The sequence below is a fragment of the Coregonus clupeaformis genome, chromosome 6, assembly GCF_020615455.1.
Source record: "Coregonus clupeaformis isolate EN_2021a chromosome 6, ASM2061545v1, whole genome shotgun sequence".
Classification (NCBI taxonomy): Eukaryota; Metazoa; Chordata; class Actinopteri; order Salmoniformes; family Salmonidae; genus Coregonus; species Coregonus clupeaformis.
The window spans coordinates 11083679-11200680 of record NC_059197.1 but is presented as its reverse complement, the minus strand read 5'-3'; the positions used below and the strand labels follow the sequence as shown (position 1 = coordinate 11200680).

The 117002-nt window shown below is 43.5% G+C and overlaps 3 protein-coding genes across 8 annotated transcripts; all 3 read right to left on the bottom strand.

Moving 5' to 3' along the window:
- Positions 1 to 40749: 40749 nt before the first annotated feature.
- LOC121568221 (eukaryotic translation initiation factor 2A-like) lies at positions 40750 to 47525 on the bottom strand. The gene is made up of 14 exons (XM_041878775.2): positions 47465 to 47525; positions 47037 to 47106; positions 46858 to 46929; positions 46519 to 46637; positions 45987 to 46086; positions 44247 to 44329; positions 43929 to 44002; positions 43673 to 43817; positions 43452 to 43568; positions 42533 to 43107; positions 41960 to 42073; positions 41648 to 41764; positions 41256 to 41321; positions 40750 to 41110 (listed from the first exon to the last, which is right to left on the bottom strand). The coding sequence occupies exons 1-14, from the start codon at positions 47490 to 47492 to the stop codon at positions 41021 to 41023; spliced, it is 1770 nt and encodes a 589-aa protein (XP_041734709.1). The 5' UTR covers positions 47493 to 47525; the 3' UTR covers positions 40750 to 41020.
- A 6253-nt stretch (positions 47526 to 53778) lies between these two features.
- Positions 53779 to 71162, bottom strand: LOC121568433 (matrix metalloproteinase-23-like). Its single transcript, XM_041878973.1, has 10 exons — positions 71083 to 71162; positions 68883 to 68985; positions 64408 to 64544; positions 59171 to 59310; positions 58873 to 59000; positions 57246 to 57285; positions 55579 to 55716; positions 55122 to 55232; positions 54367 to 54493; positions 53779 to 53971 (listed from the first exon to the last, which is right to left on the bottom strand). Exons 1-10 carry the CDS (start codon positions 71160 to 71162, stop codon positions 53779 to 53781), a joined length of 1197 nt encoding a protein of 398 aa, XP_041734907.1.
- Positions 71163 to 72809: 1647 nt separating this feature from the next.
- LOC121567308 (AP-2 complex subunit mu-B) lies at positions 72810 to 116661 on the bottom strand. Of its 6 annotated transcripts, XM_041877246.2 has the most exons (15): positions 116527 to 116661; positions 110844 to 110880; positions 109482 to 109594; positions 97944 to 98121; positions 97762 to 97849; positions 92054 to 92136; positions 91432 to 91437; positions 90986 to 91121; positions 81684 to 81831; positions 78360 to 78374; positions 77727 to 77858; positions 77471 to 77606; positions 77020 to 77117; positions 74101 to 74212; positions 72810 to 73912 (listed from the first exon to the last, which is right to left on the bottom strand). In XM_041877246.2, the coding sequence occupies exons 3-15, from the start codon at positions 109553 to 109555 to the stop codon at positions 73778 to 73780; spliced, it is 1341 nt and encodes a 446-aa protein (XP_041733180.1). In that variant the 5' UTR covers positions 109556 to 109594; positions 110844 to 110880; positions 116527 to 116661; the 3' UTR covers positions 72810 to 73777. The 6 variants fall into 6 exon arrangements, with proteins under 6 accessions (XP_041733180.1, XP_041733179.1, XP_041733178.1 ...); XM_041877245.1 differs by lacking the exon at positions 110844 to 110880 and having other exon boundaries at positions 116423 to 116661; XM_041877244.2 differs by lacking the exon at positions 110844 to 110880 and having other exon boundaries at positions 116527 to 116660.
- Between the last annotated feature and the right edge of the window lie 341 nt (positions 116662 to 117002).

Below are 117002 nucleotides of genomic sequence, written 5' to 3'. Positions count from 1 at the left end.
AAGTGGAAATATAACACTGTACAGGTCCTGGTCAGCTTTCAAAGATTTCACACTATCTGATGGTTTTCAAAACCAATCTGTTTAATTGTATAATTTAGCACAATTGCATTTAATTGTTTTATTGGGTTACAAAATAATCCATATGCTGTAAGGGATGAGGCACATCTTTTCCTTGTTGCATTCACAAGTGCTTTGATAGCAATGACTCCTCATCATACAGGGGTACTCCCATAGATCATGTTTAATAATGTTTAACAATAATATTTCATTAAGTTCTGCAGGTGCAGAACTCCAGTGACTTGTTAGTTAATTCAGTTAGAGGTGGGTAGTGACAGAGAAGTCTACCATTTCTGTTTCCTTTTTTAGCCCCACAAGACTTTCTGTATTTACTTTCTAATTGGACAAGCTGATAAGGTGTCTTACCTGAGGGGAGAGGGGAGTGGTGGAGGGTGAAGCCAAGCAAACTGCCCTTAGCATCAGATCTAGGATTAGATTACCAACCCCCCCATCTAACCAATCGATTCCAGGATAAAAAATTGCTGATCCTGTATCAGTGGTTAGTGGCAATTTCTACCTTAACTCCAGAGGACAAAGTGAGCAGGATACTTGTTGCAGTTGGCCTGTGAATAAGCTTGTCAGAATTATTGATTATTGACCAATATAAACTCAAATCTATTTCTTAGCTTTTTCATTTTGTCAAACTGCCTTGTCATTGTGTGTCTATGGTCAATTCACTTTCAAACATATTATGTAGCAAGCTTTTTTATTGGGCCTAGGCTACATGCAGAATTAAGCTAGAAAATGCAGCCATCCATTTGTGCTCAGTCACAGTTGTTATTTAAAGACAACAACAAAAAACATCTCTGCTAGTTTGAGTTACATCTGTTTAGCATAACAACAATGAGAATCTCACATCAACTGAAACATTTAGCAAGTACTGACCAGGGGCGTTTCTAGGGTTGAAGACATTTAGACCAAAGCCAGTAGGGGGGTCCGTGGGAATTCTCCCCCGGACAAAAAAAAGAAGGAATTTCAACAGCTAAATGCAGGAATTTGGTGCACTTTGAGATGAACATTGAGAGGTTAGAACATTGAGAGATTAGATATTTTTCAGGTAACTTGCAGCTTCCCACCTGCCACAGCAGACACAGCCAGTACTCAATTACAGTTACTACTATGGGTCTCTCTACTCTAAAATAATCTACTCTCAACTCTGGAACAGTGTATTGCCAAAAACCACTCAACAACTTCAAACGGACTCTGACCTGTACAATGAGCCAAACTGATTAAAGAATCCCACAGTACCCAAACACTCTCTCACACACACACACAGTGCAGTAATTAGAATCCATAGAGCAGCTTTAAGTGATAATCTACTGTGTGCTAACCCCTCCTCTGCCTCTCGCCATCACTTTCTCTGTGTCATCTGTTGCTGTCTCTCTTGCCTGCCCTCTTCTGTTGCTGTCTCTTGTCTACCCTCGTCTCTCATCCTGTCCTGGTTGTAAAAAGTGTAAAAGTACCAACACATTTTTTTTTTTTTTTCACAGGCTTTTTCGCATCACCAGCTAATTCTTTGTAAACCATGTGTTACTTTTTCACTGTCTGTATTTCACCTCTTATAATTTGTGCAAATAAATACAACAAAATAGACTCTAAAGAGCAGCTTGAAATGACAGTCTACTGTGTGCTGAACCCAACTCTGTTCTCTCTCCATCTTCCCTCTTCTGTCACTTTCTCTGTGTCTTGTCTGTTGCTGTCTCAGATTCTTGCTTGTTACTGTCTCCTTTGTCTATCCTCTTCTGTTGTGGCCTGTTCTTCTGGTGTCTCTCTCCATCATATCCTATTCTTCTGTTGCTGTCTCTGTGTTGTAGTATCGGTGATCTATATCTGTCTATATTAGTTACTATGCTGTTACTAAGCAGTAATGTATGACGGCAGTCATTAGTTGCCTACCATAGACAAACAATGACAAGCTAGTTTGCATACCAAACTTGCTAACTGCCTGGTACTCAGCACTCTATTGTCCCTCTAATCACTTTGACACAAATGTAATCAAGAATCTAATCAAACACTTCACATGAGCTCATGTTGTGCAACATTTCAATAGGCTATGCAATTGCAAGAGAAAACAAAGTGATGGCCTCTATTAAAAAGAGGAGGATCCCATCAGCTTTCTATAGGCTAGGCCTACTATATTTATTTCTCAACTTTCCTAATATTAAGCACATTGCTTATCTTTACAACAGGAGTATAGCCTACCTGGCTGGCATGAAAATGAACCACGGGAAAAGCGTCCTCCATTCGCTATTTAAGTGCATAGATTACATTTATTTTTTCCCCTTTTCGAGACAGGTGCATGATAACGGTCCATTCTAAATCAAAACAAATTTCACACATACAATATATATTATTGAGTATATGTAAAGACAAGATTAAATCAAGAATAGTCAATATTACAATATTAGCCTATCACTTGTGAATAATCTATTATCACTTGTGAATGATGCCCAGCGTTAAGGGAATAAACAATGCATTTTTTCTCCAACTTTTTCTAATCATAGTCGCACACCTCATGTAGCCTAGCCCATACAGTGCCTTGCAAAAGTATTCATCCCCCTTGGTGTTTTTCCTATTTTGTTGCATTACAACCTGTAATTTAAATGGATTTTTGGGGTGGATTTCATGTAATGGACATACACAAAATAGTCCAAATTGGTGAAGTGAAATGAAAAAAATAACTTATTTCAAAAAATTCTACAAAATAAATAATGGAAAAGTGGTGCGTGCATATGTTACCTTCAGAAGTCACATAATTAGTTAAATAAAGTCCACCTGTGCGCAATCTAAGTGTCACATGATCTGTCACATGATCTCAGTATATATACACCTGTTCTAAAAGGCCCCAGAGTCTGCAACACCAAGGGGCACCACCAAGAAAGCGGCACCATGAAGACCAAGGAGCTCTCCAAACAGGTCAGTGACAAAGTTTGGAGAAGTACAAATCAGGGTTGGGTTATAAAAAAATATCTAAAACTTTGAACATCCCACGGAGCACCATTAAATCCATTATAAAAAAATTGAAAGAATATGGCACAACAACAAACCTGCCAAGAGAGGGCCACCCACCAAAACTCACGGACTAGGCAAGGAGGGCATTAATCAGAGAGGCAACAAAGACACCAAAGATAACCCTGAAGGAGCTGCAAAGCTCCACAGCGGAGATTGGAGTATCTGTCCATAGGTCCACTTTAAGCCGTACACTCCACAGAGCTGGGCTTTACGGAAGAGTGGCCAGAAAAAAGCCATTGCTTAATGAAAAAAATAAGCAAACACGTTTGGTGTTCGCCAAAAGGCATGTGGGAGACTCCCCAAACATATGGAAGAATGTACTCTGGTCAGATGAGACTAAAATTGAGCTTTTTGGTCATCAAGGAAAACGCTATGTCTGGTGAAAACCCAACACCTCTCATCACCCCGAGAACACCATCCCCACAGTGAAGCATGGTGGTGGCAGCATCATGCTGTGGGGATGTTTTTCATCGGCAGGGACTGGGAAACTGGTCAGAATTGAAGGAATGATGGATGGAGCTAAATACAGGGAAATTCTTGCGGGAAACCTGTTTCAGTCTTCCAGAGATTTGGGAAGGGTGGGGGTGAATAGTTATGCACGCTCAAGTTTTATGTTTTTTTGTCTTATTAAATGACAAAAATGTACAAAATATTTTGCATCTTGAAAGTGGTAGGCATGTTGTGTAAATCAAATGATACAACCTGGAACTAAAATGGATTTTTAGGGGGTTTGTAAGGCAACAAAATAGGAAAAATGCCATGGGGGGGTGAATAATTTCGCAAGCCACTGTACCTTTAAAAGTCTGTTATAGGGTGCTGTGGATTGAAACCTCTTTTAGAGACTGTGGGGCTTTCTCAAAGCAGAGGAATTGTGATGGTCTCTGCCACGTCTCTCTACAGATGCCTCTGGAGAGGATTAAACCTGAGGAGGACAGCGAGGATGGTACAGGCAGGCCACCGTCCACCAACCTATTGACCCTGGCTGTCTCTCCTAGCCTAGGAGGGCTCTCCGTCATACCCAAGTTAGCTGGGGTGAGCCCGGTCACTTGACACCTGCTGCCTCCCACTGCTGTGTTTGTGTGTCTCACTGTGTGAGTGTGTGTGCATGCGTAGACATGCCTAGCCAGAGACAAAAGAGCAGCAATATAGATTCCTTATTTATTCATGGGCCTCTTAAGCAGTGGATTGAGTTAGCAAGTTTGTTAATCTGAAAATAAGTAAACAAAGTGTTTTATTTTTTTATTATCTGCAAACTGTGTTTTTGAGTAGTTGTTTTCCTTACAGTCTCTGTTGGCATCTGTCAAAACTAGGGCTGTCATGAAATTTGTCTGCCGGTGATGGTCAAGCAAAAATGTTTGTATCAGCCGGTGATGCAAAATTTTTTGCAAAATGCATAGCGCATAGAATTAAAAAGGTATTGTTGAATATTATTCATCCTAATCAGACAGGTTTTTTACATCGACGATACATTGGAGATAATATAAGACAATTACTGGAAACAATAGAACACTATGAAAAATCTGGGAAACCAGGCCTAGTATTCATAGCTGACTTTGAAAAGGCTTTTGATCAAGTACGACTGGAGTTTGTATATAAATGCCTGGAATATTTCAATTTTGGAGAATCTCTTTTAAAATGGGTTAAAGTTATGTATAGTAACCCTAGCTGTAAAATAGTAAATAATGTCTACTTCTCAGAAAGTTTTAAACTGTCAAGAGGAGTAAAACAAGGTTGTCCACTATCGGCATATCTATTTATTATTGCCATCGAAATGTTAGCTGTTAAAATCAGATCCAACAATAATATCAAGGGGTTAGAAATCCAGGGTTTAAAAACATATGTGTCATTATACGCTGATGATTCATGTTTTCTTTTAAATCCACAATTTGGATCCCTCCACAGCCTCATTGTCACGGATGCCGCCGAGGCTGCTCCTCCTCCTTGCTCGGGCAGGCTTCGGCGTTCGTCGTCCCCGGAGTACTAGCTACTACCGCTCAATGTTTTCGATGTTTGTTTTGTAATGTCTAGTTGGTACACCTGTTTCATATTCTGTATTGATTATGTTACATATAAGTTCCCTTGTTTTATGTTTGCCTTTGTGTGTTATTGTCCGCATGTCCTGTATGTATGGTTGGCATTGATCATCCTGTTTATTACGCACTCCGCGTATTATCCTCCTCTTGTGTTTTGGAGGCTTTTGTTTTGTGCGTATTTTTGGAAAGTAAAGCAGTCGTTACTGATCTTCTGTGTCCTGCGCCTGACTTCACCGCTGCATACACTTCAGCATTTTGACAGAATAACACACCACCCATGGAGTCAGCAGGAGCAGCGGCGGTGACCGAGTCACTGGAGGATCGGGTCAGCAGCCAGGACGCCATGATCCATAGACTCGGCTCCGCCATGCAAGACGTGATGGACACCCTGCGCCGATGGGAAAGAGGAGGCTTGTCCACACCTCCTCCTACATTACCACCACCATCGGCCAGCCCCATCGTACCATCTCCGGAGTCCAGTGGGATTCGGCTCTTGCTCCCGAGGGCATATGATGGCACCGCAGCCGGGTGTCAGGGGTTCCTACTTCAAGTGGAACTCTACTTGGCAACCATACACCCGGCGCCCTCGGGATACGAGAGCGTTTCCGCCCTCATCTCCTGTCTATCCGGCAAGGCGTTGGAGTGGGCCAATGCCGAATGGAGGGGAATAGACGCCGCCACCATCAGCTACGCGGAGTTCTCCCGCCGCTTCAGGGCTGTTTTCGATCATCCCCTAGAGGGTAAAGCGGCGGGGGAGCGTCTGTTCCACCTCCGACAGGGGAAGAGGAGCGCACAAGAGTTCGCCCTGGACTTCCGGACTCTAGCGGCGGATGCGGGGTGGAATGAGAGGGCCCTCATCGACCACTATCGGGGCAGCCTGCGAGAGGACGTTCGACGAGAATTGGCCTGCAGGGACACCAATCTAAACTTCGATCAGTTGGTGGACATGTCGATCCGTCTAGATACCCTGCTGGCTACCCGCGGACGTCCGGAGTTGGGGCCGTCCATTGCATCCCCCAGCACCTCCGAGCCGAGCCCTATGGAGCTCGGGGGTGCTGGCGCTAGAGAGAGGAGGAGAGAGATCCGGAGGGAGGCTGTCCTCTGCACCAACTGTGGCCGTAGAGGACACACTGCGGTTCGGTGCTGGGGAGGGCCTCCAGGGGATCGAGGCAACAGGTCACGCACTGGGGAGTCATTCCAGGTGAGTAGGCGCCCAACTCACCCAGAGCTCTCTGTTGTTCACCTGTGTATACCAGTAGTATTTCCCCAGGTTGCATCTCATTCCCAGCATAAGGCGCTAGTCGATTCAGACGCAGCTGGGAATTTTATTGATCGTAATTTTTGTGTTAAGTTAGGGATTCCCCTCCTACCAGTAGATGTGCCCTTTCCTATTCATGCCCTAGATAGCCGTCCGTTGGGATCTGGGTTGATTAGGGAGGTCACAGCGCCACTAAATATGAAGACGCAGGGGGGTCATGAGGAGATCATTCAGTTGTATCTGATCGACTCTCCTGCGTATCCCGTGGTGCTGGGACTTCCTTGGTTAATCACCCATGACCCCACCATTTCGTGGCAACAGAGGGCTCTCAAGGAGTGGTCTGACCAGTGTGTCGGGCGGTGTCTAGGTGTTTCCGTAGGGGCGACCATGGTGGAAAGTCCGAACCAAGTGCCCGCACTGCACATTCCTCCTGAGTATGATGATTTGGCACTCGTGTTCAGCAAGACGAGGGCGACGCGATTGCCACCTCATAGACAGGGGGATTGTGCGATAGACCTCCAGGCAGGTGCTGCACTTCCGCGTAGTCATGTGTATCCTCTGTCTCAAGAGGAGACGGGTCTCTGAGACATAGCCGAGTCTCTGAGACAGGGATACATACGGCCCTCCACTTCTCCTACGTCCTCGAGTTTCTTTTTTGTGAAGAAGAAGGATGGAGGGTTGCGCCCATGTATTGATTACCGTAGTCTCAATCAGATCACTGTTAAATACAGTTATCCTCTCCCTCTGATTGCGAGTATGACGGAATCATTACACAGAGCGCGTTTCTTCACAAAACTGGATCTCAGGAGCGCCTACAACTTGGTGCGCATTAGGGAGGGAGATGAATGGAAGACAGCATTTAGTACCACCTCGGGTCACTATGAGTATCTCGTCATGCCATACGGGTTAATGAATGCTCCTTCAGTCTTCCAATCCTTTGTGGACGAGATCTTCCGGGATTTGCATGGGCAGGGTGTAGTGGTGTATATTGATGACATTCTAGTGTACTCTTCTACACGAGCCGAGCATGTAGCCCTGGTGCGTCGAGTGTTGGGTAGGCTGTTGGAGCATGACTTGTATGTCAAGGCAGAGAAATGTCTGTTTTTCCAGGAGTCCATCTCCTTCCTGGGCCATCGGTTGTCCGCGTCAGTGGTGGAGATGGAGATTGACCGCGTTTCAGCCGTGCGTAATTGGCAGACTCCAACCACGGTTAAGGAGGTGCAGCGGTTTTTGGGTTTTGCCAATTACTACCGGAGATTTATCCGGGGTTTTGGACAGGTAGCAGCTCCCATCACCTCCCTGCTGAAGGGGGGCCCGGTGCGTTTGCAGTGGTCGGCTGAGGCGGACAGGGCGTTTGCCTCCTAAACTCCGGCCCTGCGCTTTTTACTCTAAGAAGCTCAGCCCGGCGGAACGTAATTATGACGTGGGAGACAGGGAGCTGCTAGCCGTGGTTCAAGCCCTAAAGGTGTGGAGGCATTGGCTTGAGGGGGCTCAACACCCTTTTCTCATTCTGACTGTCCATCGTAACCTGGAGTACATCCGGGCAGCTAGGAGACTGAACCCTCGTCAGGCTAGGTGGGCCATGTTTCTGTCCCGGTTTGTTTTTAAGCTCACTTACATCCCAGGGTCCCAGAACGTTAAGGCAGACGCCCTGTCCCGGCGATATGACACAGAGGAGAGGTCCATTGAGCCCATTCCCATACTGCCGGAGTCTTGTCTGGTGGCACCGGTGGTGTGGGAGGTCGATGCGGAAATCGAGCGGGCGTCACGTACCGACCCTACTCATCCAGAGTGTCCAGTGGGGTGGACGTACGTTCCGCTCGAGATTCGTGATCGTCTCATTTATTGGGCTCATACGTCACCCTCCTCTGGACATCCTGGTATTGGCCGGACAGTGCACTGCCTTATTGAAAAGTACTGGTGGCCAACATTGGCTAAGGACGTGAGGGTTTATGTCTCCTCCTGCTCGGTGTGCGCTCAGTGTAAGGCGCCTAGACACCTGCCCAGGGAGAAGTTACAACCCCTACCCGTTCCACAACGGCCGTGGTCTCACCTATCGGTAGACTTTGTCACGGACCTTCCCCCCTCCCAGGGGAATACCACTATTCTGGTCGTTGTGGATCGGTTTTCTAAGGCCTGTCATCTCATCCCAAAGCCGGGTCTCCCTACTGCCCTACAAACTGCTGAGGCCCTGTTTACTCACGTCTTCCGGCACTACGGGGTACCCGAGAATATAGTGTCTGATCGGGGTCCCCAGTTCACCTCTAGAGCAGTGGCGGCTCCTGAAAAAATTCTCAGGGGGGGCAATTTTTCTGATGATTTAGGTGACCTACACACATTTAAAAAAAGATATGTCCAGCAACAACATGAAGACAGGGGCAGCATATAAGTCAATGCCAGAAGCATTTATTGACTGATCTCAAAAGTGTTGGCTTACAAAAGCAAAATAAGTTATCACAGTAAAAATAATCAAGGGTGTTCTTTCACATTCCTCAACACTGCATAAACAATATGCATTTCCATAAACAAATGAAATATCAGCTGAAAATACAGCATCTTGGTATTTGTTCAGATTGCAGGATCAACAAGAGCTTTTACCACATTTTTTGCCTCATGGTTGAATTGGAAATATGTGCACCTGAGCATAATTCACAACAAGCAAGCAGGAGCTTTTGATAGAGGCTACTGAAAACATTGATGCAAGTTATTGGTAATAAGAAATTTTTATAGACTTCCATATTCTGCCCTCTTGTATAGATTTGTGAAAATGAACAGTGATAGACATTTTGCCTGAAAACAGAATTTGAAAATAATTTCTAGAAAAGGTAAACACAGCTATCTGTATGGCTTTGTAAAAATGAACAACCATATTCTGGCCAATTGTATAGATTTGTAAATATGAACAACCATATTCTGGCCAATTGTATAGATTTGTAAAAATGAACATGAACAGATTATTTTTTTTTTTTTACTTTTTTTTAAATGAAAAATAACTATTTTAAACAACATCAACTGTGAACTGATTTGGGCGTGTGTGTGTTAAAGAGACAGACAGGGAGGGACAAAGAGAGAGAGAGGCTACATTACTTGTACTGAAACTGTTCTCTTCTCTCTTTCAATGCAGCAAAGCGGTCAATGACTTTCTCATTGAAATCAGGCATGCTGAGGACTAGTTCCCTCTCCATGGAAAGCATGGCCAGTGCATTCAGACGTTCCTGGCCCATTGAATTTCGCAGGAATGTCTTAACTCGTGTCAAGTTGAGAAACATCTCTCAGCTTCAGCTGTTGTCATGGGAGTAGTTATGAGGATGTTCAACAGAGTCACAGTCTCAGAGAACGTCTCCTGGAGGTTGTAGCTCATGAGAACCTGGTACGGTGCCAGTGCACCACAGTTTGACTTTCACGTCGTCGGCAAAAAGACCGTTCAGTCTCTCCAAAAGCACACTGGCGATTGAGACTGAGGTTGATTCCGAGATGGGAAGGAACTCAAAAAGCGCTCCTGCACTATGTGGTTGCTATCTATGTACCTCAGCACAAGCACCAGCTGTGTCTGTGTAGAAACGTCCGTGGTCTCGTCAGCTTGGATAGCTACGAAGTTCGCCGACTTCACCTCCTCCACAATATGTTCCCTCATGACCGCTAGCATACACTCCAGAAGCTCGTTTTGAATGGTCTTTGATGTGAACTTCTTTCAAAGAGACAATCGAGTTGCACTGAACGCTAGCCATGTTGATAGTAGTACGTGAATTGATTGACGCTGCTACCCGCTCTTTTCTTAGTTACGTTCATGGTTATGTTACGTATGACGAAAGCGCAAGCCCTCAGAAACCCATAGAGATTGTATTGAAAGCTCTGATATTTGAAAAAAAAAGATTTTACATGACAGGCTATGAGAGACCCCTGGGCGATTTTCAACCTGACTGAAATCGCCCCAAAAGGGGCGGGGCCATTTGAAGCACGACTTTAGCCTGATTGGACATTTAGTGGCAGATCAGACGTCTAGATTAGAACACTGATAACTACTGTTGCCGTGATATAATTGATTAGAAAAAAAATCCCTTCCTTTTCCCGTTTGGCAGTGCGTCGCCCATATCGCCCTAATGAACACACCGCCCCTGCTCTAGAGTCTGGAGGGCGTTTATGGAACGCTTGGGGGTCTCGGTTAGCCTTACCTCGGGTTTCCACCCTGAGAGTAATGGGCAGGTGGAGAGAGTGAACCAGGATGTGGGTAGGTTTCTGAGATCTTATTGCCAGGACCGGCAGGAGGAGTGGTCGGGGTATATCCCCTGGGCAGAGATTGCCCAGAACTCCCTTCGCCATTCCTCTACGAATCTGACCCCTTTCCAGTGTGTGTTGGGGTATCAGCCGGTTCTGGCACCATGTCATCAGAGCCAGATCGAGGCTCCTGCGGTGGATGAGTGGTTTCGGCGCTCGGAGGAGACATGGAACGCTGCGCATGTACATCTGCAGCGGGCTATCCGTAGGCAGAAGGCAAGCTCCGATCTCCACCGCAGTGAGGGTCCAGTGTACGCACCTGGAGATCGAGTCTGGCTCTCGACTCGAAACCTGCCCCTTCGCCTGCCCTGCCGGAAGCTGGGTCGGCGGTTTGTGGGGCCATTTAAAGTCCTGAGGAGATTGAACGAGGTATGTTACAGGTTACAACTGCCTAAGGATTATCACATTAACCCCTCGTTCCATGTGTCTCTCCTCAGGCCGGTGGTAGCTGGTCCACTCCAGGACAATGAGATACGGGAGACTCCTCCGCCCCACTGGACATCGAGGGGCTCCGGCGTACTCAGTCCGGTCCATCGTGGATTCAAGACGTCGGATGGGGGGTCTGCAGTATCTCGTGGAGTGGGAGGGGTACGGTCCGGAGGAACGGTGCTGGGTGCCTAGGAGGGACATTTTAGATCCCTCCCTCCTGACGGAGTTCCGCCGGAGTCATCCTACGCGCCTTGCTCCGCGTCCTCCTGGCCGTCCCCGAGGCCGGGGTCGGCGCACGGCTGGAGCCGCGCGTCAATGGGGGGGGGGGGGTACTGTCACGGATGCCGCCGAGGCTGCTCCTCCTCCTTGCTCGGGCAGGCTTCGTCGTTCGTCGTCCCCGGAGTGCTAGCTACTACCGCTCGATGTTTTCGATGTTTGTTTTGTAATGTCTAGTTGGTACACCTGTTTCGTATTCTGTATTGATTATGTTACATATAAGTTCCCTTGTTTTATGTTTGCCTTTGTGTGTTATTGTCTGTGTGTCCTGTATGTATGGTTGGCATTGATCATCCTGTTTATTACGCACTCCGCGTATTATCCTCCTCTTGTGTTTTGGAGGCTTTTGTTTTGTGCGTATTTTTGGAAAGTAAAGCAGTCGTTACTGATCTTCTGTGTCCTGCGCCTGACTTCACCGCTGCATACACTTCAGCATTTTGACACTCATAGAGGATCTAGATACTTTTTCTAACCTCTCTGGATTACAACCAAATTATGATAAGTGTACTATATTACGTATTGGATCACAAGAAAATACAACTTTTACATTACCGTGTAGTTTACCAATAAAATGGTCTGACGTGATGTGGACATACTCGGAATACATATCCCAAAAGAAAGAAATGATCTCACTCCAATAAATGTTTATATAAAGTTACCAAAAATAGATAAGATCTTGCTACTATTGGAGAAAAATCTGGCCTTAATGGCCATGTACTATTATATAATCTCCACCCGGCACAGCCAGAAGGGGACTGGCCACCCCTCAGAGCCTGGTTCCTCTCTAGGTTTCTTCCTAGATTTCTGCCTTTCTATGGAGTTTTTCCTAGCCACCGTGCTTCTACATTTGCATTGCTTGCTGTTTGGGGTTTTAGGCTGGGTTTCTGTATAGCACTTTGTGACAGCTGCTGATGTAAAAAGAAATTGATTGATTGAAAGGAAAATACCTGTCTATTTGTGGGAAAATAACCCTGATTAACTCTTTAGTCATGTCCCAGTTTACCTATTTGCTTATGGTCTTGCCTACACCTAGCAACCTGTTTTTTAAATTATTTGAGCAAAAAATATTCGATTTTATTTGGAATGGCAAGCCAGACAAAATTAAAAGGGCCTATTTATATAATGAATATGAATTCGGAGGGCAGAAATTATTAAATATTAAAGCATTATACCGCTCACTAAAGGCGTCAGTCATACAAAAGATATACTTAAATCCGAACTGATTCTCTAGCAAATTAGTAAAAATGTTTCACCCCATGTTCAAGAATGGCCTTTTTCCCTTTATTCAGATTACAACCTCTCACTTTTGGTTATTTGAAAATGAAATAATCTCCAAAATATCGCTATTTTTAAAACAAGCCATAGATAGTTGGTTGCAATTTCAGTTTATTCCACCAGAAAATACAGAACAAATAATACAACAAATAGTGGTTTAACTCAAATATACTAATTGATCAAAAACATTAAAAAGGTATAACCTTTGTAAATTATATCATAAATAGAACTGTTGGAGTTATGTCACACATGCAGCTAACAGAAATATATGGAAATGTCTGCTCTACCCAAAATTACAACCAACTAATTGCAGCATTACTGAAAAAACTGAAAAAACCAAATTATGATAAGTGTACTATATTACGTATTGGATCACAAGAAAATACAACTTTTACATTACCGTGTAGTTTACCAATAAAATGGTCTGACGTGATGTGGACATACTCGGAATACATATCCCAAAAGAAAGAAATGATCTCACTCCAATAAATGTTTATATAAAGTTACCAAAAATAGATAAGATCTTGCTACTATTGGAGAAAAATCTGGCCTTAATGGCCATGTACTATTATATAATCTCCACCCGGCACAGCCAGAAGGGGACTGGCCACCCCTCAGAGCCTGGTTCCTCTCTAGGTTTCTTCCTAGATTTCTGCCTTTCTATGGAGTTTTTCCTAGCCACCGTGCTTCTACATTTGCATTGCTTGCTGTTTGGGGTTTTAGGCTGGGTTTCTGTATAGCGCTTTGTGACAGCTGCTGATGTAAAAAGAAATTGATTGATTGAAAGGAAAATACCTGTCTACAGTGGGGCAAAAAAGTATTTAGTCAGCCACCAATTGTGCAAGTTCTCCCACTTAAAAAGATGAGAGAGGCCTGTAATTTTCATCATAGGTACACGTCAACTATGACAGACAAATTGAGAAAAAAAAATCCAGAAAATCCCATTGTAGGATTTTTAATGAATTTATTTGCAAATTATGGTGGAAAATAAGTATTTGGTCACCTACAAACAAGCAAGATTTCTGGCTCTCACAGACCTGTAACTTCTTCTTTAAGAGGCTCCTCTGTCCTCCACTCGTTACCTGTATTAATGGCACCTGTTTGAACTTGTTATCAGTATAAAAGACACCTGTCCACAACCTCAAACAGTCACACTCCAAACTTCACAATGGCCAAGACCAAAGAGCTGTCAAAGGACACCAAAAACAAAATTGTAGACCTGCACCAGGCTGGGAAGACTGAATCTGCAACAGGTAAGCAGCTTGGTTTGATGAAATCAACTGTGGGAGCAATTATTAGGAAATGGAAGACATACAAGACCACTGATAATCTCCCTCGATCTGGGGCTCCATGCAAGATCTCACCCCGTGGGGTCAAAATGATCACAAGAACGGTGAGCAAAAATCCCAGAACCACACGGGGGGACCTAGTGAATGACCTGCTGAGAGCTGGGACCAAAGTAACAAAGCCAACCATCAGTAACACACTACGCCGCCAGGGACTCAAATCCTGCAGTGCGAGACGTGTCCCCCTGCTTAAGCCAGTACATGTCCAGGCCCGTCTGAAGTGCATTTGGATGATCCAGAAGAGGATTGGGAGAATGTCATATGGTCAGATGAAACCAAAATATAACTTTTTGGTAAAAACTCAACTCGTCATGTTTGGAGGACAAAGAATGCTGAGTTGCAGCCAAAGAACACCATACCTACTGTGAAGCATGGGGTTGGAAACATCATGCTTTGGGGCTGTTTTTCTGCAAAGGGACCAGGACGACTGATCCGTGTAAAGGAAAGAATGAATGGGGCCATGTATCGTGAGATTTTGAGTGAAACCCTCCTTCCATCAGCAAGGGCATTGAAGATGAAACGTGGCTGGGTCTTTCAGCATGACAATGATCCCAAACACACCGCCCGGGCAACGAAGGAGTGGCTTCGTAAGAAGCATTTCAAGGTCCTGGAGTGGCCTAGCCAGTCTCCAGATCTCAACCCCATAGAAAATCTTTGGAGGGAGTTGAAAGTCTGTGTTGCCCAGCGACAGCCCCAAAACATCACTGCTCTAGAGGAGATCTGCATGGAGGAATGGGCCAAAATACCAGCAACAGTGTGTGAAAACCTTGTGAAGACTTACAGAAAACGTTTGACCTGTGTCATTGCCAACAAAGGGTATATAACAAAGTATTGAGAAACTTTTGTTATTGACCAAATACTTATTTTCCACCATCATATGCCAATAAATTCATTAAAAATCCTACAATGTGATTTTCTGGAATTTTTTTTCTAATTTTGTCTGTCATAGTTGACGTGTACCTATGATGAAAATTACAGGCCTCTCTCATCTTTTTAAGTGGGAGAACTTGCACAATTGGTGGCTGACTAAATACTTTTTTTCCCCACTGTATTTGTGGGAAAATAACCCTGATTAACTCTTTAGTCATGTCCCAGTTTACCTATTTGCTTATGGTCTTGCCTACACCTAGCAACCTGTTTTTTAAATTATTTGAGCAAAAAATATTCGATTTTATTTGGAATGGCAAGCCAGACAAAATTAAAAGGGCCTATTTATATAATGAATATGAATTCGGAGGGCAGAAATTATTAAATATTAAAGCACTACTGGGTGATTTGAAAAGTCATAGTCAATCGATCAATAATATAATAATACTTTTAGCAAAAATGTTGATCTTTCATTTACAATCTGTAGAAACTATGAGAATAGAAAGGTTCAGAACTTTTGTGAAACATCACAGCACAGTTGAAAAATGTATGACAAATAGAAATCCAATATGGATGGTGTTAAGAGATAGATGGGAGGGGTTGAATGGAGCTGAAGGGTGGGACTAATAACAAGATAACTAATGTAAAATATACTGTGTCCGTAAAATGTATATAGGTTCAGAACTTTTGTGAAACAGCACAGTTAAAAAAAAATTATATGGCAAATAGAAATCAAACTGGATGGACATCAGAAATAGATGGGAGAGGTTGAGGGTGGAGGAAGGACAGGACTAAAAACAAACAAAATATAACTATTGTAAAATAGATTGTGTCCGTAAAATGTATATAGTATGTATAAGCTGGAAGTAGACACCTAAGTGTTGTTGTCCATTAGTTCAAATCAAATCAAATTGTATTTGTCACATACACGTGTTTAGCAGATGTTATTGCGGGTGTAGCAAAAATGCTTGTGCTTCTAGCTCCGACAGTGCAGTAATATCTAACAACTAATATCTAACAATTTCACAACATATACCCTATACACACACACAAATCTAGTAAGGAATGAAATTTAATAATATATACATACAGTGAGGGAAAAAAGTATTTGATCCCCTGCTGATTTTGTACGTTTGCCCACTGACAAATAATTGATCAGTCTATAATTTTAATGGTAGGTTTATTTCAACAGTGAGAGACAGAATAACAACAACAAAATCCAGAAAAACGCATGTTAAAAATGTTATAAATTGATTTGCATTTTAATGAGGGAAATAAGTATTTGACCCCTCTGCAAAACATGACTTAGTACTTGGTGGCAAAACCCTTGTTGGCAATCACAAAGGTCAGACGTTTCTTGTAGTTGGCCACCAGGTTTGCACACATCTCAGGAGGGATTTTGTCCCACTCCTCTTTGCAGATCTTCTCAAAGTCATTAAGGTTTCGAGGCTGACGTTTGGCAACTCGAACCTTCAGCTCCCTCCACAGATTTTCTATGGGATTAAGGTCTGGAGACTGGCTAAGCCACTCCAGGACCTTAATGTGCTTCTTCTTGAGCCACTCCTTTGTTGCCTTGGCCGTGTGTTTTGGGTCATTGTCATGCTGGAATACCCATCCACGACCCATTTTCAATGCCCTGGCTGAGGGAAGGTACATGGCCCCGTCCATTGTCTCTTTGATGCGGTGAAGTTGTCCTGTCCCCTTAGCAGAAAAACACCCCCAAAGCATAATGTTTCCACCTCCATGTTTGACGGTGGGGATGGTGTTCTTGGGGTCATAGGCAGCATTCCTCCTCCTCCAAACACGGCGAGTTGAGTTGATGCCAAAGAGCTCGATTTTGGTCTCATTTGACCACAACACTTTCACCCAGTTCTCCTCTGAATCATTCAGATGTTCATTGGCAAACTTCAGACGGGCATGTATATGTTCTTTCTTGAGCAGGGGGACCATGCGGGCGCTGCAGGATTTCAGTACTTCACGGCGTAGTGTGTTACCAATTGTTTTCTTGGTGACTATGGTCCCAGCTGCCTTGAGATCATTGACAAGATCCTCCCGTGTAGTTCTGGGCTGATTCCTCACCGTTCTCATGATCATTGCAACTCCACGAGGTGAAATCTTGCATGGAGCCCCAGGCCGAGGGAGATTGACAGTTATTTTGTGTTTCTTTCATTTGCAAATAATCGCACCAACTGTTGTCACCTTCTCACCAAGCTGCTTGGCGATGGTCTGTAGCCCATTCCAGCCTTGTGTAGGTCTACAATCTTGTCCCTGACATCCTTGGAGAGCTCTTTGGTCTTGGCCATGGTGGAGAGTTTGGAATCTGGTTGATTGATTGCTTCTGTGGACAGGTGTCTTTTATACAGGTAACAAACTGAGATTAGGAGCACTCCCTTTAAGAGTGTGCTCCTAATCTCAGCTCGTTACCTGTATAAAAGACACCTGGGAGCCAGAAATCTTTCTGATTGAGAGGGGGTCAAATACTTATTTCCCTCATTAAAATGCAAATCAATTTATAACATTTTTGACATGCGTTTTTCTGGATTTTTGTTTTGTTATTCTGTCTCTCACTATTCAAATAAACCTACCATAAAAATTATAGACTGATCATTTCATTGTCAGTAGGCAAACGTACAAAATCAGCAGGGGATCAAATACATTTTTCCCTCACTGTATATGGACAAGCAATGACAGAGCGGCATGGACTAAGATACAGTAGAATATTATAGAATAGAATACAGTATATACATATGAGATGAGTAGTGCAAGATATTAAAACATTATTAAAGTGACTAGTGTTCCATTTCTTAAAGTGGCAAGTTATTTCAATAAGCAGCAGCAGCCTCTAATGTGCTAGTGATGGCTATTTAACAGTCTGATGGCTTTGAGATAGAAGCTGTTTTTCATTCTCTCGGTCCCAGCTTTGATGCACCTGTACTGACCTCGCCTTCTGGATAATAGCAGGGTGAACAGGCAGTGGCTCGGGTGGTTGATGTCCTTGATGATCTTTTTGGCCTTCCTGTGACATCGGGTGCTGTAGGTGTCTTGGAGGGCGGGTAGGTTGCCCCCGGTAATGCGTTCAGCAGATGCATTTTTATGGTGAAAATGATCTTCCCCAAACTTGAAACTCACACACCGCCTATGGATGTACAGTATGCCAGTTAGGCTCTGCACTGGTTGTAAAGCGGATTAATGTGCTTACATTTTAAGAAGTTATTTGGCCACTTTAGTAAAAAAAATTACATTGTAGAATAATATTGAAGACATCAAAACTATGAAATAACACATATGGAATCATTAGTAACCAAAAAAGTGTTAAACAAATCAAAATATATTTGAGATTTGAGATTCTTCAAAGTAGCCACCGTTTGCCTTGATGACAGCTTTGCACACTCTTGGCATTGTCTCAACCAGCTTCATGAGGTAATCACCTGGAATGCATTTCAATTAACAGGTGTGCCTTCTTAAAAGTTAATTTGTGGAATTTATTTCCTTCTTAATGTGTTTGAGCCAATCAGTTGTATACAGAAGATAGCCCTATTTGGTAAAAGACCAAGTCCATATTATGGCAAGAACAGCTCAAATAAACAAAGAGAAACAACAGTCCATCATTACTTTAAGTCATGAAGGTCAGTCAATATGGAAAGTTTCAAGAACTTTTCAAGTTTCTTCAAGTGCAGTCACAAAAACCATCAAGCGCTATGATGAAACTGGCTCTCATAAGGACCACCACAGGAATGGAAGACCCAGAGTTACCTCTGATGCAGAGGATAAGTTCATTAGAGTTACCAGCCTCAGAAATTGCAGCCCAAATAAATGCTTCACAGAGTTCAAGTAACAGACACATCTCATCATCAACTGTTCAGAGGGGACTGTGTGAATCAGGCCTTCATGGTCGAATTGCTGCAAAGAAACCACTACTAAAGGACACTAATAATAAGAAGAGACCTGCTTGGGCCAAGAAACACAAACAATGGACATTAGACTAGTAGAAATGTGTCCTTTGGTCTGGAGTCCAAATTTGCGATTTTTGGTTCAAACTGACCGTGTCTTTGTGAGACGCGGTGTGGGTGAACGAATGATCTCCACATGTGTAGTTCCCACCGTAAAGCATGGAGGAGGAGGTGTTATGGTGTGGGGGTGCTTTGCTGGTGACTCTGTCTGTGATTTATTTAGAATTCAAGGTACACTTAACCAGCATGGCAACCACAGCATTCTGCAGCGATACGCCATCCCATCTGGTTTGGGCTCAGTGGGACTATCATTTGTTTTTCAACAGGACAATGACTCAACACACCTCCAGGCTGTGTAAAGGCTATATTACCAAGAAGGAGAGTGATAGAGTGCTGCATCAGATGACCTCAACCCAATTGAGATGGTTTGGGATGAGTCGGACGGCAGAGTGAAGGAAAAGCAAGTGCTCAGCATATGTAGGAACTCCTTCAAGACTGTTGGAAAATAATTCCAGGTGAAGCTGGTTGAGGGAATGCCAAGAGTGTGAAAAGCTGTCATCAAGGCAAAGGGTGGCTATTTGAAGAATTTCAAATATAACATGTTATTTCATAGTTCTCTTGACCAGAACCATTAAATTATAGGTGCTTAATGGTTTGTGAGGAATTCAGGAAATGCAACGACAGTTAATACAGTATGTTCCATGTAGGAAAACACTGTGATGTTTTTGACATTTTCTATGAATCACATTTCTAGAGAGAGAAGACTAACTCCCTAACTTAAATCAAGGCATCTTTTTTGAAAGGTTGAGGGAGGATTTTACAGCCCTCTAACCAATTGTACTATTATGTGTGTTTTTTCGCGTTATTTGTAATTTATTCTGTACATAATGTTTCTGCCACTGTCTCTTACGACCAAGAAAGAGCTTCTGGATATCAGGACAGTGATTACTCACCTCGTATTGGACAAAGATTTTTTCTTCAACGAGCCGGACGCGAAGGATATCCTACAGACACCCGACAAGGCCCAAATCCCCATCATTCGCATGAGAAAGAGACAGAGATATCGTGGACGTAGGTCGGAGTGCCTTGTATGGATCCGACGGCGAGCGAGTAAACTGCCTCTTCCATCAATCCTATTAGCCAATGTTCAATCATTTGAGAACAAATTGGACGACCTAAGATTACGGTTATCCTACCAACGGGACATTAAAAACTGTAATATCTTATGTTTCACCGAGTCGTGGCTGAACGACAACATGGACAACATACAGCTGATGGGATATACGCGACATAGGCAGGATAGAATGGCTGAGACAAGGGGTGGCGGTCTGTGTATATTTGTAAACAACAGTTGGTGCACAAAATCTAATACTAAGGAAGTCTCTAGGTTTTGCTCGCCTGAGGTAGAGTATATCATGATAAGCTGTAGACCACACTATTTACCAATATACTTTTCATCTATATTTTTCATAGCTGTCTATCTACCACCACAAACCGATGCTGGCATTAAGATTGCACTCAATGAGCTGTATAAGGCCATAAGTAAACAGGAAAACGCTCATCCAGAGGCAGCGCTCCTAGTGGCCCGGGACTTTAATGCAGGGAAACTTAAATCTGTTCTACCTCATTTCTACCAGCATGTTAAATGTGCAACCAGAGGAAAAAAACTCTAGACCACCTTTACTCCACACACAGAGACGCATACAAAGCTCTCCCTTGCCCTCCATTTGGCAAATCTGACCATAACTCTATCCTCCTGATTCCTTCTTATAAGCAAAAACTAAAGCAGGAAGCACCAGTGACTCGGTTAATAAAAAAGTGGTCAGATGATGCAGATGCTAAGCTACAGGACTGTTTTGCTAGCACAGACTGGAATATGTACCGGGATTCTTCAGATAGCATTGAGGAGTACACCACATCAGTCACTGGCTTCATCAATAAGTGCATCGATGACGTCGTCCCCACAGTGACCGTACGTACATACCCCAACCAGAAGCCATGGATTACAGGCAACATCCGCACTGAGCTAAAGGGTAGAGCTGCCGCTTTCAAGGAGCAGGACTCTTACGCTTATAAGAAATCCCGCTATGCCCTCCGACGAACCATCAAACAGGCAAAGAGTCAATACCGGACTACGATTGAATCGTACCACACCGGCTCTGACATTCGTCGGATGTGGCAGGGCTTGAAAACTATTACAGACTACAAAAGGAACCACAGCTGCGAGCTGCCCAGTGACACAAGCCTACCAGACGAGCTAAATCACTTCTATGTTCGCTTCGAGGCAAGCAACACTGAAGCATGCATGAGAACACCAGCTGTTCCAAATGACTATGTGATCACGCTCTCCGTAGCCGATGTGAGTAAGACTTTTAAGCAGGTCAACATTCACAAGGCCGCAGGGCCAGACGGATTACCAGGACGTGTACTCTGAGCATGTGCTGACCAACTGGCAAGTGTCTTCACTGACATTTTCAACATGTCCCTGACTGAGTCTGTAATACCAACATGTTTCAAGCAGACCACCATAGTCCCTGTGTCCAAGGACACTAAGATAACCTGCCTAAATGACTACCGACCCGTAGCACTCACATCTGTAGCCATGAAGTGCTTTGAAAGGCTGGTCATGGCTCACATCAACACCATTATCCCAGTAACCCTAGACCCACTCTATTGCACTCCACACTGCCCTTTTCCACCTGGACAAGAGGAACACCTATGTGAGAATGCTGTTCATTGACTACATTTTACATTTTAGTCATTTAGCAGACGCTCTTATCCAGAGCGACATGCAGTTAGTGAGTGCATACATTATTTTTTTTCATACTGGTCCCCCGTGGGAAACGAACCCACTACCCTGGCGTTGCAAACGCCATGCTCTACCAACTGAGCTACACGGGACTACAGCTCAGCGTTCAACACCATAGTGCCCTCAAAGCTCATCACTAAGCTAAGGATCCTGGGACTAAACACCTCCCTCTGCAACTGGATCCTGGACTTCCTGACGGGCCGCCCCCAGGTGGTAAGGGTAGGTAACAACACATCTGCCACGCTGATCCTCAACACGGGGGCCCCTCAGGGGTGCGTGCTCAGTCCCCTCCTGTACTCCCTGTTCACCCATGACTGCATGGCCAGGCACGACTCCAACACCATCATTAAGTTTGCTGACGACACAACAGTGGTAGGCCTGATCACCGACAACGATGAGACAGCCTATAGGGAGGAGGTCAGAGACCTGGCCGTGTGGTGCCAGGATAACAACCTCTCCCTGAACGTAATCAAGATAAAGGAGATGATTGTGGACTACAGGAAAAAAGAGGACTGAGCACGCCCCCATTCTCATCGACGGGGCTGCAGTGGAACAGGTTGAGAGCTTCAAGTTCCTTGGTGTCCACATCACCAACGAACTATCATGGTCCAAACACACCAAGACAGTCGTGAAGAGGGCACGACAAAGCCTATTCCTCCTCAGGAGATTTGGCATGGGTCCTCAGATCCTTAAAAAGTTATACAGCTGCACCATCGAGAGCATCCTGACTGGTTGCATCACTGCCTGGTATGGCAACTGCTCGGCCTCCGACCGCAAGGCACTACAGAGAGTAGTGCGTACGGCCCAGTACATCACTGGGGCCAAGCTTCCTGCCATCCAGGACCTCTATACCAGGCGGTGTCAGAGGAAGGCCCTCAAAATTGTCAAAGACTCCAGCCACCCTAGTCATAGACTGTTCTCTCTGCTACCGAACGGCAAGCGGTACTGGAGCGCCAAGTCTAGGTCCAAAAGGTTTCTCAACAGCTTCTACCCCCAAGCCATAAGACCCCTGAACAGCTAATCATTGCTACCCGGACTATTTGCACTGCCCCCCACCCCCACCCCCCTCTTTTACGCTGCTGCTACTCTGTCTATTATTTATGCATAGTCACTTTAACTCTACCCACATGTACATATTACCTCAATTACCTCGACTAGCCGGTGCCCCCGCACATTGACTCTGCACCGGTACCCCCCTGTATATAGCCTCCCTACTGTTATTTTATTTTACTTCTGCTCTTTAGTTGTTTGTTTTTATTGTTTTTACTTAACACTTAAAAAAATATATATATATATTCTTTAAAAATTGCATTGTTGGTTAAGGGCTTGTAAGTAAGCATTTTACTGTAATGTCTACACCTGTTGTATTCGGCGCATGTGGCAAATCAAATTTGATTTGATCTTGACTGTACCATCTCTCACCTGCAGCATTTGAGCCTTGGCAACTGTGTGTGTTGTCAGGTAGGGGTGAAGAGTGTTTCTTTGTGGGGGATACTCTTGCTCATGGGCTTCATGTACAATTATACAACGGGTGGGTCTAATCCTGAATGCTGATTGGTTAAAACCGCATTCCAGCCGGTGTCTATTCCACAAGTTACCACCAGCTAAATCTATGACGTTAAAATGCCTATTTACACTGTTCCATCTGACTGCGCAATCCACTGTCTCAGCAACCCAGTCAGGCACTTTATAAACTTGATCTCCAATATAAAAAGCATCTAGACATTATCTCACATTTCTTTTAGACTAACATTTAGTTTTCATCAGTGGAGATTTGTATAAACCTTGCTATCTGTCTCCGACATTTGCAATATTGTTTCAATATTCAGATTCGATCTCCTGCTGTCCCATAGTATTGAACGTGTCGGGAGTCGGGACGAGACAGAAAGGCAGGCAGCGTTTCTCAGTCGGTCGAAATCATGAATCAGCTGGCATCATTTTTATGGATGTACACCAAAAAAAAAAATCGATTGAAAAAAGGTACAATGAAACGCAGCTAATTTGCAGTCTTTCCAGCTTTGGTTTGAAGTGATCGTGTTACTGTAGCTGTGTTGTTGGCTAGCTCCTCTGAACAACAGTGACTTCGTCTCGGGCCTAACAACACCCGTGCCAATATATCCAACTTCTCGGCCATTATCACTTAAACAACACCTTGCTTTATCAACAGTTGCTATAGCAGCAACACCTTGCTTCATCAACAGTTGCTATAGCAGCAGGCAGCACAGCAGTTTAGAATAGCCTATTTTATGCCCTCCCTCAAGATAGACCTCCTGGCATAAATGTGGCATTGTGCGAAAATGGATTGCATTATATACAGTAAATTGCTATTGCTTTGTGTTGGAATATGGCTTAGCCATCACACAAGCATCATGCGTCTGCTGTGTCCCTATGTATTCACAAGGCACTGATGAATCTGCTGCTAACTGGCCGAGCCAGTCCCAATGTATTCAATGGAACTCTGCACTATGTTTACGACGGCAGCCCTCTAGAGAAGCCTCTCCACGGGGTCCTGGCTCGCAGCGACGTAGGCTACCTGCACTGGAACGCACCAAGCTGGCCATGGTACAGGAACAGTGCCTTCCTGACTGTTTATAACTGCTGCTAATCTCGGCACCCAGAACCAAATCTCATGTGCGCGCTGGCCAGCTAATTATTAAGTCTGTCACGAGACACTAACCTGCTGCTGACACTGCATCTACAGCTCTACAGTGTATCTGTCTGTCTGCCTGCCTGTCTGTCAATCTTTGATCTGTTGATCAGCCTCACTCTTCCAAAGTAAACATGGTGGTCCCACAGGCACTAAACTGTCCATACATTCTCAGCCCATCCTTTGATCTTTCATTTAAAGGCTGAGCTACTAGAATTGACTCAATAGATCTCCTAGATCAGTGTTTCTCGATCCCTGGTCCATGGCCCGGCACCGGTCCCTAGGATGTTGCTAATCAGAACCTCAGATTCTTAATTGACACCGATTTCGTCAGTTCAACAGTGTTCATTTAGATCGGCAGTCCTTCAAATAGGTAGGATCAAAAGGGAGCTTGCTGGTCCCTTGTACAAAAAAAAGGATGCTCTGTCACTGCACGGCCGGTATCCATAAAGCGCCTGAAAGTAAGAGTGCTGATCTAGGATCAGGTTTGCCTTTTAGATCATGACTAGTAAGGGAGCTGGGACTGTCGTTCCCACGTCTCGCCAATTTAAACAAAGCTTAAGACTACATGGACATGGGGGACCTGATCCCAGATTAGCACCACAGGAGGTTGGTGGCACCTTAATTGGGGTGGACGGGCTCGTGGTAATGGCCGGTGCAGAATCAGTGGAATGGTATCAAATACATCAAACACATGGTTTCATGATGCCATTTCATTAGCTCCGTTCCAGCCATTATTATGAGCCGTCCTCCCCTCAGCAGCCTCCACTGATTAGCACTTTTACTCTGAAACGCTTTATAAATATGGGTCCAGGTCTAGATATCTCATCCGTGCCCTGTGGCACCCTCTAAGTGTGAAACATGCTGAAAACGCCCAAGTTGGGTGTGAGTATCAATGGAACCTACAGCGTTCTCTTCAGTCCCAACCGCTGCCTACTGTCCGACTGATGGAGCACCTGTTCCACATGTACTTTTACAACGGCCAGCCATCGCAACAAAGCACAGCCCTGCAGACCATCGGTAGAATGGACAGCCTTTATCTCTGACTGTAATTTGATATATTCACATACATTTACCCCTCAGTCTCAATATTGAATATAATGTGGTCCTCTGTGGTCCTCTGTAGCTCAGCTGGTAGTAGAGCACGGCGCTTGTAACGCCAAGGTAGTGGGTTTGATCCCCGGGACCACCCATACACAAAAAAATGTATGCACGCATGACTGTAAGTCGCTTTGGATAAAAGCGTCTGCTAAATGGCATATTAATATTATTATTATATAATGAATTTTATTGAATCGCAATAATTGATAGGTCTATGTGATTACACTTTTGCTAAATGACGGCTTGAGTGTGATCTCACAAATAACAACGGGCATAGGGCCCAGAATTATTCCCTGCTTACACTTATCCAATCTACACAAGTGCCTAGAGGGTAGGGGCTAGGGGTTGATTTGGGATTCAACACTCATGTCTTTACTGTTAATTAACACCTCTCTTGTTCAAGGACACACAGAGAAGTGGTTTCCCTCTGAAGAGATGGCTGTTGGGACCAAATGGGAGGGAGCTGCCATCGACTGGACCGTAATATTCTGGATTCCTAAGGAAGCATTAGGGTGCCTTCAAATCAAAACGCATGAAACGCATGTCCAACGCAGTAGTGTGGTGGGGAGAAGTGATTTGGTAGAAACGCTGTTCTATGTTATCAATTTATTGATGGATACGTCTTTGCAACTTTTCTGATGGACAGCGCAACACAACGCTAGGCCCTTCCCCAACGCACCGCTCCTATTGAAAACCATTGAGTTGCTCCGTTTATCTGGTTTGAAGGCGACCTTATGCTACCAACCCATTCAAGAAAGAAACTAAATGTTCAGTTACAGCCGAAAACACAAAGAAAGTGTGTTTGCAACTTTTACAGCTTAGGCCGGGATTCAATCCCATCACGCTTTGCACCAATGCACCATTTAAAGGCTATATTCCTGTGTTCACGGTAAAGACTGCATATAGTCAATCGGAAATTATCTTTAAATGGAGCATTATTGACAAAACGCAATCGGATCCCGGCCATAGTAAGATAAGAGGTCAATGCAAAGAATTTGTTACTGTGTAATATTTGTTGTCAGGCATTCTGTTGTACTTTTTACAAGACGTTCTGTAAAATAGGCCTATACTTTAATGTTGTTGACCCATCGTAGGATACCCACATTACATTCATTGACAGTTTTAGAAGCTATTTAATCGAGTGAGGATATTACATGTCTTTGAAATAAGACTACTATGCAACATAACTACAGTGCATTCAGAAAGTATTCAGACCCCTTGACTTTATCCACATTTTGGTACGTTACAGCTTATTTTAAAAAAAAAATTCCTCATCAATCTACACAAAATACCCCATTATGACAAAGCAAAAACAGGTTTTTAGACATTTTTGCTAATATATAAAAAATACTAAACTGAAATATCACATTTACATAAGTATTCAGACCCTTTACTCAGTGCTTTGTTGAAGCACCTTTGGCAGTGATTACAGCCTCGAGTCTTCTTGAGTATGACGCTACAAGGTTGGCACACCTGTATTTGGCGAGTTTCTCCCATTCTTCTCTGCAGATCCTCTCAAGCTCTGTCAGGTTGGATGGGGAGCGTCGCTGCATAGCTATTTTCAGGTCTTTAGAGATGTTTGATCGGGTTCAAGTCCGAGCTCTGGCAGGGCCACTCAAGGACATTCAGAGACTTGTCCCGAAGCCACTCCTGCGTTATCTTGGCTGTGTGCTTAGGGTCGTTCTGCTGTTGGAAGGTGAACCTTCGCCCCAGTCTGAAGTCCTGATTGCTCTGGAGCAGGTTTTCTTCAAGGATCTCTCTGTACTTTGCTCCGTTCATCTTTCCCTCGATCCTGACTAGTCTTCCAGTCCCTGCAGCTGAAAAACATCCCCACAGCATAATGCTGCCACCACCATGCTATTTCCGTTTTTATATTTTTTTTATACATTTGCAAACATTTGTCATTATGGGGTATTGTGTGTAGATTGATGAGGAAAAATCTGTTTTTAATCCATTTTAGAATAAGTCTGTAACGTAGCAAAATGTCGAAAAAGTCAAGGGGTCTGAATACTTTCCGAATGCACTGTATTTCTATTGAATATTTGTGGCACAGTCTTTAGCCTACATCTGTCCGTTTTGGCTGTATTTTTTGTATGAAATGTGGATCATTGTAAACTATAGTGATTTTATGTTAATTCAAGTTATAAAAACGAGAGATGTGGTTGTAGTACCTTTTTAATTCTATGCGCTATGCATTTTGCTAGAACACTTAAGTGTAAGGGGCCTCCATCCATGGACTGGATCTTTATATTTACCACTTGGGTCCTGTTTCAGTAATAATGAACGCACCTTCTTGTTGAGTATCTGAAAATCTAAAATCTAAAATGTTTATAGGAGTGGTTAAAACATGCTAATAACGGTCCTCTGAGTACATCTAAAAAGGTTTGGTAGGGCCTCCCAAGTGGTGCAGCGGTCTAAGGCACTGCATCACAGTGCTAGAGACGTCACTACAGACCCGGGTTCGATCTCGGGCTGTGTCACAGCCATCCGTGACCGGGAGACCCATGAGGCAGTGCACAATTGGCCCAGCATCGTCCGGGTTAGGGGAGGGTTTGGCCAGCCGGGATGTCCTTATCCCATCACACTCTAGCGACTCCTTGTGGTGGGCGGGGCGCATGCACGTTGACTTTGGTCTCCTATTTATTTATTATGGATCCAGCAAAATTAAGGAAGGTATAAATGTTAAAAACATTACAAGACATTCATAACAGATTTCACAACATATTAAATGTGTACCCTCAGGCCTCTACTCTACTACCACATATCTATAACACAAAATACATGTGTACACACTTAATATGTTGTGAAATCTGTTATGAATGTCTTGTAATGTTTTTATGCATGTGTCTGTATCGTGTGTTTGTATGCATGTGTCTATGTTTGTGTTGCTTCACAGTCCCCACTGTTCCATAAGGTGTATTTATATCTGTTTTTTAAATTCATTTTACAGCTGGCATGAGTTACTTGATGTGGAATAGAGTTCCATGTAGTCATGGCTCTATGTAGTACTGTGCACCTCCCATAGTCTGTTCTTGACTTGGGGACTGTGAAGAGACCTCTGGTGGCATGTCTTGTTGGGTGTGCATGGGTGTCCAAGCTGTGTGCCAGTAGTTCAAACAGACAGCTCGGTGCATTCAACATGTCAATACCTCTCACAAATACAAGTAGTGATGAAGTCAATCTCTCCTCCACTTTGAGCCAGGAGAGATTGACATGCATATTATTAATGTTAGCTCTATGTGTACATCAAAGGGCCAGCTGTGCTGCCCTGTTCTGAGCCAATTGCAATTTTCCTAAGTCCCTCTTTGTGGCACCTGACCACACCACTGAGCAATAGTCCAGGTACGACAAAACTAGGGCCTGTAGGACTTGCCTTGTTAATAGTGCTGTTAAGAAGGCAGAGCAGCAGTTTATTATTGACATTCTCCCCATCCTATCTACTGTTGAATCAATATGCTTTGACCATGACAGTTTACAATCCAGGGTTACTCCAAGCAATTTAGTCTCCTCAACTTGCTAAATTTCCACATTATTCATTACAAGATTTAGTTGAGGTTTAGGGTTTAGTAAATGATTTGTCCCAAATACAATGCTTTTAGTTTTTGAAATATTTAGGACTAACTTATTCCTTGCCACCCATTCTGAAACTAACTGCAGCTCTTTGTTAAGTGTTGCTGTCATTTCAGTCGCTGTGGTAGCTGACGTGTATAGTGTTGAGTCATCCGCATACATAGACACACTCGCTTTACTCAAAGCCAGTGGCATGTTGTTAGTAAAGATTGAAAAAAGTAAGGGGCCTAGACAGTTGCCCTGGGGAATTCCTGATTCTACCTGGATTTTGTTGGAGAGGCTTCCATTCAAGAACAGCCTCTGTGTTCTGTTAGACAGGTAACTCTTTATCGACAATATAGCAGGGGGTGTAAAGCCATAAGTCATAGGTTTTTCCAGCAGTAGACTATGATCGATAATGTCAAAAGCCGCACTGAAGTCTAACAAAACAGGTACCACAATCTTTTTATCATCAATTTCTCTCAGCCAATCATCAGTCATTTGTGTCAGTGCTGTGCTTGTTGAATGTCCATCCCTATAAGCGTGCTGAAAGTCTGTTGTCAATTTGTTTACTGTAAAATAGCATTTTATCTGGTCAAACACCATTTTTTCCAAAAGTTTACTAAGGCTTGGTAACAGGCTGATTGGTCGGCTATTTGAGCCAGTTAAGGGGGCTTTACTAGTCTTAGGTAGGGGTATAGCTTTTGCTTCCCTCCAGGCCTGAGGGCACACACTTTCTAGTAGGCTTAAATTGAAGCTATGGCAAATAGGAGTGGCAATATCTTCCGCTATTATCCTCAGTAATTTTCATCCAAGTTGTCAGACCCCGGTGGCTTGTCTTTGTTGATCGACAATAATAATTTTTCACGTCTTCCACACTTACTTTACGAATTCAAAATTACAACGCTTGTCTTTCATAATTTGGTCAGATATACTTGGATGTGTAGTGTCAGCATTTGTTGCTGGCATGTCATGCCTAAATCTGCTAATCTTGCCAATGAAAAAATCATTAAAGTGGTTGGCAATATCAGTGGGTTTTGTGATGAATGAGCCATCTGATTCAATGAATGATGGAGCGGAGTTTGCTTTTTGCCCAGAATTTCATTTAAGGTACTCCAAATCTTTTTACTATCATGCTTTATGTCATTTATCTTTGTTTCATAGTGTAGTTTCTTCTTCTTTTTATTCAGTTTAGTCACATGATTTCTCAATTTGCAGTATGTTTGCCAATCGGTTGTACAGCCAAACCTATTTGCCATCTCTTTTGCCTTATCCCTCTCAACCATACAATTTTTCAATTCCTCATCAATCCACGGGGTGCATGCTTATTAGTAACTGGGATAAGCAATTTCATAAATGTGTCAAGTGCAGCGTCTGGTTGCTCGTCATTACACACCACAGACCAACAAATATTTTTAACATCAACAACATAGGAATCACTACAGAACTTTTTGTGTGACCTCAATACACAATATTAAGCCCAGCCTTTGGAACTTTGGTTTTCCTAGATATGGCTACTATATTGTGATCACTAAATACAATGGATTTGGATACTGCTTTCAAACAAATTTCTGCAGCATTAGTAAAGATATGATCAGTACATGTTGAAAAAAATGTATGCACTGGATAAGAGCGTCTGCTAAATGACTAAAATGTTTAAATGTAATGTTGATGATTTCATTCCTGTACTGTTCCACGTTGTTTCCTCCGACACATTGGCTTCCGGGTTAAGTGAGCAGTGTCAAGAAGCAATGCGGTTTGGCAGGGTCGTGTTTTGGAGGACGCATTGCTCTCGACCTTCGCCTCTCCCGAGTCCGTACGGGAGATGCAGCGATGGGACAAGACTGTAACTACTACCAATTGGATATCACGAAAAAGTGGTAAAAAGTACCACAAAAAAGAAATATGTTTGGTATACCTCCACTGGTATGCCATCCAGCCCTGGAGTTTTCCCAGATTTGCATCAAGAAGTTCCTCCTCTGTAATTTTATCTTCACATGAGTCTTTCCGTACAGCTGTTCATTTTACATTATTAATAGAAAAATAATCCTTACAATTAACTTTGGTTAGTGGAGGGGGAGGCGACTGAAATGAAAACATACAGAGCCTTCGGAAAGTATTCAGACCCCTTGACTTTTTCCACATTTTGTTTGTTACGTTACAGCCTTATACTAAAATGGATAAAATATATAGACAGGTGTGTAACTTTCCAAATCATTTCCAATTAATTGAATTTACCACAGGTGGACTCCAATCAAGTTGTAGAAACATCTCAAAGATGATCAATGGAAACAGGATGCACCTGAGCTCAATTTCGAGTCTCATAGCAAAGGGTTAGAATACTTATGTAAATAAGGTATTTCTGTTTTTTATTTTTAATACATTTGCAAACATTTCAAACAATCTGTTTTCGCTTTGTCATTATGGGGTATTGTGTGTCGATTGATGAGGAAAAAAGTCATTCAATCAATTTTAGAATAAGGCTGTAACGTAACAAAATGTGGAAAGAGTCAAGGGTTCTCAATACTTTCCGAATGCTCTGTATGAGTTCCAGAGTAGAGAGTAGAGAGTGTTTCAGAGTAGAGAGATTCACAGTAGCACCTTCCAAATTTCTTCCATTTAAGAATGATGGAGGCCACTGTGTTCTTGGGGACCTTCAATGCTGCAGATTCTCCAAAAAAAAAAAACATTTTAGAATAAGGCTGTAACGTAACAAAATGTGGAAAAAGTCAAGGGGTCTGAATAGTTTCCGAATGCACTGTATATGCCAATTATTTGATGGTCCGACCGCATTCTGTCAACACTTTTTTAACTTTTGGTGCCAGCGAGAATGACATAAGAAAGTAGTCAAGACGACTAGCTTGATTGAGCCTCCGCTATGTATATCACACTAGGTCAGGATATGTAAGCCTCCATATATCCACTAGTTCCAATATATCCATGATATTCATGATTTCCTTAAGTGCATGAGGGTGATAGTTTGTAGTGTGATTTCCATTACAGTCCATTAAGGTATTTAAAACCGTACAATAATCTCCCACCATAATAATAGTATTGTACTGCTTGTAGGCTTGATAAATTATTATATACAGTTGAAGTTGGAAGTTTACATACACATTAGCCAAATACATTTAAACTCAGTTTTTCACAATTCCTGACATTTAATCCTAGTACAAATTCCCTGTCTTAGGTCAGTTAGGATCACCACTTTATTTTAAGAATGTGAAATGTCAGAATAATAGTAGAGAGAATTATTTATTTCAGCTTTTATTTATTTCATCACATTCCCAGTGGGTCAGAAATTTACATACATCCAATTAGTATTTGGTAGCTTTGCCTTTAAATTGTTTAACTTGGGTCAAACGTTTCGGGTAGCCTTCCACAAGCTTCCCAAATAAGTTGGGTGGATTTTGGCCCATTCCTCCTGACAGAGCTGGTGTAACTGAGTCAGATTTGTAGGCCTCCTTGCTCACACATGCTTTTCAGTTCTGCCCACACATTTTCTATAGGATTGAGGTCAGGGCTTTGTGATGGCCACTCCAATACCTTGACTTTGTTGTCCTTAAGACATTTTGCCACAACTTTGGAATTATGCTTGGGGTCATTGTCCATTTGGAAGACCCATTTGCGACCAAGCTTTAACTTCCTGACTGATGTCTTGAGATGTTGTTTCAATATATCCACATAATTTTCCTTCCTCATGATGCCATTTATTTTATGAAGTGCACCAGTCCCTCCTGCAGCAAAGCACCCCCACAGCATGATGCTGCCACCCCTGTGCTTCACAGTTGGGATGGTGTTCTTCGGCTTGCAAGGCACCCCCTTTTTCCTCCAAACATAACGATGGTCATTATGGCCAAACAGTTCTATTTTTGTTTCATCAGACCAGAGGACATTTCTCCAAAAAGTACGATCTGCTTCTTGTACGAGCAGTTGCAAACCGTAGTCTGGCTTTTTTATGGCCGTTTTGGAGCAGTGGCTTCTTCCTTGCTGAGCGGCCTTTCAGGTTATGTCGATATAGGACTCGTTTTACTGTGGATATAGATAATTTTGTACCTGTTTCCTACAGCATCTTCACAAGGTCCTTCGCTGTTGTTCTGGGATTGATTTGCACTTTTCACACCAAAGTACATTCATCTCTAGGAGACAGAACGCGTCTCATTCCTGAGCGGTATGATGGCTGCGTGGTCCCATGGTGTTTATACTTGCATGCTATTGTTTGTACAGATGAACGTGGTACCTTCAGGCGTTTGGAAATTGCTCCCGAGGATGAACCAGACTTGTGGAGGTCTACAATTTTTTATGAGGTCTTGGCTGATTTCTTTGATTTTCCCATGATGTCAAGCAAAGAGGCACTGAGTTTGAAGGTAGGCCTTGAAATACATCCACAGGTACACCTCCAATTGACACAAATGATGTCAATTAGCTTATCAGAAGCTTCTAAAGCCATGACATCATTTTCTTGAATTTTCCAAGCTGTTTAAAGGCACAGTCAACTTATTGTATGTAAACTTCTGACCCACTGGAATTGTGATACAGTGAATTATAAGTGAAATAATCTGTCTGTAAACAATTGTTGGAAAATTACTTGTGTCATGCACAAAGTAGATGTCCTAACCGACTTGCCAAAACTATAGTTTGTTAACAAGACATTTGTGGAGTGGTTGAAAAACGAGTTTAAATGACTCCAACCTAAGAGTATGTAAACTTCCGACTTCAACTGTATATTTTCAAAGAAGCGTGGATCATCATTATTTGGACAGTATAGATTAATGATCCAAATCTGTTTATGGTCCAATAACATATTTAGAAGAATCCATCTAACTTGCAGATCTGATCGGACAATTTGCACATTCAGATCAAAATGATTGTTAATCAATATCATCACCCCTTTTGAGTTTCTTTCCCCATGGGAGAAGCATATTTCCCATATCTGGGGAAGGACATCAAACTATTTCTGTAGCATTGAAGGAACCCAAGAACACAGTGGCCTCCATCATTCTTAAATGGAAGAAGTTTGGAACCACAAAGACTCTTCCTTCCTGGCCGCCCGGCCTAACTGAGCAATCGGGGGAGAAGGGCCTTGGTCAGGGAGGTGACCAAGAACCCGATGGTAACTCTGAAGAAGCTCCAGAGTTCCTCTGTTGAGATGGGAGAATCTTCGAGAAGGACAACCATCTCTGCAGCACTCCACCAATCAGGCCTTTATGGTAGAGTGGCCAGACGGAAGCCACTCCTCAGTAAAAGGCACTTGATAGCCAGCTTGGAGTTTGCCAAAAGGCACCTAAAGACTCTCAGACCATGAGAAACAAGATTTAACTCTTTGGCCTGAATGCCAAGCGTCACGTCTGGAGGAAAGCTGGCACCATCCCTATGGTGAAGCATGGTGGTGGCAGCATCATGCTGTGGGGAAGTTTTTCAGCAGCAGGAACTGGGAGACTAGTCAGGATCGAGGGAAAGATGAACGGAGCAAAGTACAGAGAGATCCTTGATGAAAACCTGCTCCAGAGTGCTCAGGACCTCAGACTGGGGCGAAGGTTCACCTTCCAACAGGACAACGACCCTAAGCACACAGCCAAGACAACGCAGGAGTGGCTTCGGGACAAATCTCTGAATGTCCTTGAGTGTCCCAGCCAGAGTCCAGACTTGAACCCGATCCATGGAACCCGATCTGTCTCTGGAGAGACCTGAAAATAGGTGTGCAGTAACGCTCCCCACCCAACCTGACAGAGCTTGAGAGGATCTGCAGAGAAGAATGGGAGAAACTCACCAAATACAGGTGTGCCAAACTTGTAGCGTCATACCCAAGAAGACTCGAGGCTGTAATCAGTGCCAAAGGTCTTTCAACAAAGTACTGAGTAAAGGGTCTGAATACTTATATAAATGTGTTATTCCAGCTTTTTATTTTTAAGAACCTGTTTTTGCTTTGTCATTATGGGGTATTGTGTGTAGATTGATGAGGGAAAGAAAACAATTTCATCCATTTTAAAAATAAGGTTGTAAAGCACTGTAGCTGTATCATGATATTTGTACTGAGTAAACCTCCAATTGTTCTCCACTATTCCACCCGCTAAAACCTCCCCCTATCCCAAGTTGGGTTGTCATTGTCACGCCCTGGCTCTGGGGACTCTTATATGTTGAGCCAGGGTGTGGATTTTCTATGTGTGATTTTCTATGTTTTGTTCTAGTTCGTGTTTTCTATGTTGGCCAGGGTGGTTCCCAATCAGAGGCAGCTGATTCTCGTTGTCTCTGATTGGGGGCCATACTTAGGCAGCTTGTTTGGCACTGTTGTTTGTGGGATCTTGTTCCGGAAGGTTTGTGTTCAACCCAGGACTTCACGTATCGTTTGTTTTGTTGTTTTTGTTCGTGTGTGTACTAGTAATAAAGTATGTACGCATATCACGCTGCGCCTTGGTCCGCTGTTTACTACGATCGTGACAGAAGATCCCACCTCGACTGGATCAAGCAGCGTGACGAGGAGAGAGGATGGACCTGGGAGGAGATGAGTGAGAGTCTGGCAAGAGGGATGGAGGCCATGAGCACGGGGGAGAGACAAGCCCAAACATTTTTTAGGGGGGGGCTCAAGCCGTGGACGACGAGGCAGCAGGAGGCCGCGATAGAGCGGTTCAGCCGGTTAGCAGAGGAGGCCGCTAGGTTACGGGGGTCACTGGTCACGAGGGAGAAGGAGAGTGTGGAGGCACGGCGAGAGGAACTGAGTAGGCAGCAGAGGGAGCGGAGGTTTATGAGGAAACCCAGTCCCGCTCCTCGCACCAAGCAAGTGGTGTGTGTCACCAGTCCGGTCCGGCCCGTTCCTGATTCCCGCACAAGGCCAGTGGTGTGTGTTCCCAGTACGGTCAGGCCCGTTCCTGCTCCCCGCACTAAGCCTGTGGTGCGCGTCGTCAGCCCGGTCCGGCCTGTTCCTGCTCCCCTCACAAAGCCAATGGTGCGCAACGCCAGCCCGGTCCGGCCTGTTCCTGCTCCCCGCACCAAGCCAGTAGTGTGCGTCGCCAGCCCGGTCCGGCCCGTTCCTGCTCCCCGCACCAAGCCAGTGGTGCGTGTCGCCAGCCCGGTCCGGCCTGTTCCTGCTCCCCGCACCAAGCCAGTGGTGCGCGTCGTCAGCCCAGTCCGGCCCGTTCCTGCTCCCCGCACCAAGCCAGTGGTGTGTGTCGCCAGCCCGGTCCGGCCCGTTCCTGCTCCCCGCACCAGGCCAGTGGTGCGCGTCGTCAGTCCGGCACGGTCCGTGCCTGTTCCACCGGTGCCTGGTCCGGCACCGGTCAGCTGCTCCACACCGGAGCCAGATCAATCCGCTCCACCGATGTCCAGTCCAGCTCCGGCCAGCGGGGCCAGACCAGACCAGGGGCGCTACGGGGGGTTAGAGAGAGAGTGGTGGTCACGCCCGGAGCCGGATCCGCCTCCGAGGCGGAATGCCCACCCGGCCCCTACCCTCTTGAGTTTGTTTGGCGCGGTCGCAGTCCGCGCCTTTGGGGGGGGTACTGTCACGCCCTGGCTCTGGGGACTCTTATATGTTGAGCCAGGGTGTGGATTTTCTATGTGTGATTTTCTATGTTTTGTTCTAGTTCGTGTTTTCTATGTTGGCCAGGGTGGTTCCCAATCAGAGGCAGCTGATTCTCGTTGTCTCTGATTGGGGACCATACTTAGGCAGCTTGTTTGGCACTGTTGTTTGTGGGATCTTGTTCCGGAAGGTTTGTGTTCAACCCAGGACTTCACGTATCGTTTGTTTTGTTGTTTTTGTTCGTGTGTGTACTAGTAATAAAGTATGTACGCATAACACGCTGCGCCTTGGTCCGCTGTTTACAACGATCGTGACAGAAGATCCCAGTGACTGGCAGAACACCCGTGTTCACCTGGATCCTAGGACTTTGAGAGACTGGGACCCATCCTTTAAAAAGAGCACACAGTGCCACCCACATAAGAGAAGCAGATTAACTGCCAAAAGCATTTCCAACTCCCTCACCTCAATTGTATTGGTAAAATAGCCCTTACACAGCCTGGAGGTGTGTTGGGTCATTGTCCTGTTGAAAAACAAATGATAGTCCCACTAAGCCCAAAACAGATGGAATGGCATATCGCTGCAGAATGCTGTGGTAGCCATGCTGGTTAAGTGTGCCTTGAATTATTTGTGCCTTTGCTGGTGACACAGACAGTGTTAGTTTTTCTTTAAGAAGCCCTCCTGTTCTCCACTCATTACCTGTATTAACTGCACCTGTTTGAACTCGTTACCTGTATAAAAGACACCTGTCCACACACTCAATCAAATAGACTCCAACCTCTCCACAATGGCCAAGACCAGAGAGCTGTGTAAGGACATCAGGGATACAATTGTAGACCTGCACAAGGCTGGGATGGGCTACAGGACAATAGGCAAGCAGCTTGGTGAGAAGGCAACAACTGTTGGCGCAATTATTAGAAAATGGAAGAAGTTCAAGATGACGGTCAATCACCCTCGGTCTGGGGCTCCATGCAAGATCTCACCTCGTGGGGCATCAATGATCATGAGGAAGGTGAGGGATCAGCCCAGAACTACACGGCAGGACCTGGTCAATGACCTGAAGAGAGCTGGGACCACAGTCTAAAATAAAACCATTAGTAACACATTATGCCGTCATGGATTAAAATCCTGCAGCGCACGCAAGGTCCCCCAGCTCAAGCCAGCGCATGTCCAGGCCCGTCTGAAGTTTGCCAATGACCATCTGGATGATCCAGAGGAGGAATGGGAGAAGGTCATGTGGTCTGATGAGACAAAAATAGAGCTTTTTGGTCTAAACTCCACTCGCCGTGTTTGAGGAAGAAGAAGGATGAGTACAACCCCAAGAACACCATCCCAACCGTGAAGCATGGAGGTGGAAACATCATTCTTTGGGGATGCTTTTCTGCAAAGGGGACAGGACGACTGCACCGTATTGGGGGGAGGATGGATGGGGCCATGTATCGCGAGATCTTGGCCAACAACCTCCTTCCCTCAGTAAGAGCATTGAAGATGGGTCGTGGCTGGGTCTTCCAGCATGACAACGACCCGAAACACACAGCCAGAGCAACTAAGTAGTGGCTCTGTAAGAAGCATCTCAAGGTCCTGGAGTGGCCTAGCCAGTCTCCAGACCTGAACCCAATAGAAAATCTTTGGAGGGAGCTGAAAGTCTTTATTGCCCAGCGACATCCCCATATTTTAGGGCCAGCTGTTGGAACTTTGGCTTTCCTGGATATAGCCACTATATTGTGATCACTGCATCCAATGGATACGGATAGCTTTAGCGGTAGGCTTTAGCTTTGACAGAGTCTTTTACAATCCCAACCACCAATTGCTTTATTTATACAGTACAAATTGTAATGTCAAAGTATTAGCAGCCAATTAGTTATTATAGCATCACTACTACATGTGAAAGTACTGAACAAGTGACAAAAGTATTTACTGTTGAGTCAGGACAAACTGTAGCTCTCCCCATGTCCACCAGCAGTCGTCCCTCCTCCGACAGCAGCTCGAGGAGTCTCCCCAGCCGGGTGTTCTGCCTAGGTTGTCAGGCCAGAGAACCCACCAAGGTCCCTATGATGCCCAGTTTAGGGCTGCTTTCAACTCGTCCTCACGCAACATCAGAGGCGTAGACCCACAGAAGTTTATTCCGATGACCTGCGGCTGTTTGTCATGCTTTCTTTACTCGTATCCTCTTTAGTTTTCATTGTCTTTGGCTCCCGCAAATCCATCTGACTGTGGCATACCCAACCGTGGGATACTTTTGAGGTCGATTTTGAATTAAACGTTCATGCACTGAGCTGTCGCATACACCGGGTGGTGTCCACATGAGTTCTGATCATGATGCATATTGGCACAACATGCCGAAAAGCACAATAATCTAATCATTCCTTGGGTTGAAGCAGCTCTTTGGAACAGTAATATCGAGAGAAATGAAACGACAGTCAAACACAAACATCCCTAAAATATTGAGCGTGCGTGATGTGCAGTGAAAGTGTGGGAGAACTCTGGCATTTCCTTGTGGGTGGGAACAATATCACCAGTGTGCCGTGTGGTAGCCAATGCAAAGGAAGAACCGATATTGGCAATGCGCTCTTCCAATGATACCCCAATTCAATCACACAAACTATTCTCCAATATTTTTGTGACGATTTATGAAATTAGCAACCTTTTCTTGGAAACATGAAGAACAACTGTTTTGGCGGTGGACATTTTTTTATTACATTTTCTCATTTCATCTCAATGAACTGAAACGAGTTAATTCAACTTAAAGTAAAAACCAACAATTTCTAGCTGCTGAAACCTTTAAGTGTTTACTATATACATCAATTCTAATTATTAGGTATCATCAATGGATTTAATAACCTGTACATACAGTGCATTCGGAAAGTATTCAGACCCCTTCAGTTTTTCCACATTTTATTACGTTACAGCCTTATCCCAAAATGTATTAAATAAATAAACATTCTCAATCTACACACAATACCCCATAATGACAAAGTTGAAACATGTATTTGCAAACATTTCTAAAAACCTAAGTATTCAGACCCTTTGCTATGAGACTCAAAATTGAGCTCATGTGCATCCTGTTTCCATTGATCATCCTTGAGATGTTTCTACAACTTGGAGTCCACCTGTGGTAAATTAAATTGATTTGGAAAGGCACACACCTGTCTATATAAGGTCTCACAGTTAACAGTGCATATCAGATCAAAACCCAAGCCACGAGGTCGAAGGAATTGCCCGTAGAGCTACGAGACAGGATTGTGTCGAGGCACAGATCTGGGGAAGGGTACCAAAAAATGTCTGCAGCATTGAAGGTCCCAAAGAACACAGTGGCCTCCATCATTCTTAAATGGAAGAAGTTTAGAACCAGCAAGACTCTTCCTAGAGCTGGCCGCCCGGCCAAACTGAGCAATCGGGGAGAAGGACCTTGGGCAGGGAGGTGACCAAGAACCTGATGATCACTCTGACAGAGCTCCAGAGTTCCTCTGTGGAGATGGGAGAACCTTCCAGAAGGACAACCATCTCTGCAGCACCAATCAGGCCTTTATGGTAGAGTGCCCAGACAGAAGCCACTCCCCAGTAAAAAGCACATGACAGCCCGCTTGGAGTTTGCCAAAAGGCACTTAAAGGACTCTCAGACCATGAGAAACAAGATTATCTGGTCTGATGAAACCAAGATTGAACTCTTTGGCCCGAATGCCAAGCATCACGTCTGGAGGAAACCAGGCACCGCTCATCACCTGGCCAATACCATCCCTACGGTGAAGCATGGTAGTGGCAGCATCATGCTGTGTGGATGTTTTTCAGTGGCAGGGACTGGGAGACTAGTCAGTAGAGGGAAAGATGAACGGAGCAAAGTACAGAGAGATCCTTGATGAAAACCTGCTCCAGAGCGCTCAGGACCTCAGACTTGGGGCGAAGGTTCACCTTCCAACAGGACAACGACCCTAAGCACACAGCCAAGACAATGCAGGAGTGGCTTCGCGACAAGTCTCTGAATGTCCTTGTGTGGTCCAGCCAGATCCCGGACTTGAATGCGATCGAACATCTCTGGAGAGACCTGAAAATATTTGTGCAGAGACACTCCCCATCCAACCTGACAGAGCTTGAGAGGATCTGCAGAGAAGAATGGGAGAAACTCCCCAAATACAGGTGTGCCAAGCTTGTAGTGTCATACCCAAGAAGACGCGAGGCTGTAATCACTGCCAAAGGTGCTTCAACAAAGTACTGAGTAAAGGGTCTGAATACTTATGTAAACGTGATATTTCATTTTTGTATTTTCTATAAATTTACAAAAATGTCTAAAACCTGTGTTTGCTTTGTCATGATGGGGTATTGTGTGTAGATTGAGGGGATTATTTAAAAAAAAAATCAATTTTAGAATAAGTCTGTAAAATAACAAAATGTGGAAAAAGTGAAGGGGTCTGAATACTTTCCGAATGAACTGTACATTGCATAGCAATAGTGTCTTGATGCTTTTAAGTTTTTAAGGCTCAAATGTATGTTAAAATGTGAGAACAAGCCTTCAACTGCAACGTGTCTCCACGAGTAGTAAAAATTGTATGAGATCCGAATTTATGTCCATTATAGATAGCTTTACGAGCGCTCTTGGGTCTTGATCATATGGCAAGGATGTTTTGTGTTTTATTCATGAACAAATTCAGTATTTTCTTTTACTAGTTGAAGATCCTCAAGCTCTTTCATGAGTTGAGACTCCTTTTCCATCTTTTCAAGCTAAAAGAGATAAACGACAACGGGCAAAAAGAGAATACATATTTTAGCAACACAATTCTCTAATATTTTCAAGTTGAATATACAAATGTAAAAACTGTGGATATATATTGACTGTGTGCGTGACAGTAGTTTCTTAGAAAAATACCTGGTTCTTTTGAATGGGTTTCCCAGTTGCTTGCAGCGCTTTCAGCTCGTCGATAGCTTTCAGTTTCTAGGGGTCAGTTTGAAATAAGCAGAATTAACGTACAGCTAAGCCATTCTCAACACCAAAAGGGCAACACTTGACGTGAAACTGACTGACTCATTTTTCTACAGTATGCTTGTGATAAATCATTTTCATAGCAGTGAAAATAGCAGTGAAAATTAAAAAGGTCAATGACATTATGAAGAAGTAAAACCTGCTTCACCACAGACGTATATTGAATCTGGAAAATTACTGTAAGGTACATTTGTAAGAAACACAGCTTTCTACAGGTACTTCAGCCACCCACTGATACAGTAAATACTGACTATTAAACAGAGACCGTGTTTTTTCACCTTCTTTACGTTCTTGATCTTCTTGTCAAGTTCTGGGTCGCCACAGGAGGGTTCAGGCTGAGTGCTGCTGGCTGGAGAGGGGTCTGACTGGGGCTCAAGGGCATCTGGGTTTATCTCCTACACAAGCAGAAAAACACAACTTTATCAACCCTGGCGGCTTTATAGACATCACAAAAATAACACACACACAACTTGAGATCACTGACCTCGCTACCTCCCACTCTCCCCATCTGATAACTTAGACAAGAGCAATTCTCCACTACAGTCATTCATTACGGCACATTAGGAGAAGATCGTGCAAAGCATCTTTACCTGTTTGGCTGCTTTCTTTGCCTCTCGTTTTTTCTGGTTCTTCAGAGCCGTCTTGGACAGCTGCTTGTCCCCGGTGGCGCCAGGCCTCATGTTCTGTGGCGGCTCCTCTTCATGCTGACAGAGAAAAGGGTGGATATTTGTGAATCTTTTTCATCACTATTAGGTCTTCCTCCTCAGGGGTGGATTCAATACAATACAACTTTATTTGGCCCTTTAAAAGGATAGTTTACCCAAATTACAAAACTACATATTCGTTTCCTTACTCTGTAAGCAGTCTATGGACAAGGTAAGACAGCAATCAATGCTTTGGTTTTGTTTCCCTGGCCATTGTCTCCAAATGCTAACCTTTCAGCATTTACAGCACAAAACCAATGCTTGGTATCACTAATATTAGCACCAATGCATTTTATGTCCAAATCATCCCAAAGTGTCTAAAATGTATTGTGTAGTTCATTAAAGTTACTTAAATATGATTTGGACATGAAACAATCCCTTTAAAGGCTCATTTTTGTTTTACAATTGAATGGCTACTGAAAACAACCCAAAGCTGACCCCTGACCATCCTCTACTCACCAGTTTGGAGCTGGCTGTGACCGGTTTATTCCGCAGGGCAGGTGGGCGGTAGGCCTGGGCCGGCTTGGTCTCTGTGCTGCCCAGCTCGCTGGGTGCTGCCTGGTACTTCACCGGCCTCTCAGGGAACGTCCCGTCTGGGAAGGGCTGCCACACAGTCTCCCAGAGCTCTGTGCCCGTCGGCGTGTCCTGCTTGTACAGAACCGTGCCGGTGTAGTGCCAGATCTTGTAGCCGTTGCTGACACGTAGCCGGGGGGCACAGGTCGATGTGACAATGTGTTCACCGTCCGGGCACCAGGCGAAGTGGGTGGAGTCGGGCGCCTGGGGCTTGGACACCTGCTTCCACTTCTTGACATCCCACACCTCCATCTGGCCCCGCAGGTTCCCGAAGCCGGCCAAGACCAGGACGTGGCCCTGGGGGCTGTAGTAGACGGCGTTGCGGGGGCCCGTGCCGAAGTCGAAGACGGGGTCGCACTTGAGGTTGTAGACAGTAGCCTTGGCGGGCATGAAGCCATAGACCACGCAGAACTCGGTGGCGCTTGGGCTCCATGCCACGTCGTAGATGGGCCCGTTCTTCTCTGTTCACAACACAGATAGATACCACACGTTTATGAACCACAGAGCATCAACTAAATTCCTTTAAATGAAACCTGGGTGTAAGCAGCGAGGCTCGAGCTGCTCAGAGTACAATTGCGCTCTGTTTTTTTTTTTTTAAGAATGACGCGCTGCTCACGCCCGAGAACACTTAATAATGTGGCTCGCGCTCAAGCCAGCAAAAGCTACACGTCCAGCATAACAGCTAAAAACATACCGAATGACCATCGCGCCAGTGTAGCTCCCCTGGTATTTTACATATCTTTGCCTTCAGACATACAAATAATGGTGGTGTAAAACACACTATATAAAGAATCTGCAGACTCACGTAGCTGCACGGCAGAAGTCTCCCCATTGGTGGCCAAGTAGTGTAAAGTCTGTTCTCCGTAGTATGAGGCCCCTGTTTTATCCACCTCTACGCTGGCCTGCACCAGAACCGCAGTGGCTGATAGGAAAAAAACAAAAGCCGTCATGGCAAAAAACGACAAACTCTTATTAGGATAACGCAACCACACATTCTCCATAACATTATTATCAACGTTGACCAACCTTTTTTGTTCCACAGCATGGTCACCCTGTCAGCCTTGAAGAAACTCTTGTTGGCCAGAGCGCAGGTCGCTCCACCAAAGTTGGGGTATTGGTATAGCCGGACAAATGAGGGGGCACCTTTGCTCCCAGGGACATAAACAGCCACCTTCAGAAACACAGTGGCAAATGTCAATACCCTGTTATATAGTCAGCTAACCAAACAGATACATGAATTGTTACGTTTATCGGCAGGAAACAAGATAAAACAGAGGTATACTTTACTAGGCTGACTTCCCGGGGACAGCACAAACTCGGACACCTTCTGCAAGTGAAGCTTATTGGCAATGGCGTCTGGAAAAAGAGACGATTAACTAATACAAATATTGGTACTTTTACAATAGGAAGTGCACAAGCGCTAACTAGTTCTCTCAATAAATGCTTGTTTCTGTGTCACATCAGTATGGAGCTGCCATCATGACTAGTTCTCCATTGTTAAGGAGATCTCTTGACCGCAACGGGAATTCCTGGTTGAATAAACTTTCAATAAATAAATAAAATCTATGTGCACAAGAACGTGGGCAATGAAGATACTTACTAAAATCGTTGTTCTCAAAAAAGTGAAGTTCATTGTTAACACTCCTGACCGCAATCTTCTCGTCATCTGACCAGCTTGGACACCTGTACATATTGACAAGACAAAAACAAGCTGTTCTGAAAATAAAGGTCATGATGCAAACATTAAACTAAAAACTCTCAACATTTTCAGTTTCTATTCAATGGAGCGAGGGGTGATAATGACCGAAAGCAGGATAAAGTGCTGGCAGACATTATCTAGCCTTCCCAAGTGCATCATCTAAGTAACAGAGATGGTTCATTGAATCACACTCACATGATTATTAACCTTGTCCAAGACTTGGGCCTAGGCTTTAGCTTAGTGGGCACACCGGAGACCCAGGTTCTAACTCCTCATATCTGTGATGGGTACACCGGAGACCCAGGTTCTAACTCAGTCATATCTGTGATGGGTACACCGGAGACCCAGGTTCTAACTCAGTCATATCTGTGATGGGTACACCGGAGACCCAGGTTCTAACTCAGTCATATCTGTGATGGGCGCACCGGAGACCCAGGTTCTAACTCAGTCATATCTGTGATGGGTACACTGGAGACCCAGGTTCTAACTCAGTCATATCTGTGATGGGTACACCGGAGACCCAGGTTCTAACTCAGTCATATCTGTGATGGGTACACCGGAGACCCAGGTTCTAACTCAGTCATATCTGTGATGGGTACACCGGAGACCCAGGTTCTAACTCAGTCATATCTGTGATGCGTACACCGGAGACCCAGGTTCTAACTCAGTCATATCTGTGATGGGCGCACCGGAGACCCAGGTTCTAACTCAGTCATATCTGTGATGGGTACACCGGAGACCCAGGTTCTAACTCAGTCATATCTGTGATGGGCGCACCGGAGACCCAGGTTCTAACTCAGTCATATCTGTGATGGGTACACCGGAGACCCAGGTTCTAACTCAGTCATATCTGTGATGGGCGCACCGGAGACCCAGGTTCTAACTCAGTCATATCTGTGATGGGTACACCGGAGACCCAGGTTCTAACTCAGTCATATCTGTGATGGGCGCACCGGAGACCCAGGTTCTAACTCAGTCATATCTGTGATGGGTACACTGGAGACCCAGGTTCTAACTCAGTCATATCTGTGATGGGTACACCGGAGACCCAGGTTCTAACTCAGTCATATCTGTGATGGGCACACCGGAGACCCAGATTCTAACTGAGTCATATCTGTGATGGGCAACACATACTCATTTATTTATTGACCCTTATTTTACGAGGTAAATTGAGTGAGAACATATTCTCTTTTACAGCAACAACCTGGGGAAGAGTTACAGGGGGAAGGAAAAGGGATGAACAAGCCAATTGGAAGCTGGGGATGACTGAAATGGGCCAGGTTGGGAATTTAGCCAGGACACCGGGGTAAACACCCATACTTTTATCATAAGTGCCATGGGCTCTTTAGTGACCACAGAGAGTCAGGACACCCGTTTCAATGTCCCATCCGAAAGATGTCCCCTTTACTGCCCCGGGGCATTGGGATCTCCTTAGACCAGAGGAAAGAGTGCCCCCTACTGGACCTCCAACACCACTTCCAGCAGCATCTGGTTTCTCATCCAGGGACCAAACAGGACTGACCCTACTTAGCTTCAGAGGCAAGCCAGTAGTTGGATGCAGGGTGTTATGCTGCTGGCTAATCCTCTGCATTTCCTCACAGATGGACAAACACACAATAATAGACAATGGTGCAAACTCACCATCCCTGTACCTTCTTCTGGTAGAGAGCCTTGAGGCAGGTCCCAGTTTGCAAATCCCACAGCTGCAAGTTGGCATCTCCCTGTGGGTTTTCCTGTGTCTCTGACAAGAGCAAGGGAACATACCATTACATTACCTATTGTAAATATGAGTGGTAGTGCAGCACAAACTACAAACCATACATTGCAATGGACATGACATTCAAATTATATCTAGTTTAAAACGGAATCCATTTTGACTCCCTACTTGTGTACCTGGTTAAGGGCTCTACACACTACGCAAACAGAGTGACGTATACGGTCCGTTCGAAAAATTAAGTGGAACAAAAATTCAGTGAAACAAAAGTACATAGAACTACTGTACGTAGAAAGTGACGCTCCGTCGCTCCGTAGTGTGTAGAGCCCTTTAGTCGTTAATAGATTCCAGAAAAATGCTAAGGAGTACAATATCAAGAGTCAGTGCTTTCCATTTTCATCATCTAATCAAACCTTGTTATAATTTGTATTGCATTTCAATGTAGTTATGGAAACTTACTGCTATACACCTGCCATGTAGCCAGCACAGTGTTCAGCGGAGAGAACTCCAACATTGCAGTCTTTGGAAGGTCAAAGGACCTGACTTGTGAGCCATCTGCAACCTTCACAACAGTGACCCTGACAAACAAAACATGGGCATGACAACTACTGTGATCGGACCAGAGACTCAATGCTTGCAAAAGATTCCAATGACTGAAGAGGTAGTCTACAGGACTAATGTCACTCACACTACAGCATGCAAGGGTTGTATACTACTTCTGCATACTGATACATAGGGCTCGGGTCAAAAGTGGTGTACTATATAGTGAATCAGGTGCCATGATGTAGATTTTCTTACTTCTCTCCATTGCACCATGCAAACAATGTCCCATCCTTGCTGAAAGCCACATATCTACTTTGCCGAGGGTCCCTGAAAATGAAAGGTTTAGTAAATAAAATTGCATTTGCAACACATGCACAGTGATCGATTTGGCTAACAATGTAACATTATGTTAAGTCTGATAGAACGGGACTGACCTTTGAAAATCGGCATTCTTCTCGCAGTTTGGTGGTCCACGGAGCAGCACTGTCCCGTCAGATCCCCGGACTGTGATCACAATAACAGCAGCAGTTAGTCTCAAATCACTGCTGTAATAGCTATGTAAAATTAAATAATTAGCTACATTATCATCAGCAGGAGATACATCTGATTGGAACAGAATTGGGCTTGCGAGACAGAATACTACAGTGATTGGCTTGCATGCTACAGCATCTGGCAAAATGTTTCGAAAACATTTGGCAAGCTTGTAACATTACTCTGACAAGAGCAGGTCACAATCGACTTTTAAGTAAGGAAATGATTCAACATTCCAACTCACGTGACAGTTAAGGGGGGCCGTTGCGTATATTCTACAACCCAGGTTAACGTCTAAAACAATACTTTACTCTTCAATGAAATAACCCACCTGCTAAGAGAGGTGTGGGAGTCGCCATGATGTACAGGAAAGAGAATAAACTGCAAAAGGAAATGCGGAAGTCTCAATAAAAAGGGGGCGTGTCATTGGAACGTTGGCCACGTCATCATAAAATGTGTGACTAATCACATTTCTGACCATAATAAATTCACTACTAAGTTGAATGTTGTTTATAAACAAATACATGCTGATCTATTTAAAAAATATATTTGTATTAAATGCTTTTAGCCATTTTGTATTCCTTCTATGAAAATCAACAACATTTGTGGAATGACACGACCACGGAATAGCCCTTCATGTGTGGGAGTGGTCTACTTTGCGTGTACGTTGACAAATTGTAGACATGCTGCCCGGTGGATGCAGATTTCACTGAAGGACCAATGGAATGGTCTAAAATGCGCAAAGTCCAATACGCCCGGGCACCGGGCCATGCAAAACGAACTCCACCATTCACTCATCACTAAACGCCGACCGAGCTCTGGAAATTAGCCTACTGTCTACATTTGACAGCAACAACTTCATAAATAATCGATATCTAAAAGGCTACAATAAGCTTAAACAATGGTGGCAAAACAGAGAATACGCATGGCCAACGAGAAACACAGCAAAAACATCATGCTGAGAGGCAATGTGGCCAAATCCATGGCAAGTTTTGGGATAAAATCAATCAATAGTCAGTGAAGACTGTACTAGATACATTTATATTTGGTTTGAAAATAATAGCCTAGCTACTTGTTTGAATGGTTTCAAAATATCTAAAAGTTTACTTTAACATTTTGATGTATCTTGATGTTGGTTTCTGATCTATTTCTGCAGAGAAATCCAGGTGATGACAAGGTGGCAGTGGGGTGGCTTCTGGCGTTATTCATCTTTGTCGTCTGCGGATCAGGTAAATGCATATGTACAGTGTACACGAACGTTTATTTCCAATGATGTATACAAACACGTTATACATTATTGGTTTATTCCCCCATGTTTTAGAACCTATTGAAAATGACTCTAGGCCAATATCTCATAATAAACCAATTGTTTTAGAGCGGCTAATATTACGTCATTCAGGTTAGGAGTACCCCATTCATAGACGCTATAACTACCTTTAGTGCTTATTGATGAAGGTATCTTCTTCCCGGGGGACTTTAGTTAAGAGCCCCACGCTTGTTCTGAACTAGCCTAATATGTACTCTTAAGGAGCTTAACATGACCGTTACTCCTTCAGGCCCAAGGACTTTATGCTATGTTCAGAGGTAGACTGAACAGACAAATACTCTAAACTTGAATCGATTCTCAATTGTGATACGGTTCTAGAAACCTAAAGCCCTTTACTTTCACATTGCATCAAAAATTTCACAAATGCAATATACACACACACATACTGTACACTGTTTGAACCACCTTTATCACAGTTGCAGCCAACAGTATTTTTCAGGTGACATCACGTTTCTGGCGGCCTTCATCTTTTACACACACACAGGTGTTCAGAGCATGCTATAGATAACTAATTAGCACAGGTGGTCCCTTTGTCTTCCGTAAACACCTACTGTAACATGTAGATATGGCTTTGTGGGAATACTAACCATATAAAAGGTGTATATGAATTTAACGTTTTGTTTTTTGGAGAGAGATTTTTTTATGATATAAAACATAAGGTCCTCATGCTTCCAAAACCTTACCGCAAGCGATTCGTGTTCATGCTCAGACTGAGAGTTTGGGCTCTTAACAAAACTCCCCCATAAAATGTATATAGTATGTATGGGCTGGAAGTAGAGGCCTAAGCGTTGTTGTTCACTAGTTTACTCCAATTGGGGAAGGGGTGGTGGGGTTGGAAAGTAATGAAGGGAAATATAATGCAAAAAAGGATATGTGTGTGTCTATATATATATACATATATATATATATATATATATATATATATATATATATATATATATATATATATATATATGTGTGTGTATGTGTATGTGTGTGTGTGTGTGTGTGTGTGTGTGTGTGTGTGTGTGTGTGTGTGTGTGTGTGTGTATATATATACACTGCTCAAAAAAATAAAGGGAACACTTAAACAACACAATGTAACTCCAAGTCAATCACACTTCTGTGAAATCAAACTGTCCACTTAGGAAGCAACACTGATTGACAATACATTTCACATGCTGTTGTGCAAATGGAATAGACAACAGGTGGAAATTATAGGCAATTAGCAAGACACCCCCAATAAAGGAGTGGTTCTGCAGGTAGTGACCACAGACCACTTCTCAGTTCCTATGCTTCCTGGCTGATGTTTTGGTCACTTTTGAATGCTGGCGGTGCTTTCACTCTAGTGGTAGCATGAGACGGAGTCTACAACCCACACAAGTGGCTCAGGTAGTGCAGCTCACCAGGATGGCACATCAATGCGAGCTGTGGCAAGAAGGTTTGCTGTGTCTGTCAGCGTAGTGTCCAGAGCATGGAGGAGCTACCAGGAGACAGGCCAGTACATCAGGAGACGTGGAGGAGGCCGTAGTAGGGCAACAACTCAGCAGCAGGACTGCTACCTCCGCCTTTGTGCAAGGAGGAGCACTGCCAGAGCCCTGCAAAATGACCTCCAGCAGGCAACAAATGTGCATGTGTCTGCTCAAATGGTCAGAAACAGACTCCATGAGGGTGGTATGAGGGCCCGACGTCCACAGGTGGGGGTTGTGCTTACAGCCCAACACCGTGCAGGACGTTTGGCATTTGCCAGAGAACACCAAGATTGGCAAATTCGCCACTGGCGCCCTGTGCTCCTCACAAATGAAAGCAGGTTCACACTGAGCACATGTGACAGACGTGACAGAGTCTGGAGACGCCGTGGAGAACGTTCTGCTGCCTGCAACATCCTCCATCATGACCGGTTTGGCGGTGGGTCAGTCATGGTGTGGGGTGGCATTTCTTTGGGGGGCCACACAGCCCTCCATGTGCTCGCCAGAGGTAGCCTGACTGCCATTAGGTACCGAGATGAGATCCTCAGACCCCTTGTGAGACCATATGCTGGTGCGGTTGGCCCTGGGTTCCTCCTAATGCAAGACAATGCTAGACCTCATGTGGCTGGAGTGTGTCAGCAGTTCCTGCAAGAGGAAGGCATTGATGCTATGGACTGGCCCGCCCGTTCCTCAGACCTGAATCCAATTGAGCACATCTGGGACATCATGTCTCGCTCCATCCACCAACGCCACGTTGCACCACAGACTGTCCAGGAGTTGGCGGATGCTTTAGTCCAGGTCTGGGAGGAGATCCCTCAGGAGACCATCCGCCACCTCATCAGGAGCATGCCCAGGCGTTGTAGGGAGGTCATACAGGCACGTGGAGGCCACACACACTACTGAGCCTCATTTTGACTTGTTTTAAGGACATTACATCAAAGTTGGATCAGCCTGTAGTGTGGTTTTCCACTATAATTTTGAGTGTGACTCCAAATCCAGACCTCCATGGGTTGATACATTTGATTTCCATTGATAATTTTTTTGTGATTTTGTTGTCAGCACATTCAACTATGTAAAGAAAAAAGTATTTAATAAGATTATTTCATTCATTCAGATCTAGGATGTGTTATTTTAGTGTTCCCTTTATTTTTTTGAGCAGTGTATTACTGCACTGTCGGAGCTAGAAACACAAGCATTTCACTACAACTGCAATAACATCTCACAGTTAATGGATTTCAAGCAAAGATTTAACCTCAAAGCCACCCTGGAGCTTTCAGAACATCTCATGAATACATTTGTAGGCAGGTACAGGTCAGAGGAGTGTCCTTTTAGCACGGTCAAGTTAATAATTAAGCTGTGAATGATTTATCACATCACCCAGACACTACAAAGACCTGTTTGTCTATCCTAACTGAGCTGCCAGAGAGGAAGATAATGCAATGACACCGTGAGGCCATGGTGATTGTAAAATAGCTAGAGTGTTTTGGTTCGGATGGATAAAAAAACAACAACATTGCAGTCACTCCACAATACTAGCAGGGTCAAAAGAAAAATGGTGCAAAGCCCACATAAAACATATTCAGTCTTGAATGCCTGACACTGGATAAGAGGTTCACATTTCACCAGGACAATAACCTAAAATAAGACCAACGCTACACTGGAGTGACTTGCCAAGATGTTCAATGTCCCTGAATCCCTGTTTTTACCCGGTTCTAACATTTGTCCTGATCTTGGGTAGTGCTGAAGATCCGTGTTACAGCACTATTTAAACGTAAAAGTAATTTCCGATTGAGCCAACATATGCAGCGTTTACTGTGAATGCGGTCTCTGCGAATTTAAAATAGGATTGTAGCACAGATCTTCAGCTCTACGGATTGAGCCACTTGTCCACAATCAGATTGTGCCCACATTGACAGGTGGCACCATTGACTTATGTCATCAGTATGTGTCTTTAATATATACAGTGAGGGAAAAAAGTATTTGATCCCCTGCTGATTTTGTACGTTTGCCCACTGACAAAGAAATGATCAGTATAATTTTTATGGTAGGTTTATTTGAACAGTGAGAGACAGAATAACAACAAAAAAATCCAGAAAAATGCATGTCAAAAATGTTATAAATGTATTTGCATTTTAATGAGGGAAATAAGTATTTGACCCCCTCTCAATCAGAAAGATTTCTGGCTCCCAGGTGTCTTTTATACAGGTAACGAGCTGAGATTAGGAGCACACTCTTAAAGGGAGTGCTTCTAATCTCAGCTTGTTACCTGTATAAAAGACACCTGTCCACAGAAGCAATCAATCAATCAGATTCCAAACTCTCCACCATGGCCAAGACCAAAGAGCTCTCCAAGGATGTCAGGGACAAGATTGTAGACCTACACAAGGCTGGAATGGGCTACAAGACCATCGCCAAGCAGCTTGGTGAGAAGGTGACAACAGTTGGTGCGATTATTCGCAAATGGAAGAAACACAAAAGACCTGTCAATCTCCCTCGGCCTGGGGCTCCACGCAAGATCTCACCTCGTGGAGTTGCAATGATCATGAGAACGGTGAGGAATCAGCCCAGAACTACACGGGAGGATCTTGTCAATGATCTCAAGGCAGCTGGGACCATAGTCACCAAGAAAACAATTAGTAACACACTACGCCGTGAAGGACTGAAATCCTGCAGTGCCCGCAAGGTCCCCCTGCTCAAGAAAGCACATATACAGGCCCGTCTGGCAGGAAAACTGGTCACAATGCAGACAAAGGTGGACGGATAAGACAGTTAAATACCGTATAAACGCATGTCTGAAAATGTGGGCACAATCAGAATGTGGACAAGATCAGGATGCATGTTAGAACCAGGTATAAACAGGGCCTAGTCTCAGTTCTGACTTAAATCTGCATAAGAATTTGTGACGGCAAAGTTGGTGGAGACCTTTTCAAAAAGTGGGTAAAACTGCTGCTAAAGGTGCTTCCACCAAGTATTGACTCTGGGGTGCGAATAAATACCTTTCTTGAAAGGTTGTTGTGAATAAATCCCAATGTAATGTTTTTTCCTGTAAAGGTACGGCAAGTAATAGAAAACAGTGCAAGGGAGAGAATGCTTTCCATAAGCACAGTGATAGCTGCATCATATTTACACCCTTTATCTCAAAACAAATTACTATACTGTTTTGAATGACACAGGATCTAGAAATATCAACTCTGCCCTAGACATTTTAACAAAGTGAGATATATCAATACTACAACCGCATAAAAAATAAGTAATCACATTTAAAGGGTGAACAAAGCTAGTATTCTCTGTCTGGATCTTAAAGTCTGATGTCCTTGATGATGAATTAAGTTTAAGGTTGAGTTCTGGGATCTATTCCATTTATGACCTGGATTCAAGAGAGTACTGTCAGAGTACAGCCTGCTTAAAGGAAGACTCAGCCATATGACAACATCCTACAAACCGGGGAAACTTCCTGTTTACAGACATCAACAACAACAGAATGTTGATGTGCTAAGACTGACACTATTGGCTCTAGACTAGAGGGTTGTTTCCATTGGTCAATTATCTATTGATTCTAAGGTTAAACTTAAGGAAGGTTTTCTGTTTTTGATCACGTAAGGCTATATTTTGAAAGCTCACAACCCCTGCGTGAATAAGGTCCAATATGTGGCAGTCTTGGCAGATTTGAATTATCAGGTTAGTATTTGTAAGCAGGAAGTCGTCATGCTGTGTATGATGATGTCATATTGCTGAGTTCACCTATACTATTGTAATTGTTGCCACCTGTATTCCACTACGGCTAGCGGTGAGGCTCAGGTGGTACAGCTGTGGGTTCATCCTCTTTCCTCCATGCCTCATTCTTCCCTTCCCTCACTCACTTCATTCAGCTCAGCTGTTGGAGGGCTGTTCAGGCTTCAGGCGGATAGCCCAGGAGTTTGCAGAGACCACGTTGCCGCTACGATGGATGCGACAGGTATAAGTGCCCTCGTTAAACTCGTTGGCGACGATGCGGAGGTCGCGGTCCTTCATGATGATGTAGCCGGGGATAGAGAGCAGGAGCTGCTCTCCATCCTTGTACCAGCTGGAGCAAGGTCAAAGGTCATGCCAGGGAAGAGCACGGGGAGAGAGAAACCAATCATTGAAATGTCATGTATGTACGTCCAACAACCTTTGCCAGAAACATAATCATAGTAAAAGAAGAAAAAACTAACTGCATGCTGTTTAAATGCTCCCATAAAAAGACCTGATAAAACAATGGGAGAATCTGACCATTAATTATATAGTGGTCAGAGGTTGTGACGCGGTCTAAGCACCTGCCTTTGGATCACATGTATTGTGTACTGCCACTGAGTGCATTGGTTCGAATCCAACCCACTGCTCTAGCACCCTCTCTCCTCCTATCTACCTAGCTCTATCCTGTCCAATAAACACCAAAAATAGGATTTGTACATTACTGTATTTAGACTATTCTCTCACCTGACTTTGGGAGGCGATCTAGGATTCTTCGTCCCACAGCGGAAGCCCACAACCTTTCCACGAGGAACCATCTTGATCTTGACGTTGGCAGGCGGTGGACTTAGCGTGGGAACATCCTCAAGAGGCTCTACAGGAAGTGAGTGAAGTACCAGGACAGTTATAATACTTCCCCCACAAGATAGGCCTAATATTCCTCTATGGCTTTTTCTCAATTCATCTTTCCTCAATTCCTCGGTTGAGAAAAAGGAGAGAAGATAGGATGCGAGGAATCGTGTAAAGATTTGAAATCGAGTCTATTGGGGATAAAACATATGCCACAGAGGTGATATCAGTACAGTAGGACAAGGGAGGATACAGGACACAGAGTTGGGAAAGCCTGAATGTTGGCAACATAGCATTTTAGTTATCCGTTTCGCAAATGCTGTTATTCAAAGCGCCAGACAGGTCCATAATCACACATCTGATTTGGAGAGATAATCAACAGTAATTCAAAGGAAAGCCATCTACCAGGCAGCCAGTTTGTGTTAAAACGTCCAAAATCTAATCTAGCAAAACCAGGCTAGATCCACATTTAACTATCAAGTCCTGATCCATTTGCTGGCTTAAGACAGTCCTAAATGCATGCCATTCATGGGATCTCATGTAGATAGTGTATATGGAGATTGGAACTTTAAATTCAATTTAAATTCCAACTGGTAAACTGCGTTGTAGTTAAATTTATGTCCAATCAAGAGTGGACAATATGTCTGTCTGACCATAGCAGAGGTCACAGCGGCGGGCACAGTGTTTCTTCATGAAGCTCTTCCTCCTCTCGCAGAAGCCAAGGCGAGCCCATGGATCACACACGCGCTTCTTGTCCATGCATCCTGGAATACAACACACATATAGACATTTATGGTTGCTCTTAGCATTTTCTTAGTGTTATGTTTTATACCTGTGTAATAAAACGAATGACTTGTGTATCAATAACATTGTATTAACATGTTACATAGTACTGTAGTAATTGTATTGCTATCGTGTTGTAATTGCACAATGAGTTGAGTGGGAATTGGTGGAATAGAGTATGTTAATACAATGTTAAGACCATTTTAATACACTGTTAGAAATGACATCATTACAATACATGTATACAAAATATATATATATATAAAGTCTTAATTTATAATTGCAAACAAACAAAAAAACATATGATTGATCTGTGTGTTCCTTTACCATAGAGGCGCTGGATTCCCCAGATGTCGTCCTGGGTAATGTCCCTCTGGCCCGTGTAGGTGGCATTGGAGTGCATCAGGGGCCTGGGGGTCACGGGAGTGCCACAGTACACCTCCACCAGGTCATTCAACCACACACCTGGGGAAAGGAACAGAAACAATTACGCACGTACACAAATTATATCAAATAACAAAGGGGATTTGGATCCCTGGATAGAATACATAGTCATTATACACGTGATTGATCAGTGTTGTGTGTCTGGTGTGTGATTTGAGGTAACATCTAGATTCTAGAATTGTGTGTTGGTATATAAAGGTAACTTAAAGGTAACTGCGAAAATAAAGGAAACACTTGAGTAAATGAGGGATCAAGGTATATTGAAAGCAGGTGCTTCCACACAGGTTTGGTTTTCAGAGTTAATTAAGTAATTAATATCCCATCATGCTTAGGGTCATGTATTTAAATGCCCAGTTGCCCATTATTTTGGGTACGATGGCTAGAACAGGAGAGCTCAGTGACTTTGAAAGAGGGGTCTCAATGGAGCATAGGGGGTTTAAAGTGTGTGTGTGTGTGTGTGTGTGTGTGCATCTCACAGTCACCAGATTTCAACCCATTTGAAAACTTATGGGAGATTCTGAAGCGGCGGCTGAGACAGCGTTTTCCAACATCAACAAAACATAAAATGATGGAATTTCTCGTGGAAGAATGTTGTCGCATCCCTCCAATAGAGTTCCAGACACTTGTAGAATCTATGCCATAAGGGCACATGCCCCATCAGATTTGTCCTGATAAAAAAATAATATATATATATACACTACCAGTCAAAAGTTTGGACACACCTACTCATTCAAGGGTTTTTCCTAATTTTTACATTGTAGAATAATAGTGAAGACATCAAAACTATGAAATAACACATATGGAATCATGTAGTGACCAAAAAAGTGCCAAGAGTGTGCAAAGCTGTCATCAAGGCAAAGGGTGGCTGCTTTGAAGCATCTCAAATATAAAATATATTTTGATTTGTTTAACACTTTTTTGTTTACTACATGATTCCATATGTGTTATTTCATAGTTTTGATGTCTTCAATATTATTCTACAATGTAGAAAATAGTAAAAATAAAGAAAAACCCTTGAATGAGTAGGTGTGTCCAAACTTTTGACTGGTAGTGTATATGTGTGATGTATCAATCAATATGCTGTATGTTTTTTGTTTTTGTTTGTTTATTTGTTTTTGTTATTTGCTGTGCTTGTAAAATGTAATTATTGAATGCCACATAAAATATTTAATGTTGTGAAAACCAATAAATAAAATGTTTCGCCCCAAAAAAGGACAAGGGGGATAACGGAAGTATGTTTGACATACACATTATCAAGTGCACCTACCCAGCAGGCAAAATGTGGAAAATAACAACTTAATGATGTCATTCTCTGGTTGTAAACTGGTTTTCTGGTTGAGGATACGTCAACCAGATTATAACGAACTGGTCTCTGTTAGAACCAGGTAAACCAGAGTTTTTTTCAAGACAACATCAAGATTACATCTGATAAAAACGTCTAAAATGATATCATAGACGTCAATCGATTCCTTTGAAATCCATGGGTGGGGGAAAGTGAACGAAGGGTAGAGAATCGGAGCACAGACAGACAGAGTAGAGATTCTTTGCACCTTGTTTCCAGCTGAAGAGGGACTTCCCCAGGATCCAGAACTTGTGGTTGTCAAATCAAATCAAATCTTATTTGCCACATGCGCCGAATACAACAGGTGTAGACATTACCGTGAAATGCTTACTTACAGCCCTTAACCAACAATGCATTTATTTCTTAATAAAAAAGTAAAATAAAACAACAACAACAAAAAAGTGTTGAGAAAAAAAGAGCAGAAGTAAAATAAAATAATAGTAGGGAGGCTATATATACAGGGGGGTACCGGTGCAGAGTCAATGTGCGGGGGTACATGGCTAGTTGAGGTAGTTGAGGTAATATGTACATGTGGGTAGAGTTAAAGTGACTATGCATAAATAATTAACAGAGTAGCAGCAGCATAAAAAGATGGGGTGGGGGTGCAAATAGTCCGGGTAGCCATGATTAGCTGTTCAGGAGTCTTATGGCTTGGGGGTAGAAGCTGTTGAGAAGCCTTTTGGACCTAGACTTGACTAGAGTGGCTGGAGTCTTTGACAATTTTTACGGCCTTCCTCTGACACCGCCTGGTCTAGAGGTCCTGGATGGCAGGAAGCTTGGCCCCAGTGATGTACTGGGCCGTACGCACTACCCTCTGTAGTGCCTTGCGGTCGGAGGCAGAGCAGTTGCCATACCAGGCGGTGATGCAACCAGTCAGGATGCTCTCGATGGTGCAGCTGTATAACTTTTTGAGGATCTGAGGACCCATGCCAAATCTTTTCAGTCTCCTGAGGGGGAATAGGCTTTGTTGTGCCCTCGTCACGACTGTCTTGGTGTGTTTGGACCATGATAGTTCGTTGGTGATGTGGACACCAAGGAACTTGAAGCTCTCAACCTGTTCCACTACAGCCCCGTCGATGAGAATGGGGGCGTGCTCAGTCCTCTTTTTTTTCCTGTAGTCCACAATCATCTCCTTTGTCCTGGTCACGTTGAGGGAGAGGTTGTTATCCTGGCACCACACGGCCAGGTCTCTGACCTCCTCCCTATAGGCTGTCTCATCGTTGTCGGTGATCAGGCCTACCACTGTTGTCGGTGATCAGGCCTACCACTGTTGTGTCATCGGCAAACTTAATGATGGTGTTGGAGTCGTGCCTGGCCATGCAGTCATGGGTGAACAGGGAGTACAGATGTGTTGTTGCCTACCCTTATCACCTGGGGGCGGTCCGTCAGGAAGTCCAGGATCCAGTTGCAGAGGGAGGTGTTTAGTCCCAGGATCCTTAGCTTAGTGATGAGCTTTGAGGGCACTATGGTGTTGAACGCTGAGCTGTAGTCAATGAATAGCATTCTCACGTAGGTGTTCCTCTTGTCCAGGTGGGAAAGGGCAGTGTGGAGTGCAATAGAGATTGCATCATCTGTGCATCTGTTGGGGCAGTATGCAAATTGGAGTGGGTCTAGGGTTTCTGGGATAATGGTGTTGATGTGAGCCATGACCAGCCTTTCAAAGCACTTCATGGTTACAGACATCAATGCTACGGGTCGGTAGTCATTTAGGCAGGTTATCTTAGTGTCCTTGGGCACGTGGACTATGGTGGTCTGCTTGAAACATGTTGGTATTACAGACTCAGTCAGGGACATGTTGAAAATGTCAGTGAAGACACTTGCCAGTTGGTCAGCACATGCTCGGAGTCAAAGTGTATCTCCCCACGTGGGGGCAGGAAGGCATGGGCCAACTCCCCGTTTAGCCCATCAAAACAGGGATGCAATGGAGACCACCAGCAATCTGTGTGGTTCCACGTGTAGAAGCCTGGAAACATGTGCACACGCACGCACACACACACACACACACACACTTAAAGCAGGGGGTATTAAAGAGTTTTAACAAATATTGAGATACACACACACACACACACACCCTTAACTTAATGTCTCACCCATAGTGATACAATAAGGTTCTATTGAATTATGTGGTCTCACCGATGACAATGTCAGCACTCTTGTTGGGGTTTGTGATTTCGGCGAAGAAGAGAGGGGACACGTCGCTCCACTTGGAGAACGCAATGCTGATGGCCTTGCGGGTGTCGTCTTTATTCAGCGTGTTGGGAAACTTCACGATCCTGACAGACATGAACGGACACGCAGACAAACAGACAGACATAGACAGAGAAAGACAGACACAAGTATAGACAGGAAAGTGACAGACAATGTGACAAACTTGGATTCCCCAAAACACAGTGCTGTTCCCTTTCAGTCGATCACTCGGTATATAATATATTATGGGGAGTCCTACGACCAACCATGTTCACCTGAAAAAAACGGAAATCGCCCAACGGGCCAATGGATGCTGAGCCAGCCCCCGGAAACCCAGCCTTCCTGACTATAATACCGGGGTTCGCATCCATTTCCTCAATTCTTCTCTTTCCAGCTCACCTGAAGGTAGAACGTGTCACGTAAATGACAAACGTTTCAAGCACACCAAGACTACGAGATTCGGCTCCGACTTAGGAGCGATGGAACGTTGTGTCGCATCCTGGACACCGTTCCTGCCGATTCCAAAGTGATGTTACGTCCTAATGCAGCTTTTGCTCCCAAGGTTATGCCTATGTCTTACAGGTCCCGGACTTTCGACAAGGACAAGGGTTGCCTAGCGGTGTGCATGCTCACTCCACTAGGGGTGTGGCGGCTGCTTGGGCATTGTTCAGGGGCATGATGATTGGTGATATCTGTGCTTCAGCGAGTTAGGGTTCCCGACATACCCTTGTGAGATTTTAACACGTGGATGCAACTTCTCCTAGTGTGGTTCATAGTGTTCTTATGGTTGGGTCCGGGAGTGGGTGTTGGCAGCGCGCAGGTTGCGCATTTATACGGCTTACCACAATTCCCTGTGGTTTGAGCCATGGGCTGCCTTGGGGTACGGCAGTGCGTAAAGTGTGCATTATCAAGGTTACCACAGTTTCCTGTGGGTTTGAGCCTCGGGCTACCGTGGTTCATCGACTCTGGTTGATGCTATGCAGCGCGAGTGTGCGCTTTACCAAGTCACAACAGGTGTTCTGTTGTTTTGAACTTGCAGTTCCTTGAACGAGTTCTGACATTTCAGGCTTGCAAGGTATGTATTGTTCTTGGAACCATGGGGTCTATGGACTTGGGCTGCAGTGGCAGCGTGTCAGTGCGCATAGCCAAGTTGCAGCAGGTTCTGTTTCCCTAGATGGGGCTCTGACAGTTCAGGCTTCTCGGGTATTAGGGAAAAAGGTGGCATCTGTAGCCGCTTTTTGGAACCGGTAGAACCTGTGTGTGCTTGGGCTGCCGTGAGCCTCCTATTCTGGTACCCTATGAGCCAGCTTGGGGCGTGATTGTATGTTCCCATAGTATGTTATATCGAGTGACCGACTGAAAGGGAACGTATGAAAATAACTACTGTTAGGTATAACATATAGCCCTGTGCTGTCAGGGGATTTGGGCTCGCTGAAGAGTGGATTGGATAGGTTAGGTGGAATTGCTGCCATATTCCTAATCTACAGTGCCTTAAGAAAGTATTCATACCCCTTGACGTATTCCACATTTTGTTATGTTACAGCCTGAATTCAAAAAGGATTAAATAGATTTTTGTTCTCAACCATTTACACATAATACCCCATAATAACAAAGTGAAAACATATTTTTAGAAAAAATTGTTTTGCTAATTCAGTGAAAATGAAATACAGAAATATCACATTTACATAAGTATTCACACCCCTGATTCAATACATGTTAGAATCACCTTTGGCTGTGATTACAGCTGTGAGTCTTTCTGGGTAAGTCTCTAAGAGCTTTGCACACCTGGATTGCACATTATTATTTTTAAAATTCTTCAAGCTCTGTCAAGTTGGTTGTTGATCATTGTATATTTGGCGTTGTGTGTTAGGTTATTGTCCTGCTGAAAGGGGAATTTGTCTCCCAGTCTATGTTGGAAAGCAGACTCAACCAGGTTTTCCTCTAGGATTTTGCCTGTGCTAAGCTCTATTCCGTTTCTTTTTGCCTAAAAAAACTCCCTAGTCCTTGCCGATGACAAGCATATCCGCAACATGATGCAGCTACCACCATGCTTGAAAGAAATGAAGAGTGGTACTCAATGATGTGCTGTGTTGGATTTGCCCCAAACATAACACTTTGTATTCTGGACATAAAGTTAGTTTATTTAGCACATTTCTTGCAGTTTTATTTTAGTGCCTTTTGCATGTTTTGGAATATTTATATTCTGTATTTAGGTTAATATTATGGTTTCCTTCCTCTCCGGCAACTGAGTTAGGAAGGACGCCTGCATCTTTGTGGTGACTGGGTGTATTTATACACCATCCAAAGTGTAATTAATAACTTTACTATGCTGAAAGGGATATTCAATGTCTGCTTTTTTTATTTTGACCAATCTACCAATAGGTGCCCTACTTTGCGGGGCATGGGAAAACCTCCCTGGTCTTTGTGGTTGAATCTGTGTTTGAAATTCGCTGCTCGACTGAGGGACCTTACAGATAATTGTATGTGTGGGGTACAGAGATGAGCTAGTCATTAAAAAATAATGTTAAACACTATTATTGCACACAACTTATTATTTGACTTGTTAAGCAAATGATTACTCCTGACATTATTAAGGCATGCCATAAACAAAGGGTTTAAATTGACTCAAGACATTACAGCTTTTCAATTTTAATGAACTTGTAAACCAATTCTAAAAACATAATTCCACTTTGACATTATGGGGTATTGTGTGTTACGCCAGTGACACAAAATCTCAATTTAATACATTTTTAATTCAGGCTGTAACACACCAAAATATTAAAAAGTCAAGGGGTGTGAACAATGTTCCTTCTAAACTGCGCGCGGGCGCGCAGCTCATCCGGGACTGCCAAGTAGAAGAAATATCAGCCTGCGCAGGGAAGCATGAAATTGAACTTCACTCAACTTCCTACAGTTTTCCCCCTTAGTTAACACTATGAACGTTTCCCTTTACTGTGGGAATTGTGATCAAATCAATGCAATATTAGCCACTTTCAATGCAACATACCGAAACTAAATTAACTATGCAAGAGATTTTGCTGTAGGCAGAACGCATCGGAGTACAATTCAGCACCAATAAGAGCTGCAGTAGGCCTATATGCAAATAGACCATTGCCATATATGTGTCTGTGCATTCTCTTTGAACTGGACTGTGTTTACAGCATGAGTGGTTGTGAGTAGACGCCCAGTTATAGATACACTATATATACAAAAGTATGTGGAAACCCCTTCAAATTAGTGGATTCGGCTACTTCAGCCACACCAGTTGCTGACAGGTGTATAAAATCTAGCACACAGCCATGTAATCTCCATAGACAAACATTGGCAGTAGAATGGACTTACTGAAGAGAATTTCAGTGAATTTCAATGTGGCACCGTCATAGGATGCCACCTTTCCAACAAGTCAGTTCGTCAAATGTCTGCCCTGCTAGAGCTGCCCCAGTCAACTGTAAGTGATCTTATTGTGAAGTGGAAACATCTAGGAGCAACAACTGCTCAGCCGCGAAGTGGTAGGCCACACAAGCTCATAGAACGGGACTGCCGAGTGCTGAAGCGTGTAAAAATCGTCTGTCCTCGGTTGCAACACTCAATACCGAGTTCCAAACTGCCTCTGGAAGCAACGTCAGCACAATAATTGTTCGTCGGGAGCTTCATGAAATGGGTTTCCATGGCCAAGCACCCACACACAAGCCTAAGATCACCATGTGCAATGCCAAGCGTCGGCTGGAGTGGTGTAAAGCTCGCCGCCATTGGACTCTGGAGCAGTGGAAATGCATTCTCTGGAGTGATGAATCAGGCTTCACCATCTGGCAGTCCGACGGAAGAATCTGGGTTTGGCGGATGCCAGGAGTGCACTACCTGCCCCAATGCGTAGTGCCAACTGTAAAGTTTGGTGGAGGAGGAATAATGGTCTGGGGCTGTTTTTCATGGTTCGGGCTAGGCCCCTTAGTTCCGGTGAAGGGAGATCTTAACGCTACAGCATACAATGACATTCTAGATGATTCTGTGCTTCCAAATTTGTGGCAACAGTATGGGGAAGGCACTTTCCTGTTTCAGTATGACAATGCTCCCGTACACAAAGCGAGGTCCATATAGAAATGGTATGTCGAGATCGGTGTGGAAGAACTTGACTGGCCTGCACAGAGCCCTGACCTCAACCCCATCGAACACCTTTGGGATGAATTGGAACGCCGACTGCGAGCCAGGCCTAATCGCCCAACATCAGTGCCTGACCTCACTAATGCTCGTGGCTGAATGGAAGCAAGTCCCCGCAGCAATGTTCCAACATCTAGTGGAAAGCCTTTCCAGTAGAGTGGAGGCTGTTATAGCAGCAAAGGGGGGACCAACTCTATATTAATGCCCATGATTTTGGAATGAGATGTTCGACGAGCAGGTGTCCACATACTTTAGGCCATGTAGTGTAAATTATAGTCAGCAATGGGGGAGTGATTGCTTCCTACAACAGCACAAAACGTGTACATTTTCTAGACATCTTTGAAAATCGAGTCAGGTGAAGAGCTTTTTATTTGTCTTAAAGGGGCAGTGTTGTATTTTGAAATAGGCTTGAATAAGCTAAGTAGCCAATAGGCAGAGGGTAGCATAATTTGTCTGATTCTCTGTAATAATGGTATGAGAATAATAGTGCATTTTATTTTGTAAAGTGGTTTCTTGCGTCAAATAACAACATTTTCAGTCACCTCCTTGTCTGAAGGACAAGTGAATAAACAGGTTAATGTCAAGCCCTGCATGTTTTTTTCAAACGTGTCATGGAATGTAGGCCTACATTGAACACCACACATTGGCTGCTACTGTAGGCTGACTGATAGAACAGCTATTTCCATGTTAAAATGTTATGGGAAGCATTTTCTCCATCGTTTTTGATGCTAGGCCACTCTGGTAGGCCTACATTATGATCAAATAGCCACAGTCGCCTACTTGACCACTGTTAAAACTGTAACTTAAAGCAGGTACAGCCTCAGTGTTCACAGTAAACACGTGCTGGAAGTTGCACAGAATTTACACAACGTTCAAGTTTGCTCTCAGCAGACCTGAAATTTGCTCAGTGCCAAAAACAATTGAGGGAACATTGGCTGTGAATACTTTGAAGGCACTGAATCCTCTCAGATCTCTAAAAGTGCCTTGGGGATAGGGACAAGGGTCTGAATTGGGATTCAGGGTCTCACTTGTAGGTGAGGTTGAAATGCTTCCACTTGTGGCCCAGTGGGTTGATGGCGTAGCGTTTGGAGCGACTCAGTGCCGCTCCCGTCACAGGATGATGCTTCACAGAGCTCAGGGACTCCACAGACAGCCCACCAGCTTCCTGAAAGAGAGGGAGGGAGGGGGAGAGAAAGAGAGAGAGATTGTTTGTTTGTTTATGATCTATTTCACAAGGCTTTGGCAATGTTAACATATGTTTCCCATGCCAATAAAGCCCTTTAAATTGAGAGAGAGATTATTAGAGGTGACAAGAGGAGCATGACATGACCATGGAGAGGTGAAAACAGTGTGAGTGTGTGTGTGTGTGTGTGTGTGAGCGAGAGAGAAGCTTTGCACAGTCAGTATGTTGCAGTAGAGAGAATGTTACAGCGCCTGAAACAAAGCACAAATTAGCAGTAGCCTGTGAAACAAGACAGGACTTTTATTTCGTATTATTTTATATTGTATTTTTTGGGGCATTCTTTCTTAAAACTGCATTGTTGGTTAAGGGCTTGTAAGTAAGCATTTCACTGTAAGGTCTACACCTGTTGTATCCAGCGCATGTGACAAATAGAATTTGACTTGATTTGAAAATCACTTCAATGGCGACAACATGTGGAATCTGCAACTGGGGGAAGGATTTCAACTCCCCTCCGAAGACAAAATAGTTAGTTGTTCATTCTATTTATCCACTTTTCTTCCACTATTTCTTCTACTATGAGTTAAACGCAATAAATTAAAGTCAAGTTAAGTCATTGCATTTTTCAGGCTTCCTGGCAAAAGGCCTCCTCTAGGAAAAAAAGAAAAGACACTTGGCACAAGTGCAAAAGGGAACAGAAATCACAACTTAATCCTACACAGACGTGGAACCCTCCTCCTCTGCTCTCATCCCATGACAGTCCCTCTCCATCTATCCATCTCGCTATGCTAAAATATCTGTCACCCACATGTCACCATCCCATGACAGTCCCTCTCCATCTATCCATCTCGCAATGCTAAAATATCTGTCACCCACATGTCACCATCCCATGACAGTCCCTCTCCATCTATCCATCTCGCTATGCTAAAATATCTGTCACCCACATGTCACCATCCCATGACAGTCCCTCTCCATCTATCCATCTCGCAATGCTAAAATATCTGTCACCCACATGTCACCATCCCATGACAGTCCCTCTCCATCTATCCATCTCGCTATGCTAAAATATCTGTCACCCACATGTCACCATCCCATGACAGTCCCTCTCCATCTATCCATCTCGCAATGCTAAAATATCTGTCACCCACATGTCACCATCCCATGACAGTCCCTCTCCATCTATCCATCTCGCTATGCTAAAATATCTGTCACCCACATGTCACCATCCCATGACAGTCCCTCTCCATCTATCCATCTCGCAATGCTAAAATATCTGTCACCCACATGTCACCATCCCATGACAGTCCCTCTCCATCTATCCATCTCGCTATGCTAAAATATCTGTCACCCACATGTCACCATCCCATGACAGTCCCTCTCCATCTATCCATCTCGCTATGCTAAAATATCTGTCACCCACATGTCACCATCCCATGACAGTCCCTCTCCATCTATCCATCTCGCTATGCTAAAATATCTGTCACCCACATGTCACCATCCCATGACAGTCCCTCTCCATCTATCCATCTCGCTATGCTAAAATATCTGTCACCCATATGTGAGCAGAAGCATACCCCTCCAGCCCTCCCCCTCACCACTCCTTCCTTTATTTTCTTTTTCTCCCCATTTATTCCCCTGTTCTATTGTAATACTGATCAATGCATTAGTATGGTTGGCTATTTAATCACTCATGCAAAAATAAACATGCACAAAAATACATTAGGTCAAACCTGTGTACCTGTGTAAGTGTAGCCTACTTAAAACACTTGTTTTTTTCTGGAAAAAAAAAAACGATACCAAAACACAATAAATTAATGCAAATACTGGGCTTGTTGAGTCGCCTAAATATAATTTTTTTATAATTTCCATGTGCAGCCGCCCACTTACCATTTTCCTTCTACACAGTTCGGGAGTCCGTCGACCCCATCCAACCCTACCAACATCAGCACTAGTAGAAAAAGTATTGGACGAGTTCTGCCCATCTCCATTGGCTTCCTGTGCTCCATTGGAACATGTAGTATTTTTACAGTTCACAGTCAATGGTAGCCTACACTCAATGTTGAGAGCATATAGTTCTGCTAAATGCAAGGCGTGAATACTTGGTATAAAAGAGTTTGATCATCTCGGATAGGCTATTATTGGAGATTTATTATTCTCCTAAATTGATGGGATGACTAACTTAGAAAGAATGCATTCTTGACTGGGCTAATGTAGGCTGTGACACCTGGCAAGGCTGTGATTGATGTGAAGAGCTGTTTTAGGGGGTAAAAATAAGATAAGGATTGTGTCTTCAAATGCTAGACTATAATAGTTATTTGTGATCTGTGAGCCTTCCTTTGACGTAGGAATGATGTCTAAGGGAGCTGGCTCTTCTCACTATGATAGGTTGTTATGATAATCTTGTGCCTGGCTGAAGTGTGCAACAAATGGCGCCGAGGAGATGAGACCAACCCCTGAACTAACGGATTGGCTGAGAAAGTTTAAACCACGCTCAAGTCTTTACTCTAATTGGCCAGCAGAGAAGTGGGAAACTTTCTGTCAGAGTATTTGGGTATTGTTTCTGAAACAATGTGTTAGTTCTCTGGAGTGTCCTGCGAGGCATCACAGAGAGCCCGTATATACGAAACATCATATTTACCATTGAAGGTTTTTGCATTAATTAAAATAACTAGTATACCTTAGAAGTCGTGTTGACCTCTTTTGTTCCTAATACCAGATTTGAATTGACGCAATTTCTAACACTATTGTATTCAGGTGTTTTCATGCAGAAAGCATGAGTAGGCTATCCTTCCTCTGAACCAGAACGCGGTGCCTATCACAACGTGGAAACCAAATTCGAACAGCTCTGCAGACAATTGGCCAATTGAGCATGGAGCTCCAAATTATCCCGTACAATCAAACTCATATCATTATCAGCATTCCGCGCAATTGCGCTGGGATATAATTGTAAACTCCTACTTTTCCGCCGAGTCCTTCGTTAATTGAATCGCATTTGTATGTTTATTGGATAACTTTGGTACTTCCCTACCTAGTCCATGGAGCGACCGAACGGATCAGGTGTCGGACATCCTCCTTCGGGCACGTCAGTCGAGTGGTGGGGCAGAGAGAGAGCACCGCCCAGTTCTGAAACAACAATGTGTCTCTCAGCCTCTGCTCTCCCATTCTCTCATACTTCACCCAGTTCTCACCCAGGCGAATAGATGATAAAATGGTCAACTGTCTTCAAAGACAGAATTCAAGTCTTCAAACTATTGCTGAGCTGTAAGCTCTTACTGTGATAGCTCCTCAGCGAATTATGGATCATCCATTGAAGAGGAAGGCATCTAGTAGTCTATCATGACTAGCCCACAATATGCCCAATCCTGGTTAGGCTACAGCAATGTGTCACCATCTGCAATGTTGTGGCTCAGGACCAGGCTTTAGGCTTCACCTCACTGCACTAGGGGTTTGTTCTAGCCTACATCCCTTCAGTCACCTTCAGAAAGTGCCCACGCTGGCAACTCTAAAAGTCATACAATTCTGCATGTGAAGTGTGCTCTCATAAAAAATCCATTGTGCAGAATGAGGTAACATTTTTGGCAATGGAACTTTTTGGCATTGCCCATGGTCTGGCTGGCCAAGTGGTCCACAGTTTCCCCCTATCCCCATCACTCAGGCTGACCTTAGGAAGGCACCGAGACAGCCTGTGGTTTTCAATAGAAGAGGACCCCTGTGACTCTTAAGAACATAAAGAAGGAAATTGGGGGTTATGTTGCATGATATTTACGGATCAGGCCCAACGACAATGCTTTTGTTGTCCCGTCGTTCCTCCGATAAATGCAAAAAATATTGCAGTTTTGAAACTGCAGTAAAAGTGCAGTAACTGCAGTCGACTGTGGTATTTTGGACGCAGTATTTGCAGCAGACTGCAGTTATACTGCACTCTGACTGCAATCTTCTTTCTTAAGGGTTATGATCAATTAATCACTTTTTTGACTGAGAAAGTTAACTAGTTGCTGGCCTACGCTTAACTTAAAATTGCCCGGACACAAAACCAGAAATGAGAGATGAGGGATACCGTGAGATCCGTCAGAGACCATCACACATTTTTAAATGCTGTAAAACTACTACTCTTTAACACACATCAAAAGGATTAACGCATTAAAGGTATATATTTTAACTTGTGTTTATATATTGTATGACATCACATTTTCTGTACGTGTCTGCATGTACCAAGATGTTCAAATAAACCTAAACCTAAAGAAAGTAGCCTAAGACGTCCGCTTTGGTTCACGAGGTTAAAAAAAGATGCTTTGTAGAGACAGACTTTTTAATAAAGGGCACCTGAATGGCGGTCTCATAACTTCCGTCCCTCACTGGACTTGGCCCTGTGCCCAGGGTCTGGCTGCGGAACTCGGGGCCAACTAACCTGACGATGTCACCCACCCTGGGAAGGGAGGAGGAAAATAAAAGCTGGACAGGAGATCTTTCATGGGGCCCTGAAAGATGACAATTTAATTATGCATCTCTTTATTCATCTGTCCATCCACACCAACACTGCACAAGCTAATTTTTCTAAACGGCCACCTTCCACACGTTTTTCCAGATAACCCCCTTCCTACGAACACTTTACAACCCATTCAAAGCTTATCCCCACATAGTTATACTTAAAGCCTTTGCTTATACCCACAGTTTTACTTCAAAGTCAGTAACCCACTATTAGAGTTAGCCTACACAACACTCAACCACGCTTAAACATTGAATTTGTTTCCTTTTAAATTTGACCGAAAAATCACTTTGCTAACACTGACATTCGCGATTGTACATTAATTATTCATAAGTAGTGGGTAGGCTTCTAATGAGTTCCCCCCCCCATTTATAAATTATATAACCATTATAATTCATACACATTTGATGGCTTAATATATATATATATATATATATATATATATATATATATATATATATATATATATATATATATATATATATAGTTTAGTGTAAACATTAATATACAGTGCCTTCAGAAAGTATTCACAACCCTTGACTTTTTCCACATTTTGTTTTGTTACAAAGTGGGATTAAAATTGATTTAATTGTCATTTTTTGTCAACGATCTACACAAAATACTCTGTCCAAGTGGAACAAACATTCTAACATTTGTAAAAATAAAAAATATATATATAAAAAATAGAACACTAATATATCTTGATTAGATGAGTATTTCACCCCGAGTCAATACATGTCAGAATCACATTTGGTAGCAATTACAGCTGTGAGTCTTTCTGGGTAAGTCTAAGAGCTTTCCACATCTTCAAGCTCTGTCAAATTGGTTGTTGATCATTGCTAGACAACCATTTTCAGGTCTTGCCATAGACTTTCAAGCAGATTTAAGTCAAAGCTGTAACTTAGCCACTCAGGAACAGTCACGGTCATCTTGGTAAGCAACTTCAGTGTAGATTTGGCTTTGTGTGTTAGGTTAATGTCCTGCTGAAAGGTGAATTCCTCTCCCAGTGTCTGGTGGAAAGCAGACAACCAGGTTTTCCTCTAGGATTTTGCCTGTGCTTAGCTCCCCAGTCCTTAACAATTACAAGCATATACATAACATGATGCAGCCAGCACTATGCTTGAAAAAATGGAGAGTGGTACTCAGTAATGTGTTATATTGGATTTGCCCAAAACACAACACTTTCTATTCAGGACAAAGTTAATTGCTTTGCCACATTTTTTGCAGTATTACTTTAGTGCCTTGTTGCAAATAGGATGCATGTTTTGGAATATTTGTATTCTGTACAGGCTTCCTCATTTTCACAGTAACTACAATGTTTTTGATCCATCCTCAGTTTTTTTCCTATCACAGCCATTAAACTAACTGTTTTAAAGTCACCATTGGCCTCATGGTGAAATCCCTGAGCAGGAACAGAGTTAGGAAGGACGCCTGTATCTTTGTAGTGACTGGGTGTATTGATACACCATCCAAAGTGTAATTAATAACTTCACCATTCTCAAAGGGATATTCAATTTCTGCTTTTTTTTACCCATCTACCAATAGGTGCTCTTCTTTGCAAGGCATTAAAAAACCTCCCTGGTCTTTGTGGTTGAATCTGTTTAAAATTCACTGCTCGACTGATAATTGTATGTGTGGGGTACAGAGATGAGGTAGTCATTCAAAAATCATGTTAAACACTATTATTGCACACAGAGTGAGTCCATGCAACTTATTATGTGACATGTTAAGCACATTTTTAGTCCTAAACTTATTTAGGCTTGCCATAACAAAGGGGTTGAATACTTGACTCAACACATTTCAGCTTTTGATGAATTAATAAAACAATTATTCCACTTTTGTTGAGTGTAGGCCAGTGACAAAATTTTACATTCAGGCTGTAACAACAAAATGTGGAAAAAGGTCAAGGGGTGTGAATACTTTCTGAAGGCACTAACGGCAAGACAGAAACTGAACTTCTGCTGCAGAAATAAGTCAATAGACAATTCCATTGGTTACACCTTTTTATTGGAATTACCTTGACAGTCACAAAGTTACCAAATGGAGACCATTGAAACATTGAAGCGGAGGGGGCAAGCCCCCAGGACTCTCCCTCCCCATCTCTCACGGTGTGGCATGGTGACATAGTGGGCATTGACCAGAGAAAGAGACTAGGTCCCAAATGGCCTATTGCCTATATAGTGCAGTACTTTTGGCCAAGGCCCTTTAGAGTTTTGGGAATAGTGTGCCATTACAGAGAGCCAGAGCAATAGGGTTTTTCAGAAGTTAGCAGAACACATTTTAGTGTTAATTAGTAGAACGTAGTGCCAGAGAAAAAGAGAATGGAAACTTTGTAGTGTCACTCAGTGTTTGTTGCAACTGCTCAGACAATCTGATAGCCTTTGTTTAATACACATACGAGCCATGATTGAACTAGAAGAAATATGGGAGGAAGAGGAATGCGATCTCAAGCCGCATTCATCGGAAAGGTGGAATGTTTTTAAAATGTTCATTTGAAATGCAGGCAGTCCAAGTCTAGTAGGCTGAGAGGAGTTTAGCACTCAGTCTCGGTCCCAAATGACACCCTAAAAGTAACATACTATATAGGGAGTAATTTGGGACGCAGTCCATCTCTCGCTCTCTGGTAACACACACCATTGTTCCATAAATACAAATCCCTTCATTAAACTGATTTCAAATAGAAGTTGTAAACAACATTTTTGTGTGGGGGGAATCAGTGCAGTATAGGGGGTTATTTAAGCTTAAAAGGGATAGTTCACCCAAATTACAAATTGGTTTCCTTACCCTGTAAGTAGTCTTTGGACAAGGTATGAGAGCAAACCATACTTTGGTTTAGTCTCCCTGGCACCGTTTCCACATGCTAACGTTTTAGCATTTGGGGCACAAATCATGGGACCGATATTAGCATTTTTTATTTCACATTTACATTTTAGTCATTTAGCAGACGCTCTTATCCAGAGCGACTTACAGTTAGTGAGTGCATACATTTTCATACTGGCCCCCCGTGGGAAACGAACCCACAACCCTGGCGTTGCAAGCGCCATGCTCTACCAACTGAGCTACAGGGGACTACATCATGTCCAAATGTATCTCAAATTGATTTGAACATGATTACATTTTACGTTTTAGTGATTTAGCAGACGCTCTTATCCAGAGCGACTTACAGTTAGTGAATGCATACATTTTTCATACTGATGCGCAACAAATGCCAATATCGGTCAAATGACTTGAATGAGATTTGTGCCACAAATGCTAAAACGTTACAATGTGATAACAGTGCAAGGGAAACTAAACCAAAGCATGTTGTTGTCATACCTTGTCCATAGACTGGCTTACAGGGTAAGGAAACCAATGTCATTGTAATTTGGGTGAACTAACTGGCCAAGAAATACACCCATGATAATGTAAAGCTTATGGGAGGGTCAGAATTCCAGTCGGGATCAGAACAAATGAATTTACAGCCAGAATTCCAGACTCCTAAAAGATGTTGAGCAGATCGTGGTCCTGGGGAAGAATAGCAACACACACACACACACAGAGATCCGCTCAACTGAGTCTCCTACACAGACAGTAACAACTGGCTCTGCTCGATAGCACATTTTCACCCTTCATACAATATAGAAATGTGTTTAGATACATTTATATTCAGAGAGATGTATCCCGTTCTCAGTTTATTGTCGATTCATTTAGTTTGTTCCTAAAACCGACAATTTTGGTCACACAGAAGGAATCTCTGCAGCACTTAGACAGAAAACGACAGGAACCACAGATAAAAAATCTTCATTATTATATCTGCGTCAACAGAGGAATCATGACACTAACAGCTATTGGAAATAGTAGAGGACTTGAGTGCAGGAAAAGACAGCGAGAGAGCGAGATGGAATGGGGGCCAGAGAGCTTTAGAGCAGCACAACAAAGCACTAAATACAAAAACATGACGATTCATGACTAATATACTCAGGGAAGGCGGGGTGTTATCAAATCAAAACGTATAAAATGGCATGACACTTAATGGATGCATCTACACTGCATACTGCTGCAAACTACTCACTAGGCTAAATATACAGATACAGGGACAGGGCTGGGGAGAGAGAGGTGGGACAGGAGAACCGGAGAGCAACACACACTACTACGCCAGCATCAAGAGAGGGAGGGTAGCAGTTACCCCTAAGCCAATGACACATGGTCAGATACTTTTTCTATCCTCCTAATACATTAGGATTGAGGGTATGGTGCGTAATCTGATCCTAGATCTGTGGTTAAGGGCAAGGGGGACAGTCGTCCACTAATTCAGTGCCATGAGGAATAGATGGGGTAGAGGAATAGTAGACTACTATGGTAATGTAACTTGTGGCTTTAATTTGACCAGAGCCCTATGTGGCTCTGCTCAGTAGGACTACATGAAGAAACTACATGTCATGGGGGTGGAATGTAGTATTTGTTTAGATTAAAAGAGGGAAAATACCCTTTAGATGCAGATGGTATTTTTTGTACTCCACAGGACGTTTGCATTATTTATACATACATGCGTTTAATCATTTCATAATTTTCAATACTTTTGAAAGCATGGTCCTGTTTGTTTTGTTTTCATTTGTCAGCCCATTGGAAAAAAATACTGAAAAAACAGAAGCGATGGGAAGGTAGCGATTCCATGTTGTTGTCGTTCGCTCCCTCCCTTGTTCCAGCCTCCTCCCTGTTGCGCCCCTTTTTCCACCCGATCGCGAAGGGGCAGTTAGCAGCGCGTCTCGTAGATGCCGCTGCGACCGATGTAGCGCACCCATTTGATGACGTCGTGGTCACTGTAGTTCAGCTTGGGCTCGAACACCTTCAGGTAGCGCACCTTGAGCCCGGACGGAGCAAATGGCACCTGGGAGACCATAACAGAACCATAATAAGACCATAATGACACCTGGGAGAGAGTTCCGTATTTGACAGAACAGAAATGTTTGCACACCTGGGTCATTCAACCATAGGAGTTGGCTATAGAGCACAAACTGATCTTGAACCTGGCTACAGTAGAGATGACTGTGTCAAGGAAATAAAACCCCTAATCACCTCAAAGTTCATGGAGATGGGAGGGCGCGCCCACTTCTTCTTGTCGTTGGTGGGCAGCAGCTCGATCTCGGCACTGATCTGAGACTCCTTCATCCCTGCCATACGCTTGATCCTGCAGACACACACAGTTAACACCATTCCACAGCACAAACACAGGCGCACACACTAGGGATGGGCACGGTTAATCCAAACGGTCGTTAGTATATATATATATATATATATATACACACACATATACATATACACACACATATACACCAGTGAAAAGTTTGGACACACCTACTCATTCAAGGGTTTTTCTTTATTTTTACTATTTTCTACATTGTAGAATAATAGTGAAGACATCAAAACTGTGAAATAACACATAAGGAATCATGTAGTAACCAAAAAAGTGTTAAACAAATCAAAATATATTTAATATTTGAGATTCTTCAAATAGCCCCCGTTGCCTTGATGACAGCTTTGCACGCTATTGGCATTCTCTCAACCAGCTTCATGAGGTAGTCACCTGGAATGCATTTCAATTAACAGGTGTGCCTTCTTAAAAGTTAATTTGTGGAATTTCTTTCCTTCTTAATGCGTTTAGGCCAATCAGTTGTGTTGTGACAAGGTAGTGTCCAAACTTTTGACTGGTAGTCTATACCAGGCAAGACATTGTGTAAACAAACCACGGCAAGACGTCACAATGTGCTCGAAGAGTTCTCAAGCATCGCTTCGATCAGTCAGTATGAGACAGCTGTGTTCTCATTTGCATGTTTTATTTTATTTATTTCACCTTTATTTAACCAGGTAAGGTATTTAATCATTTGCATGTAGGCTACACTACTGTATTATAAAAATTACAATTTACAAGTGGAGTCAGCTATGAACATTACAGCAGTAAAATATATAATTATAAACGTACATAGACAAGTTCAACAATATAGGCCGCCTACTGCGGTGCAACGGCAGTGCCGTTATCTACTTGATCTCTTGCATTGCAAACACTTGCCAGGAAAAGTCTATAGCAGGGTTGAATTATACATTTCACCATCAAAAAGGTTGCAATATTAAACTCAACATCCAAGAGAAAAACAATTAGCCAGCTAGCAACTCCAGCAAAGTTTGCAAGTAAGTGCATTAACGTTTATTTGGCTGTAGGCTAGTCACCCACCGTTAGGCTATACACATTTGCAAGCAATGCTAGCCAGATAAATTAGCTAACTAGCTTGCGTCACATACCAGTAGCAGAGCTGGCTTTCGTGATTATTATCCATAGTGTCCAGCATGTGGACACTGGTCTTGCTCAGGAGTCTAAAATATGGTCCAACTAACAAGTGTTGCGCTAGGAAAATATTCTCAATCCTTTGCTGAATGAAAATCGCCCACAATTCAACTCTCATTTATAATGATTCTCATTTGTAATGAGAGGGATATAGCTAGATATTGACCTATGTATTGTTGACGTGTTGCTGTAGTCGTGGATGGATCAGAGGAACAGATAGAACGTGTGTGAGAGACATTATCAAAAGGCCTCTGCATCATAATTACCTGGAGAAATCTGACCTGCAATTTGTAAACAAAGTACTTATAATTCTGTATTTATACTTTTCTTAAATCTTCATTTTTATCACTTTGAAGTGACCCAAATGGCAAATTAATCTTTCATCTATACATTGAGATATATTAAACCAGAAAAAAATGTATGTATTTGGGACGGAGTTTGGCTTTAATTAAATTGTCCATGTTACATTGTTACAAACAAGGATATACCATGACATTTGAAATGCTTAATTTAATAAAACATTATGTTATGGCGCATTGAGCTACTGCTGCTTCAGACATCACGTGGCTTTGACAGTATATTGTTTACAGTCCTGAGGACGCACAAAGTGATCATTTTATTTTCAAGCAAATTCTTTCTCATGGGCTATGGGTTGCGTTTTACATGAAAAGGTATTTTACTATCATAGCACATTTAGCCCTCCGGTCGGCCCTGACAACGGTATGCTATTTCCCCCACTACAAATAGTGATTAGCCTACAGGCACACACAAATGGACCTGACACAGATCAACGTAAAACACTCACCAGAAAACTTTCCTTGAAACAGAATCAGTTCTATGATAGCGAACATCAGACTTATATTTCACTGCTACTGTTAGCCAGCTATCCTGAAAACATTTGCACTGTCTGCTGTTGTGGTATTTTGTATCTTTCTGATTGGTCAACAGAATAGAGCTATTTGTATATTTAAAAATTTCGGATATAATTTTTTTTTCTTTGAATAGTGAAATTATTCAAAATTCCCCCCCCCCCGAACACACACACGTCTTAAATTCATTTTAGTTAAAAAATAGATACAATAATTTAATTCCACTCAATCTGGATCTCCTCAATTGAATTGCCATTTCTCTAAATCAAATGTCAAAAATATTAACGGGCCAATCATCTTCCTCTGAATCGTTGTGGGTGGGTATTATGTCTACGCTGTTATAATTGAGGCCATCGGCTAAGGTGAGGTCAACAGCGTGGCTAGCGAAGGACGATGTTGCTGCTGAGTTAGCATCCGTTTAGGCCGAGATCGAAGCCCGGCTTAGTTGATAAAAACAAGAGTTTGCAGCTCTGACGGCCCTGGTTAGCAATCATCGATCCCTTGACTCTGCGCGTCGTGAAAAAAGTCCCCAATTAACGAGTGACGCAATTAGCAACTTTTTTCGGTCAGTAGTTTATAGATGACTGCGAAGCGTACACATTTCTCAGGCTGACGCATAACCTGGGTGGAGTTCATTAGGCACGAAACATAATTTTTTTACTCAAACAGGGAGGGCCTACTATTTTTCCTGTTTTTCTCCCCGGTTGCGTAATGTTTTCCAATGTGTGCCCTAATAAACAGGGCCCTGGTACGGCTAACCTGAGAACGACAGTGAGGAAAACTTACTTCCAGACGATGGCGTTTTCGCTGGCCTTGTACTTGGCCTTGCCCTTCATGCAGATCACCTGGACCCCGCTAGTGTTGAGAGGGGTGGGGATGCGCACCTGGGTAGTAAAAACATGGGAAAAGACATTCAGTTCAGTGGATCCATTCCCCATCTACAAACACTCATTCATTAGTTTATGGGTAAAACAAAGGGTGCATCCGAAATGGCTATGTAGAGCACTACTACGAAAGTGTGTCATTTCAGGACTTTTACCTGACCATGATGACCACGACCTGACCATGATGACCACGACCTGACCATGATGACCACGACCTGACCATGATGACCACGACCTGACCATGATGACCACGACCTGACCATGATGACCACGACCTGACCATGATGACCACGACCTGGTCAGGTACTGTGCCCAAGGCTCTATGGTATCCTTAAATCCCTCTGTTGCCATACCTCAATCTTCTGAGCCAGAAGCGAGGGCTTGAAGTTGGACTTAATGACCACCTTGACCTCAAGCTTGGTGCGGCCCACCTCCCTGACAAGGGGGATGACACGGAAGGGTAGGATGATGTCCTTGGTGGTGCGGTACCTGAGGAGAAGAGGCGGCAAACACACACAAAACAGACAAATAAGGTCAGAGCCTGTGTGTGAATGTGTGTGTGTGTGTGTGTGTGTGTTTATGCGTGTCAGTATCACACAGGCTCGTTACCTCATGAGCTCACACTCTCCGTCCGGAGGAATGAAGCTGATGCTGCGCTCAGCGTCAAACTTGCTGAGACGCACACACTGGTGGAATGTACAGTCGTCAATGGCTATGGATTGCTTACCGCCACCACCGCCACTAAGAGAGAGAGATGAGAGAGAGGTGTTTAAAGGGGACAAGAAGGCCACACACACACACACACACACACACACTGAAGGAGGGGAAACCTAGCCTAATCATAACACACAGACATTAAGACAGTACAAAATAGATGACAGTGAGATTTACGTCTAACAGAAATGTACGAAGAGTAAGCATTTCAATTTAGAGCTGATGCACACACTGAACTCCTTCATGCTCAAATCCACAAAAACACACAAAACAGTAGAGGCATGCAAGCCAGACACTACGACACTAATTGCCTGGTCAGTCTGTTGCGTTCAGAAGAATGCACCATTTGATTATGAACACTACGTCCAAATCTACTTGTCAGAAAATCAGACATACAACATTGCTCTGTACTGAACGCAACCCTGTGTAGACAAAACGATGGACAGACAAGACAGACGCACACAGAGGCAGATTGAGGCAGACTGAGGATGGAGAGAGCAGTCTGACCGTGTGAGTGATGTACGCTACCTGCCCCCCAAATCACTGAGGTCCAGCACAGAGAGGGAGAAAATTTAAAAAAAACAAATCAAGGAGGGGAAGAAAAAAAACACACAGAGCTTGACACTTAAAATCTTAGCACTCTAAACATCATGCCACGAAAGAACTTCATAAAAAAGAAGGTGATGGAAAATTATGAACAAAGTAACAAGCCATGTGCATTCAGAAAGTATTCAGACCCCTTGATTTTTTCCACATTGTTACGTTACAGCCTTACTCTAAAATGGATTAAAGAAAAAATATTCCTCAATCTACACACAATACCCCATAATGACAAAGCGAAAACAGGTTGAGAAATGTTTGCAATTTTATTGCAAATAAAAAACCGAAATACCTTATTTACATACAGTTGAAGTCGGAAGTTTACATACACTTAGGTTGGAGTCATTAAAACTTGTTTTTCAACCACTCCACACATTTCTTGTTAAACTATAGTTTTGGCAAGTCGGTTAGGACATCTAATTTGTGCATGACACAAGTAATTTTCCCAACAATTGTTTACAGACAGATTATTTCACTTATAATTCACTGAATCACAATTCCAGTGGGTCAGAAGTTTACATACACTAAGTTGACTGTGCCTTTAAACAGCTTGGAAAATTCCAGAAAATAATGTCATGGCTTTAAAAGCTTCTGATAGGCTAATTGACATCATTTGAGTCAATTGGAGGTGTACCTGTGGATGTATTTCAAGGCCTACCTTCAAACTCAGTGCCTCTTTGCTTGACATCATGGGAAAATCAAAACAAATCAGCCAAAGAATTGTAGACCTCCACAAGTCTGGTTCATCCTTGGGAGCATTTTCCAAACGCCTGAAGGTACCACGTTAATCTGTACAAACAATAGTACGCAAGTATAAACACCATAGGCCAACGCAGCAGTCATACCGCTCAGGAAAGAGACGCGCTCTGTCTCCTAGAGATGAACATACTTGCACAAAAAGTGCAAATAAATCCCACAACAACAGCAAAGGACCTTGTGAAGATGCTGGAGGAAACAGGTACAAAAGTATCTATATCCACAGTCAAACGAGTCCTATATCGACATAAACTGAAAGGCCGCTCAGCAAGGAAGAAGCCATTGTTCCAAAACAGCCATTAAAAAAGCCAAACTACGGTTTGCAACTGCACATGGGGACAAAGATCTTACTTTTTGGAGAAATGTCCTCTGGTCTGATGAAACAAAAATAGAACTGTTTGGCCATAATGACCATCGTTATGTTTGGAGGAAAAAGGGGGTCGCTTGCAAGCTGATGAACACCATCCCAACCGTGAAGCACGGGGATGGCAGCATCATGCTGTGGGGGTGCTTTGCTGCAGGAGGGACTGGTGCACTTCACAAAATAGATGGCATCATGAGGAAGGAACATTATGTGGATATATTGAAGCGACATCTCAAGACATCATTCAGGAAGTTAAAGCTTGGTCGCAAATGGGTCTCCCAAATGGACAATGACCACAAGCATACTTCCAAAGTTGTGGCAAAATGGCTTAAGGACAACAAAGTCAAGGTATTGGAGTGGCCATCACAAAGCCCTGACCTCAATCCTATAGAAAATGTGTGGGCAGAACTGAAAAAGCGTGTGCGAGCAAGGAGGCCTACAAACCTGACTCAGTTACACCAGTTCTGTCAGGAGGAATGGGCCAAAATTCACCCAACTTATTGTGCGAAGCTTGTGGAAGGCTACCCAAAATGTTTGACCCAAGTTAAACAATTTAAAGGCAATGCTACCAAATACTATTTGATTGTATGTAAACTTCTGACCCACTGGGAATGTGATGAAATAAATAAAAGCTGAAATAAATCACTCTACTATTATTCTGACATTTCACATTCTTAAAATAAAGTGGTGATCCTAACTGACCTAAAACAGGGAATTTTTACTAGGATTAAATGTCAGGAATTGTGAAAAACTGAGTTTAAATATATGTGGCTAAGGTGTATGTAAACTTCCGACTTCAACTGTAAGTATTCAGACCCTTTGCTACGAGACTCGAAATTGAGCTCAGGTGCATCCTGTATCCATTGATCATCCTTGAGATGTTTCTTCAGATCTGGGGAAGGGTACCAAAACATTTCTGCAGCATTGAAGGTCCTCCATCATTCTTAAATGGAAGAAGTTTGGAACCACCAAGACTGTTCCTAGAGCTGGCCGCCCAGCCAAACTGAGCAATCAAGGGCCTTGGTCATGGGAGAACCTTCCAGAAGAACAACCATCTCTGCAGCACTACACCAATCAGACCTTTATGGTAGAGTGATCAGACGGAAGCCACTCAGTAAAAAGGCACATGACAGCCCGCTTGGAGATTGCCAAAAGGCACCTAAAGGACTCTCAGACCACGTGAAACAAGATTCTCTGGTCTGATGAAACCAAGATTGATCTCTTTGGCCTGAATGCCAAGTGTCATGTCTGGACGAAACCTGGCACCATCCTGTGTGGATGTTTTTTAGCTGCAGGTACTGGGAGACTATTCAAGATCAAGGGAAGGATGAACAGAGAAAAGGAGCAAAGTACAGAGAGATCCTTGATGAAAATATGTATTATTTCATAGTTTGAATGTCGTCACTATTATTCTACAATGTAAAAACTGGTAAAAATAAAGAAAAACCCTTGAATGAGTAGGTGTCCAAACTTTTGACTGGTAGTGTATATTCTAATCTACTTCTATATCTATATTTCTAGCCTCACATCTAAGACTACTTGGGCCACTGTTTTACCAGTTAACTGAGAACACATTCTCATTTACAGCAACGACCTGGGGAAGAGTTACAGGGGGAGGAGGGGGGATGAATGAGCCAATTGGAAACTGGGGATGATTAGGTGGCAATGATGGTATGAGGGCCAGATTGGGAATTTAGCCAGGACACCGGGGTTAACACCCCTACTCTTACGATAAGTGCCATGGGATCTTTAGCGACCACAGAGAGCCAGGACACCCGTTTAACGTCCCATCTGAAAGACGGCACTCTACACAGGGCAATGTCCCCAATCACTGCCCTGGGGCATTGGGCTATACACTACCGGTCAAAAGTTTTAGAACACCTACTCATTCAAGGGTTTTTCTTTATTTTTTACTATTTTCAAATAGTAAAAATAAAGAAAAACCCTGGAATGAGTAGGTGTGTCCAAACTGGTCCTGTATACTACTGGCCCTTAAACACCACTTCCAGCAGCATCTGGTCTCCCATCCAGGGACCAACCCTGCTTAGCTTCAGAGGCTGCTGGCAAATCAATCAAATAAAAACAGTTCAAATCTAAATGTCTAAAGCCGGCCACACCCGTTGCCCACTCACCTCTTGCCCGCCGCCTCATCTGTGGCGCCCCCCTTGCCCTGTTTGTCGATGACGATCTTGTCGTTCATGCCAAATTTGCACTCTGGCATGCCGCTCAGGTAGCTCTTCATCACCACGCGGCCCGAGACGTGGGCGCTCAGCACCTGACCTGGTTGGAGAGAGGGAGAGGTTACCAGGTAGCTCTTCATCACCACGTGGCCGGAGACATGGGCACTCAGCACCTGGCCTGATTCGAGAGAGGGAGAGGTTACACCAGGTAGCTCTTCATCACCACGCGGCCCGAGACGTGGGCACTCAGCACGTGACCTGGTTGGAGAGAGGGAGAGGTTACCAGGTAGCTCTTCATGACCACGCGGCCCAAGATGTGGGCGCTCAGCACCTGACCTGATTGGAGCAGAGGGAGAGGTTACCAGGTAGCTCTTCATCACCACGCGGCCCGAGACGTGGGCACTCAGCACGTGACCTGGTTGGAGAGAGGGAGAGGTTACCAGGTAGCTCTTCATGACCACGCGGCCCAAGATGTGGGCGCTCAGCACCTGACCTGATTGGAGCAGAGGGAGAGGTTAACACGGAGCAACACAGAAGGCAGGTAACCGGTTCATTATGAGGTAGTGATACACTTATGTAAGGTTATAGAAGAGAAGCCTTCTCACACATTAAAAACAGGCAGGTGGCAGCCTCTAGTGGCCACACCGGCACTATACCACACTGCTAAATATGCATACATTGTCATATATACACTGCTCAAAAAAATAAAGGGAACACTTAAACAACACAATGTAACTCCAAGTCAATCACACTTCTGTGAAATCAAACTGTCCACTTAGGAAGCAACACTGATTGACAATACATTTCACATGCTGTTGTGCAAATGGAATAGACAACAGGTGGAAATTATAGGCAATTAGCAAGACACCCCCAATAAAGGAGTGGTTCTGCAGGTGGTGACCACAGACCACTTCTCAGTTCCTATGCTTCCTGGCTGATGTTTTGGTCACTTTTGAATGCTGGCGGTGCTTTCACTCTAGTGGTAGCATGAGACGGAGTCTACAACCCACACAAGTGGCTCAGGTAGTGCAGCTCATCCAGGATGGCACATCAATGCGAGCTGTGGCAAGAAGGTTTGCTGTGTCTGTCAGCGTAGTGTCCAGAGCATGGAGGCGCTACCAGGAGACAGGCCAGTACATCAGGAGACGTGGAGGAGGCCGTAGGAGGGCAACAACCCAGCAGCAGGACTGCTACCTCCACCTTTGTGCAAGGAGGAGCAGGAGGAGCACTGCCAGAGCCCTGCAAAATGACCTCCAGCAGGCCACAAATGTGCATGTGTCTGCTCAAACGGTCAGAAACAGACTCCATGAGGGTGGTATGAGGGCCCGACGTCCACAGGTGGGGGTTGTGCTTACAGCCCAACACCGTGCAGGACGTTTGGCATTTGCCAGAGAACGCCAAGATTGGCAAATTCGCCACTGGCGCCCTGTGCTCTTCACAGATGAAAGCAGGTTCACACTGAGCACGTGACAGACGTGACAGAGTCTGGAGATGCCGTGGAGAACGTTCTGCTGCCTGCAACATCCTCCAGCATGACCGGTTTGGCGGTGGGTCAGTCATGGTGTGGGGTGGCATTTCTTTGGGGGGCCGCACAGCCCTCCATGTGCTCGCCAGAGGTAGTCTGACTGCCATTAGGTACCGAGATGAGATCCTCAGACCCTTTGTGAGACCATATGCTGGTGCGGTTGGCCCTGGGTTCCTCCTAATGCAAGACAATGCTAGACCTCATGTGGCTGGAGTGTATCAGCGGTTCCTGCAAGAGGAAGGCATTGATGCTATGGACTGGCCCGCCCGTTCCCCAGACCTGAATCCAATTGAGCACATCTGGGACATCATGTCTCGCTCCATCCACCAACGCCACGTTGCACCACAGACTGTCCAGGAGTTGGCGGATGCTTTAGTCTAGGTCTGGGAGGAGATCCCTCATGAGACCATCCGCCACCTCATCAGGAGCATGCCCAGGCGTTGTAGGGAGGTCATACAGGCACGTGGAGGCCACACACACTACTGAGCCTCATTTTGACTTGTTTTAAGGACATTACATCAAAGTTGGATCAGCCTGTAGTGTGGTTTTCCACTTACATTTTGAGGGTGACTCCAAATCCAGGCCTCCATGGGTTGATACATTTGATTTCCATTGATAATTTGTGTGATTTTGTTGTCAGCACATTCAACTATGTAATGAAAAAAGTATTTAATAAGATTATTTCATTCATTCAGATCTAGGATGTGTTATTTTAGTGTTCCCTTAATTTTTTTGAGCAGTGTATATACAGTTGCGGCCAAATATATTGGCACCCTTGCCCTTTTCTTAAATACTTTGTGACATCATGAAATCAGCAGATTATCAAGGTGTTTTGGAGTCCAATGTTCAACCCAGTGTCCAAAAACTGGGTCTCCATTGAAGGTTGTGGGTCTTCCAGCAGGACACACGTCAAAAAGGACCCAGGAATGGTTCAAGAAGAAACGCTGGACTACTCTGGAGTGACCAGCGAAGAGTCCAAATCACATCCAAAACCTATGGTGAGATCTGAAAACAGCAGCTGGTGGAGGGCACCTCTCAAAAATGAATTAGAGCAGTTTGCGGCTGCCAAATTGCTAGTAGAAAGGTGCAGCAAGCTCATTGAAGCGTTTGTCTGCAGTAATCTTGGCCAAAGGCTGTGCAACCAAGTACTAGTTCCAGGGTGCCAATAATTTTGTCCATGCCATTTGTCATTATTTTCTAAATTAAAATTGTAAACTTAAGTTCAAACATAAAAATTGTTCTGCAATGATGAAAATCCAATAACATGGTGTGGAGACAGTGTTTTTCAATTTCAACTTATTTGAAATATTTACGAAAAGTGCAAGGGTGCCAATATATTATATACAACTGTAAAGCCCTAGTAGCCTAGCCTTTGTAATGTGAGGTCATGATAGATCATTGGATCACTGACCTTGTCTAGTCTATGTGATTGTATATATACAGTGAGCTCCAAAAGTATTGGGACAGTGACACATATTTTGTTGTTTTGGCTCTGTACTCCAGCACTTTGAATTTGAAACGATACAATGACTATGAGCTTAACGTGCAGACTGTCATTTTCATCCATATCGGGTGAACAGTTTAGAAATTACAGCACTTTTTGCACATAGTCCCCCAATTTTAGGGGACCGAAAGTATTGGGACAAATTCACTTACAGTGAGGGAAAAAAGTATTTGATCCCCTGCTGATTTTGTACGTTTGCCAACTGACAAAGACATGATCAGTCTATAATTTTAATGGTAGGGTTATTTGAACAGTGAGAGACAGAATAACAACAAAATAATCCAGACAAATGCATGTCAAAAATTTTATAAATTGATTTGCATTTTAATGAGGGAAATAAGTATTTGACCCCTCTGCAAAACATGACTTAGTACTTGGTGGCAAAACCCTTGTTGGCAATCACAGGAGGTCAGACGTTTCTTGTAGTTGGCTACCAGGTTTGCACACATCTCAAGAGGGATTTTGTCCCACTCCTCTTTGCAGATCTTCTCCAAGTCATTAAGGTTTCGAGGCTGACGTTTGGCAACTCGAACCTTCAGCTCCCGACAGATTTTCTATGGGATTAAGGTCTGGAGACTGGCTAGGCCACTCCAGGACCTAAATGTGCGTCTTCTTGAGCCTCTCCTTTGTTGCCTTGGTTTTAGGTCATTGTCATGCTGGAATACCCATCCACGACCCATTTTCAATGCCCTGGCTGAGGGAAGGAGGTTCTCACCCAAGATTTGACGGTACATGGCCCTGTCCATCGTCCCTTTGATGCGGTGAAGTTGTCCTGTCCCCTTAACAGAAAAACACCCCCAAAGCATTGTTTCCACCTCCATGTTTGACGGTGGGGATGGTGTTCTTGGGGTCATAGGCAGCATTCCTCCTCCTCCAAACACGGCGAGTTGAGTTGATGGCAAAGAGCTCGATTTTGGTCTCATCTGACCACAACACTTTCATCCAGTTCTCCTCTGAATCATTCAGATGTTCATTGGCAAACTTCAGACGGGCCTGTATATGTGCTTTCTTGAGCAGGGGGACCTTGCGGGCACTGCAGGATTTCAGTCCTTCACGGCGTAGTGTGTAACCAATTGTTTTCTTGGTGACTATGGAGCCAGCTGCCTTGAGATCATTGACAAGATCCTCCCGTGTAGTTCTGGGCTGATTCCTCACCGTTCTCATGATCATTGCAACTCCACGAGGTGAGATCTTGCATGGAGCCCCAGGCCGAGGGAGATTGACAGTTCTTTTGTGTTTTTTCTATTTGCGAATAATCGCACCAACTGTTGTCACCTTCTCACCAAGCTGCTTGGCGATGGTCTTGTAGCCCATTCCAGCCTTGTGTAGGTCTACAATCTTGTCCCTGACATCCTTGGAGAGCTCTTTGGTCTTGGCCATGGTGGAGAGTTTGGAATCTGATTGATTGATTGCTTCTGTGGACAGGTGTCTTTTATACAGGTAACAAACTGAGATTAGGAGCACTCCCTTTAAGAGTGTGCTCCTAATCTCAGCTTGTTACCTGTATAAAAAGACACCTGGGAGCCAGAAATCTTTCTGATTGAGAGGGGGTCAAATAGTTATTTCCCTCATTAAAATGCAAATCAATTTATAACATTTTTGACATGCGTTTTTCTGGATTCTGTTGTTGTTATTCTGTCTCTCACTACAAACTTCTTAGATGCATTTGCTGTTTGTTTTGGTTGCGTTTCATATTATTTTGTGCCCAATACAAATGAACGGTAAATAATTGAATGTCATTTCAGAGTCACTTTTATTGTAAGAAATCAAATCAAATTGTATTTTTGCCACATGCGCCAAATACAACAGGTGTAGACATTAGTGAAATGCTTACTTACAAGCCCTTTAAAAAAAACACAAAAAATAAAAAATTAACTGCATTGTCGGTTAAGAAAATAAAAAAAGTGTTAAGTAAAAAATAGCTAAGTAAAAAATAAAAGGAAATATCTAAATAGCAGCAGTAAAATAAAATAACAGTAGGGAGACTATATACAGGGGGGTAGCGGTACAGAGAAAATGTGCGGGGGCACCGGCTAGTCGAGGTAATATGTACATGTGGGTAGAGTTAAAGTGACTATGTATAAATAAACAGAGTAGCAGCAGTGTAAAAGAAGGGGATGGGGTGGGGTGGGGGGGCAGTGCAAATAGTCAGAGTAGCCATGATTAGCTGTTCAGGAGCCTTATGGCTTGGGTGTAGAAGCTGTTAAGAAGCCTTTTGGACCTAGACTTGGCGCTCCAGTACCGCTTGCCGTGTGGTAGCAGAGAGAACAGTCTATCACTAGGGTGGCTGGAGTCTTTGACAATTTTTAGGGCCTTCCTCTGACACCTCCTGGTATAGACGCCCTGGATGGCAGGAAGCTTGGCCCCAGTGATGTACTGGGCCGTACGCACTACCCTCTGTAGTGCCTTGCGGTCGGAGGCAGAGCAGTTGCCATACCAGGCGGTGATGCAACCAGTCAGGATGCTCTCGATGGTGCAGCTGTATAACTTTTTGAGGATCTGAGGACCCATGCCAATTTTTTTCAGTCTCCCGAGGGGGAATAGGCTTTGTCGTGCCCTCTTCACGACTGTCTTGTTGTGTTTGACCATGATAGTTCGTTGGTGATGTGGACACCAAGGAACTTGAAGCTCTCAACCTGTTCTACTACAGCCTCGTCGATGAGAATGGGGGCGTGCTCAGTCCTCTTTTTTTTTTCCTGTAGTCCACAATCATCTCCTTTGTCTTGATCACGTTGAGGGAGAGGTTGTTATCCTGGCACCACACAGCCAGGTCTCTGACCTCCTCCCTATAGGCTCGCATCGTTTTCGGTGATCAGGCCTACCACTGTTGTGTCGTCAGCAAACGTAATGATGGTGTTGGAGTCGTGCCTGGCCATGCAGTCAAGGGTGAACAGGGAGTACAGGAGGGGACTGAGCACGCACCCCTGAGGGGACCCTGTGTTGAGGATCAGCATGGCAGATGTGTTGTGACCTACCCTTACCACCTGGGGGCGGCCCGTCAGGAAGTCCAGGATCCAGTTGCAGAGGGAGGTGTTTAGTCCCAGGGTCCTTAGCTTAGTGATGAGCTTTGAGGGCACTATGGTGTTGAACGCTTAGCTGTAGTCAATGAATAGCATTCTCACGTAGGTGTTCCTCTTGTCCAGGTGAGAAAGGCAGTGTGGAGTGCAATAGAGATGGCATCATCTGTGGATCTGTTGGGGCGGTATGCAAATTGGAGTGGGTCTAGGGTTTCTGGGATAATGGTGATGATGTGAGCCATGACCAGCCTTTCAAAGCACTTCATGGCTGCAGATGTGAGTGCTACGGGTCGGTAGTCATTTAGGCAGGTTATCTTAGTGTCCTTGGGCACAGGGACTATGGTGGTCTGCTTGAAACATGTTGGTATTACAGACTCAGTCAGGGACATGTTGAAAATGTCAGTGAAGACACTTGCCAGTTGGTCAGCGCATGCTCGTAGTACACATCCTAGCAATCCGTCTGGCCCTGCGGCCTTGTGAATGTTAACCTGCTTAAAAGTCTTACTCACATCGGCTACGGAGAGCGTGATCACAGTCATCCGGAACAGCTGATGCTCTCATGCTTGCTTCAGTGTTGCTTGCCTCGAAGCGAGCATAGAAGTGATTAAGCTCGTCTGGTAGGCTTGTGTCACTGGGCAACTCGCGGCTGTGCTTCCCTTTGTAGTCTAATAGTTTTCAAGCCCTGCCACATCCGACGAGCATCAGAGCCCGTGTAGTACGATTCAATCTTAGTCCTGTATTGACTCTTTGCCTGTTTGATGGTTCGTTGGAGGGCATAGTGGGATTTCTTATAAGCGTCCGTGTTAGAGTCCCGCTCCTTGAAAGCGGCAGCTCTACCCTTTAGCTCAGTGCGGATGTTGTCTGTAATCCATGGCTTCTGGTTTGGGTATGTACGTACGGTCACTGTGGGGACAACGTCATCAATGCACTTATTGATGAAGCCAGTGACTGATGTGGTGTACTCCTCAATGCTATCTGAAGAATCCCGGAACATATTCCAGTCTGTGCTAGCAAAACAGTGCTGTAGCTTAGCATCTGCGTCATCTGACCACTTTTTTTATTAACCGAGTCACTGGTGCTTCCTGCTTTAGTTTTTGCTTATAAGCAGGAATCAGGAGGATATAATTATGGTCAGATTTGCCAAATGGAGGGCGAGGGAGAGCTTTGTACGCATCTCTGTGTGTGGAGTAAAGGTGGTCTAGAGTTTTTTTACATGCTGGTAGAAATGAGGTACAACGGATTAAAGTCCCCGGCCACTAGGAGCGCTGCCTCTGGATGAGCGTTTTCCTGTTTACTTATGGCCTTATACAGCTCATTGAATGCAATCTTAGTGCCAGCATCGGTTTGTGGTGGTAAATAGACAGCTACGAAAAATATAGATGAAAACTCTCTTGGTAAATAGTGTGGTCTACAGCTTATCATGAGATACTCTACCTCCGGCGAGCAAAACCTCAAGACTTCCTTAGTATTAGATTTTATGCACCAGCTGTTGTTTACAAATATAGACCGCCACCCCTTGTCTTACCAAAGTCAGCCGTTCTATCCTGCCGATGTAGCGTATATCCCATCAGCTGTATGTTGTCCATGTCGTCGTTCAGCCACGACTCGGTGAAACATAAGATATTACAGTTTTTAATGTCCCGTTGGTAGGATAACCTTAATCTTATGTCGTCCAATTTGTTTTCAAATGATTGACCATTGGCTAATAGGATTGATGGAAGAGGCAGTTTACTCGCTAGCCGTCGGATCCTTACAAGGCACCCCGACCTACGTCCACGATATCTCTGTCTCTTTCTCATGCGAATGACGGGGATTTGGGCCTTGTCGGGTGTCTGTAGAATATCCTTTGCGTTCGACTCGTTGAAGAAAAAATCTTTGTCCAATACGAGGGGAGTAATCGCTGTCCTGATATCCAGAAGCTCTTTTTGGTCATAAGAGACGGTGGCAGAAACATTATGTACAGAATAAATAACAAAACGCGAAAAAACACACATAATAGTACAATTGGTTAGAGGGCTATAAAATACGTTTCTAAACACTTCTACATTAATGTGGATGCTACCATGATTACGGATAGTGAATAATGATGAGTGAGACGCACAAATATCATACCCCCCCCCAAAAATGCAAACCTGTTCTGTTATTGTAATGGTGAGAGGTTAGCATGTCTTGGGGGTAAGATATTTGTAAGTCTAACTTTCTCACTCATTAATATTCACGATTAATTCAGGACTATCAGTAATCATAATAGCATCTACATTAACGTAGAAGTGTTTAGAAACATATTCTAATTTACAATAATTATTTATCATTCATTTCTATTGGGCAAAAAATTATCTGAAACAACCAAAAGAAACAGCAAAAGCATCCAACAAGTTTGTAGAGTTACAAGCTTGATGTATTCATTGCGTGCTAGGAATATAGGCCAAGTACTAAACTTGACTACTTTAATAAACATAAGTGAATTTGTCCAAATACTTTTGGTCCCCTAAAAAAAGTGCTGTAATTTAGACAGGCCCCGTGTAGCTCAGTTGGTAGAGCATGGCGCTTGCAACGCCAGGGTTGTGGGTTCGATTCCCATGGGGGGCCAGTATGAAAAAAATAAATGTATGCACTAACTGTAAAGTCGCTCTGGATAGGAGCGTCTGCTAAATGACTAAAATGTAAATGTAATTTAAACGGTTCACCCGATATGGATGAAAATACCCTCCAATTAAAGCTGACAGTCTGCACTTCAACCAATCTGTCATTATACCATTTCATATCCAAAGTGCTGGCGTACAGAGCCAGAACAAAAAAAAGTGCATCACTGTCACAATTCTTTTGGAGCTCAATGTATTGTATGTATTTTCCAATTGTAACGAATGTGAAGTGCCTTAGAAGTGCCCAATGCACAGCCAGTCTTGCCCAATGCACAGCCAGTCTTGCCCAAACTGTCTTGCTGCCCACATGATAACGAGGGCCACAATGGAAATAAGTTGGTAGACTTCATTGTTTTTAAATTCTCTATCATTCTTATGTAAGTATTGTTGTCCTCACATGAATTAGTGACCTTTATATGAATTTTAAACATGTCCAATAAAATGTATTAATTCAAGCAAGGCCCAAGACCCGAGTCCAGTGTACGTTTGTCTCTGTTGATTTGTTTCAGTACAGCAGTGTTACAAAGTCCTTGTTGCAAAACACACACTTCACACATCGGTATTACCTTGTGGAGACATCAGCAGGTTGACACTCTCCAGCACGTCCAGGAAAAGCTCGTTGCGACGGTACTTGATGCCCTCGCGACGCCAGCCGATCTGCCCAGTCACCTGACTGGTGATCTGAGACTGCTCCTCCTTGGACTGGTGGACAGAGAGAGGGGGAAAATGAGGGATGGACAGAAAGAGGGGAGCGAGGAAAAGGACAGGGAGGAAGAAGGATGGACAGAGATCGGGGAGAGACAGAGGAACGAACAGTAGGAGAAGAGCGAAAACGAGAATGTCAGATTGTTATGTCTGAAACACTTTTCACCTGGATAATTCCAACGACAACTCAATATGTCAAGTTGGACTCAGCAATATGTTGCTGATATATCCGTAAGGAGACAGTCACCCCGCTGTGCAAGATGTAAAACAGCCTTTAAACAAACAATCAAAAAGGGAGAGTACTCACATGGTGCTGGAGAATGAAATGACCAAGGGATAAACGGCAGCCACGGAGCACAAAGACACAGAGAAAGGAGAGAGACAGAGACAGAGAGCGAGACACAGAGACAGAGAGCGAGACACAGAGAGAGGAGAGAGAGACACAGAGAGCGAGAGACACAGAGAGAGGAGAGAGAGAGACACAGAGAGAGGAGAGAGAGACAGCGAGCGAGACACAGAGAGAGGAGAGAGAGACACAGCGTGAGACACCGAGACAGAGAGAGAGAGACACACAGAGACAGAGACACAGACAGAGGAGAGAGAGAGACACAGAGAGAGGAGAGAGAGAGACACAGAGAGAGGAGAGAGACAGAGAGAGACACCGAGACACACAGAGAGAGAGACACAGACAGAGAGAGGAGAGAGCGAGACACAGAGAGAGGAGAGAGCGAGACACACAGACAGAGCGAGCGAGCGAGAGAAAAAAGACATTACACAAGTCTACATCGAATTCATCACTATCATCAGCTCTAACTGGAGCAATCCCTCATGCCCAACATCAACAGCTGAAAAGGTATACTACTGTGTGACTACCACGCAGTCCAAACTGGATATGAGAGATATCTTAAAATAATTGTCATGGTGCCCACCTGGCTCTTGATGCCCGTTTGAGTGATGAAGGTCTTCAGTGCGCCAGTCTCCGAGTTCTGGGGGTAGCCAAAGTCCAGGATCTCTACAAGAGGCAAGGTGACCGTGAGACCACACACTTCTGCTATGAGCTCACCAGCTGGGCTCACAAAGAAACACCATCTTATTTTATGTAACCATTACTTGACCAGGTAAATTCAGAGACCGTATTGAACATGAGCGACGATCTGGGAAATGGTTGCAGGGGAGGAGAGGGGTTGATTCGAACAGTTACCCTCTTTTAGTCTCAAACACCGTCGTCTTCCCCAAACATCATCACATCATAGGTCAGAAGAAAGTTGTACTTGTATGTTTTTAAAACATTTCCACTGCTGCATTTTCTGTATATTGCTATTCACCTAAAAGAAAACCAATATGTGGCCTGGCTGGTCTAGGGATAATGTCTACTGTGCCGGCAGGGCATTAACCTACTGCCTTAGACACAACCTCTCCACCTTTCACCACTATCATCCTATCTCACTATCTCTTCCAAAAAAAAACTTTTTAAAGATAGAAAAGCAATCATAATAATATCACCAATATCTTGAGTGGATATTAGCAAGTCTGCAATGTCTGTCACCGTCACACAGCACACCTAGACATCTGCCGGCGCTATATTTTCTTTAGGTTTAGATTTTCTTGCTTAAAACTCACAAAAATCTAAACCGAAAAAAACAACAGCACAGCAGAAAGGCTGACCGCGGCACGAGAGAACCACTTCAGGATGTGGCATGACGGTTGTGTGGAATACCTATAAAGTTTGTTAGGTTGTTGTAAACCGAGGGGGGAAATAATATGCTGCAATTGAGCACACACACACTAGGGATGGGCACAGTTATTCAAATATCCGAACAGATTTTAGTATTCGATTACTTGTGAGAGTATATTTGTTTTTTATCAATGAAAAGACTATCTACAGTGCTATGAAAAAGTATTTGCCCCCTTTCTAATTTTCTCTACTTTTGCATATTTGTGATACTGAATGTTATCAGATCTTCAACCAAAACCTAATATTAGATAAAGGGAACATAAGTGAACAAATAACACAATTACATATTTATTTCATAAACAAAGTTATGCATCACCCAATTCCCCTGTGTGAAAAAGTAATTGCCCCCTTATACTCAATAACTGGTTGTGCCACCTTTAGCTGCAATGACTCCAACCAAGGTCTGGACTTTGACTAGGCCATTCCAAAACTTCCAATGTGTTGCTTTTGAGCTATTTTCATGTAGACTTGATTGTGTGTTTTGGATCATTGTCTTGCTGCATGACCCAGCTGCGCTTCAGCTCACAGACGGATGGTCTGACAATCTCCTGTAGAATTTTCTGATACAGAGCAGAATTCATGGTTCCTTCTATTAAGGCAAGTCGTCCAGGTCCTGAAACAGCAAAGCAGCCCCAAACCACACCACCACGCTTGACCTTTGGTATGATGTTCTTACTGTGGAATGCTGTGTTTGTTTTTTTCCACATTTTGTTACGTTACAGCCTTATTATAAAATGTTCTTCAATCCACAAACAATGTCCCATAATGACAAAGCAAAAAGAGGTTTAGAAATTTTTGCAAATGTATTACAAATAAAAACGGAAATATCACATTTACATAAGAATTCAGACCCTATACTCAGTACTTTGTTGAAGCACCTTTAGCAGCGATTACAGCATCGAGTCTTCAAGCTTGGCACACCTGTATTTGGGGAGTTTCTCCAATTCTTCCCTGCAGCTCCTCTCAAGCTCTGTCAGGTTGGATGGGAAGCGTTGCTGCACAGCTATTTTCAGGTCTCGCCAGAGATGCTCGATCGGGTTCAAGTCCGGGCTCTGGCTGGGACACTCAAGGACATTCAAAGACTTGTCCCGAAGCCACTCCTGCGTTGTCTTGGCTGTGTGCTACGGGTCGTTGTCCTGTTGGAAGGTGAACCTTCACCCCAGCCTGAGGTCCTGAGCGCTCTGGAGCAGGTTTTCATCAAGGATCTCTCTGTACTTTGCTCCGTTCATCTTTGCCTCGATCCTGACTAGTCTCCCAGTCCCTGCTGCTGAAAAACATCCCCAAAGCATGACGCTGCCACCACCATGCTTCACCGTAGAGATGGTGCCAGGTTTCCTCCAGACTTGATGCTTGGCTTTCAGGCCAAATAGTTCAATCTTGATTTCATCAGACCAGAGAATCTTGTTTCTGAGTCCTTTAGGTGCCTTTTAGCAAACTCCAAGCGGGCTGTCATGTGCCTTTTACTGAGGAGTGGCTTCAGTCTAGCCACTCTACCATAAAGGCCTGATTGGTGAAGTCCTGCAGAGATGGTTGTCCTTCTGGAAGGTTTTCCCATCTCCACAGAGGAACTCAGTCAGAGTGACCATCGGGTTCTTGGTCACCTCCCTGACCAAGGCCCTTCTCCCCCGATTGCACAGTTTGGCTGGGAGGCCAGCTCTAGGAAGAGCCTTGGTGGTTCCAAACTTCTTCCATTTAAGAATGATGGAGGCCACTGTGTTTTTGGGGACCTTCAATGCTGCAGAACTGTTTTGGTACCCTTCCCCAGATATGTGCCTCGACACAATCCTGTTTCGGAGCACTAACGACAATTCCTTCGACCTCATGGCTTGGTTTTTGCTCTTACATGCACTGTCAACTGTGGGACCTTATATAGACAAGTGTGTGCCTTTTCAAGTCATGTCCAATCAATTGAATTTACCACAGGTGGACTCCAATCAAGTTGTAGAAACATCTCAAGGATGATCAATGGAAACAGGATGCACCTGAGCTCAATTTTGAGTCTCATAGCAAAGGGTCTGAATACCTATGTAAATAAGGTATTTCTGTTTATTATTTTTAATACATTTGCAAAAATGTCCCCAAAAAATATTTTGCTTCGTCATTATGGGGTATTGTGTGTAGATTGCTGAGGATTTTTATTTATTTAATCAACTTTAAAATAAAGGCTGTAACGTAACAAAATGTGGAAACAGTCAAGGGGTCTGAATACTTTCCGAAGGCACTGTATCTACAGAAATATGACAGATCCTGCTTCTGTTGCCTGTTTGAGTGTTTGTTTAATAGCCTACTGATTCCGTGAGCACCAAGCCTCACGCAACGACATGTCAAGTAAACAATTTCACAAATTCGGCTGCATTTAATCTTTGCTTTGCTGTAATAAAGGCTTTAAACTATTTTTTGATAGAACAGCCTCTCTGGTGTTAATTATGATTTATTTAGTGTTGTTTACACTGTTCCAAATTGTCCGAAAAAAAATAAAAATAATGTCATTATCATAAGTAGTCTTAGTATAGCAGCCTTGTATAACCACCATGGAGCTGTAGGTCTAAGAGCACATCCTGTTTAGTCTTAATACCGTAACTTACTTTGGCTTAAATTTCAATACTTCTATAGGCTACTGTATCAATCAATCAATCATTCGTTCATGTCATCACACAATATGAGTCATTCATGATTTGAAATGCAACCAAGTGTTTTAGTTTTTAAATAAAATAAAGTGAGCCTTGAATAATTAGCTTAAATAATGAAACCGTTCCATTTCAAAATTGCATTCACGAATGAATGAGACTGTTTTTAGTCTTGGCTGTAATAAAAGGCTTGCCAAAAAACATTACAGACTCTCTGGTACGCTTATAATTGATTTAGTGTTGTTCAGAGTTTGTTATAACCAATTTATTCATGTGATTATGATATGCTATGCTTTGCTACGCTATAGGCACAGCCTGCCCGCTCATTAGGCAGATTGACGAAGGCGGCATTTTCTAAGCTAAACTGACCAAGACGCACCTCCAACAACACATAAAACCTCACATAATTCTGCCCAAAAACAATGACAATTTCTCTCAACCAGTGGCATATGGATGTTTTAGGTGAGCGCTGATGCACAAGGCTGGGATGGGCTACAGGACAATAGGCAAGCAGCTTGGTGAGAAGGCAACAACTGTTGGCGCAATTATTAGAAAAATGGAAGAAGTTCAAGATCACGGTCAATCACCCTCGGTCTGGGGCTCCATGCAAGATCTCACCTCATGGGGCATCAATGATCATGAGGAAGGTGAGGGATCAGCCCAGAACTACACAGCAGGACCTGGTCAATGACCCGAAGAGAGCTGGGACCACAGTCTCAAAGAAAACCATTAGTAACACACTACGCTGTCATGGATTAAAATCCTGCAGCGCACGCAAGGTCCCCCTGCTCAAGTCGGCACATGTCCAGGCCCGTCTGACGTTTGCCAATGACCATCTGGATGATCCAGAGGAGGAATGGGAGAAGGTCATGTGGTCTGATGAGACAAAAATAGAGCTTTTTGGTCTAAACTCCACTCGCTGTGTTTGGAGGAAGAAGAAGGATGAGTACAACCCCAAGAACACCATCCCAACCGTGAAGCATGGAGGTGGAAACATCATTCTTTGGGGATGCTTTTCTGAAAAGGGGACAGGACGACTGCACCGTATTGAGGGGAGGATGGATGGGGCCAGAATAACCTAATGTCCTCTGATAATACTCATCCCATGCGAATCAACATCCCTGTGTTTTAAGGGAAATGTCTGCGTTTGACAGGTGTTGCTCGTAGTTTGCGCAAGAAAACAATAATGGATTCGATAAATTTAACTAAGTGATGCGCATAAGCTATATATGAATGGCCTAAACTATATATGAATGGCCTACATGTAGCCTATCAACTTTCACAGTGAATGCTTTTGTTTATATGTTTCGGGCGAATGAATTTAATATTACCAAATGCATCAGTAAAAAATAGAGCCTATTTAATGCAACCCTTGCTCTGAACAGTTGATGTTGAGTTGTGTCTGTTACTTGAACACATTTATTTAGGCTGAAATCTGAGGTGCAGTTAACTCTAATGAACTTATCCTCTGCAGCAGAGGTAACTCTGGGTCTTCCTTTCCTTTGGCGGTCCTCATGAGAGCCAGTTTCATCATAGCGCTTGATGGTTTTTGCGACTGCACTTGAAGAAACTTTCAAAGTTCTTGAAATGTTCTGGATTGACTGACCTTCATGTCTTAAAGTAATGATGGACTGTCGTTTCTCTTTGCTTATTTGAGCTGTTCTTGCCATAATATGGACTTGGTCTTTTACCAAATAGGGCCATCTTCTGTATACCACCTCTACCTTGTCACAACACAACGGATTGGCTCAAACGCATTAAGAAGGAAAGAAATTCCACAAATTAACTTTTAAAAAAGGCACACCTGTTAATTGAAATAAATTCCAGGTGACTACCTCATGAAGCTGGTTGAGAGAATGCCAAGAGTGTGCAAAGCTGTCATCAAGGCAAAGCGTGGCTACTTTAAAGAATCTAAAATATATTTTGATTTGTTTAACACTTTTTTGGTTACGACATGATTCCATATGTGTTATTTCATAGTTTTGATGTCTTCACTATTATTCTACAATGTAGAAAATAGTAAAAATAAAGAAAAACCCTGGAATGAGTAGGTGTGTCCAAACTTTTGACTGGTACTGTATATCGTATTTAAAACATGTATTTCAACTCTCCTGATATCAAATTATTTGAATACTGCAATAATTTCAAATACCCATCCCTAACACACAAACACACAGTAGCAACATTAGACGACTGACACATCAGCTCGACTCTTTCCAGAGAAAAAAAGATAACGGTAGCCTAAAAGAGCGGTAAAAGAAAAGGCTTCCTTTACCGTCCAGCAGCTCGTAGATCAGCACAAAGTTGTTCTTGATGTTCTCCTCGCTGATCTTGCCGAAGTAGGCCGTCATGACGTCGCACATCTTAAGATGAGATAAAATAAGATAGTTCTTTATTAATCCCGAAGGAAAAAACGTTGATTGTGCCAGCCAATACATACAACACCAATAAATATACCTTGTAGAGGAACTCGAACACCATGGCGGCGTTGACATTCTGCTTGGTGACCGCCGCCAGCCAGATGTTGGAGCGCTTGACGTGGAAGAAGCTGGTGCGGGCGATGTTGGTGACCGGCGAGCGTACCTGCTGCCGCGCATGGATCACGTTCACGCGGAACGCATCCACCGCATTGCGCCTGTATACACAAATACAGAAAAGGAGGGGGTCGTTAGAGACATTCAAAAAGGTAGACCTTGAGCAGCATGCACACACGGAAGAGGAACAGAGTGTGTTAGAGACATTTAACTGTATTAGGCAAGTAAAGATATGAGATGATTGAAAGTCAAAGAGGGGGAGAGTGAAAGAGCAGGAGAGTGAAAGAGGACCACGAGATGCACGGAAGAAAGGAAACGGTAAAGGGGCATGTAGCCTACATTTGGAGAAAAAGAAACCTGGCTTTTGTCACTGCAGCTGGCAAGACACTTGCAGTCAGGAGATGATCAGTTGCCAAGCAAGCACATCATCTTACCTATTCCTACAGTAGCCAAATGGACAAGATGATGGACATGGAGAGAAATGGTACCAGCAGAAAGGGTGGACAGAAACACAAAAGACAAGGAGGAAAAGAAGAAGGAAAGGAGAATGAAGATGGGAATCAGGGCAGAGGGTTAGAGAGAGATACGAAGGGCGGGCCCAAAAAATGAATATTAAATAAATTCAATTATAGCCGGCATCCCGATTTCATGCTTCAGCACCATTCTCTCACTCCTTGCGCACTGCCTTACGTGCATGCGCAGAGAGAGGGAGAGAGAGAGAGAAGCCTTGGCCTTTTTCAGAGGTAAAACGAAAGCTAGAGAGGGAAAAAAAGAGAATGCCCATAGCCTAAGGGTAATGTCCTCAGTGTGGACAAGTTTTAATATTGTAGTGGACAAAGATGAGACGAATGTTGGTGCGGCCAAATGCAGGTTACTGTGCAACTCACTATTCAGGTAGAATAACATTTTTACACTTTTATTTATTTTCATATTTAGTCATTTGTTTTATCATCATCATTAATATTATTATTATTATTATTATTATTGTAGGCCTATTTATTAATCTAAACCAGTTCTTTAAATATGTACGTGTTTTGTTTCATTCGGTTGAGACATTTTTGTTGGTTAGTTCGGTCTTTTTAATCATTTGCTCCTTATTTAGTTTAAGTTAGAAGTAAGCCTGTTGTAAAATAGATATCATTAGCCGATTGCTGTCATTTGTTGGGTACGGCAGGCACTAGCCTTTGTTGGTAATTGCTGCAATACACTGAGTGTACAAAACATTAGGAACACCTGCCCTTTCCTTGACAGACTGACAAGGTGAATCCAGGTGAAAGATATGATCCCCTATTGATGTCACTTGTTAAATCCACTTCAATCAGTGGTCACCGACCGGTCGATCTCCAAGGCATTCCTAGTCGATCGCCAAGCATTTCTGTAAAAAACCCAACGATAAACCTTGCGTTACTATTTTTTACATTCGTCTCGTGCGGTTGGTGCACCTGATTCAGCTGTCCTGCGCGCCGGGTAGGCGACGTGTTCCCATTTTGAACCATTTCATATGTCTGAAGGTACAAACTCTGGCATTCCGGCGGGAGCAAATCAAGTGCTCTATAGACCTACCACTGGCCAATCGGATGGCTCAGATTACAGTGTCCGCAGTAACGTAGCAGGCGTAAAAGAAAGCTACAGCAAAGCCGATACTGAGATTTCTAAACTTTTAAAACCATGACTACAGAGAGACTGTCAACGAATACAGCAAAGAGCTGCTGTTTTTATGAGTGAGTTCATGTTTAAGTTCTTACTCAGCACTGTCATCACTTTCTATTCTACACTTTCACAAGCCATAAAATGCGCATTCTCCCTACTTCCACTCGCACTACAACCAGCACTGCAGCTGCAATGAATGAGTAGGGAAGTGTATCGATAGGCTTGCGTTATTAGCAGATTGTAAAAATTTCAATTTCTCTGGTCATAGCAGTAACAACATGAATTTGTGCATGAGGCAGAAATAATGTGTTGCGACTCGAGTTTCACCATCAGCTGGAAGACAGTGTCCCTTTTTGGTCAGTGTCAGCGGAGGAAAGGGAGAGCGGAGGGACGTTGAGAGGCGGACCCTCAGTCTGCTTCCCTCTCCCTCCACTGAGACTGACCATAATATGCAGGCTCCATCAGCCCAGTAAAATAAAAAAAGCTAATTATGCTCACTCAGCTGTGCCTCACAAGTAATACAACAACTGATCTATTACCAGTGTGATCATATAGCCTACCTCAAATGTTCAAATATAATAAAAAATGGTCTGAGAAGAACAATCCATTGGCAGGGCAATTCAAGCAAAGACAATATGCGGTGATCATGTTTTGGGCCTATAGCCTACTGCACACACCTCATTACTACAGTACTGTTTTTAAATAGGTTAATCTTGCATATACAGTGAGGGAAAAAAGTATTTGATCCCCTGCTGATTTTGTACGTTTGCCCACTGACAAAGACATGATCAGTCTATAATTTTAATGGTAGGTTTATTTGAACAGTGAGAAACAATAACAACAACAAAAATCCAGAAAAACGCATGTCAAAAATGTTATTAATTGATTTGCATTTTAATGAGGGAAATAAGTATTTGACCCCTCTGCAAAACATGACTTAGTACTTGGTGGCAAAACCCTTGTTGGCAATCACAGAGGTCAGACGTTTCTTGTAGTTGGCCACCAGGTTTGCACACATCTCAGGAGGGATTTTGTTCCACTCCTCTTTGCAGATCTTCTCCAAGCCATTAAGGTTTCGGGGCTGACGTTTGGCAACTCGAACCTTCAGCTCCCTCCACAGATTTTCTATGGGATTAAGGTCTGGAGACTGGCTAGGCCACTCCAGGACCTTAATGTGCTTATTTTTGAGCCACTCCTTTGTTGCCTTGGCCGTGTGTTTTGGGTCATTGTCATGCTGGAATACCCATCCACGACCCATTTTCAATACCCTGGCTGAGGGAAGGAGGTTCTCACCCAAGATTTGACGGTACATGGCCCTGTCCATCGTCCCTTTGATGCGGTGAAGTTGTATTGTCCCCTTAGCAGAAAAACACCCCCAAAGCATAATGTTTCCATCTTCATGTTTGACAGTGGGGATGGTGTTCTTGGGGTCATAGGCAGCATTCCTCCTCCTCCAAACACGGCGAGTTGAGTTGATGCCAAAGAGCTCCAATTTGGTCTCATCTGACCACAACACTTTCACCCAGTTCTCCTCTGAATCATTCATATGTTCATTGGCAAACTTCAGACGGCCCTGTATATGTGCTTTCTTGAGCAGGGGGACCTTGCGGGCACTGCAGGATTTCAGTCCTTCACGGTGTAGTGTGTTACCAATTGTTTTCTTGGTGACTATGGTCCCAGCTGCCTTGAGATCATTGACAAGATCCTCCCGTGTAGTTCTGGGCTGATTCCTCACCGTTATCATGATCATTGCAACTCCACGAGGTGAGATCTTGCATGGAGCCCCAGGCCGAGGGAGATTGACAGTTATTTTGTGTTTCTTCCATTTGCGAATAATCGCACCAACTGTTGTCACCTTCTCACCAAGCTGCTTGGCGATGGTCTTGTAGCCCATTCCAGCCTTGTGTAGGTCTACAATCTTGTCCCTGACATCCTTGGAGAGCTCTTTGGTCTCGGCCATGGTGGAGAGTTTGGAATCTGATTGATTGATTGCTTCTGTGGACAGGTGTCTTTTATACAGGTAACAAGCTGAGATTAGGAGCATTCCCTTTAAAGTGCGCTCCTAATCTCAGCTCGTTACCTGTATAAAAGACACCTGGGAGCCAGAAATCTTTGACTGAGAGGGGGTCAAATACTTATTTCCCTCATTAAAATGCAAACAAATCTATAACATTTTTGACATGGGCTTTTCTGGATTTTTTTGTTGTTATTCTGTCTCTCACTGTTCAAATAAACCTACCATTAAAATTGTAGACTGATCATTTCTTTGTCAGTGGGCAAACGTACAAAATCAGCAGGCGATCAAATACTTTTTTCCCCCTCACTGGACTTACGTTTTTCAGTCATGTAAAAAATATGTCTACAGTACCAGTAAAAAGTTTGGACATACCTACTCATTCAAGGGTCTTTATTTTTACTATTTTCTACATTGTAGAATAGTAGTGAAGACATCAAAACTATGAAATAACACATATGAAATCATGTAGTAACCAAAAAAAAAGTGTTAAATCAAAATATATTTTATATTTGAGATTCTTCAAAGTAGCCACCCTTTGCCTTGATGACAGCTTTGCACACTCTTGGCATTCTCTCAACCAGCTTCATGAGGTAGTCACCTGGAATGCATTTCAATTAACAGGTGTGCCTTCTTAAAAGTGAATTTGTGGAATTTCTTTCCTTCTTAATGCGTTTGTGCCAATCAGTTGTGTTGTGACAAGGTAGGGGGGTATACAGAAGATGGTCTTTTACCAAATAGAGCTAGTCCATATTATGGCAAGAACAGCTCAAATAAGCAAAGAGAAACGACAGTCCATCATTACTTTAAGACATGAAAGTCAGTCAATCTGGAAAATTTCAAGAACTTTCTTCAAGTGCAGTCGCAAAAACCATCAAGCGCTATGATGAAACTGGCTCTCATGAGGACCGCCACAGGAAAGGAAGACCCAGAGTTACCTCTGCTGCAGAGGATAAGTTTATTAGTTACCAGCCTCAGAAATTGCAGTCCAAATAAATGCTTCACAGAGTTCAATTAACAGACACATCGCAACATCAACTGTTCAGAGGAGACTGAGTAAATCAAAGGACACCAATAAGAAGAAGAAACTTGCTTGGGCCAAGAAACACGAGCAATGGACATTAGACCGGTGGAAATCTGTCCTTTGGTCTGATGAGTCCAAATGTGAGATTTTTGGTTCCAACCGCCGTGTCTTTGTGAGACGCTGAGTAGGTGAACTGATGATCTCCGCATGTGTGGTTCCCACCGTGAAGCATGGAGAAGGAGGTGTGATGGTGTGGGGGTGCTTTGCTGGTGCCACGGTCTGTGATTTATTTAGAATTCAAGGCACACTTAACCAGCATGGCTACCACAGCATTCTGCGGCGATACGCCATCCCATCTGGTTTGCGCTTAGTGGGACTATCATTTGTTTTTCAACAGGACAATGTCCCAAAACACACCTCAAGGCTGTGTAAGGGCTATTTGACCAAGAAGGAGTGATGGAGTGCTGCATCAGATGACCTGGCCTCCACAATCACCCGACCTCAACCCAATTGAGATGGTTTGGGATGAGTTGGACCGCAGAGTGAAGGAAAAGCAGCCAACAAGTGCTCAGCATATGTGGGAACTCCTTCAAGACTGTTGGAAAAGCATTCTAGGTGAAGCTGGTTGAGAGAATGCCAAGAGTGTGCAAAGCTGTCATCAAGGCAAAGGGTGGCTACTTTGAAGAATCTCAAACCCTTGAATGAGTAGGTGTGTCCAAACTTTTGACTGGGACTGAGACTGACTGACTGACTGTCTGTATATATAAATAAAACAGTATCTCGGCTTACCTTTTGACTCAAAAAGTGATACACTCAAAAAAGGTTGGTGACCACTGGTGTAGATGAAGGGGAGGAGACATGCTAAAGGATTTTTAAGCCTTGAGACAATGATAGTGTGTGCGCAATTCAGAGGGTGAATGGGAATGAAAAGATTTAAGTGCCTTTGAACGGGGTATGGTAGTAGGTGCCAAGTGTGTCAAAAACTGCAACGCTGCTGGGTTTTTCCACGCTCAACAGTTTCCCGTGTGTATCAAAAATGGTCCACCACCCAAAGGACATCCAGCCAACTTGACACAACTGTGGGAAGCATTGGAGTCCTGTGGAAGGCTTTCAACACCTTGTAGGGTCCATGCCCCATCGAATTGAAGCTGTTCTGAGGGCAAAAGTGGGTGGAACTCAATATTAGGAAGGTGTTCCTAGAGTTTTGTACTACTTTTGTGAAGGTTTAAACCATTCTGTTGAGCCATTTTCTTTGGCCAAATTAAGTGTTTACTGCAATATACTAGCCTGCTTGTATGACTGTAAGTCGCTTTGGATAAAAGCGTCTGCTAAATGGTATATTATTATTATTGTCCCTATAAACAATGGACTATACCTACTTTTGATATTACCCTAATAAAGTTTGAAACTTGTGTGAAGGTTTGGTGTGGTGTGCATATTTACATTTTAGGCATTTAGCAGACGCTCTTATCCAGCATACATTTTTTTATTTTATTTTTCATACTGGCCCCCCGTGGGAAACGAACCCACAACCCTGGCGTTGCAAGCGCCATGCTCTACCAACTGAGCTACACGGGACCTGTATTATTAAGCTTTAGCTACTGCAGGCCTATGATATGAAGGCAGTGCGCACCAGAGCTCCAACTGACTCAGGTCGGAGGTTTTTCTCTCTTTACTCTCGGATCCGATCAGGCACGGGTCTGTTTGGGTCTGTTTTTCCACAGGTCAATTTTTGGACCCGAAGACCTCTAGGATGCCCGGCTATTAAAAGGGACAGGGGGCTATTTGAGACTCAGTGTTTAACCTCTTAAGGATCACACCCTTCTTTTCAATTTCCACCTAAAATGACATACCCATATCTAACTGCCTGTAGCTCAGGACCTGAAGCAAGGATATGCATATTCTTGGTACTATTTGAAAGGAAACACTGCAGAAGTTTGTGGAAATGTGAAATTCATGTAGTAGAACATAGATCTGGTAAAAGATCAAACAAACAAAAAAAACATGTTTTCTATTTTGACATGAAAAAGAAAAGCTATACATTCAGAGGTAATTTAGATGTTGTCTACAAGAGGGCAAGTGTATGTGCAAAGTTTCAGACTGATACCTTCAAGAATGAGGGAGCTACATAACATTTAGTATGAAGTCACCCAGGTGTCCCTCACGAGTTTGCCCAAATGTACCCAAGTGGCCTCCAAATGGCCGAATTGGTAAATTGATACCGTTTCAAGTACATAACTATAGAGAACATACAAAAATGCTATGTTAATAAGAAATACAAGATTACACACTCCCAGGAATGTCATACATGATGGATCATTAGCTTCCCTACATAACAGGTACTAACAGGAGACGCGACGAGAATGCTGAAAGAAAAAGTCATATCTCAAACTAGCCAATAAAAAGAAAAGATTAAGACGGGAAAAAGAACACTGACACTGGACTTTTTCTTTGCAACTCTGCCTAGAAGGTCAGCATCCCGGAGTCGCCTCTTCACTGTTGACGTTGAGACTGGTGTTTTGCGGGTACTATTTAATGAAGCTGCAAGTTGAGGACCTGTGAGGTGTCTGTTTCTCAAACTAGACACTAATGGATTTGTCCTCTTGCTCAGTTGTGCACCGGGGCCCAATTTGCGCTGTTCTAGTACACAGCGTTGTACGAGATCTTCAGTTTCTTGGCAATTTCTCAGAACAAGAATAGACTGACGAGTTTCAGAAGAAAGTTATTTGTTTCTGGCCATTTTGAGCCTGTAATCAAACCCACAATTGCTGATGCTCCAGATACTCAACTAGTCTCAAGAAGGACAGTTTTATTGCTTCTTTAAAATCAGCACAACAGTTTTCAGCTGTGCTAATATAATTGCAAAAGGGTTTTCTATTATCCATATTGAGCAACAACTGTCCCGATTTCGGGACACCCATCCAGTAGAGGCGAATGTACGTTTACGGTACCATAATCTAAATGTGATTTCTGTCATTCTGAGCACCGTGGGTGGACACCTTAATAGGTTACGCATCCAATGCATATGGATGTCCGGTAAATTAAAATCTTACAGGTCAGGTTGTCCAGCGCCAACACTGACACACACACACACACACACACACACACACACACACACACCCCTCCTTAATTAACAACGGGGAGATGGGGAAGTTATGCAAAGTTTTCCGGTCAACCAGGAGCCATGAGCTAACTGGACTGCATGGTACAATTAAGATGATCTGAAGTCCCTAGAGCAGTGGTCACCAACCTTTTCTGAGTCTAGATCACTTTGAGTCAAAATGCAAGTCGAGATCTACTGCTCAGATTTTATTTTATTTTTTACATTACTTAAACGTAAGCCTATGCAACATTAACTAATTAAAAACAGTTCTGTAGCAATGAGGTTTGTGCAGTAGGCTATAGGCCCAATACATTATCACTGCATATTAAAAATGTATGTATATGATCACACTGGTAATAAATAATTTGTTGTATTACTTGTGAGGCACAGCTAAGTGAGCATAATCATTTCCATATTTTAACTGATGACCTGCATCTGATGGTCAGTCTGAGGGGAGGGAGGGAGCAGCGGTGAGGCTGCCTCTCACCCGACTCACCGTCCCTCCGCTGAGAAAAGGGACAGTCTTCCAGCTGATGGCGAAACTCAAGTCACACTGCATTATTTCTGCCTCATGCGCCAATTCATGTTGTTACTCCAAGGCCAGAGAAAGTTAAATATTCCTCGATATAAATTGTTTTTAAAGACAAGCCGCTAATAATAACAACGCAAGCTTATCGGAAACAAAGTGTTGACAGTGCTGAATAACAAAAACATGAACAGCAGATCTTTGCTGTGTTCATTGAGTCTCTAGTCATGGTTTAAAAAAAAAAAGAAATCTCACAGTATCAACTTTGCTGTGCGTTCGAGGCTTCTTTTTTTACAGGTTTACGGCTCGAGGAAACTGTGCAGACACGGTAATCAAGAGTTGTGTTTGCACAGCGATAGGCCTATAGGTGCACTTGATTTGCTCACTGGGCCTGCCAGGTAAGCGGAGTTCTACCTTCAGACACATTAAATGGTTAAAAATGGGAATACTTTGCCTTCCTGGCGCTAGGGCTGCTGAATCAAGTGCACCTACCGCCAACAAATAAAAAATAATGCAAGGCTTTATAGTCCGAGTCATTGGGTTTTTTACAGAAGTGTTTGGTGATCAACAAGGTTGCACTAAGTTCACTAACGTCTCCAGATAAATTACAGGGACACTCAGCTACAATAAACAGACCATGAGCCACGAGCTGTGCTGCGGTTGTATCCTAGCAACTGACTGCAAAAAAAGACAACCCGGAACGCCACCTGTGTTAGATCGCATTTCTGCCTGAGGCTTCTTGTTCAACTTCTCAGAAGGAGAACCAAATATCAGATGTGGGCAATCTTCCACGGCTTTAGAGGTCTACTGTGGATGCAGTCAGACTTTCACTAAAGACGGATTACAGTGCGTTGTTCCAAATAGCTGACTACTATCCTAACTCATGTGGCCGACTACAAGGGGGGTTTGGCATGCCCCTGCACCCCCATAGCTGGCTTTACACTGGCTACTTGAAAGCCTTTCACCCATACCAGCCATTTGTGAATCACTTTTGGCAGCGATTACAGCTGTGTCTTTCTGGGTAAGTCTAATTGCACAACATTTGCACATTATAATTTGTTTTATTCTGCAAGCTCTGTGAAGTTGGTTGTTGATCATTGCTAGACAGCCATTTCCAAGTCTTACCATAGATTCAAGCCGATTTAAGTCAACTGTAACTACGCCACTCAGGAACATGTCGTCTTGGTAAGCAACTCCAGTGTATATTTGGCCTTGTGTTTTAGGTTATTGTCCTGCTGAAAGGGGAATGTGTCTACCAGTGTCTGTTGGAAAGCAGACTGAACCAGGTTCTCTAGAATTTTGCCTGTGCTTAGCTCTATTCTGTTTATTTTTATCCTAAATAACTCCCTAGTCCTTGCCGATGACAAGCATACCCATAACATGATGCAAAATATGAAGAGTGGTACTCAGTGATGTGCTGTGTTGGATTTGCCCCAAACATAAAACTTTGTATTTAGGACAAAGTTAATTTCTTTGCAACATTTTTTTGGCAAATTTACTTCAGTGCCTTGTTGCAAACATGATGCATGTTTTGGAATATTTTTATTCTGTATAGGCTTCCTTCTTTTCACTCTGTAGTTACTCCATAATACTAACCTAAATGACAATGTTGTTGATCCATCCTCAGTTTTCTCCTATCACAGCCATTAAACTCTGTAACAGTTTTAAAGTCACCATTGGCCTCGGTGAAATCCCAGAGCGGTTTCCTTCCTCTCCAGCAACTGAGTTATGAAGGACGCCTGTATCTTTGTAGTGACGGAGTGTATTGATACACCATCCAAAATGTAATTAATAACTTCACCATGCTCAAAAGGGATATCAATGTTATTTTTACCCATCTACCAATAGGTGCCCTTCTTTGCGAGGCATTGGAAAACCTCGACTGAGGGATCTTACACATAATTGTATGTGTGGGATACAGAGATGAGGTAGTCATTCAAAACACTATTATTGCACAGAGTGAGTCCATGCAACTTATTATGTGACTTGTTAAGCACATTTTTACTCCAGAACTTATTTAGGCTTGGCATAACAAAGGAGTTGAATACTTATTGACAAGACATTTCAGCTTTACATTTTTTATTACATAAAGTAAAAATGTCTTAAAACATAATTCCACTTTGATATTATGGGATATTGTGTGTGACACAAAATCTCAATTGAATCAATAAAAAATTCAGGCTGTAAGAGTTGTATTTATTTTTAAGTCAAGGGGTGTGAATACTGTCTGTAGTCACTGTATGCATTAATGAATCAATTATACAATCAATTTGATTTTGTTTTTACCAATCTAACTACAAAATAACAATGGTCATTTATTTGAATGATGAATCTATTGATAAACTGGGTAAATCAAGATGTTGCCTAGGTCTATTCACAATACAGGTAAATGCATATTATTTCAATAGGAGTGTGTGCATGCATTGAGTTGAGCTTGTTTGAGCCGATTTCATGGGGATACAGATAAACAATCCCTTCCATTTAGGACTTATTTTATTGGCAACTGCTAGGAGAACATACATGTATTGTACTGATCAACATTTGCATAGAAGAAGCAAGCTCTTCATTTATAAAAGTGTGCGCCTTCTCTAAGTAATGACGTTATTCGCGAGGCAGAATGTGGCTATGGAATTTAGTGGAAACCAGACGGGAGGTGAAGGAGACAAAGAAGTGAATGTTTTTGGTGGCGAGAGAGACAAAGTTAATTAATTAACGTTTTTGGTGACAATTAGCTATGAAATTAGTATATTTTGCGTTATCACAAACAAAGTACTAGGTTAGTGAATTCAGCTGTAAGCTAGCAAGGAAAGTAAGCCTACAATTAAAGCAGGAAGCTACCGGTATAGTCTTGCATTGTAAAAGTGTTCTAGCCAGTATGGACATTGTTTTGCGAACAGTAATGAACCGTTTCAACGTCTTTCATTATTCAAGTGTTTGTGCAGCATGAGTGGGGAGCTAACAATGCAGCCCACATAGCCTAGCAATGAATGACTAAGTGGAGCAGGCACTTTGCTCCTCAACCTATAAAAGGGGACACGCTGATACTTGATTCTCTCAATCACGTAAGACACATTTGACAGACATACCGAACGTAACAAAAATGCTAGTACTGGGATACCATGCTACACTACTCTGTGGACTTACCCTATGTCATCGCGGTAGACGCGGGAGATCAGCACCTCCCCCTTGTGGTTGTAGATGAACAATCCTCCAATCATGATGGCAGCCTCTCAGTCATAACAGGCCATGAGGAGTGACTGCATGGGGGAGAGAAAGAGTAGGGAAGTGATCAGCAAAACAATTCAAAGGCTTCTTGAAGAAACGTCTTCTTGGGTCAGTAGAAATTCAGAAAGAAATCACATATCTGCCTAAAGATGCACAGAGATTGAGACTACTACATTCATCTAGATTCTACTAGGCTGGAAAGGCGGAATAGTGCATGATCCACAACAAGAAAAGCCCTGGATGAACTAATCCTCTTCCTTCCCACTCCCCAGGAAGACCAATAAAATAGGCCTAGACCAGATTACTGCTCCTGGAAAGACATGACTGTAGCTAACACACAGAAAATAAGGAGGGGAATGAGGGTGGTGTTCATTAGGCCCCAGAATGAAGAAAGCAGACAAACAGCGGGGGTCCTAAACATCCAATAATTAATAGGTTTTTGGTGCAAATAGTTTAACGTTTTCCATTACACGCCCTAATGAATACGACTTAGAGGAGCGATGTCACGTAGGCTAATTTGTTAATGAATTAAAAACGTCTGCCCTGTCATTTGACCTTCAGGTGCCATAGGAAGCACATTTCCAATTCATGTCATGATTGAGCTGAACTCTGCTCAGATTGAAGGACCCCACCCCCCTTCGCCTCTCTAGCCCTCAGTCTTTTCAGAAGGACACATCCAAAAGCTTGCAAGAGCTGGCTAAAGGCCTTTGCAGACTGTATGATTTTAGCCGTCTAAAGCCACGATTTTGCCGTCCTAGACTATTTCCCCGTCTTAGGCAAATCCTTAGGTCGTAAACGATTGTCGGATGTCTTGGCTCGTTCAGTGTGACCGGGTCTAGGTCTGCCGATGAAGTACCTGTTACGTGCGGTTGTAGGCTATGACAAAGTTTTAGCAGTGTCAGATTTTTATGGCCTTTGTGTTAAGCCGATCCCGGTGAATGGCAAATAGGAACTTGGCCCGGCACAGAGTATGCACACAATAATACATTATTGTGAATAGTCTGATTAACATAATAGTTTGGTTTAAATGCTTAGCCTACATGCTGTGCAAGAACGATTTCCCAATTAAATCTTGTTTACATGACACATCTGAAATTTGGCTACCTGATGGGATTTTTATCAATCTAAATAAAACGTTCTATCATGTTATTTTGGGGAAGCCTATTTGCTTCGTAGTTCAGCCAAAGTTTCTATGTAAAAACTATTTCTAAAGATGCATACTTGGTAACAATCGCACAGTATGACGTGATAATCATAAAAGACTGAATCGTATGTACAGACCTAAAGATAACAGCCAGGGTCATCAAGTCTCTGCTCCCTATAGAAGGGCAACAACAATAGTGAAACGGTTAACATGTGGCCAGCCAGACAAGCAGAGTCAAACATATAAGCTTGCGTAAAGAGCTGGTACATACAGTGGCTTGCGAAAGTATTCACCCCCCTTGGCATTTTTCCTATTTTGTTGCCTTATAATTCCAGGTTGTATTTTTTTATTGCAAAACAAACAAGAAATAAGACAAAAAACCAGAAAACTTGAGCGTGCATAACTATTCACCCCCCCAAAGTCAATACTTTGTAGAGCCACCTTTTGCAGCAATTACAGCTGCAAGTCTCTTGGGATATGTCTCTATAAGCTTGGCACATCTAGCCACTGGAATTTTTGCCCATTCTTCAAGACAAAACTGCTACAGCTCCTTCAAGTTGGATGGGTTCTGCTGGTGTACAGCAATCTTTAAGTCATACCACAGATTCTCAATTGGATTGAGGTCTGGGCTTTGACTAGGCCATTTCTAGACATTTAAATGTTTCCCCTTACACCGCTCGAGTGTTGCTTTAGCAGTATGCTTAGGGTCATTGTCTTGCTGGAAGGTGAACCTCCGTCCCAGTCTCAAATCTCTGGAAGACTGAAACAGGTTTCTCAAGACTTTCCCTGTATTTAGCGCCATCCATCATTCATTCAATTCTGACCAGTTTTCGAGTCCCTGCCGATGAAGAACATCCCCACAGCATGATGCTGCCACCACCATGCTTCACTGTGGGGATGGTGTTCTCGGGGTGATGAGAGGTGTTGGGTTTGCACCAGACATAGCGTTTTCCTTGATGGCCAAAAAGGTCAATTTTAGTCTCATCTGATCAGAGTACCTTCTTCCATATGTTTGGGGAGTCTCCAACATGCCTTTTGGCGAACACCAAATGTGTTTGCTTATTTTTTTCTTGAAGCAATGGCTTTTTTATGGCTACTCTTCCGTAAAGCCCAGCTCTGTGGAGTGTACGGCTTAAAGTGGTCCTATGGACAGATACTCCAATCTCCGCTGTGGAGCTTTGCAGCTCCTTCAGGGTTATCTTTGGTCTCTTTGTTGCCTCTCTGATTAATGCCCTCCTTGCCTGGTCTGTGAGTTTTGGTGGGCGGCCCTCTCTTGGCAGGTTTGTTGGGGTGCCATATTCTTTCCTTGGTCTTCATGGTGCCGCTTGTTTGGTGGTGCCCCTTGCTTAGTGGTGTTGCAGACTCTTGGGCCTCTTGGGCGTATATATTCTGAGATCATGTGACACTTAAATAAAGTCCACCTGTGTGCAATCTAACTAATTATGTGACTTCTGAAGGTAATTGGTTGCACCAGACCTTATTTAGGCGCTTCAAAGCAAAGGGGGTGAATACATATGCACGCACCACTTTTCCGTTATTTATTTTTTTGAATTTCTTGAAGCAAGTCATTTTTTTCATTTTTCACTTCACCAATTTGGACTATTTTGTGTATGTCCATTGCATGAAATCCAAATAAAAATCCATTTAAAATTACAGGTTGTAATGCAAATAAAATAGGAAAAAACACCAAGGGGGATGAATACTTTTGCAAGGCACTGTATGTATGTGTGACTGGTATGACATCATGTAAATGAGAGTACAGCTTCCGCTCGAGTCGGCTCATACAGAGGCTCGAACCCAGGACCTCTGCCTCGAAAACACACGACTGCCCTCCTGAAGTGTCTAACCCAGTCGTGCCACCGAAAAGCTAGCTATTCTTCAGGGCAAGTGGGGACACTTTAGGCTGAGTTGTAAAGTTGTAAATAAGGAAACACCAACAACAGTTTTCAATGTAGCAGATTTGATTTGTTGACACTAGTGTAATGAGTAGGGCTAACCTTGCGTTTAGACCTGAAGAATGGCGTTAACTCCCAGGGCTAATGCCCAGGCTTTAGCTCAGTGGGATATTTACTAACCTTCAAGATTCACTTCAATTTTAACACTTTCCACCCCCCATAATTTACAAGGGATTAAAGGAATAATCCGGCCTCCCAAGTGGCGCAGCGGTCTAAGGCACTGCATCACAGTGCTAGAGGCGTCACTAGATACCCGGGTCCGATCCCGGGCTGCGTCGCAACCGGCCGCTACCTGGAGACCCATGAGGCGGCACACAATTGGCCGAGTGTCGTCCGGGTTAGGCCGGCCGGGATGTCCTTGTCCCATCGCGCTCTAGCGACTCCTGTGGCGGGCCGGACGCATGCACGCTGACTTCGGTCGCCAGTTGTACGGCGTTTCCTCCAACGCATTGGTGCGGCTGGCTTCCGGGTTAAGCTAGCAGTGTGTCAAGAAGCAGTGCGGCTTGACAGGGTCGTGCTTTGGAGGACGCATGGCTCTCGACCTTAGCCTCTCCCGAGTCCGTACAGGAGTTGCAGCGATGGGACAAAACACCATACACGCTGTCTGCCATCTGCCCAGTACAGTTGAAACTGGGATTCATCCACGAATCCATCCAGCATGCCAGTGGCCATCGAAGGTGAATGTTTGTCCACTGAAGTCGGTTACGACAATGAACTGCAGTCAGGTCAAGACCCTGGTGAGGACGACGAGCACGCAGATATACTTCCCCAAGACGGTTTCTGACAGTTTGTGCAGAAATGTGTTGGTTGTGCAAACCGATTTTCATCAGCTGTCCGGGTGGCTGGTCTCAGACAATCCCGCAGGTGAAGAAGCCGGATGTGGAGGTCCTGGGCTGGCGTGGTTAAACGTGGTCTGCGGTTGTGAGGCCGGTTGGACGTACTGCCAAATTATTTCAAACTATGTTGGAGGCGGCTTATGGTAGAGAAATGGACATTCAATTATCTGGCAACAGCTCTGGTGGACATGTCTGCAGTCACCATGCCAATTGCATGCTCTCTCAAAACTTGAAACATATGTGGCATTGTGTTGTGTGACAAAACTGCACATTATAGAGTAGCGTTTTTATTGTCCACAGCACTTGTGTAATGATCATGCTGTTCCATTTACATTTTAGTCAATTAGCAGACGCTCTTATCCAGAGCGACTTACAGTTAGTGAGTGCATGCATTTTCATACTGGCCCCCCGTGGGAAACGAACCCACAACCCTGGCGTTGCAAGCGCCATGCTCTAACAACTGAGCTAATCAGCTTCTTGAAATGCCACACCTGTCAGGTGGATGGCAATGGAGAAATGCTTGCTAAAAGGGATGTAAACAACATTTGAGAGAAATAAGCTTTTTGTGGGTATGAAACATTTCTGGGATCTTTTATTTCAGCTGATGAAACACAGGACCAACACTTTATATGTTGTGTTTATATTTTTGGTTCTGTGTATATAAAAGATAGCTGTATTCCATTACTCAACTGAAAGCAGATCTCATTAAAAGGAACAATCTTCCCATAAATATTACAGGTAGACTAAACCTCTTCAGACTAAACCTCTTCAGAATGGCATGGCAGTGTTTGTATTTATTTTTGGTATTATCAATTACCCCACCGAAGACATTCTATAAAAATGTATACTTGGTCATAACTGACTTTACATGGGCAAATAAAATTCATAGAATAAAAAGGAACATTTTACATCAGTCTAAGGGAATTGTATCAACTCGCTACCCAAGGCTTTTACTTGCGACATAGAGTTACATGCACTAAAGAGGAACAATGGGTCCATACTGAAGATGCTCATCCCCAGACAAGTCTATTTTTAAAGGCTAAAGCTAAGAACATTAATAACGTCACAGTTAAGAACACAATAATATGGAAGAAATTGTATGATGTTGTCGTTTGTGTGTGCATGTTCTGTATTGTTTATACAAGATAAAATACAAATCTTACAAAAAAAAATAATGATAGTTGATTGTTGCAGTTGTATCATGCTTTTCTAACTGCATTTTTTTTCAGAAATTTCTCATACGCACACAAAGCTTATTTCTCTCAAATTTTGTACACACATTTGTTTACATCCCTGTTAGTGAGCATTTTTCCTTTGCCAAGATAATCCATCCACCTGACAGGTCTGGCATATCAAGAAGCTGATTAAACAGCTTGATCATTACACAGGTTCACCTTGTGCTGGGGTCAAAAGGCCACTCTAAAATGTCTAGGAATGTCCACAAGAGCAGTTGCAAGATAATCTAATGTTAATTTATCCACCATAAGCCACCTCCAACGTCGTTTTAGAGAATTTGGCAGTACGTCCAACCAGCCTCACAACCGCAGCCACGTGTATGGCGTCGTGTGGGCGAGCGGTTTGCTGATGTCAACGTTGTGAACAGAGTGCCCAATGGTGGCGGTGGGGTTATGGTACGGGCAGGCATAAGCTACAGACAACGAACACAATTGCATTTTATCGATGGCAATTTTAATCCACAGAGATACCGTGACGAGATCCTGAGGCCCATTGTCGTGCCATTAATCCGCTGCCATCACCTCATGTATCAGCATGATAATGCACAGCCCCATGTCGCAAGGATCTGTACACAGTTCCTGGAAGCTGAAAATGTCCAATTTCTTCCATGGCCTGCATATTCAGACGTCACCCATTGAGCATGTTTGGGATGCTCTGGATCGATGTGTATGACAGCGTGTTCCAGTTCCCGCCAAAATCCAGCAACTTCGCACAGCGATTGAAGAGGAGCGGGACAACATTCCACAGCCTGATCAACTTTATGCGAAGGAGATGTGTCCTGCTGCATGAGGTAAATGGTGGTCACACCAGATACTGACTGGTTTTCTGATCCACACCCTTGCCTTTTTTAAAGGTATCTGTGACCAACAGATGCATTTCTGTATTCCCAGTCATGTGAAATCCATTGATTAGGGCCTAATGAATTTATTTCAATTGACTGATTTCCTTATATTAACTGTAACTCAGTTAGTTAAATTGTTCAATTTATATTATTTTCAGTACAATTTGCTAATTTTCTTCATTTTTAACTCTGCATTGTTGGCAAAGGCCTCGTAAGTAAACTGTTGTATTTGGCGCATGTGACAAATCCAATTTAATTTGATGACCCATCCATTCAAAGACTGGAGACTGGCGAACAAACAGGATCAACACTGATCCTACTAAATTACTAATTTCATGCATCAACATGTCTTCAGCGTTCTAGAATAGCCTAGCAGCTAACGTTAATGTTGCAAGCTAACCTTCGTAACATTTGGTTTTGTGTCTATTGTGAACATCATTAGTGGCAAATGGGGCTGATACATCAAATACGAGTTTTAATATCGTTATTCCATCTATTCGGATGGGGATGCAGCAAACCAATGTACCTAGAGCTTTTGAAATTAGCTAGCTACTACAGCTAGACGTCTGCCTAACCGGAAAACTAACAGCTAGCTATCAATTTTGTAGCCATCACCGTTCAGGTATTCTGTCCTATTGTGTATTCCCATAACTATGTGATTTTTTTTCTAAATCACAGAACACAACAGTTTCAAATGGTCTTTTATAATCAACTTGCTAGCATGCTAACTGTTTCTGTTAGCTAGCATAGCTATCAAGATACTGTACCGTTATCACGACTCGTTCGCTCTCGTCTCGGTCAAATTTTACTGCATTGCTACTGTTCTCACCCGTCTCCCTCGCACTCACCTGAAGATGTACAGGCCCGTTTAGCCGAAAAGCCGTAGCTACGTGTCTTGAAAGCACTAATTTTAAAAGAGTATGGTTAAGATCAAGGTTTTTATTTCACTCACTTTCTTACTCCAATTCAAGATGTCGACCGCTCCTCGCTTCAAAGCGCCTCTGTCAAGTGACTCTGACGCGGATAATTATAGGGCAGCGAGAGCTACTACCACTACCACTACTAGCCCTGCGGATTTAGATCTTTAAACGGTCGTATTATGCTTTCAAAAACTGAAGGATTATCAAGACTAGTATATACTGCAATGGCATTGGATGTTCCCCAAGCAACATTGAAAGAAGTAGATATGAAACGTTCACATTTAGTTTGGAGGAATAAACCGCACTATCTAAAAAAAGTGTATTATAGTGTATTATGTTTTTTTAATTAATTTTTTTATCAGGCGCTGGTTGAAGATATGAATGACGTCTTATTCTGGTCGCAAACTGGTTTTAAAATGAAGTTTTTTTAAACGTATTTTTACTGACCAGAATATGACATTTTTTTCTGACCGCCATACCACCAGTTTGTCATAATTGTAACCTCTAT

Excerpts from the sequence above, each read along its gene's own strand:
- LOC121568221 (XM_041878775.2), bottom strand. The coding sequence starts at position 47,492 with ATGGCGACTCCCACACCTCTCTTAGCAG. Across the intron at positions 44,003-44,246 it reads TTTTGAGAACAACGATTTTA|ACGCCATTGCCAATAAGCTT; the intron begins GTAAGTATCTTC and ends CTCTTTTTCCAG. Across the intron at positions 43,569-43,672 it reads CATGCTGTGGAACAAAAAAG|CCACTGCGGTTCTGGTGCAG; the intron begins GTTGGTCAACGT and ends TTTTCCTATCAG.
- LOC121568433 (XM_041878973.1), bottom strand. The coding sequence starts at position 71,162 with ATGCCACACCGTGAGAGATGGGGAGGGAGAGTCCTGGGGGCTTGCCCC. Across the intron at positions 55,233-55,578 it reads GGGAATCCAGCGCCTCTATG|GATGCATGGACAAGAAGCGC; the intron begins GTAAAGGAACAC and ends GTTGTATTCCAG. Across the intron at positions 53,972-54,366 it reads AGATCGCCTCCCAAAGTCAG|CTGGTACAAGGATGGAGAGC; the intron begins GTGAGAGAATAG and ends ACCTTGCTCCAG.
- LOC121567308 (XM_041877245.1), bottom strand. The coding sequence starts at position 109,555 with ATGATTGGAGGATTGTTCATCTACAACCACAAGGGGGAGGTGCTGATC. Across the intron at positions 98,122-109,481 it reads GTCTACCGCGATGACATAGG|GCGCAATGCGGTGGATGCGT; the intron begins GTAAGTCCACAG and ends TTGTGTATACAG. Across the intron at positions 74,213-77,019 it reads GAAAACGCCATCGTCTGGAA|GATCAAGCGTATGGCAGGGA; the intron begins GTAAGTTTTCCT and ends GTGTGTCTGCAG.